At 49.1% G+C, this 135,283-nt stretch overlaps 1 pseudogene; it reads left to right on the top strand.

Moving 5' to 3' along the window:
• Positions 1-17,657: 17,657 nt before the first annotated feature.
• Positions 17,658-111,694, top strand: LOC124974359 (N-lysine methyltransferase SMYD2-like; annotated as a pseudogene).
• The last annotated feature ends 23,589 nt before the right edge of the window (positions 111,695-135,283 follow it).

Raw genomic sequence — 135,283 nt, 5'->3', positions numbered from 1 at the left:
GCTGTCGCCCAGTGATCCTCAGGGCAGGCATTGCAGGTGCGGAGGTCATTTCTCCACAGCTGCTGCCCCCCTGTGGTCGTCCCCAGCTAGGGCCCTGCCCACTGTACTGCCAGGAAGTCAGTGAGCTCCTGACCCACAAGACAGGTGCCAGTGCCAGCACCACAGACGCCCTTCTTCCTTCCTCCTGCTGCTGTGGGAAGGAATCATGAATCATCACCAGGTGAAGGGTGGTGAAGGGCCCGCCCAGGCAATGCCACGTTTCTCTTCTGCACATAGGGAAACTGAGGCCCAGTGACCCAGAGTCACCCAGCTCAGAAGTGGCATAGTTAACTCTCTGCTCCCCAGTCTGCTCCTGAGCATGAGTTTTCTTTTTTCTTTTTTTTTACTGGGGATTGAACCCAGGGACATTTAGTCACTGAGCCACATCCCCAGCCCTTTTTTATATTTTATCAGTGACAGGGTCTCGTTGAGCTGCTTAGGGCCTCCCTGAGTTGCTGAGGCTGGCTTTCAACTTGCGATCCTCCTGCCTCAGCTTCCAGAGCTGCTGGGATTACACGTGTGCCCCCCAGCACCTGACAGCTTATTTTTTTTTCTGATTGTAATTAACTTGTGAACCTTGCATTGTGAAATTTGAAACAAGTCCCAGAGGGCCCAAGTTGACAAGTATCCTTCCACCCTGCCCTGCAGCTCCCAGCACCTTCTACTGAGGCAGCCATTAGCAATGTCTGTGTCTCCTTAGTTAAGAAACCGCCTCTGAACATGTATGTGGAACTAGAGCGCTTCTCTTGGTGACCACACTGACTTCCTGCTGGAGCCGCCCCTTGCTAGCAGTTCCTCCCCTTGTCACACTCCCCCTTTTATCCTCTGACTAGAGAAAATGCAAGGGTGCCTTGACTCCACCCTGGACCAAGGCAGCAGAGGTGTGGGCTCTCCTTTGCAGCCTGAGGTGCAGCCCAGGGGCCAGAGTGTTTTTCTCTTGGGGCTCTGGGCCGCATTTCTCTTTCTGTTTCCTCTGCCCTGGGGAGCACCCTTCTCCTCTGACCCTCGGGCTCTTCATCTGCACATGGGACTGAGTTCCTCTTCAGCTATGTCCCAAGATGGAGTCCCACAGGTTGGCACCTTTGCCTCTGCAGTCCACCATGTCCCGCTGTATCTTGAGTGGGCTCCAGTTGGCGTGTTCTCCAGCACAGCCCCACAGAGGAAAGATCACCAAGAGGCACCAGCAAAATCTGCAGAAAAGAATGTGGTGGAGACAGAATTGGGTAAGAACAGATCTATGTGGGAGGAGAGCAGGGCAGCACAGAATGTTCACAGACCACTGGTTTAACACTTTGCTCATCTTGCACACACCTACGGACTTCAGTCTCTAATTGTATAGATGTGTTAAAACACCTGAAAATAGAGCATCAGATTTGGGCACAGTGGCGCACACCGCTCATCCCAGCAACTCGGAAGGCTGAGGCAGGAGGATTGTGAGTTCAAAACTAGTCTCAGCAACTTAGTGAGGCACTAAGCAACTCAGTGAGACCCTGTTTCTAAAATATAAAATAGGGCTGGGGGTGTGACTCCATGGTTAGGCACCCCTGGTTCAATCCCTGGTACCAAATAGAGCATTCTGAGCACAGTGTAAGGTAGCAGCTGAGGGTGAGGGAAGCAAACCTAGATCTCTTCATACTCAGAACAGTCGGGAAAGAGTCCCTGCTCCGTAGGTGGGGTGAGCTGGAGTCAGGGAGGAGAGCCCTGTTTGCATGTGGCACAGCTCCCCTGGTGTTCAGCGACTGCACAGGCAGGAGAGGGAAGAACAGTGGTGGGCCACCCCGGCCTGGGTGGTCCCAGTCCACTGGCTGACCCACACAGTGGGCATGTGAGCAGGTAAGAGTTACCTGTCAGGACTGTTGTACAGACTGCAGGACGTGGCACGTCCCTGGACCTCACCCCTGTCAGGATGCCTGAGAACTGAGACCTGCCCCATACCCACAGCTGCCCCAGGAGACGGGCAGCTCCCAAGGGACCCAAGACCACACCTTGTAGTCAGACACCTTCAGGAGCCTCCTGCAGAGTGGGTTGTTTGACCCAGTGTTAAGATTCTACCCCTTGGCCCACCACACACACAGGATACCAATTGCTTAGTTTACTAAAATGAGAATTTTCCTCTTAAAAAGAGATAAGTCCCTTGTCTACCATCTCCATTGTCCTCATATATTTACAACAAAACTGTCTATGGCAAAAAAAAAAAAAAAAAAAAAAAAACCAGTTGGTGCAGAGCCTCTGATCACCCCTGTAAGGTTTGAATTTGTGGCCTTGCCTGGTCGGGCCTTACTCCATGCTTGTGGCTCACATCCACGTGCCTGGGGTCTTCAGGACTGGCCATCTGTAAGGGCATTTGGGACCCACTGGCCTGGAAGCTGCACCCGTCCCTTCACTCTCTGCCCATCCCTTCGCTCTGCGGATGGAGTGCACCCCATCTGCTAGGTGGATGGTGAAAGGCATGAACCTTTCCAGTCCCTCCTTGGTCAGGTTTGTGTTGGGTCCTTTCCACCCTGCTTGCGCTCCTGGACCTCTCCCCTCATGGGGTCTTCCTGTGTCTGTAAGTAGCTGTTGCCCTGCAGCTGCCAGCCACCATGGCTTTCAGTTCTGCTGCTGCACATGAACCCAGTTTATGACTTCTGACCCAATTGAACCCTCCTCTCTAGCACACAAACTGGTCAGGAGGCTTGCAGATGGCTCTGGTCTCGCTTCTTCCTCCCTGCTTCAGGCACAGACATGGGACAGGCACATCGGGCACAGCGCCTCCATCTGGCTGGGCTGATTTCATCTGAACTAGATGGTACCCTCTCAAGCAGGCACCTCGTCTGCCTTGCTGACCATGCACCCTGCGGAGTGCCAGGCCCTGGGAGTGCCGAGAAGGTGCTGCCCCAGGGCAGAGCGGGGCCCGCTCCTGCCTGCTGGTGCCAAGCTCTCCATGTTCTTACGCTGAGGTGCTGCTTCTGGGGACTGGGCCATGCATGCCGGTGATGGTGGGCAGGGTCCCTGTCCCATGCCCACTCCGGGGCTGGACCAGTTACCTCCCTTCAGGCTGGTTCTGGCCCTGAACAGTGAGGGTGGCACCCACACACCCCCCTGAGGACAGGGGGAGATGCCATGCTGACCACATCTGTAACTCTGCTGTCCAGGGTGGCCACAACAGACATGGCCTAGACTTCCCAGGAGCTTCTGGGCTGGTCATGGACATGTGTGAAGAAGGCCTTGGGCACAGGCCTGCTCTGGGGTGTGCAGCAGTGTCCTCTTGGCACCAGCGTCTGGACCCTGTTAGAACTCTCTTCTGTCCCCAGGCTCAGGTTAGTGTTGAGGGTCCCGACAGTCCTGCAGCTTGGAGGGGCTGGTGTCTGCTCACTGACTGACAGGAGGCCTCAGAACCAGGATCTGTCCAGCACCGGTGGGTTCGCTGCAGCCTCTGGGAGCCTCTGTGTTGCCTGCACAGCCCCCGGTCCCTGGTCCCCTGAGCTGTGCCCTCTCCCTTTCGGCACCCCACCCACCCTCTGCACATTGTTCCAGATGCTTCCTCAGGATGACAGGAGGTAGGGGGACCCAGGGCCCCAGGCCCTGTGTTTGGGACTGGGCAAGGAGAGCGGGAGGGACTGCGCTTCTCTGCAGTGCTCTGCTCTGCTCTCTGCCAGTCTCCAGGGAGTGGCCAGCATGTTCTATCTCCCCACAACCAAGACCCTCATCTCCAGATAAAGGGCTCAGATGTGGGGGTCCTGGAAAGCTGCTTGCAACTGATAACAGTCTTCTGGCCTCAGTGCAGGAGCCTAGAGGAGTGGCGTGGCCTGATTATAATAAAGCTGTGTGGTGCTGCGTGCCTGGATTTGATTGTGGGGCTGTGGCAGAAGCCCCTCCCTGCCTCCTGCCCAGGAGCTCAGTGGCACCTGCTCCTCCTCCTGCTCCTGCAGCCAGACCCTCCGCTGCTTCCTCCAGCAGGGGCCTGGTGATTCTGTTGGCGAACATCTGCTTGAGTTTCGCAGTCACTTATTTTTTCTTTCCCGTCGTCCTTTGTCTCCCCATTCAGGCTGGCAGCAAAGTACTTCTTAAAACGACCTTTGGCTGGTGGCCTCGGCCCTGGGTCATGTCTGGGCCTGCTTGGACCTGGATGTGGGTTGCTGTGGGGTTTGGCTTGGTGGCTTGGGGGTGCTGGGAGGTGCAGGGGTGACTGGGTCAGACTGGGTCCTGTACTCAGGGCCAGCAGGGACACTGTCCCCTACACACAGAGGTCTGACCTAAAACTTGCAGGAGGAGGGCTGGGCTCCCCTGCAGCTGTCTTCCCTCAGAGGGGATCATGGGCTCCCCTGGGTGCCAACCCGGCCAGCTGGACACGCAGGGTCCAGGGGCAGTGTTCATGGTGCAGTGTTGCTTCTGGGGTGTTGGATAGGCCCAGGGGCTGTCGCACAGCCTCGATGTTCATCTCGCAGTCACCCTGCATGCAGTTCGGACCATGGTCCCTACTCACATATGGAGAAGAGGAAGCCCCGGGTTAGTGACCTCCAGAGGTCACATGCGAGGAGGGCATGGGGATGTGCCCTGCAGCTGTGAGCCCTGAGGCCTGAGCCCTTGCCCGTCCCCACTGCTCCCTTTGAGCTCTCAGCTTTTTGGCCATCTGCAGATGTTTTTGGAGTATCCTCTCTTGACCAGTGCTGGGGGTGCAGGGGTAACTACATCAGGCTGGGTCCGGTCCTCAGTGAACTCCCCTTTATTTGGGGACCCAGATGCAACCAGTAAGGAAGGTGGTTTCAGAACAGGCTAGGGGCTCTGGAAAGAGGACACCAGGGACTTGCTGGCCTTTTTTTTTTAACTAGTGTGACCAGGAAGACCCGCCTGAGGGCAGGATGTTTGGACTGACACTGGGCAAGCAGAAACCAGGCCTGGTAAGACAGGAGAGGAGCCAGTTGGACCAGGAGGTAGCAAGTGTAAAGGTCCTGTGGTCAGCATGTCTCTGCCAGGCTTGAGCATTAGCAAAGAGGCCAGCAAATCAGGGATGATGTCAAAGGAACTGGCAAACTGGGAGCAGGCACTGAGAGGCCACTGGCAGGGCAGCCACTCTATTGTCCAATGGCAGGTGATAGTAACCAGGCTTGTGGATGAGTAGTGGATGCTTGTTTTTCTTAACAGCTCAGCACAGTGCAGAAGTGTGTGTGTGTGTGTGTGTGTGTGTGTGTGTGTGGTTTTACTCCAGGCTGCAGGAGGGATGCAGAGTCAGGGCAGTCTCGTCACTGGCTCAGGCTGCATGGGTGGTACACAGCAGAGCCGGGTGGAACAGGCCCACAGCCTTGTTTTCGTGCATGTGTGTCCCATGGCTCTGCCCCTCCTGACCACTGTCTCCAGGCCCCTGTAGTCAGCAGATCTTTAAAGACTGTCATGCCCTCTTCTCGTTGCATTTCAGGATCCGGGCACTCCAGGGGCAGGGATGTCATTGTGGGCGTGAAGGTTTAGGACGTGGATGTCTCTGGAACTAGCCAGACTGCACTGTTGGGGAAAGGCCCGGCACATGGGAACACAGCTTTCATCTCCAGTCAGCTGTTTTTCCCAGTGCCCCTCCCTGGGCGGGGTGGAGAGCGGCTGACCTGCCCAGGGAGGGAAAGTTCCTGAGCACAGTTCCTGAGGTGCCCACTGACCCAGCCTGCTAAGCTTAGCTCAGCTCTCCCTAAACCCAAACACCACAACCCAAGTGGTGCCTGTGACCACCTGACCAGACTCCTGGGCTGGGGTTGGGTGGAGTCAACTCCACCTTACCGAGGACCCTGGGCTCCCCAGGTTGTCCCTGGGAGACTCCCATTCCTGGAACCCCAGCAGGCCCCTGGGACAGTGCAGGGAAGGTGATCAGTCTTTGCAAGAGGTCTCTGAGCAAGCGGGAGTTGTCTGCTAGCTGGTTGGTTAACCAGCTCCTGCCTGGCACAAAAGTCTCGTGCTGTCGAGTTAGGTTGCCAAGATTGAAAAACTGGGTTTTCCTGTGTAAACTTGTATTTTCCGCTTCTTTTCAAAACTTTGAACTTCTGGCCATACCGAATTGGGGCAGAAGATGGATATTGCTGAGGAGAGGCTACCCCTTGCACTGGCCATTAACCTTCTGGTACACCATCATCCCCAACCCTCTCCCCTCTATAAGTTTCTGTCAGTCTCCTGGGAACCTGTCTTACATTGCTGAAACTGCTTGGCATCTAATTTTGGAATGCCAGAATGTTCCTGAGGCCTCCCGTTTCCACCTGTTTGTGCTTGTGATGTGGTATCTGTGGTTGTGCATGAGACCAGGTAGTCAAGGCACCCAGGTGAGGTCCTGGCATGTGGCAGGAGATCTACTGCCCATTCTTTCCTTGGCCTTCAACCTCTGAGATGCAGGATGACCAGGAGACCCAGAGGGTCTTCCCGCTGATGGCCTTGACTTTCACTTTGAATGAAGTTCTCCCCCAGGACCTGGAGTCTGAGCTGCTGTGTCCTTAGTAGGCTGTTTCCTCCTCTCTCCATTGAAAGTGGGTTTCTGAGTGTCAATGGCCACACCTGGAGTCCCTTGCTGGGTCTGTTGGTTGTTTCTTGGGTGGAGGGGAGCCTGCATGTAGATTTCCTCCTCATGGCCTGGGACCCAGGAAGCTGGAGGACTGGAGATGTCCTTTGGGCCTTGGGAGGGATCCTGCTCTGTCACTAGCTGTTTCTGTGAGGCTTCAAAGGTTTGTTCAGTGGCAAAGCAGTTGACACCTAATCAGGACTGGAAAGCTTCAGACCACAAGCAAGAGGCAGAGAACAGGGCCCTGGAGCTTGGCATGACAGTGCAGGGCAGGTCTGAGGATCCGGAAGCCCCCTAAGGCCCCACACAGGTGGGAGTTGTTGGAGGGAAGCATGCTGGGGAGAAGCCCATGGGCTTCTCTTGGGCCACAGGACCTCGGGAGTTTCTACCAGCCTATGGGGCAGGGCTGGGGTCTGGGGCAGGGCTGCCACCTGCTCAGCACCAAGGTGGGTTGGGGTGAGGAATCCCCTCCCTGGGGCTGTCCCCTGGGGCTGTGGGATAGCTGTTGAGCCATTCCTGGGGAAGCGGCTTATCCCCAGGGCCAATTCTCAGGACTTGGTGAAACTGGGGAAGTTGAGCCAACTGAGCGCATTTCTCTAAAGTAGGATTTCTCCAACGGTCCTGAGGCTGAGGCATCCACCACCCTCGCTGGGGCAGACACCTGCACTGGGCCCTGCCTGACTGCCCAGGGTCCTGCCCCTTCTGCCCAGTGCACCCGTGGGCACCGCCACTAACTGGCAAGGCCACGTTTGCCCTCCCTCTCCCTGAAACCTGTTCTTTCAGGGGGTGTGGTGCGTGGTCGGTGGTGACAGGTACTGGTGCAGCATCCTGGGTCTGCTGCAGTGAAAGTGATCAAGGCACCTGCTCTCTGTTCCCACAGCTGCGTGCGCATGTGCACTTTCCCCACTCGAGCAGACTGAAGGAACCGCACACCACCCTCCTCGTCTTCACCTTCAGCTCCCCAGGTCCATCAGCACCCTTCAGCATTCCTCAGCACATTGTTTCAGTGATGACCTACAATCCCAGCATCCAGTGGCCTTGCTGGTCTGTCTGTGACTCTGTGGTAGGTTTTCCCTGTTTCTACTATTATGAAACACTATGACTTCCTTGTGTGTAGACAAAACCACTTTTACACACATGCATGTTCAAGGGGTATTTGAGATCCATATTCAAGGGGTTTTAGAAAGCTAATTTTTCCCATTCTGTAATTTTTGCAAAACTCTAAGATGCATTTCAGTTTGAAAGTTCACTAAGTGCTGTTTTTAAGGAAAAATAACATTTTTCTTTGGTTCATGATTTCCATAATTTAATTTGAAGTTAAAATGAGTGTGGCCTAGACCTATCTGGGGCTTGTAGGTTTGAATCTCTGTGATATTCTCTTTAAAACAGAGCAGGATCTGGGTGCAGTGGTGCATGTCTGGAATCCTAGCAGCTCAGGAGGCTGAGGCAGGAGGATCTTGAGTTCAAAGCCAGTCTCAGCAAAAGGGAGGTGCTAAGCAACTCAGTGACACCTGGTCTCTAAATAAAATACAAAATAGGGCTGGGGATGTGGCTTAGTGTGTAAGTGCCCCTGGGTTCAATCCTCAGTACAAAAAAAAATGCAAAAGGGGCAGATGGTGGGACTTTGTCTCTCTCCCTGGCTCTCTTGTTGCTGACCTGCGGTCCTTCCTGACTGTGCCATGGAGGCAGAGCCCCTTGGTACAGCGTTCTGTGCTTTAGGCCCTGCCTTTGGTGGGTAGATGTTACTTAATGGAGTGGTTTGTTTTTGATGGGGTTAGTGGCTGATGGTGAGACTCCATAAGGTGAGAAGCCAGCAGGGGAAGGAGCAGAGGCATCTACAGCCAAGGGCAGAAGAAAAGGAGGAGGAGGAAGAGGAAGACAAGAGCCTTCCAGGATGCACTCTGTTTATTAAAAACCTCAACTTCAGTACCACAGAGGAGACGCTGAGGGAAGTGAGTATCCACCAGGAATGGGGGACGCTCCAGGCTGTGATGTGGGCAGTGCGTCTGCTCTGTGTCCGGCACAGCTCAGGTGGTGGACAGCCTGCCCTGCTGCACACCACCCCTGCTGTCCAGGGCGAGGGTCCACATTCCAAGTGTGTGTGAAAACAGTGCCCCGACCTCTTCTGTGGTGAGTGGCCCAGAAGTCAGTGCCACCACTGTGCGTGGCCTGATGGAGCCTGCAGGAGACTCATCAGTGAGGTGTCCCCACCTGGCACGTCTGGATGGGGTGAGTCTGCACCTGTGGGAGGAGAGCAGAAGGGGCAGGGTAGGGAGCTCCAGGCAGGAGTTTGGCAGATGCCCAGTGAGCATGGCAGCCCATGGGCTGCAGGGCCAGGATGGGCGAGGGGCCCCTCCTTCTCAAGAGGATGGGGTCTGCGAGCTCCCTGTCTCCCCAAACAGGACTCCCCAGCAGAGGCGCTGCTTTTGGTGAATCGAGCATGGCACAGAACAGGCGCTCACCAGATTTTCTGCTTAATGGATAAGTGACACAGCTAACTGCTGTGAACTTGTTCTGGAAGGGAGATGGCAGAGGATGGAAATCTCTGATTCCCCTCTCTTTCAGAAGGTCCCCTGAGCTCTAAAATTCTATAGAGATTTCAAGAGAGGAGGCAGTGTCTGCTGACCCCACCTCCATGCCATGACTGTCCCTAGGTAGGAGGACAGCCACAGCAGTGGAGAGGCCCAGACCCAAGCAGGCAGCATGGCCAGGGGCCCCGGAGAACCTGGTGAAGTGCTGATACTGACGTGACTTGGTTTTAGAGGCACATCCTAGCAGTGTCTCAAAGGCAGGTGGCTCTAAGCCTGTCAGGCCAGCTCTGGTCCTGTGTTGTCCTTGTCACTCCTGGCATGGTGTGGGACATCACTATTTGATCAGCATTACCTGGATTTGCACAAACAGAAGCTCAAGGGTGTCCTCAGAATTGAAGGCCCTGGAGCTGGAAGGTTCAGCCAGGATCATCTAGTTCAGCTGGGAGATGGAGCTTCAAAGAAGTTGCCTCACTATCCTGAGCTCACACAGCCCATTAGAGCACTGTGGCGAAGCACACCCAGATCACAGTACCCCTGTCCCAGCACCTGAGTGTGGAGTAATGATCAGGGGTCAGTCCTCCCGGGCCTGGATCCTGGCCTCACTCCTTGCTAATGGGCAAACCCTGCAGCCTTTCTGTGCCTCAGTTTCTCCGGCTGTCATAGTGGCACAAGTGGAACTTTCCCATTGGGTTGTTTTGAAGGTTTGACTAGGATGAGTGAGATCCTCCAGGTAGAGGGTCCCACACCTGAAGCACGAGTTTGCTGCTGGTGTGTGTGGGGGTCTCTGCTCCTCCTGTTGCCTGTCACTCACTTAGTGGACAGTACTGAGCACCTGCCTGTCTTTGGTCCTGAAGACAGGGCCAGAGCTAGAGCCATGTGGAGTGTGCCTTATCTGGGCTCTAAAGGATGACAGGAGAAGGGAGGGGGAGCATAGACTTTCAGTTTTTTAGATTTATTTTGGCTTTAAGCACAGAGGGCAGTGAGGTGGTTGGGCATCCAGGCCCCTGAACTGACACCAGCTTCTGGGGTCTGCAGCAGACCTCTCAGCTGTTCCAAGGCCTAGCTCCTCATTCTGTAAGTGGAGCAAAAAGCAGCCCAGCTGCTGTTTCGAGAGGCCCAGAGGACTGACCAGGTTTCTTGTAACAGGCCATCGCTCACCATCTCTGAATGACCCAGGATCTCTGTGGGCAACATGGGAGGACAGCTTGGCAGGCTGCACAGTGGCTCAGAGCCTGGCTCAGCAGCCCAGACCCAGGTCCAGCATGTTCAGCTTTGTGACCCCAACTGCCAGCCCCTGAGGCCTGGCCTTTGGCTGCCCACCTGAGGGCATCTCTGGGTCACTAGGTGGGTGGATGGTATGGGACCTGGCACAGGCCTGTGCAGTGTGCAGGCTGCTGAGGTCAGCTCTGCATGCCTCCTGCTTCCTGTACCTGTAGGTGGACCCATGGTGACTGGAGAGGCTCCCGCGCAGGTGGTGGATGCTCCCAGAAGTCAGGGGCTACATGATCCCCTCTTCTCCAGGTGTTTTCCAAAGTGGGTGCCATGAGGAGCTGCTCCATCTCCAAGAAGAGCAAAGCAGGTAACCCATGGAAATCTTGGCTGGAAGGAAGTAGTTCCAGAAGAAATCATACCTACAGGCGGGGAGGGCAGCCAGACTTGTCTGAAACAGTCCTTCCTCTCTCCTGGAGACTTCTGCTGTGCAGTCAAAGAGGCCCATGTGTCCTGGGCAGTGCATAGCCTCGCAGGCTGTCACGTGATCCTGGAGCTGTGCACCTAGTGGTCGGGCAGGGTACCGTCAGCACCCTGGGGCTCCCTCCTCCCCACTCCTTCCAGACACAGCAAGAAGGACTGATTGTGGGCTTTCCCACTTCAGTTCCAAGGGAAATGACCCATACGTAGAACTTCTAGATCATTAAACATGTCATTAATCTGCACCTCCCTGCCCATTAGGTAGTGGGCAGGCAGAGATCACTTGGCCTCTCCTTTCAGCCCCAGATCTTGTTCTGATGCTCCTAGCCTCCCCTCATTCATGCCCTGGTTCCCTGCAGAGCATGAACAAGGACACGTCCTTTGTCCTTTATCACAGCCACGTACCCCATGCAGCAGCCCTTTGATTCACGGACATGGTGCAGTACAGCACAAGTCAACAGTGACCACTGCCCATTCACTCCCTAACTGGCCTGGGCCACCAGACAGTGAGCGCCAGAGATGTCCCTGTCCTCAGGCACCCACAGTAGCTGGGGGACATATGAACTGGTGGCTTCAGCACAGGGCCAGGAGGGCTGTGGCAGGGTCTTCAACTCATAGTGGGCCTAGAGGCTGGGAGGCTGAGCAACCTGGTGGCAGAGGCCGAGGCAGGAGGCACCCTGGAAAGGGAGGCAGTTTCCAGCTTAGGAAGTGGCTTTTATGCCCTGAAGGGGTTTGGACTGCAGCCTGGTGGGGAACCACCGAGGATTTTAAGCAGACACTTCTGTGCATGAAGTTAGAGGTCCCTTGCCTCTGTCTGCTCAGGTTGCCATGGCAGCAGATAAACTAGGCCTCAGGGACACTACCACTCTGGGAGCCTGCCCTCACCCCTGCAAGCACTCAGCAGTGACTTGCCACCCGTCATCAGTGTTGGAAGCACATCTTGGGGTGTCCACTGTCCTTTCAGGAGCCTGCCATCCAGTCAGGTGTTGGGGACAGCTAGGTAGTATCTGGTCAGCTAGGAGCAGCAGGACAAGGCTGTGGTCAGCCTGGGGCTGTCATGAAGGATGGCTGGGCGCAGGCAGCTGTGCAGCAGCAGGTCATACTGCTAACCCTTGAGGAGCACAAGGAGAGATGGTGGGCAGAGCTCATGCAGAACTGGCACACAGGAGGCCAGGAGAGTGGGTCCTTGGTACCAGCATGTGCCCCTCTCCCACAGTCCCAGGTCAGCATTTCCTGTGGGCTGAACCCACAGGGTGCAGAGGCCGGGAGCCAGGTGCTGCTCTTGGCAGAGACCAGCCTCCCAGGCAGTATGGCCCTGCCGTGTCGGAGGCTGGGTGAGCTCCTCTTTCTCAGGAGTATGTTGACACTCAGGTGCAGATGCCAGCAGCCCACCACTCATAGCCTTCTGCCCCCAAATGAGAGCTCTCTGCTCAGAGAGTAAACTGACACTCACCGTGGGACAGGACTGCCTGGCCCCTGCAGTTCTGAGTCACGTTTGGGCTGTTCACGAGTTTCCCTAGTGTGCCTGGCCCTGGGTCCCTCGGTCTCTGGATAGAAACACAGGTGCAGGGCTCTGCAGGGGAGGCAGAGATGCAGTTAGAAACCTTGTGCTTTGGGGTGCCCTGTGGGATTCCCCAGCATTACCTCTCTATGCCTGACACACACACACTGAAGCACCTGAAGAGGCTGCTGTTGCTCTTGCCCTCTGACCTCCTGCCACCTCAGAGGGGGAAACACGCGGAGCCAAGACACCTTCACCATCCCCATCAGAACTTTAGACCCGAAATCCAAGAGCCAGATCCAAGGGTCAAAAAGGCCCCTGGAGGCAGACCTGGGTGCTGGTGACACCACATGGAGGCAGGGCTGTCCAGGCAGAGGCTTCTGCTGGAGAACAGTGGTCAGGCCCGAGTCAGTTCCCCTCCCTCACAAAGGTGAGATCGTATTAGGAAGTTAATTATCACATCAGTCATCTGTTAATTATTAGTCAGTGATCTTCAGCAGTGGATTTGCTGGGGCAACTAATCGTAAATGGCAGTCCTGGAGCTGAGGCCATGTGGGGGCTGGAAAGGGAACTGGAAAGGAACCAATGCCAAGCCCTGGCTCACTCCGTGATCCCTCTCACAGTGGGCCCCCTGTTCCAGGAGTGCTGCTTTCCATGGGGTTTGGATTTGTGGAGTACTGGAAGGCAGAGCAAGCCCAGAAAGCCCTCAAGCAGCTGCAGGTAAGTGGGCTGTGAGTCAGGGTCCATGCTGGGGGCCTGTCATCTCTGAAACTGGGGGCAACCCCTGATCTCCTGTCGTGCTGGGCCCGTCCTTTCACCAGGTTTCCAGGGGACAATGCTCAAGCAATGAAGCCCGCTCTCAGTCCTCCACGACCACTATCATTCACTTATTCCACCCACATGCTTGTGTCATGTTCCTAGTTTGTGACAGCACTGTGGTATGCCTGGGGAGACCCTTTCTCTTTCTGGTGGGGAGATGGGCAGTGGAGCCATGAATTAACACAAGACAAGGTCATGCCAAATTCTCAGTCACATGACTTCAGAAGTGGGGCTGCCTTTGGACTGGATGGGCAAAGGGGAGCTCCTGAGAAGCAGATGGCTGTGCCTACACCTGCCCACATGAAGACACCTGCACAGAGACCTGGAGGGAAAGCTGTCCAGGAGCAGAGGATGGCATTTGCAAAGGGCCTGTGTCAAGGACTCCAGGTAGTTGGGGGAATAAGCCCCCCAGGGCAGCTGGCAGAGAGCAGTGTGTGCTGAGCATAAGGGGAGATGGAGGTGTTTAGGACCAGATTTGCAGGTCACTTAAAGGACTGGATGTCAGCCTGAAGGTTGGGAGAGACTGTTGGAGGACTCGGATCACATTGGAAAGGGTCTCATTTGTGCTCCAGGACAGTTTCCAGCCCCTGTGTGGAGATGAGATGGGAGGAGGGTGGGAAGGAAACCCTCAGTGGCCAGAGAACAACGGTAGCGCCAGGGATGGGCAGCAAATGTGCTGGAAGGGGCTGGAGAGTATCTGAATGTAGATTGAATGTTCTGTGCAGATGGAGGAGACAGCCTTCCTGCTGAGCCCTAAGTCGGGGATAAATGTGACCCTTAGCAGGAGGAGGGAGCCATCGCCACAGTGAGCACCTAGCCAGGGGTCTGTATCACCCCTGGGGAGCCGACCTCACTGGCAGTGACCATAGCTCCCTCACTGAAGCCCACATGCCAGGCCCTGACAGTGCAGGGAACTGGGAAGAGCACTTCCTGGTCTTTGGTTAGACATTGGAACTCCCACTGTGTCACCGGCACTGTGCGCTGTCAGCTCAGACGTGGCTCCTCAGACCCTCTGGTCATTTTCCTCTTGCACTCAGGTCAAGGTTCAGTTCAACTCCGTCATGCAGACAGTGCACTGCTCAGCCCCAGTCGTGTGTACTTGCATGCCCGTGGCCACCAAGGATTGCTTATGCAGAGCAACCTGGCTGTATCTTCTGGGAGGTTGTAGGGACTTTTGGGGTATTTCACTCAGACACCAGCTCCACCCCCAAGGACCACAGCCTTAGGCACAGGACGTTGGGCCAGGGATTTGGGGAGTTGCAGATTAGGTACCAAGCTCTCTTTGCAAGCCACACCAGAAAGGCCACTGAACCTTCAGATGCTTTTAAGCAGTGACCGAGCCTGTGCCCTTGAATGATGTAAAGATCAAGGATGCCACATGGTTCAGTGAGCATTTGGAGGCTGGGTGTCTGTGACGACTGACCCCTGCCTGGCTCTCACCCTGCCATCTTGGGGAAAACCCTTCCGTGTCTGCCCTCCCGACCCCTCTGCACAGCATCTGCCAGGTCGACCTTTATAAGAAACCCTCTGTGAGCAAGACTTCAGTGAGCAACAGCCCTGTGAGCTTGGCATCTCTGAGCTTGTCCTCTGTGGGCGCAACCTTTGTGAGCACTGCCTCTGTAAACAAGGCCTCTGTGAGAACGGCCTCTGAGAAAGGCCTCAGTGAGCACAGCCTCTGTGAGCAAGGCCTCTATGAGTTTGGGCTCTGGAGCTCGGCCCCTGTGAGCATGGACGTTCTGAACAAGACCTCTGTGAGCAAGGACTTTCTTAACAAGACCTCTGTGAGCAAGGTCTGTGAGCCTGACCTCTGTGAGCACCACCTATGTGAGCAAGCACTCTGAAAGATAGGAATATGTGAGCATTGCCTATATGAGCTTGGCCACTGTGAACACGGCCTCTGTGAGTACTGCCTCTGTGAGAACAGCCTTTGTGAGCAATAACTCTGTGAGTGCAGACCCTGTGAGCACAACCCCTGTGAGCACAGACTGTGAGCAAGGTCTCTGTGATCAAGCCACTGTGAGAATGTCCTTCATTAGCAAGCCCTCTGTGAGCACGACCTCAGTGAAGAAGCCCTCTGTAAGCAAGACCTCAGTGAGCATGGCCGCTGTTAGCAAGGTCTCTTTGAGCACGGCATCTGTGAGCAAGGCCTCTATAAGCTTGGGCTCTGTGAGCTCGGCCTCTGTGAGCATGGACTATCTGGCAAGACCTCTGTGAGCATGGCGTCTGTGAACTTGGACTCTGTGAGAATGGCCTATGTGAGCAAGGCCTCTGTGTGCCCAGCCTCTGTGAGCAAAGATTCTGTGAGCAAGGTCTCTGTGATCTTGGCCACTCCTTGCAAGGTCTCTGTGACCAGGGCCACTGTGAGCGTGTCCTCTATTAGCAAGACCTCTGGAGCTAGACCTCTGTGTGCATAGCCTCTGTGAGACAACCTCTGTAAGCACGACCTCAGTTAGCATGGCCTCTGTCAACAAGGCCTCTGTGAGCTCGGCCTCTGTGAACACAGCCTCTGTGAGCTTGGCCTCTGTGAGCAAGACCTCTGTGAGTATGGCCTCTGTGAGCATGGCTTATGTGATGAAGGCCTCTGTGAGCAAGACCTCTTTGAGCACAGCCTCAGTGAGAAAGCCCTTTGTGAGAATGGCCTTTGTGAGCAAGGCCTCTATAAGCATGGCCCCTGAAGCTCAGACTCTGTGAGCACAGCCTCTGTGAGAAAGCACACTGTGAGCTCGTTCTCTGTGAGAACAGCCTTTGTGAGCATGGCCTCTATTTGCACGGCCTCTGTGAGCATGGCCTCTTTGAGAAAGCTCTCTGTGAGCTCAACCTCTGTGAGCTCTGTCTCTGTGATCACGTACATTGTGAGCATGGGCTCTATGAGCAAGCTCTCTGTCAGCTTGGCCTCTGTAAGCACAGCCTCTGTGAGCTTGGCCTCTGTGAGAATGGTCTCTGTGAGCATGGATCTATGAGCACAAACTCTCTGAGCTTGGCCTCTGTACGCTGAGCCTCTGTGAGCACAGCCTCTTTGAGCAAGGCCTCTTTGAGATGACCTCTATGATCGTGGCTTATGTGAGCAAGATCTCTGTGAGCTTGACCTCTGTGAGAACAGATTCTGTGAGAAGGCCCTATTTGAGATTGTCCTCTGAGAGCATTGATCTGTGAAAATGGGTTCTGTGAGCATGGCCTCTGTGAGCAAGGTCTATGTTATCACGGCATCTGTGAGAAAGCCCTCTGTGCTCATAGCCTCTATGAGCAAGCCCTCTGTCATTTAGGCATCTGTGAGCACACCCTTTGTGAGAATGGCTTCTGTGAACACAGCTCTTATCACTAAGGACTCTGTGAGCTCATCCTCTGTGAGCTCAGCCCCTGTGAACTTGGCCTCTGTGAGAACAGCTTCTGTGAGCAAGGTCTCTGTGAGCATGACCACTCTGAGCGAAGTCCTTTTGATCAAGGCCACTGTGAGCATGGACTCTCTGAGCAAGGTCTGTGAGCTCAGCCTCTGTGAGCACTGCCTATGTGAGCATGGCCTATGTGATCAAGTCCTCTGTGAGCTAGACCTCTGTGAGAACGGCCTCTGTGAGAAAGCGCTCTGTGAGCTCTGCTCTCTGAGCAAGTTCTCTGTGATCACAGCCACTCTGAGCAAGGTCCTCGTGATCAAGGACACTGTGAGCATGGATTCTTTTCAGCAAGGCCTCTGTGAGCAAGGTCTGTGAGCTCAGCCTCTGTGAGCACTGCCTATTTGAGCAAGCCCTATGTGAACAAGCCCTCTGTGAGCCAGGCCTCTGTGAGAACGTCCTCTTTGAGCAAGGCTTATGTGAGGAAGTCCTCTGTGAGCTAGGCCTCTGTGAGCAAGGTCTCCGTGATCATGGCCACTCTGATCAAGGTCCTTGTGATCAAGGCCAATGTGAGCATGGACTCTCTGAGCAAGGCTTCTGTGAGCAAGGTCTGTGACCTCAGCCTCTGTGAGCACTGCCAATGTAAGCAAGCCCTATGCGAACAAGCCCTTTGAGAGCTAGGCCTTTGTGAGCATGGCCTCTATGAGCTTGGCCTCTGTGAGTAAGCCCTCTGTGACGAAGTGCTCTGTGACATCGGACTCTGTGAGAATGACCTTCGTGAGCACAGACTCTGTGAGCCCAGCCTGTGTGAGAATGGCCTTTGTGAGAACGGCCTCTGTGATCAAGGCCTCTGTGAGAGCATCTTGTGTGAGCTAGCCTCTATGAGCTCGGGCACTGTGAGCTCAGCCTCTGTGAGCATGGACTCTCTGAGCAAGATCAGTGTGAGCTCAGACTCAATGAGCATGGCCTCTGTGAGAATGGCCTTTGTTAGCAAGGCCTCTATGAGCATGGCCCCTGTGAGCACAGACTCTGTGAGGTAGGTCTCTTTGATCATGGCCACTGTGAGCAAGGTCTCTGTGATCAAGGCCACTGTGAACATGTCCTCAGCAAGTCCTCTGGAGCTAGACCTCTGTGAGTAAAGCCTCTGTAATCATGAACTCAGTAGCATGGCCTCTGTGATCAAGCCCACTGTGAATTCGGCCTCTGTGAGCAAGCCCTCTGAGAGCTAGGCCTCTGTGAGCATGGTGTATGTGAACTTGGCCTCTGTGAACATGGCCTCTGTGAGTTCGGCCTCTGTGAGCAAGTTCTCTGTGAGCTCCGCCTCTGTGAGCACTGCCTATGTGAGCAAGCCTTCTGAGAGCTACGCCTTTGAGAGCACGGATCTGTGAGATAGGCCTCTATGAGCATGGCCTCTGTGAGCAAGGGCTCTGTGAGCAAGGTCTTTGTGAGCATGGCCCCTTGTGAGAAAGCTCTCTGTTAACTTGGCCTCTATGAGCAAGCCCTGTGTGAGCTAGGCCTCTGTGAGCACAGCCTCTGTGAGCTTGGCTTCTGTCAGAATGGCCTCTGAGCATGGTCTCTATGCGCTTGGCCTCTGTGAAAATGGCCTCTGTGAGCTCGAACTCTGTGAGAACTGCCCCTGTGAGTATGGTCTCTGTGAACACGGCCTTTGTGTGAATGCCCCTGTGAGCTCGGCCTCTGTGAGCAAGGACTCTGTGAGCAAGATCTGTGAGCAAGGTCTCTGTGAGTTTGGGCACTGTGAGCTCATCCTCTGTGAGCAAGGCCTCTGTGAGAATGGCCTTTGTGAGCAAGGTCTTTTGAGCACGGATTCCGTGAGAAAACCCTCTGTGAGCTCAGCCTTTCTGAGCAAGGTCTCTGTGATCATGCCCACTCTGAGAAAGTTCTCTGTGATCAAGGCAACTGTGAGCATGTCCTTTGTTAGCAAGCCCTCTGTGAGCTAGGCTTCTGTGAGCTTGGCCTCTGTGAGTCCATACCCTGTGACCTCAGTGTCTTTGAGCAAGGCCTCTGTGAGCACCACCTCTGTGAGCATGTTCTCTGTGAGCAAGGCCTGCGTGAGCACAGCATCTGTGAGCATGGCCTCTGTGCAAAAGCCCACTGTGAGCTTAGTCTCCTAGAGAACCACATCAGTGAGCAAGGCCTCTGTGAGCAATGCCTCTTTGAGCTCTGGCTCTGTGAGCTTGGCCTCTATCAGCATGGACTCTCTGATCAAGATCTGTGTGAGCTCAGGCTCTGTGAGCATGGTCTCTGTGAGCTTGGCCTCTATCAGCACGGCCTCTGTGAGCTTGGCCTTTGTCAGCACGGCCTCTATGAGCAAGGCCTCTGTGTGCACAGCCTCTGCGAGAACGGCCTTTGTGAGCAAGGCCTCTATGAGCATGGGCCCTGTGAATGAAGGTTCTGTGAGCAAGATCTCTTTGATCATGGCCACTCTGAGGAAGCTCTCTGTGATCAAGGCCATTGTGAGCATGTGCTCTATTAGCAAGACCTCTGGAGCTAGACCTCTGTGAGCACAGCCATTGTGAGACAGCCTCTGTAAGCACGACCTCAGTTATCACAACCTATACGAACAAGCCCTCTGTGACCTCGTCATCTGTGAGCATGGCCTCTGTGAGCATGGCCTCTGTGAGAAAGCCCACTGTGAGCTTGGTTTCCTAGAGAACTGCATCTGTGAACAAGGCCATTGTGAGCAAGGTCTTTGTGAACACAGCCCCTGTGAGAAAGCTCTCTGTGAGCTTGGCCTCTCTGAGCAAGCCCTCTGTGATCATGGCCTCTATGAACAAGCCCTGTGTTAGCAAGGCCTCTGTGAGCACAGCCTCTTGTTACCAAGGCCTCTGTGAGCTCATCCTCTGTGAGCTCAGCTCCTGTGAGCTCGACCCCTGTGAGCTCAGCCTCTGTGAGAACAGCCTCTCTGAGCAAGGACTCTGTGAGCAAGATCTCTGTGCAAGACCTCTATTAGCAAGCCCTCTTTGAGCTAGGCTTCTGTGAGCATAGCCTCTGTGAGCTTGGCCTCTGTGAGCCCAGCCCCTGTGATCTCAGCCTCTTTGAGCAAGGCCTCTGTGAGCACCACCTCTGTGAGCACAGCCTCTTGTGAGCAAGGCCTCTGTGAGAAAGCCCACTGTGAACTTGGTCTCCTAGAGAACCGCATCTTTGAGCAAGGCCGTTGTGAGCATGGCCTCTGTGAGCAAGGTCTCTTTGAGCACAGCCTCTGTGAGCAATGCCTCTATGAGCTCGGGCTCTGTGAGCTCAGTCTCTGTGAGCATGGACTCTCTGAGCAAGACCTCTTTGAGCTCAGCCTCTGTGAGCATGGTCTCTGTGAACACCACCTCTGTGAGCAAGTTCTCTGTGAGCAAGGCCTGTGTGAGCACAGCCTTTGTGAGCACGGCCTCTGTGAGCACAGCCTCTGTGAACAAGTCTCTGTGAGCTCTTGTTTCTTTCATACTGAAGAGAAGCACAGAGGACACAGCAAATGTTTGTCACGGGTTGGGAAACAAGTCACAGGTTGACCAGGGTTCTCTGCTTGCTGTGGAGAAATGCTCCATGACTCAGCTTCCCCCTCCGTGAGGCAGGAGTAGCGGGTCACCTCCTCCATGGGCACATCCCCTGAGTTCACACACGTGGACAGCACAGGTGACTGCACCCGCTCATGCCAGTAAGCTCTTGGTGCAGGTGCTCTAAATCACGCACCCCAGCTGACCTCACTGACTTACAAGACCACACTCTCTCCTTTCACAAGGTCACCATGCTCAGCCTCCCCTGTCCCCGTCCCTGCATTTTGGATTCCGCTTGGTTTGGCTTGGCTGCTCGCTGGAATGTAATTTCATGTGGTTCGGGAAGGGGTGATGTTCCCTGATACTTCCGCCCGTGGGTCTCCAGAGATCTCTTGGAGATAGGGAGATTTGACCACACTCGGAACCTGCCGGGCATTCTTTGCACATACTTCAAAACCCCAAGTCCCTTGGACTTCTCGCTCATTTACTCTTGGCAAAAGACGGCTTCCTGCTTCTGCAAAGTTAAGCTTTCAAGCTTAGGAGAAAAGGCTTTTTGGACAACAAACAGCCCCTTAAAAACAATATTTTGATGAGTTAAGTGTAAATGAATCAGAAACACATGGATTAAGCTTCTCTTGATGTACAGAAGGGTTTAATAATTACTGGGGGCAGGGAAGAAAGGAAATGAGGCTGGAAAAGCCATGTCTTGAGTTTTATCAAATCTACAATGTTTGAGAAGTAATCCAAGACATTCCACACACCCCCAAATGTAGCCAGATTTTCTGATTCGACTTCCAAAGAGCCACACAGGATCTTTCTAGTAACGTCTGAGTGTTCCAAAGCACCAGATTTTCATGGCTTCTGATTGGCTGGGCATGAAGTTATGATTTATGAGACCATTCAAAGATTCATATATTGCCATTTTAACAAATTCCTTCCAAACTGAACAGTACCCAAATGCAGCTTTATAAATATCTTTCCTGTTAGAAGACTCCTTTCTATTCACAAGACTCCCCTTCTTTTCCTTCTCCCCAGCGTCCCCTGCCCAATTTGGCCACAGATTCCCCCAAGAGGTCTCAGAACAAATGCAGAGAAGGGGAATTAATTTTACCATGACTGAAACGTGTTTCGCTTTGGATTGAGTTTTAAATGACTTGGGTCTCTATAAGCTGCGGGTCATAAGAAGGTTAAAGCTAAACGACTCATAAGTTAGGTGAAGGGTAGAAGGGGGAATTTTATAAATGCTTATTGCTTTCATAAAAAGAAAAGCTAGGTTGTGTTCATGCCTAACCCAGTCAAACACTCCATACATCAAGACCCAGTGTTTCCTGGAGGAAATGTCCCACACTTATTCGGCGGGCTCCTGTCTTCCCCTGCCTCAGTGACGTCATCGGTGTCGAGCGTCTGGCTAGGATAAGTAACTTCTTCCACATGTCACCTTCCCAGGTCCTTTCCCCAAATAAATTTCGAATCACTCAATGCTCTGAGGTACCCTAAATCTCTTGGTTTAACAGGCAGCAGAAAAGTGGGGTGAAAGGTGGTACAGAGAGGGACTTCCTGCTTGAATAACTGGTTATCCCCTGGGTCCTGTTTCCAATGGCATGCTCACAAGCCCTACCCATCATGGAGCACAGAAGTTATCTAGAAAAGAGGTCAGCAGAGTCAGGTCTGCTAGGTTCTCAGGCAGGCACACATTTTCAAATTTAAATAGTAGAGTGCTTCGGCAAACACACAGGGGTGGTGATCCAACAGTACTATAAATGAGAGTCATCGCCCGAGCAACCCAAACCCAATGTATCAGTCAGCAATGCCAAGATAATGCCACATAACATGCCATCCCAAAATCATACGGGCAATCCTTTTTTCTCACATCCTTTTTTCCAGTGACCCACTGGAAGTGGCAGAGATGCAGACCACCTGCATGAGCATATTCCCACCTCTGCCCATGTCACACCTAATGAGACTAGAGTCCCATTTGCCAAACAAGTCACATGGCCAAGTTCAGAGTCAAGGTGAAGGAAAGTAACCCCACTGTTATGGTTTGGGTATGGGGTAGCCCCCGAAAACTTGTGTGTGAGACAATGCAAGAAGGTTCAAAGGTGAATGATCAGATTGGGAGAACCTTAACATAATCAGTGGATTAATCCTCTCAGGATTAATTAATTGGGTGGTGACTGTAAGCAGGTAGGGTGTGGCAGGAGGTAGGTCTCTGGGAGTGTGCTTTGGGGATTTATATTTTGTCCCTGGTGAACAGAGCTCTCTCTCTCTCTGCTTCCCGATTGCCATGTCCTGGCTGCTTTCCTCCTCTGCTCCCTTCCGCCATGTTGTCCTACCTCACCTTGGACCCAGAACAAAAGAGTCAGCCATCTATGAACTGAGACCTCTGAAACCATGAGCCCAATAAGTTTTTCTTCTTCTAATTGTTCTTGTCAAGTCTTTTGGTCACAGTGATGAAAAAGTTGACTCAGACACCCACCCACCATCAGACCACGGCAGGACTGGACATAACTTCCAGGAAATACAGAACTAAGACTAATAATTTAATCACCATACCCACTTATTTCCTGATTCCTTCCTCTTTGTGCAGACCCCATTTCCAACCACCAACTCCTTCCTACTAATGGGTCCAGTCACCATGTCTTAGATTCATCCATCCTCCTGATCCCAACTGCACAGCCCCAGTCCAAGACCCAACCTCTCTCGCCTGGACCACTGCTGTGGTATGCTTCACTGGTGGTCACTGGAAGCCATTTCCCACATTGGGACCTAATGACCTTTCTGAAAAACTTATCTGGTCATGTCTGTGGCTTCTCTTTGCACTCAGAAAAACTTCTAGAAACTTTGATATGATCCAGAACATCACACATGAAGCCAGAATCTCCCTCTTCCTTCTGGCCTCCTGCCTGTCTAGCCTCACTCTGTCTTGGCCGTGCCCCATCTCCTCTGGGACTCCAACACAGGCACTGGTGTCTGTTGTAAAGACCTTCTTTCTTGGTGGTCTAGAGGGTTTCCTCCCCTCTCCTGCCCTGGATAATGCCTTCCACTCATTCAGGTCTCTGCTTAAAATGTGCATCCCCCAGGAAGCCACCCTTAATCCCATGAGCACACTGGGCTCATGATGTTCCAGAAGCTTCCTGCAGTTGCATGGTTTCCTCCTCATTCTGAGGAGAAATGAAGGTGTCCTCTGATCATTCCGATTAGCTCAGCACTGATTGGCAGGCCAGTGGCCGCAGGAAGGATGTGCTCATGGCCTCTCGCAGCTGGGCCTTGGGGCTGTGTTTTGGGACCGTCCCACCCAATCCTGTGGTCGAGAGAAATTGATCCCTCCAGGGACACTTTAGGCTGTGAACGTGGGAAAAGAGCAGATTGAATACTGGCAGGCTGATGGCAGACCTCCACCTCCACTTGGTGAGGAAATTTCTGGAGTGATTCGCCACATATTCTCCCAACGGACCCTTATAAAAACTCCGTAAGGGGCAGACAAGGCTTTCATGGGCTCTGGTGTTATCCACCGTCTTTCCCAGCAGGGTACATGGCTCCATAACTCCACAGCTCCATGTTCAGCAGCTTGAAATTGGCCACAGGGATGGGCGGATGCTGCCAATCAAGGGTTTCTCCCAGAGCCCCGTGGCCAAGCACTGGGTGTCCTGAAGGACTTCCGATGCCCAGTCTCCATGCCCCCGAGGAGGTCAGAGAAGGATCTGATTGTCATTCCTAACTCCTCCTCCATCCTACCTGCACCGTGGCCTTTAGAGGACACAGAGAGGACCAGGCCATTCCATGGAAGCCCCTCCACAGCTGCTGTCACCTCCTGTGGTCTCTCCCAAGTCATTCCCTCAAGAATCCTCTGAGCTCTGGCCTGCGTGAGTCCCTGCCATTCTCCAGAACACCAAGGGTTTCCCACTTCTGTGACCCCAAGCTTGCTAGTCCCTCTGCTGGGGACACCCTCATTTCTACTCTCCAGGTGAGGGTCCCCCACTCCTCCATCAAGACCCAACTCCAAGGCTTGAAGTGCTGCCCCCGCACCAACCTCCAGACAGAGGTGACCAACTCCCACTTCCTCTAGAACTCCGCAGTGTGGACTTAACTCCTTACCCCCCTCCATCACTCCAAAATGATCACCCGTTCTGTTCTCTGTAGTTCCCAAGGTCTAGCCCAGAGCCTGGTCCACAGTCGGTACTGGAAAAATCGCTGTCAAATTAGCAGTGAAAAAGACAAACACGTCTTCAGCACCACGTTCCGGACACAGTGCTCAGCATTGGTCTTGGGGACAGGGGTTAAGACGAGACCCCAGACCTCAGAGAGCTGGGACCATGCAGATAAAGAAGGAAGAGAGTCAACCCTGCATCGCCAAGTGGCCCTCCTACCCGAGAGAAAGAGGGCTTGAAACTCCCGGGCTGATGAGGCCATCCGCTTGGCTGTCACGTGCCATCTACCATCACGGCCACGCACTAGTAGGCAGCTGCGAGATAGAAACCAAAGCAAGCGGCAGAGCCGCAGCCCCGGTGTCTGGGAGCCTGCTTGACACTCATGACCTCAGCGCCGGATAAACAGGAAAGAACACACAGTAGAGAGAGAGGCTGTGCTCCACCAGGAGACGGGCGCCGGTGGCCCGGGCTGGCGACAGCCTCAGAACACAAGGACATCAAGTTCCAGGGACTCACCGTCTGCCTGATTTGAGTGGGAGAAGAGCACGAATCACCACCTCCCCCCTCCCGAGGGAGAAAGGAAAAACCAGGACTTGGGTAAAAGGTGTTTCAGGCAGAGAGGGGATTGAGAATAGGGGTCTTGACATGCATTTGGGGGTGCCATCCATGGGCTAGTCATCATCCCGTGCACTCTAACAGGTCATTAATCCTCACAGTAAGTCTGGTATTAATGTCCACATGACAGATTAAAATCCGAGGCTCAGGAGAGTCAAGTCACTTGCCTAACATTGCACAGCCAGCAAGAGGGGAGAGATCTGTCTGCTCCCTGAACCCAAGATTTAACCCTGTCATCGTTTGACCTCAGAGGAGTCAGAAACATGTGGGAGACAAGTGCGGACCCCCTTGTCCACGAGGGAAAATGTCCGGGCCAGGTTCACATGTGAGTTACAGGGTGAGTTCACCCCGGGCAGGGTGCAGAGCCGCTCCACAACCAGAAAGAACTCCCAGTGTTTTCCTTGCAGTCAAACCTTTGCTCCACAGTCCAGTTTCTATAACTGGTACAAACAGCCCTTTCATTTTCCGATTCTCTCATTTCCCTCAGGCTTGGCGGGAACGGCCTGCGTGGTAGACCGCACACCTCCCCGGGTCCAATCTCAGCATTTCCCTCCCTCTCCTCTGCTCCACACCAGATGCCACCCGATGGCCTGGGGCGGGGACAGGAGGCAGGAGTGTGCAGGGATCTGGGTAGAAGAGGGACGGCTCAGGTGCCTGCCCAGGGGCTCTTCCAGGTGTCCAGGATGGTGAAAGGGGAGGCATGAAGCTAAAGTGTGCCGGTCAGGTCTCCTCCCTCCCGCCTGAAAAGTACAAACCGTTGTTTGATACAAACTCAAGGTCAGGGCACAGATAAAGCCAGAGCCGAGAGTGGCAGGACCTGCTTCCCGAGGAGTTAACGAGTGCCCACGGTCCTGCCGTACTCTGGAGGGAGGACCCTGTTCCTGTGTCGATCAAGGGCGCGGGCTCTGGAGTGCATCCCATCTGGAGACAGCTCACTGCTCCAGCCTGGGCTGTCACAGGGGTGTCCACCAAAAGCCTCAGGACACCAGCATCCAGGAGTCGGGTCTCACCAGGAGGGCATCCTGGGTGAGGGTGGGCTCTGCAGCCAGTGGTGAGCATCCCCGTGAGAGCCAGAAAGGAGACTCGCAGGGACCCGCGGGAGAAGCCCGTGAAGATGGAGTCAGAGCAACAGAAGCCGAGGGGGCCAGAAGGATCCCTCCCAGAACCTTCCAGAGGAACTGCAGCCTGAGTCCCCTTGATGTCAGCTCCCTGGGCTCTGAACTACATTATCAATTCCTGCGGTTTCAAGTCACCAAGTCCAGCAGCCCTAGAAACGAATCCAAGTGGGTGCTGATTGGGTCATTGCGCTTCACCTCCCGTGCCTCCACGTCCTCAGCTTTAAAATGGGTCTGACAATTATCATAATATCTGCCTCCCAGGTGATGGGAAGAGACTGGGAGGCTGCTCTCCAGGCAGAGTTCTGCTTTCTAATGAGTACCAGCCCATCGACCTTGGAGGGAGGGCCAGGGAAGATGGTGCCCCACCTGGAGACAGAGGTCTGAAGGGAAAGAACAGGGGCAGGCACTGTGGTAGCCAGCAGGGCGGGATGAAAATGGAGAGGAACTCAGACATCAGGAACCCAGAGACAGAAAGGAGACATGCAGAGAGGACCAAAGGGATCCGGTTCCTGCAGGTGCTTCTAAGAGGGCCCGAACCTCAACCCTGCCTCCCTCTGAGCCTCCACCATGGGGATGATCATAAACCTCCTTGACGTACTATTCTGATGATAAGATCGATTCTGCGTGAAGAGAGCTTCATTCTCTCTCCGGTAACTTTCTCACTCCTAATCATCCTCGACGGCCCTTCTCTGGGCCGGACACCATGCCCCGCATGTAAGACGCACTCCATGCGTGCTCTCCATCATTTTAATCGTGCTGTGGATCATGAGGTTCCCTGATGTTGGATGAAAGATGAAAAGATGTGGCACTTTGCTTTCTCCTCTTCCTGGAGCCCAACCAGCTCCCGAAGGTCCTCTGCTGCACCTTTCTTAGGGCACCTGACCATCATCCGAAGATTATTCGGGATCACAGGGGGGAACACAGGGCTCTTCTCTGAGGACACAGCCAGGCTTCCCAGAAACACGGCCAGCGGGACACGGGGGCCTCACCAGCACCCGGTGCTGCCGCGGGAGGCCCGTGGAGCAGGCGCACTTCATAATTCCTGCATTGGGTCTCTCTTCCCATAAACCTTTCTTGCGCATCTCTGTGCGTCAAGGAACTGTTCTTGGCTCTGAGAAAACAACGTGGAGAATAAACAGATAATATCCCTTCCATCCTGGGCTGATGGCTCTGTTTACTGTACAGATAAATAGATTCTTTCAAACCCCAGCAAGTGCCCCTGGGGAAGTCCCCGTGCTGGGCGTGTTTGCGGAGGGATCTGTCTGACCGGGAAAGCATCACCTTGCTGGGAGTTCAGCAGGTGGGATGCAGGCGGGGACAGCTGGTGTCAGAGTGGGGAGCCCACGTCCTGCGGGAGCTGGTGGGGAGAGCCCCATGCGGCTCACAGGGTCTCCTGGGCCCTGGAAGAGACAAATCTTGAACAACTGAGCAAACATTGACCAAGCGCATTTGGGTGCTGGGCACTGCTACAAACTTCAGGGGGCCACCTGCTCGGTGCTGGCCAAGGCTCCCAAGGCTGGCAGGTCCTTCTCCACTGCTGCCAGAGCAGGACTCCAGCACTGTTCCCAGGACAAGCGGAGGGACCGGGCTAAGGTCACCCCCTCACCTCCCCTGCTGAAGGGTTCCATTTTTCTGGCGGGGAAGCTGAGGCAGGGAAAGCTGAATGGCTGGTTCCGGAGCGCAGATCTCATAAGACCGCAGTGCTAACGCCAGGGATGAGCGACACTTTCCTGACCCTAAGCCAGGGCTCCTCTGCTCCCTCCAGCTGCCACTCAAGCAGTCTGCCACCATGCCCAACAGGCTCCTCCCGGACACTGTCCCCTGCCAAGACTGTCCCCACACACTGCAGAGCTGAGTGGAAGAGGGTTATTTCAGCAGAGTGTTAATGAGCTTTAATCTGGCCTCTGGTCTCTCTTTCAGGGGCCAAAGGATAAAGGACACACAAGTCGTCACGATTTTCATTTTTGCCACGTCCATCCAGCCCCTGCAATGGCTCTGGTGACAATCATTCCTGTGCTTAGAAGGAATCTTCAGACCTGGTTGGGCAATGACCCCAAAGATTAGAATGAGGAGTGAACTGTCCTCAGGACCTTCACTCACAGAAACAAGAGACAAACATACTCCCGAGATATCATCAGGTCATTTTGGAAAAACCGGTGACAGACAAGCTTTGGAACAAAACAAGGAATAAATTATGTGATGAACTAGTGGTTAGTGGGGTGCCTGCAGGGAGCCCCCAGCCTTGGGTGCTCAACCGGGTTCCGAGCCGGCAGACAGGCAGAGTTCTGCAGGACATTCTGTGTGCCCCCACACCCCTTGGGTAATATCCCAAGGCCAAGTCCCATTAAACGGCTCATTTCCCCTAGTCCTGAAAAGAAAAATTGGGTTCACAGCTACTCTCTGCTGAATGTTGATTTCTTTCCAGATACCACACTAGTGTTTACAAACATTTGCATACATCTGCATATATTAGATCCCACTGAAGGACTTGGTCAATTTCCCATAGTATTGATCCTAGCTAACCCCATTTCGCAGATGAGAACACCGATGTTTGTTAAGCCATGTGTCCAAGTGGCAGAGTCAGGCTTTGAACTGGGGGCTGTTAGCCTCTATATCCTGAGATCACTTTGTTCCACAGCCAGAGTGCTGGATGCGCAGTCCTTCCCCAGCACCCAGAGATGCATGGTGCTTGAGTATAAACCCACCCTCTGCCCTGCATCCCGGAAGTCGTCCCAGAAATCTTATTCTTCCATAGTTTGGTCTTGGCAGCCCCAGGAAGGTCAGGAAACAGCCAGACCTGAGACATTGCATTTCACCCATCATGAATCCTCCATCTCCAACGCACCTCTTATCTGCTTATCTCCAGAAAACATGACCCTGGATAAGCCAGGGGGTTCACAGGCTGCCCGGGGTGTCCAGGGTCTTGTTCCTGACATTCTTGCTGGGTGTTGTCCACCCCCAAACGACCTGACCGGGAGAGATGTCCCAGCAATGTCACCATAGGTCTCCACTCATCTATCCCCAAGACAATCACTCTTGCCAGATCCCCTCTAGCCACTGCCCTGTGGCTGTCCTTCACCCTCTGATTCCTTTCAGAGGTGTGAATATGATATGAAGTCTCTGGTTTCAAAGGCCCCTTGGGCTGAGTCTTGGACCTCTTGGGCCCTGGGTTCTGCGTTAGTGGCCTTTCCCGTGGACAGATGGCTCCATCCCACTTCTCAGCCCTGATGCCATCTTCCCAAAGGCCTTGATCTTCCTGACAGCAGGGGTGCTGGAAGCTCCCACCCCAGAGCAAAAATTGCAATGTAACTGGAGAAAAGATGAAACCCCGGGTAACCCAGGGTGCACCACCAGAACGCCCTGATGACCACACGTCCAGGATGCCTATCCTGGTCAGTCCCTGATCTCCAGGAGCAACATCTGGAGCAGCACTCCTAAAACAGCTGCTCACGAACACCACGTGGGAGAGGTTTGAGCTCCTGCACCAGCCCTGGAGATCTGGGTTTACTGCCCTGCATGGTGCTTGGATACTGGTAGTTGTTACTGTGTTTGGTTTCGGTTTAAGTTCTTTAGATGATCCTATATATTTTCTATTGCTGCATTACCAACTGTCACAAATGTAGGAGCTTAAAACAGCACACACTTTATCTCATGGCTTCTGAGGGTCAAGGACCTAGGAAGGGTTTAGCTGGGGTCTCTGCATCAGGATCTCACGAGATGGTAATCAAGGTGTTGGCCAGGGCTGGGGTCTCCTGGGAAGGCGGGGCTGGGGCTGGATGCACCTCCAAGCCCCACTGGGAAGGATTCAGGTTCTTGCAGGTCGAGGGACTGGAGATCTCAACTCTTTGCTGGCTGTTGGCTGGAGGCTGCCCTTGGTTCTTAGTCACGTGAGTCTCTGTGACTTGCCTCACCAAAGCCAGGAAGGGAGAGAGTCCACCAGCAAGTTGGAAGCTCCAAGCTCACGTAAGTCACAGGAGAGTCGTCCCTCCCCTCTGCTGTGTTCTCCTTGCTAGTACAAGTGACAGATCCTGCCCTGCTCCAGCAGAAGCTGGGCTGCCCATGGCGTATTGCAAAGCCCGGAGGATCGCTGCAGGCACTGTAGGGACTATCCAGCACAGGGATGTAACAGGCAGCCAGCACCAAGAACCCTGCACCCTCCACAGCGCTTCTCAACCCCCTCAAACCAGACTTGCATTCCCATGGTTTCAGAGGTTCTGTCCATGGGCGGTCAACTCTGTAGCCCTGGGCCTAAAGTGAGGCAGACCATCATGGAGGAGGACAGCAGCTCAGGAAATGGCAGCTGGGCAGCAGAGAGGGAACCAGGGACAAAATGTAGACCCCAAAGGCAAGTCCCCAGTGACCCACCTCCTCCAGCCACACCCTACCTGCCCACAGTTAATACCCAGTTCATCTCTATGGGTGGATTAATCCACTGATTAGGTTATGACTCTCTTCATCTAATCATCTCACCTCTGAAAATCCTTGCAATTTCTCACACATGAGCTTTTAAAGGTCACCTCTAAGCTGTGCCGTAACATGATGTTAGTTTCCTGGAAACGTCATCAACAACTTGGTACATGTTACTATTGCCGTCTCTTAACTGACCCCCTTCCTCCACCCTCGTTCTTATAGTTTTTCTTTCCAAATAACCACCAGAGTTGGCCTCAGAAAATAGCAGTCAGATCAGATTCCCCCTCTATGCAAAACCCTCCCATAGCTCCAGTCAGGATGGAATCCTGACATGATCTCTACGACTCCTGTGACCTGATCTTCTGCCTCTCTCTCGGTTACTCTGCCTCAACCAAACAGGCCTCCCAGCTGTTCTCTGAATGTGACAAGCACAGCCCACCCCAGGGCCTTTGCACTGATAGTTCCCAATTTGCAGATAAGGGAATGAGAATCCAAGAGATTAGGTAATTCACCAAATACCAAGCCGGTGAGTACCAAGCTGGTGTTTAGGCCTTGCTCCACCCAGAGTCCAGTGGAAGGTCAGAAGGGAAGGCTCAGTCACAGTTCATGGTCAGCACTGTCTGGGGAAGGAAGAGGGTTGGGGGTCCCTGGAGCCCAGGACTCTTCAGGAGCCTTGACCACACTTGGCCTCTGGAAGTGGGATGGAAAAAAGCATGGAGCTCCAGGGACAGAGACCCAGCGTCAATGTGACCACATTGTTGCTACAGCTTATGGGCCTATTCTGCGACATCGTTGTTAACTAAAGCCCATAGCTTACCACTGGGCTCCCTCTTTGTTTTTGCAGGTCTGTGAGCTTTGACAGACACAGGTGATAGGCACCTGCCATTGCGGTATCTCAGAGGACAGTTTCCCGGCCCTGAAAGGCCCTCTGCTCTGCATAACCACCCTTCTCCCCAGCCCACGCCTCACCCTCTGGCAACCACTGATTTTGAAGCTCTTGCCATGGTTTGGATCTGCAATGTTCCCCCAGAGACTCATGGGTTGCAGGCGTGGTCTCCAGCGCAGCCATGACGGGAGGTGGGGATTTGGGGGTGTTTGGATCAGAGGCCTCTGACCTCATCAATGGATTAATTCCACAGAGGGGTGCATCGCTGAATGGATTCTTGGGAGGTGGTGGAATCTTAGGAGCTGGAACCTGATTAGAGAAAGAGGGTCTTTGAGAATGGCCCTGAGAACTGCGTCTGTCCCTTGCCCCTTCCTCTCTCTCTCTGCTTCCCGGCTGCCATGAACAGAGCATCTTCCGTCTTGTTTCTCCTTGCCTCTGGTCCAAGCAATGGAGCCAGCCGGTCAGAGACTGGCACCCCTGAAACAGTGAGCTAACATAAGTCTTCTCTCTTCCAAGTTGTTTTCCTCAGGTGTCTCGCGCCAGCAACGCAAGGCTAGCAGGGTTACCCCCTTAGGGCTCCCTTTCCAGAAGGCCACAGAGGGGCAGAGTGTGTAGCCTCGTTCCTCCACCTGGCCGTCTGCACTCAGGCTGTCTCCCTGTCTTCTCCGGACTGGAGAGCTCGCTTCTACTTACCAGCACACTCTTCCACTGTGTGGGGGCATCTCCCTTTGCTTATCCAATCACCAGTGGAAGGACATTGTGGTGGCTTTGTCCCATTTCCATGGTCACTGTGTTGCCTGGGTCTGCTTAGGCTGCTCTGTGGACAGGAAGCTCCGACAGTGGACCTTTCCCTCCTCAGCTCACAGACTTGGGGTCCAAAACCAAAGTGCCCACTGATTCAGTCCCCCTCTGCCACCTCTCTTCCTGGCTGCTGCTGATGGCCATCTTCCTGCTGTCCTCACACTGCAGGGAGAGGATGCTCCAGGGTCCCTTCCTTCTTAGAAGGCCACTAAGACTCTCATGGGGGCTTCTGGTCTCATGACCTCACCTAAACCTGGTCGTCCCCACAGGTCCTGCCCCAGAGCACCATCACACTGGAAGTTGGGCCTTCTACCGAGGAATTTGGGGGAGACACACTGAGTCTGTACACTTGTGCTTCCCAAAGTCTCTTGGGGACCCTGGTCAGAACTGGCCCTTTCCTCCCAGGAGGCACTGAACTCTCTCCATCCTTTCCCAGAAGCCCCCTCTGTCACTCATCCTGATGGACTTCCCGAAAGCCCTCCCAACAGTGCCTCAGACCAGTCCAAATCCATCTAGGAACCAGGGCAAGGCCGCTACACCCGGGTTCAGAAGAGCCAGCACTGTCAGCCAGGGAGGAGGGGAGCGGAGGGCCCCAGCCGTCTCCCCCATCATGCCCTGCTCAGGCCACGAGGCGAGCAAGTGCCTCTGGGGACTCAGAAAGGCACAAAGTGCTCCCATGCTGGGGTCCTAGAGCCCTTCCCCCCAACACCTGCTTCAGAGGTGACACCTCCGAAGGTCACGTAGAAGAAATGTCCTGGGTTCACACCATGAGCTGACCACCCGGGGGGACAAGAATTGTCTCCTGGGCAAGAAGGGTCCCCTGGAATTTGTCCAGCTGAATTAATGTTTGCTAAAGAAATGAATAAGTAATGGTGCTTTATCATGACGCTGGCTCTCGGTCCTATCTTAAGAAATGGGAGGGGACACAGGAAGAGGAAGTGGATGGCCAACAGGATGAAGATCAAGCGTGGCCACTCTATCCCTGAAAGCTGCCCACTGTCCTCCTCACAATCTCTGGACTTGTTCTGACCGCTCTGTGTGATAAATGTGCAGTTGGGCCCACGGTAGGTTCTGGTCTCAACTCAGCCCCAAGCTGGCAGGGACCCAGGCTCGGGATGCACAGTGAGAACCCTGAGAATCAGTAGCAAGGTGGGCAGTGTACCTGGGTGTGGGGGTAGGAGGCTCCCTGGAGTGGTGACATCCGAGGCAGAACTTAAGAGGTTTGAAGGGAAGAGCTTTCCAGGGAGAAGGGACAGAGGTGCCAGGCCCCAGAGCCAGGAAGAGGAACCGGCGGCCCTGCGTGTCCGTGGGTTCCACATCCATGTGCTCAACCAACTGCGGGTGGAAAACACTGTGAAGAAACCTGCATCTCCACCAAACGCAGGCAGAATTCGTTCTTCTCATCATAAAGAATATGGTACAACAGCCGGCGCGGTGGCCCACGCCGCTTATCCCAGAGGCTCGGGAGGCTGAGGCAGGAGGATCGCCAGTTCAAGGCCAGCCTCAGCAACTCAGCAAGGTCCTAAGCAACTCAGTGAGACCCTCTCTCTAAATAAAATACAAAATAGGGCTGGGGGTGTGGCTCAGTGGTTAAGCACCCCTGGGTTCAATCCTTGGTACAAAGAAGGAGGAGGAAGAGGAGGAGGAGGAGGAGGAGGAGGAGGAGGAAGAGGAGGAGGAGGAGGAGACAGTGCAACTATTTGCATGGCATTCACATTTATTAGATATTATAAGTAATCTAGAGGTAATTTAAAGCACAGGATTCTATGCAAATCCTGCACCATCATACACAAAGGACTTGAGAGGCTGTGGACTTTAGTACCCCTGTGGGCCCCTGTGGACACTGGACTGGGGACAACTGTAGTTAAGCACACAGGGATCTGAACTGGACAGGAAGCTGACTGCACTTGGGAAAGGCACTTGCCTCCGGGAGCTTGTGTGTGGCATCTGCTTGAAAAACACCCCCTGGCAGGCGCTGGTTTGGGGAGGGACATTCGGCTGGGACTTGAAACTGTCCCTGACACTTCCAAACGCTGGGGGCTCCTTCTGCTTTAATCCAGGGAATTAGCTTCTGTCCCCGCCAGCGCTGTCCCTGGACCACGGGGGCAGAGGTGACGGCATCAGACGGCCCGTTAACACCACACTGTAAATCCCAGGGGTGGCTTCACAGGGGTCACGGCCACTGGCCGTCCCTGGGAGGGTGCCTGTGTGTGTCCCCGGCCGTGTTTACGAGGCTCCGGCGGCGGCCCCCCACACACTGCCCTTTGATGGGGGAAATCCACCACCTGAGATCTGGGCTTTACAGGCCAGCGAGGCTGGACCAAGAGAATTAACCTCAGTGGCTCGCGACCAAGGAAACGGTGCCTGGGCCCCACCACAGAGTGGCCCTGGGGACGGGGAAGGGTGGACGCAGGGGCAGAGCGGCTGCCCAGGTCCTGCAGGGTCTCTCCTCCCTCCAGCCCTGAGGAGTCCTGGGCAGGAAGACGGGGGCGGAGGGTGGGTGTCTCTGTGGGTCTTCATCCTAATTATCCCGTGTGTTCCTTTTTCCTCTTCCCCTTCACATGTGCCACACAGATCTGGCATTTCCTGGTGACGCGGTCTCTTTCTACGGGCAGCCGTTGGTGGGTCACAGCTTTAGTGAATGAATGCAGCCGCTCCATCGTGGGCTGGATTTGTCCCCCCTAAGTGAGCTGTTCCAGTCCTGAACCCCGGGACCTGTGACTGCGGCCTTATTCAGAAACCGGGTCTTTGCAGAAATAACTAAGGGGATGTGGCGTCCCACCGGGTTCGGGCGGGCCCTGCATCCAGCCTCCAACTCCTGCCTTCAGGCTCTGGCCTCCTGCATGGCGGAGAGGCCGTGCCTGCTGTTTTAGGCCATGGGATTGTGGAATTTCAGTCCCTGCAGCCCTAGGAGATGACTCTGGGCCTGAGAGGCTCGCCGTGTGTCACACAGACTCGGCTTCTACCTCCCGGGGCAGACGGGGGTGTTGGGGAAGAGAGCTGGGGGGAAGTGGAGGGCTCAGGGTGCCCAGCATGGAGGCCTGGGGAAGGTGCGGGGGGTGGGGTTTGTGCTGATGATGGTGGAGATGGGGACCGCGATCAAGGCAGAGGGACCGGGCAGTGGTTAAGACAGAAAGGAGAGGAGAGAACCTGGCCACCGGCAGTGCTGCAGGACAGAGCTGGCTCCACATGCTCAGGCTGCAGAGCAAAGTCCCAGGGACTCTCTCCCCCAGTTCCGGAGGCTGGAGGCTGGAGGCCCAGATCAAGGCAGGCCCAGCGTCCGAGGGTCCTGTTTCGAGCCCATGGACCGCACCCTCTGGTGACTTCCCCATGTGGCAGGAGACTCTCTTCCTGAGGCCCCTGGGAGGCGCATCCCCAAGCCCTCCCCCCACTTCTGGAGCCATCCGCCTGGGGTTCAGTCCGTGAACCTGGGAGACAGATGTTCAGCCCATTGCATTGAGGCCGTTGCTTCAGCCTCTGTGCAGGGAGGGAGGTGAGAGCACCTGTGAGCCAGACTGAGGATCCTGGGTCTGTGGCTTCAGCAGCAGAGAGCAGCCGGGAGGTGAGGGGCAGGCCGTGGTCAGAGGCTGCCTGGCCGCGGGGCTCTGTGGGCTCTGGGGCGACGCAGGTGGTGCTGGGGCAGCGTCCGTCCTGTGGAAGGACTGGGCCTACCCAGGGCTGCAGGGTCCCAGGCCCCGCCAGCACCTCGCTTCTGGGTGTGGACGGCATGGGAAAGGCCCTTCCTGCTGGCAGGCCGAGGACATCGCCCGGGAGTCTCCTCAGCGAGGACAGGCAGGACGGAGGCCCGCTCCCCAACCAGGACCTCACTAGCAGAGGGGAGGGTGCAGAGGGCCTCACCCAGGGGGAGGCATGAGATGGAGGCCCAGCCGGGAGTGAGGCCACTGCAAGCCAGGGAGGCCAGGGATCGCAGGAGCCTCTCCGGGCCAGAGGGGACAGGGACGGGTCCCCTCTCTGGTGACTCTGCTGCCAGTCACAGAACCTCTAAAACCCAGAGAGAGCAAGTGTCCGTTGTGATGACTGGTCACCCAGTAAAAGAAGACAGGACCTGCTGGGGTGCCCGGTCACCCCCTGATCCCGTCAAAGTCACCTGGCCCCTGCACTACTGCAGCAGCCTCCCCGCCAGTCTCCTGCTTCCAGCTCTGACACTCCACCTTCTCTGAGCAGCCAGAGGGGTCCTGTGAACCCTGAGAGGCCCATGGGCTCTGGCCGCAACTACTTCCCACTCTTCATATCCAGTCACTTTCCACCCCAGGGATCCTTCTCCATCCACCTGGCCTCTTCTCTGTCCTCACACATGAGCCAACTCACTGCTGCCCCAGGGCCTTTACACCTGCTATTCTGCCTGTCTGGAATCCTCCCAGCTCTCTGCATAGCCAGGTCCCTCTAATCAGGCAGTCTCAGCTCCGCTCCTCTTCCTTACATCGACTCTCTTATTGAAACCCACCCCCATCCCACTATCCTGTTTATCTTTATGGCCTTCATCACAATCTGCCATGATCTCGATTGTGCATTTGTTCTATCTGGCAATATTATCTTATCTCTGGTTTGTTAGTTCCTGGAGAGCAGCATCTGGCTCTTGCTCACCACTAACTCCCCAGCACACGGCACAGTCAACATGTAGTGGACGCCTAACCAGTACCGAACGCCTAACCAGTACCGAAATACTGGTGTTGGAGGAGTCACCTGTGGGTGGTGTGTATTTTTCCCTGTTGCACATCACCCTAACCCATAGAATCATAAAATCCTAAAACTAGAAATGATCTTGCCCAGCCCACCCCCGCCCACACACATACATTTTTTTCTGATACAAAATATCAGAGAAGCTAAGGGCCCAGAGAAGTTATGCAACTTGTCCAAGATCACACAGCTGGTAAGTGGCAGAGTGGGGACTAGACCCTTGCTGTCCTTCCATTTGTCCTCTATTTTACTATGTGACACAGTCCTTGCTAGTTGATCATCTTACATATCGAGGGTGCTCTCTGATTTTGAAGCCTGCCAGTCTCTTAAGGAGTCCTGCGTGATACTTAATTTCAACCTCAGAGGCCCTGTTACTGATACCCTGAGAAAGGCTGGAGAGTTCTGGAATGCTTCTCCCTACGAAGGTCTGCTTGGCTTTCTAGCAAACCAGTGTAGGAACGTACCATTTGTATACAAGAAAAATGATAAAGAATGACTATTGGTTTATAAAAGAAGAGTCTATGCAAAATAGCAGCCCTTGGCTGCCTGCGCTCCCTGGCCCCTGAGATCTGCTCGCCGCCCTCCCCTCTGTTCGGAGATGCGGCTTCTCCTTCTCTTGCCCAAATTCCCACCTGTCCTCAGGGTGCAGTGTGGAGTCCCTAGCTGGGGGCTTCCCTGAGCCCTCCCTGGTCCACCTGCGGTATTCATTCCTCACCACCCTGAGCCCATCAACCGCCCAGCATTCCACCTGCTCCCTGCAGGGTCGCTGGACAGAGGAGAGCGGGGCAGGGAGCACTCCTGCTTGCTGACTGTCCTGTCCCCAGAGCCCAGCACAGAGTCGGGAACCCAGGCGCAGCTCGGCTACAGCAGGACGGACCCAGACCCCTCTGGCTTTCCCTCCTGTGAGGCTCCCACCATCTACCCTGCTGCTGCTCACGCTAGACGCCGGGTCTGCTCTCTGAGCCACCCTCCCGGGGCAGTGCATTCTGCCACCTCTCCCCCGGAGAGCCAGCGTCTTGTTGAAACTCTCAGCACGTCATCCCTGGAGTCCCACCGTGGCCCCCAGGATGGTGGCGTTTATGTCAACTTGTCGAGGCCATCCTCACCAGATAATTGGTCCAACTTTTCAGTAAACGTCTTTTTTTTAGATGAGTAAACATTGCCATCACTAGACTTGGACGAAAGCAGATTGCCCTCCATAACGTGGGTGGGCCTTGTCCAATCAGTTGAAGGGCTTGCAAAGATGATTGAGGTCCCCAGAGGAGGAGGGAATGTTGCCTCCTGCCCTGCAGACTGTGATTTATCAGCCTCCGGAGCTTTATTCTGAGAAACAAGAGTTGATCGGGGAACAGTAGATGATAGACTCAGAGGCTTCTGTTTATCCCTTTTTAATATTTTTTAAACTCTTAACTGACACACAGTGATCGTATGTATTTATGGGGTACGGCATGACAGTTCACTGCATGGACACAACTGCAGTGATGATCAGGGCACCTGGCTTACCCGTCGCCCAGACCCATGTGTGCCTTGGGAACATTCAAAATCCTCTCTCCTAGCGAATTCTGAGTTATTCAATTAATTGTCATCAACCCCAGTCACCTGACTCCGCTCCGGAACACTGGACGCCGTTCCTCCTGCCCAGCTGCACCTGTGACCATGAACCACCCTCTGTCCATCCCCTCCCCGCCTTCTCAGGCTCCCAGATCCATGGCATTACCCTCCGCCTTGGGGACATCCACTTTTTAGCTCCCATACACGAGAACACACTGTTCACTTGCCAGGCTCCATGACCTCATGAGCCAGTTCTTAAAAATAAGTGTCAGTTTCTGGCTCCATGCGCGCTTGCGCGCACACACACACACACACACACACACACACACACACCAGGTGCCCTTCGTTCTGGCTCCTGCAGAGCCCTGATTGGCACAGCCTCAAAGTCACAGCCTGATCTTCCTGCCCGTTCCCCCTTCTGCGCCTTTGCTGGCTGAGCTTCCCTCCCTGGATTGGCCTCCTTCCCAATTCCTGGCCCCGTCCCACACCCTGGTTCTGCCTTTGCCCCAGCCCCACACACATGTGGCCACCCGAGATCAGCCAGGGTTGGAAATTTTCAATATACATAAAAGTAGGGAAAATAGGGCGACGAGTCCTTCCTGCTCACCTCCTGGCTTCAATGGTCCTCAGCTCACAGCTGTCCATCTCTCATCTATAGTCGTCATTCCTTATCCACGGGTTTGCTTCCCGGTCACAGCCTGAAAGTAGTCAATGAAAATTCCAGAAATAAAAGAACCCGTAAGTTTTAAATTGCATGATACTCTGAGTACCATGACTAAGTATCATTCCGTCCTCTAGAGAGTGAGTCGCCCTTGGTCCAGCGAATCCGTGCTGTATACGCTACCTACCTGTTAATCACTCAGCAGTTACTAGGTCACCAGACCGACAGTGTCACAGTGCTTTTATCCAAGCAGCCCTTACGCGTAGCCTTCTGCTCCAGCACCCTGCCTCTGTCATCCTCCCTTCATCTCCTCCCACACACACTGCATCATCTCACACCATCACAAGATGAAGCCGCACAAGCTGAGATCAGAAGGTATTTTGAGAGAGAAGGAACATTCCCATAAGCTCTGAAGTGTATCGTTATAATTGTTCTATGTTATTGTGGTCGATGTCGACGTCAGTCAGCTTTTCCTCACTGGGACCCCAATACCTAATGTAAGCCACTTAACGGAGGAGAGACTTACCTTGGCTCATGATTCCAGAGGTCTCAGTCCAGGGCGGGTGGACTCCATTGCTTTGAGCCTGAGATGAGGCCGGACTCTGTGGAAGAAGAGCTTGGCAGAGGGACTGCCAAGCTCACAGCGGCCAGGAAGCAGAGAGAGAAGGCGAGAGAGGAAGGGGGTGGGGACCAGGTCCCTGAGGACCCACGACCTTGGCTTGGGTCCCAGCTCCACACTGCCACCTCCTCCATCAGCCCATTCAGCTGTCAAAGGATCCATCCACTGACCAGGCTGAACCCTCACGATCCGTCGCTGCCCCAAGCCCCACCTCTGAGCACCGCTGCACAAGCCGTCAGCACCTGGGACTTTGGGGGACGTGCCAGAGTCAAACCCTAATCTCTTACTGTGCCTGATTCATGGATTAAACTTCATCAGCCTTACGTATATCATTTTAGTCCGTGTTTTCACCGCTGTGACCAAAAGACCTGACAAGAGTGACTTCAGAGGAGGAAGTTTATCTGGGGGGCCCCCAGTTTCAGAGGCCTCGGTCCATCCACGGCCGACTCCGCTCCTCGGGGCCTGGGATGAGGCAGAGGCCGCGACAGAAGGGAAAGCAGCAGGGACCGTGGCCCCAGGAAGCAGAGAGAGAGAGACTCCACTCGCCAGGGATCCAAGAGACCCCGGAAGCCCACCTCCAACCACCTGGCCCCTCCAGCCACACCCTGCCCACCTTCCATTACCACCCAGTTAGTCCCCGTGGGGGAGGAACTCACTGACCGGGTTAGGGCTCTCCTAACCCCATCACTTCACCTTCAACCCTTCCTGCATTGTCTCACACATGAGCTTTTGGGGGACACCTCACATCTAAACCATGGCATATGCATAGGAGAGGAGTGTGTGTGTGTGTGTGTGTGTGTGCGCGCGTGTGCAAAGCTCAGTACTGTCTGTGGTTCAGAAAGGACCCCTCACAGGTGACGGAGGGAACCACGGAGTACACATGCAACTTTTTCTTTATTTTCAAGGACATCTCAAACGGCCCTCATCAGCTGACTTAGGAGCATCCCGGAACAAGGCCCTAGAGGGTGAAATCTCCTTGTTGTCACCACAGCATCCTCCCGCAGCCGGCAACCTGACCATCGTCTCTTGACGTCACCAAGCATGCTTTCCGGGGTTCAGGTTCTCCTTATCGGGGTCATTAATGTCCCCCACCCCAGGAGGGGTTTGTTCTACATCAGGATGAAGTTAAGGTCCCCAGGTTGTGACAGGCTGATCGACGTGCCTGTGGGGTCCTTTTAAAACTACAGAGTTCCTCGGTCTCGGTTTGAGTTCTTCCGAAGAAGATGTAGAGAGAAGGATCTGAGTCCCAACAGATGACCCCATGACCCTGCTGGGGAAGCCACGTGACCCAGAGCCAGCGGAGTGCAGGCTACGGAACAGCAGCCATCCGTGAGATCGGGGCCCTCCCACCAGGACCTCTGAGATGTGGTGCAGCCCACCACTCAGGAGCTCCGCACCGAGGGACGTGAATGGGAGTCCCGGTCTCCAGCTCCCATCCAGCCTTGACCCAAGGCTGCCCCTGGGGTGTGAAGTCTGAGCACCTCCCGTTCACCAGCTGACTGAGCCACCAGCCCCCGCAGATACAGGGACCCTCAGGCAGACGGACCCAGGACACCAGGGGCGTGCACAGCACCCATTGGTCATCTTCTAGCTCTGGACAGCAGAAGTCGGACACAGGGCTGGATGGGCTTGAATCAAGGTGAGGCTGTGCTCCTTTCTGGAAGCTCTAGGGAAGTTCCTAGAGGTCACTTGGCTCCTGCCCCGCTCTGTCTTCAAAGCCAGCAACGGGCAGCACGTCTTCTTCGCCCCGCCTCGTTCTGTATCCACTGTCCTGTGTCCCTCATTGGCCTTGTGGTGATGTGGGAGCATCCAGATGATCCCGGAGAAACCTCCCATCTTGGGGTCAGCTGACTGGCAGCCTTGATTCCCTGGCCACTTGAATGCCGTGAGAGCCAGCGCTTGCAGATTCCAGGACCAGGACGTGGACATTCTGGAGAGCATCCCTCTGCTCGCCACCGGCCGCCAGACCTATATGGTGACGTTTCACAGGTTCCTCTGTCCCCTGGGCTTCCCGCAAATTCCAGTTGGATGAAAAGACTTGGCAGGATCAGGGTGGATTTATTTTTGGCAAGACCCTAACACAGGTAGCACCGCGAGTGTCCAAGGCAAAGAATTATATAGGAACCAGATCAAAAACGTGTAGCTGCTTATAACAACCCTCCTGGGGTCTTTCTCCAGATGTCAACACTGGAAGACGTGATCAAAGAAATACAACATCAGGAAATGAAAGACGCACACTTCTTCATGCACAAAAATGGCCTTTCTGTTCCAATTCTTAGACCAGAAAAAAAAAATAGAATAAATCAATGAAGAGTTTTTCCAAAAAAAAAAACACAAATATTCCTATGGTCTAGAGTAGACAAAGAACTTTGAAAACGGGGAGAGAAATTTGCATACCTAGCATGTCCTGATCAGGGGTTCTAAAAACACATTTTATTTATAAATCAATTTTTCTCAGCACCAAGGAACACCTGGCTCTTGATAAGATACCCCAAACTCCTGGTCCACAGCAGGAAAAGTTCCCAGAGGGCATTCAAAACAAAAATGAATACAATTGTACTGAATTTTCTCAGCATTTCAGTTGTTGGAAAAGCCCTAGTCCCTAAGTTGAGTCAGAAGGAAAACAGTTTTCCAAGGGACTTATGAAGAAAAAAAAAAAACATTCGCCAAGATGAGGCAGGAGAGAAGGAGCCCTTGGCCCAAAACACAGACTTATTTTCATTTTCTTCTGTTGTTGCTACTCATGCTTTTAGTTTTGTAAAGTTGCTCCATCTCTGGGTTTTCAAATGTCAGAGGCAGACGATCTCTCCCCAGGCAAAATTTCCCAGAACCCTCACATTGTCGCAGAGATGGGCCAGCCAGGCTGCAAGCATTTATCTATGTCACAGATGAACACCGGATTTCATAGCAACCAGTCTTAAAAAACAGTAGTAATAGCAAGAGCAACTTTAGACCACAGGACCCGGACTTGGCCAGGCAAGTGGAAAGAAGCAGCAAGTTCAAAGGAGAAAAGATGCTTTTCAAAGAGCTTTTAAGATGGAGAAGAAGAGTCATCAGTGGTAAAATGTGGATTCTGTAAGAAGGAAGCAACTTGATTCAAAAGACACAGAGGGTTCATTCAGTGGTGGACTGAGCAAGAACAGCGGAGGGCATTGGGCAGAGGGCAGCACCATTATCGCACAAGTAAATAATAAAAATAATGATAATAACAACAATAATAACAACCACCACCATAGCAACAAGGTAACCACACAAGTAAATAATAATAACAATATCAAAAATAACCATAGCAACAAGGTAACCCCACAAGCAAATGATAATAACAACAACAATAACAACAATAACCACCATAGCAACAAGGTCATCACACAAGTAAAAAGTATAATAACGGCAATAGCCGGGCACCATGGTGTACACCTGTAATCACAGTAGCTCAGGAGGCTGAGGCAGGAGGATCATGAGTTCAAAGTCAGCCTCAGCAAAAGCAAGGTTCTAAGCAACTCAGTGAGACCTTGTCTCTAAACAAAATACAAAATAGGGCTAGGGATGTGACTCAGTGGTAGAGCACCCCTGGGTTCAATCTCTGGTACCCCAAAACAAAACAAAACAAAACAAAAAATAATAACAACAGAAACCATAGCAACAAAGTAACCACACAAGTAAAAAAATAACAATAACCCAAACAAGCAACACAGTAACTATACGGGTAAGAACTCCCTGTCATTATATATATTTAAGTAATATGTTATTTCTAATATCTTCATAGATAGGCACAACAAAGAAATTTTTCATAATTCTATTACATAGAAAAAGCACTGTTAACAATCCCAAGTAAGTTATTTTCAAATCTTTTTCTAAGCAGAGAAGTATGTAATCATCTATATTCATGAATAGATAAAATGTGGTTGCTCACGTATAATTATTTATTATATAATTATATACATAGATAACATATATGTAATTATACAGGGCATACATAATAGATTATATCTTATTTTATATAAAAATTTTTCTTTAAAATACAATCAAATAAAACATGTCCTTCAACCTGCTTCTTTAATAGTGAATCATGAACACCTTTGCTTATTAACATGTCTATCAAATTTGATTGAGTGGCGGTATACCAGCCAGGAAGAGTGACGGTCAGTCACATATCTTATTCCCTATTTATGGGCATTTGCATTATGACCTTTAGGGAAGAGGAAGGAAGAGTGTATTAAATTCCTCCTCAAGTCAATGCAACGTAAAACGCATCCCTTAAAATCCTCTTTCTCCAGCGTATGTCTCGGAACTCAGAAAATGTAAGTAGTGTCCCCTGCTAACTTGGATTCTCCGGACTCAGTCTGCATTGATTATTTGCATAGAACTGGATACAATTTTTTTAAAGTTGGAAACATTATTATAATTCTCCAACAGGAAATGCCCCTTTACTAATTAGCCTAGAGAAGCGCAAGGAATTCACAGTATCAAGTAGAAAGCGAGAACAAGAAGCGGAAACAGTAGAGCTGAGGGTTCGGCTCACCCTTACCACAGAGCTGGAAAAGCAGGCTCCAGGGAGGGCATTTGACACAACCTTCTCTTTCAACCGTGCTTCTATTTCATAATCCTATTAGTCATTTTTAAAATAACATCATGAGCTATGGGAGCTCCACACCACCACAGCAAAACCCCAGGCCCTGAAATGCCTCACCTCAACCCGCGGCCCCCTCAGCCCGTTTCCTCTCCTCCAGCCTCGAGTAACCACTATCCCGGATCTCAAGGTCATCGACCTTGCTTGTATGTTCCCCACGGTATTTCCACACCTAAGATGGATTCCTAAAAAATGCTATTCCTAAAATTCCTAGAATTGCTATTTACTTTAGTTTCCTAATTTAATAAATGGGGATGTCAGGTTGCATGCAACATCTTGGGATTTTTTTTTTTTTGTAACCTCATATGACATTGCCAAGCCATTTTATGTGGGTTGCTCCAACCACTGACTTGGGACAAGGATTCTCCTGCAAGTAGATTTTAGAGGAGGTGAAGAAATGAGACGAGGAAGTAGAGCCAACCAATAAAAGCCCAGGATGTGGGAAGCGACAGCTTCATGGATATGGGATGTCTTTGGAATCGGGAAAATGTTCTGGAAATAGAGATAGTGGATGCACAGCCCCGTGAATACACTCTATGCCTAAAGGAGTTCACCTTCGTGAATTTCGTTACTTTTTTTTTTATAGAAATGCCTTATCAAGCCAGTCATCACCGTGGACAACCAGAGCTCGACCTGCTGAGGGGGACACACTCCAGAGTCATCTCCCCAGGCAGTGAGGGAGCCGGATGTCAGTCAAAGGGGCAGAACTGCTTGGCAGGGGTGTTAACCCCCTGGTACTTCCAGCCTACAAAGGAGATGGCACCCTGGGCTGCAGCTGGTGGGCACCAAAGACGTACCCAATAGGGCTACTGGCAGGGTGCATGTCAGTAGCCAGTTTCATGGAAGGCCATAGTATGTTCTTTCCCACCTCTGCTTTTTGACCAACACCTTATGTCCCATTATTTACAAATAATACACTTTTTAATTCACTTTCTCACCAACAAGGCATGTAGTTCATTTCTAGCTGCTATTATAGAAATTATTAGCAGGACTATTCTTCTCTCTCTTAGGTATATATACGACATACCACATTGGCAAGCTTGGAGACAAATAAGCACTCTCACGCACTTGGAAGATAAAAACGAGTACGATCTCTTTGATGTGTAATTTGTCAATGCCAATCAAAAATTTAAATGTACGTATAACCTGACCCAGCAAGTCCTCTTTAGAGTATTTACCCAAACACGATCCTCACGGATGTGCCTGGAGACATGCATACAATAAAATACACTGCAGCTCTGGTTAATAACAAAAAATAAATAAGATCTTGAAAGAGTCACACAATAGAATGCTATGTAGCTATTTAATAAGGACAAAGTGGTCCCACCCGTGTTATGATGAAATCACCTTCAAGTCACATGGTGAAGTGAAAAGAGCAAGAGAGTATCAGATGACGGCCATTGCATTACAAATATCGGATACTAGCTAAGTTATTTGCATGCATTATTTGCATGCAGTATCTGGAAGAACGGGTAAGAACCAGGTAACTGATCACTCCCTAGGAGGGGACCCAGGTGACTGCAGGGCATTCTCACTACCTCTGTAGGAAGTAGATATTATGTCTGTTAGAGAGGAGAAATCTGAAATTTTGGAAGACTTAGTGAGAAAAATTTAAAAATCCAATGAGATCCTTTGTATGAATTCATTCCAAATTTTGGACCATTGCCTCTGAGCCAGGTTCATTGAGGTAACAGTAGCACACAAGTCACAGGCATTGAACAAAATGCAAAGCAGGGATTTCCTCCCCATGGGTGCTCAATAAATAGGAGCTACATTTTTTCTAATTGCATGAGTATACACACACTTTGCAATTAATCTCACTGGGTTTTTCCAAGAGTGCTGTCCCTGGAATAAGGCAAGCTTGGGGCTCTCCGACCCATTTTGCAAAACTCAGGCCCAGGAAAGTGAAGTTGGCAGGTAGGGGCTCTTCACCCAGCTCTGGAAAGCCCAGGGGAGGTTTCCTGGAAGCCAGGCGCCTGAGTGGGAGCAACTGGGATGGGATCCCAGCTCAGCCCCTTGCTCACCGTGGGACACTGAGCAAATTACCTAAGCTCTCTGTGCTTCCGTTTTGGCATCTATGAAATCCAACCAAGACAGAACCGCCTCTCAGCACAGTGAGCATGACAGGAAGGAGTGACAGCCATCTCTGCAGCAAGTGTCCCTTCAAAGCTTAAACCAGACCCTGTCACTGTGTCTCAAACCTGCCCGCCAGCTCACCCCTGGCCCATCTGCAGCCCCCACCCCAGGATTCACCAAGCTCAGCCCTGCCTCCAGGCTGCCCAATGTTTTGCACCCTTCCTGAGTGGAGATGTCCCAGGAGCAGGAAGGGAGGGACATTCCAGGCAGTGGGCACAGAGAGAGCAATCGCAGCAGCGAGGAGCTCCGAGGTGTCAGAGCCTAACCACTCCTGGGCCCCCGGACCTGGCCCCCACCTCGGTGAGGGCCGCGGCCTCTGCTCAGCACCAAGACAGCTGAGGTGTGCGGGTCAGTCCGAAAGCCCAGCTCTGGGCCGACTTCCTCCACCACTGTCAACGCCTCGTCCTGGGCCTCTGCTGCCTGGTGTCCAGCCCCAAGGACCTGAGCATGCACCACTGGAACTGGGGACCCCCTCAGTCCCAGCAAGCTCTGCTTTGGAGAGCCTCTATCTCACACAGTAAGAGGAGGGTAAGAAAGCTCCCCAGGGGAAAGCTGTCTCAGGGGGTCCCCAGCTCACAGAGTAAGCAGCACAGAGTTGCAGAGGCCCCTTTAAGAAAGAAGCCTCAGATTCTGGCTTGAGGTCGCAACAGGAAACCCAACACACAAGGAAGGGGCTGAGGGCCAAATAAATAATCATTTACTAAGGTGCCTGTCTCCACAGGAAGTCAGCATGGGAGGTGGGAAAGGGGCTTCCTGAAGACGTGGCCATCTTGAAACAGTGTCTGAAACAAACACTGGTCTCCAGGCGGGACCTGTAGAAACCCAGACCCTCGGCCCTGGTCCAAACCTCCCAGGAAAAGGAATAGCAATGAACAACTTCCCAGAACCTTCCAGAGCCCAAAGAAAGAGGAGGATTAGGAGGTGCTCTCTGCACCGCGACACTGGCTTCCCCAAACTTGTGCCCCACAGGACTTCTCTCTGAATTTCTGGCTGGGGAGGTGATAGCCCAGCAGCCCATTCTGCTTTTGCAAAGGAAGGTCGTCTCTGAAATGGAGCCAGGGGAAGGGCTCCAGGCAGAGCGTCCAGGCTGGGCTTCCCCAGCGCCACACTGGCTTAGGACAGCTTCTTAAAAGCTTCATGCTCTCCTGTTCCAAGGGGCCTGGATGGAGTTTTCTCCCTTGGTCTAGAATGTTCTCTCCCCACCAGAGTCTCCAGCACCACCAGCCCTCGGCCTGGGCAACTCCTTCTGTCTATCAAGCCCTGGCTCACCTGCCCCTGTGTCCCACCAGCTATGCTCCTCGCGTGGGCTCCTGTGGGCCCAGCCCTCCCAAATCGTGCCTGGTTCAGTGCTGACTATGCCTGAGTTCTACCCAGGCGCCCTTCTCTATTGACCGTCTTCTCCATCTCTTCTGCGGTCTTTAACATCACAGCCAGAGTGCAGGACACATAGTAGGCCCTCAACTCGTAGGCACCAAATGTATGAATACAGGGACCCTCAGGGAAAGGAGGCGAAGGCAGCTCAGACTCTTAAGCAAGTGTCCACATACCTCAATGCATGCCTGAGGATGGATGGATAAATGAATGAGTGAGCGAGTGAGTGAGTGAGTGAGCGAGTGAATGAATGGATGAGTGAATAAATGGATGAGTGAGTGAGTGAATGGATGAGTGAGTGAGTGAATGAGTGAGTGAGTGAATGAATGAATGGATGAGTGAGTGAGTGAATGAGTGAGTGAGTGAATGAATGAATGAGTGAGTGAGTGAGTGAATGAGTGAGTGAGTGAGTGAATGAATGGATGGATGAGTGAGTGAGTGAGTGAATGAATGATGAGTGAGTGAGTGAATGGATGAATGGATGAGTGAGTGAGTGAATGAATGGATGAGTGAGTGAGTGAATGATGAATGAGTGAGTGAGTGATTGAAGGATGAATGATGAGTGAGTGAGTGAGTGAATGAGTGAGTGAATGAATGAATGGATGAGTGAGTGAGTGAGTGAATGAATGAATGGATGAGTGAGTGAGTGATGAGTGAGTGAGTGAATGAGTGAGAGAGTGAGTGAGTGAGTGAGTGAGTGAGTGAGTGAGTGAATGAATGATGAGTGAGTGAGTGAGTGAGTGAGTGAATGAATGGATGAGTGAGTGAGTGAATGGATGAGTGAGTGAGTGAATGGATGAGTGAGTGAGTGAATGAATGGATGAGTGAATGGATGAGTGAGTGAGTGAACCAGTGAGTGAGCGGGTCTGCCGCGCCCTGGAGTTGGCCTGATGTGAATTCCTTTTGCTGCCTCCTTTTCTCTGCCTGCAGTCAGAAAGAGGCGGGAGAGATGGCATGAACGTGACTCTGCCCCACGCACGCGCACACGCACACATACACACACACACACACACACACACACACACACACACACGGCAAGAGCAAGAGGAGGGCATTTCTCGCAAGGGCCACCTGGTGGGGAGGACTTCCAGGCAGAAGCTGACCCCACGGGGCAGCTCTGTCCCTGACCCCTTTCACCTTCCCTTGTTCTGATCTTTATGGGGCCGTCTGCCTTTTAGCATCAAAGGGGACAGCAGGGCCGTGATTTGTCCCACAACAGCTCTATAAAAATGTAATTACCCAATAACCCGCTGTCTGCAAAACAAACCATCTTCCTGTTTCTTCTCCCATAAAGAGCACTTGACAGCCCTGTTCTATCGGCTTATAAAACCTGGAGAGAGTTGGCCTGTCCCTCCACCCCACAGGGAAACCTCAAGGGGAGAGCCCCTGTGGGGGGACGGCATATCGCAGACCCTCCAGGCAGCTGACTTCAAAGTCACTGGAGGTTTTCAGATGGTGAGGAGAGGAACTCGCCCTGGAGGACGCCAGGCTGGACACGGCACGTGGCGCTGCCAGGCTGAGAGCCCAGCCCGGCAGCACCTTCCCAGGCCACAGAGGCTGGGCCTCTGCTTACTCGCTGCCCGGACAGGCATCAGGCCCCTCCTCCATGCTGAGCTGGCCCAGTCGAACCCAATAGGTGTGGGTCCTTCAGGAAACTGACGTCTCTACTGTGCATTTATTTTAAATGATGATGGACACTTTGATCTGAATTTATGGACATGCAAAAGGTGCACGTGATCCTTCATTATGAGCCTGAGGAAGGTTATACAGTGGTAAGGAGATGGAGGCTCCGTTGTGATTTTTTTTTTTTTGCATTGAAAGAAAAGAGTCGTGGAATTAGGGTGTTCATGGTAAGAACTGTTCTGTATGTTGATTATGAAGCTATGCAGTAGGTTGAAGTGTGTCCCCCAAATTGATGTGTCCCAGTCCTCACCTCTGGTACCCACGAGTGTGACTTGTTTGGAAATAGAACCTCTGCAGACGAAAGAAAGCAAGGACCCAGGGGCGGGTGCGGCTGAGGGTGTGGCCCCACAGTAGCGCAGCTACCTAGCAAGCACGAGTTCCTGGGTTCCACCCAGCACCACCCAACACACAGACAGAGATGCGATCGCAGTGGGTCAGGGTCGGTCCTAAACCCAGCGAGAGCGTCCTTCCAGAAGCAATGTGATTAATGCACGCGGGGAGAGGGCCGGGTGCAGATGGAGCGTGTCACCATGGCGGGAGCGGCCACGGAAACTCTCCAGGTGGTCTACCGGCCCGTCCACCTTTGTCATCACATGGTTTGCTAAAAAGGCTACATTTGCTATTTAAATTATACTTTGATTTTTTAAATCATGTTTTAAATCGGGGTGCAGAGGGCTCGGCCAGACATCTCTGTGTTTCTACGGAGACCTCCTATTACAGGAGCGAAGCTCAGGAGGGGACCAGCAGCTCTGGCCATTAGGAACCGCCCAGAGGCTGTCAGGATGGCCGTATTCAAAAGTCCCGTAATGACAGGTGTCACTGAGGGTATGGACCCTCTGCATCCCTGGTGAGAACGTCTGATGGTGCAGCCACCGCGGGTAGCCAGGGTGGTTCCTCAAAAAGCTAAGCCTGAGACGACCATGCCCATCAACAATGCCACTCCTGGGAATTTACCCAAAGGGACCGAAAGCAGGACCTCCCAGTATGATTCCCAGCAGCCAAAGGGTGAGACGACCCCCGTGCCCGCAGCTGAGGAGCAGATGGATGGAGCAGGGTCTCCACACGGTGGGCTGCATCCCTCAGCCGCAGACGGGAAGAGAATTCCAACTGGGCACAAGGACACGGGCCAAGCTGGAAAACGTCACGGTGAGCGAAAGATGGCAGACACACGGGACAGATGTTTTAGGGTCCCACTTTAATGAACTCTGGGCAAGTTCAGAGTCAGAAAACAGAACAGTGGTTCCTGAGGCCTGGGGTCCTGTTGAAAGGATACAGGTTTCTTTTCTTTCTTTTTTCCTTATTTGTATTGGTGCAGCTCAGTGGTAGGTGGTGGTGGGCCCGCCTCCTCCAGGTCTGTACGTGCACGCACGGGACAATGGAAGGCGATGGTACTGCTCCCTCCCGCCCCTGGTCCCTTCCCTCCACCAAGCTCCCTTTGATTTTCGGGAGATCTGCTGCCACCTTCTCTTCCCTTTTCCCTCTCTTGCTTCTACGGATGAGAGAAAACATACAACCCGTGACTTTCTGAGCAGGTCTCCTTTCACTTAGCAGGATGCTCTCAAGCTCCATCTGTCCTCCTGCCGATGACCTAATTCCATCCTCCCCGACGTAATGCACGCAGATTTCTGTTTGGTGTGATAAAGAAGCTCCAGGGGGGGTCGTGCCAGATCATCTGGGCCCTGAACGCCACTGAATCGCACGCTTACGACCTAAGGCCCACGTTGTCTGAGTTGTATCGATCTAGAATACATCTGCATCTAGAAATACAAAACAGAGACACCTAGCTATCTCCAGGAATGCAGGGTGGTTTTATTTTATTTTTTTCTTTTTTGTAGTTTTTGGTGTTTCTAATACTTGTGTTACTAAAAATGTGTGCTGTCTAATGAGCTGCGGGGTTGGTGGGGGAGACAGAGAAGGAAGCCGGCTGTTGTAGTTTGGGGTGATGAAGGAACGGAGCTGGGAGCATCTAATTCAGACGATGGAGGGGCTGAGGAAGGGTCTGCAGAGAGGGCAGTGAGCAGCAGTGGCCAAGCAAGCAGGGCACATGGAGGGCAGAGGGCGTTCCTGCTGAAAAGTGTCTGCGTTTTATTAAATCAGGGACCCGATCAGGGAGGCAGCTCAGCCTCAAGTCCCTCATCTGTGAAACAGTGGCAATAATCATTAGCATCCCACAGGTTATGGAGGTGATTAAGGAAGGTGCTTGCAAGTGCTGGCTATTGTTACCAAATGATTCTCATCAGCTGCAGACTGCTCACCTTGCCACTGGCTTGCTGAATGCCCTTAGGTAAGTTGGTTAACCTCTCTGTGCTCAGTTTTCTGTTCTGTAAAATGGGGCTAAAGAATAGTAGTTACCCCTTATGGTATTGTGGAACCTAAGCGAGTTCCTACATGTGCCTAGCAGATGGTAAAGGCTACAGAAGTATTACCTATTTTTTTTAATTGACTCTAGGGGACAGGGAACTTCTAGAAATAGTACAAAAGAGAAGAGCAATGACAGAAAGCGTCCAGGGAAAGAACCATTGCAGAGTCATCTTTGCTGAACTAGGACACAAATAAAGTCTTTAGGGGGAAAAAAAAAGGAAATCACAAATCTGAAAATAAAATGTCTTCTGATGTTGGGATTGTGTTTGGACCAAGATATTTTTAGCCAACAAAACGGAGTTAGAAGGGGTCTGACTCAGTGAAAAGATGCTGCAGACGCGTAAAAGGTCGTCCTCGCAGGCGGATCAGAAGGCAGCCTCTTCATTAGAGAAGGCGCGGCTGTACCCCACGTTTGGAAATGACGACGTGGTGGTTTCCCTGGGGAGGAAAGTGCCTTGACATCTCCTGCTATGCCTTCCTTCCCAGCCTCCCCTCCAGGGCGTTTCGATGGGTCCCATGTCCCTGGCCGAGCACGGTGGTGTGCACACCACAGGTCTCAGGACGCATGTGGGGCTCGGAGGCCGCCACCTCGGTGCCGGCACAGGTAGCTCCCCTGCGGACACGCCCCTGCACGCAGTCGGACGTCTCTGTGCGATGAATTCCAGAATCTCAAAGCTGTGGCAGGAATCTCCAAGCCAGAAGAACAGCATGCAAGTCTTAAGTGCTGGTTTCGGGCCTCCAGACTCGCTGGAACCACTGTCTGAGGTTCTGGCAGCATGGAGTTGGGCCTTTCATCCTCCTACGGGATGTGAACGGTGTGCTCTGCCAACCAGGGACAGCATGTGGTCCCGGGATGGAAGGCACGGTGTGTGCCTCAGGGCCCTGGGGTCCGCTTTGAAAATTTGCACGGTGGATCTTGGCTCTTCATCCCCCTGCATTATCATCTGTTAAATGGGCACAGCAATATTGCACCTGGCACAGAATAAAAGGTCCTCAAGTCTTTGAGGGAAAGAGATCTGGGTCAGTAAAATGCCAATAAACATCAGGACTATAGTTTGCATTTGAGAGAGAGGTTTGGAAATGTCCTTTTATCCATTAGTAATACATCCAGCTTCAAGTATAGGAAGTCTCACTGCAGTGCCTTAATTTGATAGGAATTCTTTTATCTTCCACAACACAAATTCTGCAGATGATCAGCTGAAGGTTCTGATTCAGCACCTCAACTACATCTTTTTATTTTTTAATATTTTTTTTAGTTGTAGGTGGACACAATACCTTTATTTTATTTATTTACTTTTAGGTGGTGCTGAGGATCAAACCCAGGGCCTCACATGTACTAGGCAAGCGCCCTACCACTGAGCCACAACCCCAGCCCCTCAACTACGTCTTGAAGGAGGTTTTGACAAAACAGCTGCTGTAGCTCCAGCCATCATATCTAAATTCAAGATAGGAAAAAGAAGAAGGGGAAAGTGTTGCAGTTATGTTCAAGAGAATAAATGTTCCCCCAGAATGTCTTGTAACAAACCTTTTAGACAGGACTAGGTCACATACTATCCCAGCCATAAGGAAAACTGGAAAACTGGAAGAGTTGTTAGGATCTGCAACCTGGGTCTGGCTGGACTTAGTGCTGCTGTGAACAAAACATGAACCTTCTTCTCAAGAAGAGATGGGGAAAGGATAGAAAATGGGGAACTAACAGTCTGCCCCGTGTCTCATCCAGACGTGAGCACAACTTTGATCAAAAGAAGTAACCAAGGAAACAGAAGAAAAAAGCCAAATGAAGCAAGAATAGTAACAATGTGAGACCCTCGATTCCTGAAGCGAACAGACAAATCTTCTATTCTGACCTGATACCTGGATATAGTTTTAAGACCTTATGAAAATCAACTTGGTGAAGGCAACGTCCATTGAGATGTTCCAGAAGGACTCAGATGGGTGAGCAGAAGATGCCAAGCTTGTCTAATTGCTATTGATGAGTCTCATTGGATTACTCTGCTGGGAAAGGCCACTTTTCCCAATTCATAGAACCCACAATGATTCATGAGGAGAAAACCTGGCACAGCTTCTCGGCCCATGGATATTTCCTGAACAAAAGAGAGATGTGCTTCCTCCTCTCAGAAAGCCCACAGGGTAGTAAGGCAGCTAAATTTTCACATCAGAAACGACAGTGCTCTATCCCAGCACTACCTAATGCTGGGGCACAGAAGTACAGCCTGCTGGCTTTGCATCCCTGGGAGGAAACTTAAGCCACCAACTTCATGCAGGACAGGTCTAGGGACTCAGGGTTTCAGAGACTCCCATCCGGATCACTGGCTTCCATTTCTGGGTTCGTGATGAGTCAGGACATTATGGCAGAAGGACGTGGTGGAACAGAGCAGCTCAGCACATGGGATCCAGAAGCAAAGGGGGGGCAGAAAGAGAGGGGGGGCAGGGTCCCAGAACCCCCTTCAGATGCATCTCCAGTGACCTACCTCCTCCAACAGTTTCTGCCACCTCCTGATGGCCACCCAGACAGGGACCCACCTTCCAACACCTGCACGTCCAGGGCTCATTGAAGACCCGGCTTCAACACACAGGGTGCCAAGGGGCAGCAGGAAAGCTTCATTTCAGCTGGGCAGTGGTCAGGAGGGTGTTTCAGGCCACGAGCTTTGGAATGTCCAAGCTGGTGAACTTGGACACCAGTTAAAAGCAAGTCTTTGCTGAGTGGATTCTGGGCCAGACCCACACCCAGCACATTCATCCCCAGGATCAGGGGTAGAAACTCACCCACCCGAGGCCCCAGGGGCGTGGGGGAAGCTGGCGGAACATCCTTGCTGACACCTGCACCTTCCTGGGTCCAGTCTTCTCACTTGTGCAGATGGACAGCTGGGACCATGTGACCGACCTCAGAGCTGGCAGAGAGCGCCCAGGGAACAGGTCCCTAGGGAACAGCCCACACCAACAATGCTCATCAGGCACCAACGAGCTTTCAGTGGCTGCTCACTGTCACTCAGATCCCCAGTTCCCGGTCTTCTTTTGGTCTCTGGAGTCCTCTTGGCCCCAGGCAGACTTTGAACCTGGCAGGGCCAACACATCGGTCCTCAGAGGAGCTTGGAGATCTGAGATCAAGAGAGACCCCAGCACACGTGCTCTTTCCTTCCTGTGCAAATCAGCACATACCCAGATTAGAAGAAATCGATCCAGGGGTGCTGAGTTCAAAATAAAGACGAAATAACTCCCAGCTCCTGTGAAGGACTATCCATCTCCAGCCGTGAAAGACCTCGGATCATTCAAGGCTCAGCGGCCTCCTTAAGCCAAATCGGTCACAGTGGCCATTTGCTGGGAGAATTCTGAGTTTGCAAATGGCTGGTGCATTCTCCAGCTGCCCACTCCCGTTCTTTAACCCCACCTGGGCATCTCTGAGGAACGGGCAAGCCTCGGGGCTTGGAATGAGCAAGTGTTCCCATTTTACAGATAAGGAGGTTGAGACCTGGAGGAAGGGTCCTCAGAGGAGACGCTGAAGCTAGGTGGGGTTACCCGCTGGGTGTCAGCGCAGGAGATGGGGAGGACGAACCGGACACTCGGTCCCCTGTGTGTCGGCTTTCCCTCATTTAGCTGAGACGGCCACTCCCAAACTCTCCTCTCAGTCCGTGGAGTCAGCACGGTCCGGGAGTCAGAGCTCCGTTACATTCCGAGAGCGATTACGGACGGCGGCAGCCACAGCAGAAGCAGCTATTCCTTGCTGACCTCTGATCTCCAAAAACCTTGGGGAATATACCTAAGCCCCTGTTTTACAGATGAGCAAACCGAGGCTCAGGATTCCTCTGAGAAGCAGCCGCGTGATCGGGACTGGCGCCTCAGCCTCCTCAACCCCTGCAAGTGGCTGGGGGGATTGGAAGTAGTCTGGAAACTCAAAAGGCTTTGACTTTCAGGCCCAGCCCTTTAGTAACTTCAGAAAGAAACGGAGCAGCCTGCCGAAGGGGCTGTGGGTAAAGAGTCGAGCCCCGAGCCGTCAGCTTGGCCAGAGAGCCTCCTGTCTGCCAGCCAATGCGCCAAGCCCACCTGCTCTTATCTGATGCTCCTAACAACCCCGAGAGCAGGGAGGGGGCCGCAGTCAGCTCACAGGTGAGGAAGGTGAAGACCAGAGTGGTGGAGCGGGCCAGCAAGGCATCCCCAGCATTCAGGTCATGTGACCAAGCTTCCTCTAGGTCCCTCTCACCTGAAGAAATCTGGAGGGAACGGACTTGTTGGGAAAAATGGCAACTAGGAACTCGGAAGGATCCACATAACCCCCCGAGTCCCGGCCCCTGTTTTGTGGCTTCCGCCCCAGCTGCTGTGAATCTTCCAAAATTTCTGAACACCCGTGGGACACCGTGCTGGTGCGTGTGTGTTCCTCCAGGTCCTGGGTGATGCGGGGCCAGGCGGGAAATGCCAGTGTGAGAAGAAAATGGGAAGGAGCGGGAAAGGCTGGCAGAGACCAGGACAGGGGCTCTCGACCCTGACCCGATGGGACGGGTGGGCGGAGGCAGACGCAGCCTCCACTGCTGGGCAGTCCAAGGAAGGAGCTGCAAGACCCTCACAGACCCCAGAGGAGCCCTGCGGTGCCCGGGAACGGGCTGCCTCCTGTCCCTCCTCCCCAGTCACTGCGGGACCAGCCTGCAGAGTCCAACAAGCAGCGGCTGTCCCAGCAGCAGCTGGAGCCCTTGGAGAGTGACCTCCTTGTCCCTGGAGGTCTGCAAGGCTCACTCTTGTGGCCACCACAGACATCTTGAAGGTTTATAGGAACTCCAAGAAGGCAAGAGTCCCTGGGGCTGCCAAGCGAGTCTCCCTGCTGGAGACACTGTAATCTGGCCGCCTTGGCAACTGGCAGAGGCCCTCCTGGTGCCACCCAGCTGCCTGGGTGACGAGACCCTCCATCTGGGGGTGGCCTGCAATGGCGGTTAGTGCTGGAGGTGGCTGGACAGTCATTGGCCTGAGGGTGGGAAGATGGATGGACAGGAGGAACAGAAGTCTTGCTGGGCCCTATGTCCAAGGCAACCTGTTTGCACTAATCTGGTCAAGAGATTAACCCATGGTGGACTAGCTGGGTGTAACTGCAGACTGGCGGGTGTGGCTGGAGGAGGAGGGTCACTGGGGGCCTCCAGGTGACCAGAGCTTGCTCTCTGCTTCCTGGCCGTCATGAACGGAGCTCTTCTCCTCCACCAGGCCCTTCCGCCACCAACGTTCTGCCTCACTCAGGCCCAGAGCTCTGGTGTCCGCCGACCACGGACTGAACCTCGGAAACTGTGAGCCCGAATAAACTTTTCCTCCTCCACATTGTTCTTCTCAGGGTCTTTTGGTCACCGTGACAAAAACATGACTAAAACATGCGTGTTCTGGGTCAGCGTCCCAGCAGGAAGTGGGTGACAGACTGGAACGGGACCAAAGGGACCAGAGGTGAGTGGTGCAAAGCGTGGGTAAAGAGGTGGCGAGCCAGTGCCCTGGGGAGCGGGCAGGTCCCGGAGGAGAGAGAGCGCCCTCTGCAGGGAGGAGCCCTGCCCTGCTCCTGCCTCTGAGCGCCCATCTTGTCCCCACTGGCTGACCCCGGCAGGAAGCCAAGTGGCCAGAGGGCTTGTCCATGCAATGACAGAGGTCGAGGCCCCCTGGCAGGCAGCGGGCAGGACGGAGAATGGTGGACAGCAGATCACCGGCAGGGACACAGGGAAGACTCGGGCTCACTACCTGGACCAGGTGAGTCCAAAACCAGAGACTCCGGCCCCACCTCTCAGCAAACACTGGAGGCGTGGAAGGGGAAGGGCTTGTGTCAGAAGAGGTGAGAGCTGCCCTGAGCTCCCGGCTATGCCAGGCCCCACAGCAGAGCCTCTCAGGGTCCTGCTTCCCACCCAGACCCTGAGGGCGGGGGGCCTGGACAAGCGGACAGGCCGTGGCCGAGTTGCAATGGCAGAGAACGCCCAGGACAGCCGCGGGGCTCACGGGAGGACGGGGCTCACGGGAGGACAGTGCTCCCAGGTGGAGCATCCGGCTGAGAAAGGGAAGGAGGAGCGGGGAGGAGGCCAAGAGCAGAGGGAGGAGACTGGGCCAAGGGACAGGGCTGACGAGAGCTCGCCTGGCTGGAGCAGCCTTCGAGGGGAGACGGGTGACCGTGGAAATGAACCTGGGTAAAGCCCATGGGCGCCAGCAAACATGGAGGGGTTTGGAGCCTCCAGACCCCAAGTGCTCTACACCACAGGATGCAGGAGTGGGTCTCCAGGAGGGAGGCCAGGTGGGAGGACGGGAGGGAGGCCAGGTGGGAGACCAGGTGGGAGGCCAGGTGAGAGGCCGGGAGGGGGTCCAGGAGGGAAGGGAGAGCAAGGACACACATGTGTTGGGATGGATGGAGTGAGCGGGTGTGGAGCTGTGCCTGGAAGCCCGAGGTAGGGGTGACGGGCCTCGTGTCAGATTTCGGCTGGTCTGAGTGCCCGCGAGAGGCCCATGCGTGACCCGGCCTGGGAGGAGGTCAGTCTGACCCACGAACAGCTGAGCATTCCTGATCCTCCGATTTCCAACCCTGGCGCTCAGCAACTTCTCTCCACCCACAGCCCCAACATCCCCGGTCCCCCGTCTCCCTCCCCTTGCCCAGCCGAGGCCTCCCCCTGCCACCACACATGGTGGACAAGCAGAGAGGAGGGAGGACACTTCAGGTCTTGAAGGCGACAGCGGCAGTCTGCTAGGAGGCAGGAGGCTCCTGGGGCGGCGGCCAGCTGGGGTATAATTAGACTGAGCCCAGCAGCGGGCTCCTTGCCTGGCCCTGTCAGCACCCCTCCTCTGGCCTGCACCCCGGGCGCCCAAGCAGCAAGCTTGTCTCCAGCTACTGACCTGGGAAAGCAGGCGGCCAAGGCCAAGGCCACGGCCATCACCCTCGGAAAACTAAGAGTAACGGCAAGTTATTCAGGATGATAATAGAGATATTAATGCCGTGATTAACGAAGAAACTCCTCTGTGAACACAGACTAGGCGCAGGCACTTGGCAAGGAGCGAGGTGGTTAGCGTGCGTCACCTCCTTGAATCCACCCGCCGCGCAGGGTCCTGGGTCACACTCTGCTCCCTTTCCACACGGGGTTCAGCAAGTTTCAAAGGGGGTGAAGTGATAAAAGCAGCAACGGAGCTCAGGTGTTCTGGACTTCCTGGAGCAGACGCTCACCTGCTGTGTCCCTCGGTCCCCTTGGCCCCCCTGACGCCAGCCGCTTGATCCCACTTTGGAAATTTGCCTTTGCTGAGATCTTGACCCCAAATTCCTGCATCCCTACCATCAGGTGGGACGCAGCCTGGCTTCTCCGGCCATCATCCATGGAGAAAAGTAAAGCAGAATATTAGCCCCCGACCTGGGAGCATCCAAGGTGTTTGGAGAAGACAGTTGAGACGCCCTGATTTTCTGAATGCCTTCTCCAAGCCAGCTCTCCTAACAAGCCCCATGGTCACTCCTCAGGTCCACCAAGCATTTATTGGGCCCCTGCTGGACACAGTGCTGCAGGGGGTACTCTACAGACACACACCCAAAGCTCCTCCAGAGCTGGGGCAGGAGGCAGTGTCCCCTGAGACGCAGAGACACCAGTTGCTTTGGTGGGTGGGTAACCTGGAGCACCACGGGACCCTTCTCCCACCAGGGAGGGCCCACAACCTTCCCACATCCAACAGAAACATTCTCCACCCTCTTTTCCAGCAACATCTATCATCAAGATGGGAACTCACTGTCCCCTGGCGACTTGGGGACTCCACATCCCTCGGGGCAGAGGCAGACACAGACCACGAGGACTCTGGGGACAGGAGTCAGCCGTCCCCCTCTATCAGAACGCCGTGTTTACTCCGAGCAGCAGACACTTTGGCTCCAGGGCACTTAAAAGGTCAAGAACCAACGATCCAAGAAGGCAGAAGCTGGGACTCTGATCGTGGGACATGTGGGGACCCGAGTGGCTTTCGAGACGCACCTGCGATGCGCTTCATCCTAGAGAAGAATGTGACACCATTGTCACAGGCCAGCCTCACCAGAAAATGCTCTTTCTCGCCAGCCCCAGATGGCCAATGACCTTTGGGTTCAGTTGGAACCTTGCCTGAATCGCTTTGACCTTGAGGGAAATTTTCTTGGAAAAACTGCTTTGGGAAACAGAGGCAATGAAGGACAGGGAATTCCACCACAGTCCTGGAACCCACGGGCTCCTCCAGGGTCATTCCTATTCCCACTGAGTAGGACAGGACTCAAACAAAAATAGTAGAGACTTTTTAACTCACTTTAACGTGCCAGACTGTGCCGATGACATTCTCCAGGTGTTGTCTCATGTGACACAATGACACCAAGACATGCCTCCCTGGATCCCTGCGTAACAACGGGCAGCACAGCGAGGTCCAACCACTTACGTGATCCAGATGGTGAAGTGGTGCAGCTGGGATTTGAACCCAGGTCTCTCTGGGAGGAAGTGACCCTCCTGGGACATGTGGGAATGATAAAGGCATCAAGACAGGGAGCTCCATAAAGCCCACGGGAGGCCAAGGGCGCTGTGTGTTCTGTTTACTTTTCCCAGCACACTTCAGGAGACAGGGTGCCCAACAGGCTGAACTGGTCAGACTGGGAGTAATTCTGTGGCAGACTTAGGGATGAGTCATGGCTTTTAGAGCTGGTGGAAAATAAAAAGAGAGAAACTGGTTCACTAGTGTCTTAGGAGAAACCATCCTTGGTTTATAGACATGGAAACTGAAACACAGGTTGGAAACATCCCGCTTAAATATGAGCTGTGAATTCCAGGTTGGCCGTCTTTCTAGAACACTGCTTCTCCAGATCAAGCAAAAGCAACAAGAAGAAGAATAGCAAGCACCTGTTTAGTGAGAGCTTACTCTGCATCAAGTGCTGTCCTGGGTGTTTCCAGCTTCTCCAAAAGCTTCCTGGGTAAGGAGTAAGGCTCAGAGAGCCTGGCTTAATTCCTAAATCACACAGCTAGTCACTGGCAGAGGTAAGATTTTAGAACACAGCCTGGCTCTGGAATCTGAACTCAAAGCTGCCGGGTTCTGCTTCCTGTACAGAAGAGCGTTTAGTCAACAAACGTGAATGAAGTCCACACGGGGTTCTGGATGAGCTCAACCCTGCATGTTTGAGTCAGCTTTCTTGTGACTGTGACAAAAAGACCTGATGAGAACAATTAGAGGAAGAAAGAAGTGTCTGGGCTCATGGTTTCAGAAGTTTCAGTCCATTGATGAGGCCCGAGGTGAGGCAGGACCTGGTGGCAGCAGGCTGTGGCAGGAAGCAGCTCAGGATGTGGCCACTGGAAGCAGAGAGAGCTCTGCCCACCGAAGACAAAATATAAACCCAAAGGCAGGTCCCCACTGACCCACCTGCTCCAGCCACACCCAACCTGCCTCCAGCCACCACCCCGTTAATCCACATCAGGGGACACATGCACTGAGGAGCTTGAGGTCCTCGTAACCCAGTCATTCCAACTCTGCACATTCTTGCCTCGTCTCCCATGAGCTTTTGGGGCACACCTTGCATCTAAACCACAATGCTGCCTGCCCCCGACGAGCTAAGCAGTTGACCCAAAAGACAGACGCATGCATAGATCACTTAATGAAGTGCAATGCATTAGTGGAAGACCAAGCAAATAACCTGGAGAGCGAACTGACAAGACTCTCCAGAGACGTGCTGCGAGCTGTGTTTTGAGGGATAAGTCCCCAGCTTCCCAAATGAAGCTGGAGGCCACCCCACACAGGGCCAAGCAAACGTGGAGCGGGAAGGAAACTTGACCAGTCGTTGGAGAAGAAGAAATTCTAATTGGCTCGATTCCGGGAAGGAAGGGTTAGGGGAACGCAAAGACCAGCAACTGGTATAAATGGGCTTTAAAATGTTGTACTTTTTAAAAAGTACTATGGAAGATTACTCCACAACCAAAAGAAACAGCTAACACAACCAGGGATCCTGCTGTAGCTGAAAAGCATTATGTCGAGTCAAGGAAGCCAGACAAGAGAATGCATACTGTACAATTCCATTTAAATGAAATTCTAGTTTATTCGTTACTTAAGGAGTCACTGTGAACTTAGTGCCTTAAAACTGCGCAAAATTTTTTGATCTCACCACTTCTGCGTCAGGAACCCACTCAGGCATTCTGACCCGAGAGCCATCTTTAGGGTCTCATGTGAGCCTAGAGGTTATTGACCAGGGTGGGTCTCATCTGAAAGCTCAACAGGAGAAGGTTTTGCTTTTGGTCTCGTTGACAGGATGCAGTATCTTTGGGCTATTGGGCGGTGAACCTCAGTTCCCAGCTGGCTGGTCTCCAGAAGCCACCTCCAGTTCCTGGTCACGTGGGCTTTCCCAACGTGGCGACTTACTTTGTGGACACCAGAGTCTGCTGACAAGACGGCAAATGAAATCTTACATGACGTAAGATGTGGAAGTGGCAGCAATCATTTTTTCCATCTCCCATGGGTCAGAAGAGAGTGACGGGTCCTACCCACATGCCAAGAAAGGGGGCTACCTAAGAGCAGGGACCCCTGGGGACCATCTTGAAGAGGGTCGACCAGCCACTGGCTGACAATCCAACCCCTGGAGTGGAGTTCTTCCCTCAGCACATCACACAAGGTACAGCAGCTGTTCACACCCCCTCCAACATAGTGGACCCCTCGGACCTCGAACCAGAACCATCAGCAAAGCGGGGCCCACCTGGAACCTCACTGGACAGAGGCACACATTGGCTTTCTGAGATACAAAGAAGCATGTGTGTCATGACCTCATGTGGAGCGTCGTCTCTCCGGACAATAGACTGAACTTTGTTTACCAAGAGTTTTCATAAAATGAAGGTGTCGCGTTCAAGGTTAGGCAGAACCCCACAGAACTCAGAACAACCGAGAGCAGGACTTACACTTACTCCCTGACAAGGATTTATTGAACCTCTACTTAGTGCCAAGCACAATTCCAGGGATTGGACACACTGTTGTCAATAAGACAGGAGACCTCTGGCTGCACACAGCCCCAGAGGAGGGCTGGGGGTGGAATAAGATAAACATATAAAATTTTCTGCAGTATGAGTAATACACGTGGCTACGTTATACATTTAAACATGAAATGTTTAAGCCATGATTTTTTCCCCCAATAGAATTACTTTTAAAGATTTATTGACAATTCCAGTAACTATTGCCTCAGCAGAACCAAGTATTTCCGAGTAGAAATGAATGCCTTAAAGACTCTCACGATCTTCCTTGGGGAGGTCATAACACAGGCATATAAATTTGTCACAACCCACTGTGACATTTGGATCATAGACACTTTATCGTATGTAGGTTATAGACATAATGAGACAAATAAAAATGGGAAAACAAATGAATTTCAGGGAAAAAAAACTACCTAAAAATATCGTGCTTTAAGAGAAGTTTCCTAATGTAGCATTATTATCAGTAAATCACAATTTTCTGAAAATGACTATGATTAATCATTGTGCTGAAATGAAAGCAAGAAAACAGTCTTAATTTTGAATATACAGCTGTGAATTATATATATCTTTATTTTACTGTTCACCCTAACATTGCCAGTCTGTTAACTGAATGTCAAGTATCATGCAATAATGGTTAAACACAGTCATCTTTGATATTTTGCTAAACCAGTTATAATAAACTCCAGTTATAATTATATATTAAAAATTCATAATAATGATATATTTATACATGATAAATGTATTGTAAATATATGTGCATATATAATAAATATGTTACAAATATGTATTTACATATCATATATAAACATAATATATAATATATACTTTATTATATATTATATATTTATATGTTTTTGTATCATTTTGTATATATTAAATGTACATGACAAAATATACATATATTATATATATAACATAGAGATATATTTATTATAGGATATATATTATTTTATGTATTATATATTATATATATTTTATTTTATATTATAAAATCTAATGTTCTATATTATAATATCATGTAATAATGTGACACACATAAAATATCTGCATTGTTGCTGCGAGATGTATGTTGAGGATGGCGCCCAGGACTTCCTGTATCGACTGCACGCTGTTTTTCCTTGTGACATTTAAACCTGAGACATCGGCTGTGGGCCTCCTGGACTCTTGCCCCGGGTCTTGCTGCGGCCCAGGATGGCCTGCCAAGCTAGCACAGTGCAGTGCCAGAAAGGGAAGCCACCAGAAGTGCTGAGTCCAGCGCAGCTCTGCCGACCGCCGTGTGGCCTGGGGCAAGGCAGCAACGGCTCCCAGCCTATTTCCTGCACTGCAAAATGAGGCTGAGGATAAACCTGCTTTGCCAGGACCCGGGATCCTGGAGACGTCTGTCTGTGAGATAACTCGCTGTGACCCAGTTAGCACAGGGCCTGGCAGGGAGCGGACGCAGGACCACAGCCAGAGCTCCGGGGCAGCTTTGAGACCGAGCTCCGCAGGAGCCGAGGACCAAACCTGGCCTATTTCCTAAACAGATGGGTTCGCTCTGATTTTAATCTTGGTCTCGCCTTGGTTTCGTCTTTCTTTCGTCTCCAGAACTTGCCATCCTCCTGCCAGGGTGGTGCCGCAGAGCAGGCTTTCTCCTTTTTATTCACATGCACACTAAGGCCTCCCTGGACGTGGGTGCTCCAACCCGCACAGATTAACTCTCCTTAGAGGAAATCCAATCGCCTTTGCAGAAAACGGTCCCCGGGTCCCTTCTCAGGCCCGGGAGTCTGAACAGTGTAAAGTCATCAAAGCCACCAGGATTGATTGGGGCTCCAAGTAACCTTTTGGTAGCTTACCTACGTCTGCCACTTAGAGAAAGAATAATTTATGACTCAAGTCAAAGTGCAGGGAACCAAGGAGACAGAATTCCCAGCAGGCTTCCAGGGCCAACTGTCAGGGGCAGCCTCTGGAGCCCCTGGGCCAAACAGGCAGGGCCACCAAGGCCAAGGCTCACCGGACGCGGCCACCGGGCCCTCAGTGTGTGTCTGCCCTTCTGCTTCATGGAGTCTGTCTCTGGGGGCTGCCCGGCCGACCATCTAACTGAGCCCACCCATCTGAGGACGGCCAGGCACAGAGCCCGGGCCGACTCTCTCCGGGTGTGACTCTAGGCCGCCTGCGTGCCGAGTGCTAAGATCTCACCGCACTGGATGATTGGACTCAGACCCCCAGGTACTCTGTATTTGTCAATTCCAAATGAAGTGTCATTAAAATTACAAATAAATTAGCGATTGAAATGACAAATTAAATCTGTAGAATGCAAGCTCCGGGAGACAATGGGTTGTTTCTGGTTTTGTTTTTTCTATTTTGTTCCCTACTGGGACCCCAGGAACCACAGGGGCAGCAGCACCGCACCACCCGCAAGGTGTTCATGGGATGAGAGGTCAAAGCAGTTGCCCCCAAACTCAAGGGGCACATGGGCCCACATGGAGCTGTACAGGCTCTGTACCCTAAAGAGTGACCATCTGGGGGACTGAGTCACAAAAATGAAGAATCAAGACGCACATGAATTTTTTTGCACTAAGGAAGGCCGTGCATTGAGTTCCCAGCTCCTCCATCAACAGTCCTGGAGGTGTGGACGGCCCCTGGCCTTCTGGTGGCTAGGAAACCAGATCAAATGAGACCTCCTCTAATGCGTTCCCCCGAGTGGCCTGCTTTGCTTCTGCTGTTTCTGCCACCTGGGAACACTCCACCCTCATCTGGAACTTCACGTCCCTCCCACCTTAAACCGAGCCATGCCAGGAAGCCTCTTCTGCTTTCTCCTGCACAGAATCAATCTCTTGCTCTTTCAATGAACTCCCATGCAGACTTCAGGACTTTGTTTAGATGCTGCTTTGACAGGAGGATCTTTTTTGACTCTCCGGATAAAGCTAGACTTTCCTACTCCCTATATTTTTACTGTCATTGACGGATTACACTTTATTTATTATCTATCTCCTCCCTTTGGTCAATAATCTTCATGAGGACCAAGAACTTCATCTGTTTCACCCGTGTAGCTTCAGAGCCTCACACAGTGTCTTGCCCTGAAGGGACATGGAAAAATGGAAGGATGGAGTGGGGTGGGTGGACGGATGGATGGATGGATGGATGGGTGGATGGATAGATGGGTGGATGGATGGATGGATGGATGGATGGTTGGATGGATGAATGGATGGATGGATGGATGGTTGGATGGATGGGTGGATGGATAGATGGATGGATGAAGGATTGGTCAATCATCAGTGAAGGGTTGAATGAATCAATTTATAAATCAATCAGTGAACAATGAATAAATGAATAAAAATTAATGAATAATGAATGTTTATCTCATATCTACCATGCTGCTAAATTTACTTCTCCAAAAAAGGACAATGCAGTGGTTCCAGGTGTGGTCTCTAGAGCCAGGACATCTGAGATCACATCTTGGGTCTATTTGCCAGGTATGTGATCTTTGGCAAGCTGGCATTAACATTCCTGAGGCTCAGTTTCCCCATTTGCAAATGAGAAAAATCAGCCTCACGTGGTTGTTGTAGCTGGAGCACGTGAAGTGCTTGGTAAAGTCCTTGGCCCTTCAAGGACTCAAGGACCGGCGGCATACATTGTTCTGATGCTCTTGTACTTACAAGAAGAATGGTCAAACTCACCCTTTATAAATCAGCACCTAGTACAGCATAAACAGTAGGTTCTCAAAAACACTGAGTCAGTAAATGGATATGCTAAACCTCTCTACCAGGACACTTCAAAACTATGCAAACGTCAGATATGCTGGGGTCATAAGGGAAGCTGAAAAGGACCTGACGGTCAAATACCATACCTGATGTGGGACTGGCCCTGGGGGAATTCTGAGAAGGATGCTGCATGATCCACTGACGAAGCTGGATTATAGGTGAAGGACAAGGGGACAGGGGTACACCCGCGTTGGACCCTCTGAAGCTGGCGATGGTGATGCAGTTACCTGGGGACTGTCCATAGTCTTTGGAGACACACACTGAAACATTTAAAGGCAAAGGGCCATGATGTGTATGGACCACTAGCCCTCAAATGGCTCCACCCAAGTTATGAAGGATGTATGAAGGAGAAAAGGGAAACTTGACCCCAGTAGATCATTAACAGTAAGGCAGGCCTGAGTAAAACCTGGGAGATGTTCTTTGTCCTATTCTTGTTCTTGAAACTTCCTTGCTTGAAGTTATTCCCAAATACAAAGATTTTCAAGAACCCTGAGACCCAACGGGATCCACAATTTGTGATGGTTTTTCAGAGAGTAGTTCCATCTGAAAAGCGACCTGGAGACCTACCCTCCGGTAGGGAGTCAGCTGGTTCACCTGCGAGGAGAACATGCACGCATCGCCGTCACGGCCTCATGAGGAACAGTCCTAACCAAGATGGCGTCCCTCCACCACCACCCAGGCTCAGCCGCAGAATCCTACTAACACAACCACTCCTATCAGAGTTGGCCCTCTAGGTGAAAGAGCTGGGGTGAGAAGCCATGGTCCCCACCGAGTCTATCCCGACCAAAATTTAGATCCGATTTGGTCTTAGTCACAGGAAGTCCTCCGCGCTCAAAGCCATTCAGTAGTGAGATAGCTCTGTGCTGATGCGTTTCCCCCTGAACAAGTTGGTCTGCCTCCCCGTTCCTCAGTTTCCCCATCTGTAAGAAAGGACTCACCACCCCCAGGCTCTTGTGGGAACCAGCTAAGGTAATGACCGTGAGCATCTTGTACCCTCTACAGATAAATTATGTGGTGATTGTGATCATGATTATCCACATCATCTTCTCTTCCCTTCTCCTTCTTTGCAATTACTCCAGCTAATGGAGGCCTGTTCCTCTTTAGAGGGTAGAAAGCCAACCCTGCCCCGAGCTTTTCCAGCTTGGGTATTTCAACGACCCACAAGGCTCCCCTGCCTTGAACCTGAATCACGCTGGAGTTTCAAGAGAGCGGTTACATGTCCATTTCCTCTGCTTATCAGTGAAAGGTTAAGTACCCAGGGCCCTTGGCCCCAGGTGCCACTGGGCCAGGCCCGTCTCGGGTTTCCATTATGAGCTGAGGTAGCGGAGCTGGGCCCGTGGGTTCATTCTCCGGCCCTGGCCCTCCAACTAATAGAACCTTAGCCACTCTCTTGAGTGTAAAGCACTCTCTCTGGGCACAGCCGACCAATTTAAATGGCACTCATGGCTCATGTCCGCAGGTCATGGGCTCCTGCATACTGAAAGAAGCAGGAGCAATAAAATCTATTAGGTCTCCTTTGTCCCATCTTGTTGTGAACTTCTAAGAAAAAGGCACTAAGGGGATCAGTACCCAGAAAACCTTGATAATTGTGGCTTCCACACAGCGAATGAGTTCAATTACCAAGGCAACCAACCAATCATTCTGGTTAAGGGCAGAGGGAGCTTAGACCAAAAGAGGCTGTTTGGAACCTCTATTGCACTATAATCAGAGAGGAACCAACATTTTAAAAGGCCCTTGTGTAAAAACAGGAGGGAGGGCTGGAGAGGGAAAGAGAAGAGGGGGGAAAAATTAATTTCCTCTCATTTCCTGCCTGCTGCATTGTTTGTGGTCCAAAGGCAAGATGAGGCACTGGACCCTTTTGCACCTGGGGCCACAGGGCTGCCAGCTGAGCCGAGGCTGCGCCTGCATTTATTTATTTATTTCCTCCTCTGGGCCCGGCATCTGCAGCCCAGATCTCCTGAGAGAGTCACAAAGGTAGCGGTAAAATAATCTGTAAGGACCCCGTAGAGTCTCTCAAGCTATCTCCTTGGTCCCATGAGACCCTCAGCACGTCTTTCTCACCTTCATGACTGGTTCTGCTGGGTCATTTTATCACCCAAGACATCTGAGTCGCCTATGCATCTGTGCTGGGCGTGGGGGTAATGTTGACACAGAAGGCTGGTTGGTCAGGGGACCACCCCAAACTCCTGACGCCTTTCCATCCTGGGGGACCGAGAGGCTGCTCACAAGAGCAGTGGAGACCAGCCTCTGCCTCCAGGATCCCGGGAGGGATGGCTATTTTGGCGAGCATGTGTCTGTGGCTCACAGTCTCCATGGTCTCACTCCTATGTCCTGAGATGCCTGCCTTGGGGACCACTCTGCTGTGAGCAGCAGGGCAGTGAATAACCTGGCCCAGGTGTGCCGACTTTCCTCGGGGATTCCCAAAGCCGCCCAGTGAAATGAGAGCTGGTTGGTGAGCTGCCTGAGCCGGGCAGTGTGGAGAGAGGGGTGTGCGTGGTGGAAGACACCCATTCATCCTCTCAACAAACAGGCCAGGCACTTTCTCCTCGCCCTGGACTGGAGCAGATTTCGGTGGTTCTTCCCAATGCTAAGAGTCTATGATTCTAATTCTATCAAGAAAAGAAAAATGAAAATAGCATTCATAATAATGATGGCGATAGCCACAGGTGTACTGAGCACTCGCCAGACGCCAGACTCTGCGTATGACCTCCCTAGCCTCCAGGGTCATCTTATCAGCCCAGGTTCCAGCAGGAGGCAGCTGACACACTCCAAGGAACTTGAAACTTGAATGTGGACAGGGTTAAAGGAAGCAGCCCAGGACACGGGAATTGCTGAGACCAGCAATAACGGGAGCCATTACCACCCCGGGCCAAATGGAGGAGAACGGCGTTCCTGGAGCCAGAGGGGGCCAGATGGACCGTGGACAGGAATCGCCAGAAGATGTGGCCAGGGAGGAACCCGGCATGTCCCCGAGCCACTTCTGGCAGGAGGGAGCCCAGTCCTCTCCCCGCCCTCTGACCTCCCTCCAGGGGGCCCATTGGCCCTGCCCAACAGGAACCCAGAGATGCAGTGCGTCCAACGCGTGGGGCAGAGTGAGGAGGGTAGAGGGGGCGTGGGAGTCGGGAGGGGCACCCAGGGCCCAACCCTCACCACTGTGCCGGTTACTGAGCCCCCGAAAGAGGGGCGACCAGCCAAGGTGGCCCCGTTGGCGAGGGAGAGTCCGAGGTTTGGGCACATTCCCTCCCATCATATCTATCTGGGGACACAGGACTCCAGAAGCAGGAACCGTGGTTCTCAGCTTTGACTTGGACAAGGGTCAAGGGAGCTGGTTATAAACAGGAAAATCTCAGACCCCCGTCCAGGGATGCGGATCCGGTGGCTCAGAGAGTGTGTGTGGAGGGGGCATCATGCTCCTAACAAGCCCCCTGGAGGGTCTGAACAGGGTCTCCCTGAAGCTCACTCTGAACGACACTTTGTCCAGGAAGACACAGGCGAGGGAACGTAGGCCGACAGGAGTCACTCACAACAGACACCACACCGCTAGTGGTCACAACGGAGGCAACCCCACAAGACCAAGAGAAGAGGACAGTGTCCATCTCCCACCTCCCAAGGGCCCACAACCCTGCATGACAAAACTTTCTAGTTCTCCCTTCTAATTGTCCGGATCAAGTCAACTAAGAAATCGCTGTGAAGATTTCTCCATATTCGTGGTGTATTCCTGTGTGTCTCAAAGATCCCCAGGACCACCCACAGGCTTATTTTTAATAGGACTCCTCAAAAGAGACAGCAGATGAAGAAGTGAGAGAACCTAGGTTTTCTTTCTTGTCCACCAATGAAAATACCCAGCAGGATGGATTGCGCCTCCTGCCAGTGCGTCAGCATCATTTGGCTGGATGGTCTGGGGACAGGACTTGCCATTTGGGTGTCCCTGTGAACCAAAGGCTGCAAATTCGGGGCCTGAAGGTCACCTCCAGGAAAGGGCGGTGCATCTACAGTCCCGGAAAACCCCTGTCCTATCTAAAGGGACACCCTCTCAGCTCCTCCTCCCAGCCGTCACCATACAGGTTTGACGAATCCTCTCTTTCCAGATGAAGGCAACTGTCCCCTGGCACCACCAAGTCAAAACCACCTCTTCAAGGGCCAACTGGAACCATCTGAGGCCACCCAGTTGGCAGGAAAAGCCATCTGGAAGTCCCTGGCTCTGGAACAAGGGTCCTGGCCAAGAAGTCAGACGAAAGCCACAAACAAATAAACCAACAAATAAAAGGCATGAGCTTGGGTCCTGACTCTGCAGCTGAGTTCCCACATGTCCCTGGACCAACCTCATCCCCTCTGGAGACCCCCATCTCCTCGTCTGTTTGTCTGAGGGATTTGAAAGGTGACAGTCTCAAAGTCTCTTCTCCAGAGTTTCCATGACTGGACACGTTCTTTTCCTCAAAAGGGAGGCTATTCAGTGGCATGGTTTCTTCTGAGACATGTCCATCATCTCTTTTAAAAGTTGCTTCTCTTGGCTCCCTCCAATAATCTCCCTTTTTTGTTTCTGGTTATTTGTGTGTGTGTGTGTGTGTGTGTGTGTGTGTGTGTGTGTGTGTATGTGTGTGCTGGAGAACAGAGAAGATGAACCCAAGGTTATGAAATGGCTGTCACTACAAAATTTTAAGGACAATGTGGAGTCTCTGAAAGAATCTTCTAGACCCAAGAGACTGCAAATAAGGGCACCACCTGCTTAATCTAGCACTCACCTGCTCACATGCTGGTTTACCGAGGACGTTTTGTGGTCTGAATCATTTTTCTTGACCAGTGTGACTTGTGAACTTACAGGCAGGATGTTGGAAATCAGGGAAATGGAGGTAATTAAGAAGGTCCTGCTCATAATCTACCCTTTGACCAACACTGAGTTAAAAACTTCAGTGAGACGTGACCATGTGCTAGGTTCAAGAGAGCTGTTGTACCACACGGAGACGGGAGTTGGCAGCCATGGATTGGATACTTGAAAATCAAAGATAATAGATTTGGAGTGTTCTCTACCATGAAAAAAGGAAAAATATAAAGCATATGAGGTAATGCAGGCACTAATTAGCTCAATTTAGCCATCCCACAGAGTATACATATTTCAGAACATCATGGTGTACACCATAAATATACACAATTTTTTCCAACCTAAATACAATAACTTCTTAACATAATGATGATGTAATGCTATCAGAGAACATTACCACTAGAGGATTCAGGAATACTGGAATCCTGGCCCAGATCACACGAGGTCCCTGTGGGCATGATATGCGTGGGATGGACATGTGGAAGGTGGCCGTAACACCCCACACAGGTCACCAGGGCAGGGCCACCTGGAAAGAACCTTTGGTTACAATTGCCAGAAGCAGATTTGAGCTCTTTCTATTTATTTCACCCCTCTGCCCCCCACCCGCTCCCCACCTCCATCAACATCACCCTGATCCTAGTTCATATCATTTCCCAGCTGGATAATCCCAACAGTCTTCCTCCCGGATCCCCTGCTTCTTTTTCTCCTGTATTTTCTCTAACGTTATTCTCTAATGCTTTGTTTGTGTTTTTAGACTTTTAAAGCATGACATCCTTGAAACAAAAATAGGAATGTGAATCCAGGAAAATTCTTACAGAGCATCCTATACCTGACCTGGGATTCCATCTCTTGGGTTTCGGAACACTGCTGGAACACAAGTTGGTTCTTGACAATTATTTGTTGAGTAAAAAAGTAAAGACAGGCACAGAGAAATCCCTTTATTCTCAAGGCAGAGAGGACTGGGTAGAGACAGAGGGGGAGGAATAATTCTGAGAGCTATCTCTAAGCTGTGTTACCTGGAAACGTGTTCTGGACACACCCACAGAGGGGAGCCTGGCCACCAGATCGCCAGGGAGCTGGTCGGGCCTGCTGGAGGAGGAGAGGTACCTGGAGAACTGAGGCCCCCAGCCAAGAGCCCAAAGCCAGAACCAGCAGCTCGTGAGCCAAGTACCCTGGCAAGCTCCCAGCTGGGGGCAACCCCAGCCAATGACACACAGAGCAGAAAGGGGGATCCCTGCAGATCCCTCTACACCCCACAATTGGGTGAGAAAAAATGGTGGTCGTTGAAGCCACTACCTCATTGTAAGAGACAACAGAAATCGTTCCCTGAAAATATCCATCTGATTTATGCAAATCTGATTTATGCAAATCATATTTATGCAAATCAGTGATTCTTAGTCCTGGGGTGTAGTAAGGGAGTGGGGGTTTGGGAGGGAACATCTTCCCCTACCTGAGAGAGAGGACCACACCTCTTAACTTTGAGAAGAGCTGTTGTACAGACCCATAAGAGCAGCTCACATGAGCTCTGTTTTATTTTTTTCTTGTGATATAATGCACATAACATGAAACTTACCATCCTAAACCTTTTAAAGTGGGCATTCCAGGGACACGAGGTCTATTCATAATGGGGTGCAATCAGCACCAGTATCTGGTTCCAGAATTTTTTCTACCACTCAAGAAGAGCCCCTGGCAGCCATTAGCAGTCGCCCCCAGCACCCCCGCCCCCACCAGCTCCGCCGGTGTTACCTCTCTGCATCTGTCTCTGTGGATCTACCTGTTCTAGACCTTTCACATCAACGGAACCCTAGGGTCTGCGGCCTTGCTCACCTGGCTTTGTCACTTGGCGTGAGGTTTTCAGGGTTGAGACGTGCTACATTTCTTTTCAGGGCTGGATAATTTCCTGGTAGGGACAGACCACGTTTTGTGCCTCTGTTCTTCAGTTGACGGGCATGTGGGTTGTTCCTACTCTTGGGCCATCACCAATAATGCTGCTACGAACGGTCTCACTCGGGTTTTTTACCTAATCTAGTGGTTCTAGCCACCCAGGTGCTTGTACCTCCCAAGGGAGCTTTGTTCAATTTTCATACATGAGGAGAGGCTCTTGGCTGGGGCCTCAGTCCTCTGCGTGGCTCTTCTGCCAGTGGACTGAGTACCAGAGACCAGAGATGCTGTGCCACACACGGGAGAGCCTCACAGGAACCCTCCAGCCCCAAAGTCCATGGCGCGGAGTTCCAGAAGCCCTAAACTGGCCCAGCTTCCTTGACAGCTCGTGGGATCCCACCAGGGTCAGCCTTCAGTGAGCCGTCTCCAGAGCCCCCCCGCGACAGAAATCATCTCCCTCCCACCTCAGAACTCGTGACCCGGTGGCCAGTTTAGAAAGGCGTGATCCCTTTTGAACATCCACCATTACCAAGAGGAAGATCCAAACAAAACCCTCCAAATCAATTGCGGGGGAGAAAAATAAAAGGATATTTCTGATGTTTTTCTAAGCTTTTCATCCTTTTTAAAACAGGGGCGGGGGATGGGGGTCAAGTGGCAGCCCAGGAATAAACACAAGTGTTCAAAAGCTCAGTGACCCAAAGTCCACGGAAAATCTAAACAAGCCCGGCTCTCAGTGTGTGTAATTACGGCCACAATCAAGTAATGAAAGGTTTAGTAGCTTAATGTGATTCCATCAAGTACCAAAAAGCAGGAAGGAGTGGGAAAAAGAAAGAAAATGGATAGGAACAAGGAGGGGGAAGGTGGACATGAAAGAGGGGCAGGAAGAGCAGACGGGGAGACATTAAGAGGCCTCTTTAATTAAACCGTCCTTCCAGGTGTCGGCCCGAGTCACCCCAGGGGTGCAGAAGAGCAGACCCCAGCACCTCCTGCCAAACGTGGGCCTTATGCACGGATAATATTTCATGCCACCAGGTTGGCCTTGGGGGGGCCACGGGGGTCAGCCATGAACAAAACAGACAAACCCCTCCCCTCCCCCGCCGCAGCCTTTTATGTTTAAGTGGGGTGAACAGATACTAAATGGAATATTAAAGCAAATGCATGTGGAGAAAAACAGAGAGGGCAGGGGAACAGGCAGTTACAGGGGTTGGGAAATGTCAGAAGTCTAAAGTAGGTGACCAAGAACGAGGTGATATCTAAATCAAGACCAGAAGAGGGGGGAAAGAGGGAGCCAAGGGCAGATCCAGAGGGAGAGCACTCTGGGCCAAGGACGTGCAAATGCCCTGCCATAGGATGTGCCTGTGAAGGAACAGTGAGGAGGCTGAAACAAAGCCAGGGACACCAGCAGGAGATGAGGCCAGGACAGAGGAGGCCCTTGGTCTTTCACCCTGAGGGAGAGAGAAACCATGGGAGGTCGGGGACACAGGATCGCTCCAACTGCCAGCTAGAGAAGAGAGAGGAGTGAGGCTGGGAGCAATGTGCCAGGGACGGGTAGGGGCCACCACTGGAGAAGGTGCCCCTCAAAGAGGGCACAGGGTCGCCTCACCTCTGCCAGGCCAGGCCCTGCTACAGGGGGTCACTGATGCCTGGATGTCAAGAACCGTGGTGGACACGATGACGTCGTCGAGGAAGGCCTGCGGGCAGATGGCCCTGGCTGGCGGCTCCTCTGGGGGTGGCTCCAGGTGCAGGGAGCCGCGCGTCCCTGGGCCTGAGCCACAGGGACCCACCTCGGTGTGTGTCCACACGGTGGCGTTTCACCCAGCCCTGGAGAAGAGCGACCGGATGTCACTTCCAGGGGAACGTGGAGGGCTCAGGGCCACGATCTCAGGCAGAATCCGTCATCCCTAGAAGGACAGGGACCGTCTGTCTCCTCTCCTCTGGGGAAGCGAGAGGCGAAGCCGGGGTAAGGAGACCAGGGGAGGAAGCGGCCAGGGAGGGCTGGGGTCCTGGGAGGAAATCCATCCAAGTACGATTTTCTGTCTCCACAAATATATCACAACAAAACGTCCCATTGTGTAAAATCACTGTGCACCGATTTTTTAAAAAATTTTTCATTTGAATGTGGGTTTTATTACTCAGTTACCGGCGAGGTCAACCGGTGGGGTGGGAGACCACTGCTGTGAGCCACCGAGTGAGAGGGTTTCAGCCACGGGTGGCGTGGAGGAGCCGCTCAGGACAGCAGGAGGCAGAGTGGATGGGCATCCCATGGCCAGCTCTGGGCGCTGGGGCTGCCCCCAGGTGTCTGATACCCGGCCCCGGCGTGGCCGAGGCAGGTGGACAGCCGTCCAAGGGCGAGTCCCGAGAGCAGGTGGCTGGGGCATGGGCTGCGGGATGCACCTGAGTCGCCTCCCATCGTCAACTCATTTATCATCCCTAGGAGTTGGCGAGGCCCCGGAAGGGGGAGGCCGGGGGTCAGAAAAGGTCCCAGATGTCAAAGCATGAGAGTAAAAAGGGATACTCGGTACAATGTGGCCCATCCCCAAAGGCCAGTCCACGGAGGTATGTATAGACCTGACCCCTTCCCGAAGCATCTCCGAAGGGCTGTGCTTGGCCCATTTTCTCGTCACTCTGGCCAGAATACCTGACACGAGCAACTTAAAGGAGGAGCCGTTGATCGGGGCTCCCGGTTTCCGAGGTCTCAGTCCATAGATGGCTGACGCCGTCACTCCGGGCCTGAGGAGGCGGCACCCCATAGCGGAGGGCCCAGAGGACACAGCTGCACACCATCAACACCCCGCAGGTAAGCTCCGCCTCAGAGCCTGCCTGCTTCCTGGAGAACCAGCCCAGGGCAGCCTGGGAGACAGGAGGGTGAGCTGTACCCCAAAACCCAGTATCAGAGGGTGAGCTGGCCAGAGGACAAAGTGTGGGTCCCCAGCCCCACCCAGCCTGGGCCCGTCCCCAGGGTCTCCCTCCCTGGCTCCCGTGCTCTCCCTCGGGCTCTCTCTCCCCCAGCCCCTCTCTCCTTTTTTTAAATTGGGAAGAATAACACACATACAGAAAAATGCACGGCTCACAAGCACACGGACCAATGAAATATTATAAAGCACTCACCCTGGTAGAGAAAGAGAGCTTCGGCTGCAGCCTCCCAAGCACCCCCATTCCATCTCCCCACCACTGTTCCCCACTTCTCCCCAAAGGGAAACTTTTATCTAACCTGAGTTCCAACACTCTTATTTAGTTTGGCCAGTTTCTGGCTTATATGTATATTTGCCATAGAGTGTGTGTGTGTGTGTGTGTGTGTGTGTGTGCACACACAGATGTGGTGTTTGTATGTGTGTGTGCATGTGTCTGAGATTTGTCCACACTGCTTTGAGTAACAGCATTTGGTTCATTTTTTGTGGCTGTATAGTATTCCACAGCACACCCTTGACCGTCCCTTTTCCATTCTATTTCAACAGACATGGGGCGTGTCATAAAAGAATGTCCCTACATGACCCATAAGTACATGAAAAGACATCCATCATCGTTAATGACCAGGAAATGTCACTTGAAACCAATATGGACTCCACTTTATCCACACCAGAGTTACTACAAAGCAAAACAGGTGTTGTTTCTCTGTCACCGAGTCACCCAGAGGGGTAATCCGCTTGCTAGGTGCAGAGTCAACTGTGGTCACCAAAACCACAGGAAGCCGAGAGCGGCAGCGACTGCCCGGAGACCTCATGCCAGCTCGCGGGTCTTCCCAGCCCTGCCCTGGCTCCCTCGCGCCTCCCCGTCATGGTTTTCTGCATGGAGGTGACAGGGTGGGGCAGGGCCTTCTGTTCTGCTCCCACTGAGGCGCAGAGAGCAGGTCTGCCCCGCAGATGCAGCTGCCTTCTGGGTCACGAGACCCTGCCGGTATGCCAGCTGTCGCAGCCCCCTGGGGCATGGCTGACTCAGCCTGCCTCCCATCCTGTCCAGGTCTGGTTGTGGACCGACATCCCAACGCCTTTCCAAGAATAAAGGGAAGAGGTCGCGGTGCTGGGCACCGACGTCCGAGTCCTGAGAGCCTCTGACTAGGGCTCCAGGGGTCTTGGAGGGCTTCTTCTTCTTCTTTAATCTAAATCACGCTCCCAGACGGCCCCAGATGGTCACTTCTCCTCCACACTCATCTTTATATACTCTCATGTTTGTCGGAGATGATTGAACATGATGCATTCATGGCTCTCCACCGCCGCTGTCTCTTCCAGTCGCCAACATCTGGTTTCTCGCAGTCACAGGCTCCTTGTTGCTATGGCATAACCCGGCAGAGGTCTGGGGGAGAGCAGGTCTGCCCGGAGGGCTCGGCTCACGCAGAGCCGACCCGGACCCTCTGCTCTGTTTCTGGACGGGGATGTCAGCTGAATGACACCCGCCAACCCCCCGGTGTAGACTGGTAGTTTTCCACTGTTTTTATTGCTTTCATTAAAATCCCTTCCTTTCAAACAAAATTTAAAGACAGCCCTGGAAAGGGTTCCTCTTGTGGAAGGGGAGACGCTCTCCCCTTGATTCTCAAAGGCACCCCGGGAAATCCTTGCCCGAAACCCCTGCACTCCAGAAACGCGTGCCAAGCCCCCGGGGAGACCTGCTTTGTGGGTGGCATCGTCCGGATGAGCAGGTTCTCTCTGGGCCATGTCGATTGTCCCCTGCCTTTTTGAGGACTGGAAATTCTCTCTGATAAATACGTCTAATCGGGTTCTTTCGAATCCGTGGAGGTTTGAAGGAAGGGGGGCATTTCCCAACGCCCCTTAAACACACCCCGCGTGGCATCAGGCCGGTTTCTGGATCTCACGTGAGAAGCATCTGGAAGCACCTCAAGTGAGCTGGGCGCGGCGTTCGGCCTCGAAGGCTCCGGGGGAACGGGACGGAGAGCAGCCGACCTCGAGGTTGGAAGACAGGAGCGGGAAGGGCTGCTCACTGCCAATCACCAGGGCTCAAGGTGGGGACTCTGGGCTCCCCATCTCTGCAGCCTGGAGCCCTGAGGGTCCAGGGCTAGGACCCTCGTGGATTCTGCTCCTGCCCGGAACACAGGCTAATCCCACTCAACACAAACCCACGGCTGGACCCTGGTCACTCTGGGAAACTTGTGCCAGTTGACCAAAAAGGGAGACAAAAGGTAGTCACCAGGCCGGAGAAGGTGAGCCACCTGCTCATGGTGAAGCTACCAGGCTGCAGCCGCATCACAGAGACCCTCAGTGCTTGGCGATTCCTGCCGCAACTCTGGGTACCACTGGGCCTGGGAGCCACTGTAAATGGCACCCCAAGCCTGGCGGGGACAGGGGGACTGGGCTGAGATCCCTCTGGGATGAAAGTCCGGATCACTCCACAAGGCCACCCTAAGGCGAGCAGAGCAGGAGGGGCACCTAGAAAGGGGGTCAGGGGAGAGAGACTGTGAGCTCGGGGTGGCCTCAAGTTCAGCTGCAAGGGTGGGGGGCTCTGCTGCACCCCACTAACCTTCCTCTGGCACGTTGCCTTCAGAAACCGAGACCAACCAGAATCCTAGAAATAGTGTGCACACAGAAAAGAATGGACTTGTGAGAGAAGTAAATGGATCCAGACTCCAAAGAGGTGGGCTGCGGCAGACATGGCGGCCTCTCCTCTCTGGAAGGCACACCCACCCCTGAGTGGCACCATGGGCTGATTGCAAGTCATAGATGACCCACCCCTGCTCCGGGAAATTGTTCCCACCACGTTGGAGATACTGCTTCCAGAAGGTACAACTTCCCTCTGGTCTCCAGTTCTCTGGTCCTTCTTTCTGGTTTGTATTCATTAAATCTACAGAAAATCTACAGTAAAATATGCAGCTATCCAATGTGCAATTCTAGGAGTTTTGATGAATTCTTTCCAATGTCACCAACACCCCAGCTGATCGCCACCTGCTACCCCCTTCCAGTCCAGCCCAACCCTCTGCGTAGCCACTGCCCTGATATTTTGTCTCTTCCTGAATGTCACCTCTACGGAATCATGCAATATGAATTATTTTGTAGATATTTTCCCTCACTCGACAGTGTCCTGCCTGAGATTAATCTGTAACCCATCTCCCAAGGCTGAAGAGCCTTCAATTGTATGAACACACAACAATCTATTTATCCTTTCTTCTGTTGATGGAAATCTGAACCATTTCCAATTTATAGCTCATATGCTTAAAGCTGCGATGTAAATTCTTGCACAAGAATTTTTAGTAAATCCGTGTTTTTCTTTTTCTTGGGAAGATGGGTAGGAATAAAATGACCCAGTGATAAGGTGGGCGTGTAACTTCATGTTATGAGAGACTGCCAATGAATTTTCCAAAGTGGATGCACCACTTAAACCATGATGTGAGCATTCTAGTTCCTCCGCATCCTTGCCAACATTTAGTGTTGTCAGATTTCACATTTGGCCCATTTGGGTGGGTGTGAAATGATGTCCCATTGTGGTGTTTATTTGCATTTCCCTGAGGGCGAATGGTGTTGAGCACCTTTTCTCCTGCTTACGGGTCACATAGGACTCTTCATCTAAAGGATTCTATTCCCTGTCTCTGCCTGCTCATCAAGTTATCTTCTTGATTTGTGGGTGTTGTTTGATACTTTCCAGGTGCAATTCCCATGACAAATATGTGTTGAGGGTATTTTCTTCTGATCTAATTGTCTTTTCATTTTCTTAAGGGGATCTTTTAGTGAGCAGGAGTTTTTTAATTTTGACAAAGTGTTATTTGTCTCCTTTTTGTCTTTTGTGCTTAGTGTACTTTTCTAAGATATCTTTTGCTTAGCCTCAAGATTGCTAAAATTATTCTCCAATATTTTCTTCTAGAGATTTTTGTAGTTAAACTCACATGTAGGGTTATGACCTTTTCAGATTTTTATGTGAATGGCAAGGTAGAGATTGAATATCTTCCAACTTGTATCTAGTTGATCCAGGGCTAAGGGTGGAGAAGAATCTCCCTTCCTAATGGGGCCAGTGCCTTTGCTGAAAAATCACGTTTTTGAATCTCTTTCTGGATTCTGTTCCATCGACCTGATTGTCTAATATTGAGATCATATTCTTGCTCAGCTTTTCTCTCTATCCTACCAGGTTTCCCTCACCTTGCTGGGCTTGAAAGAATTTCCTTAACGGATCACCTGAGTAACATTTCCAACTCAGACCCTGCTGTCAGGTAAGTAAAGCAACAAGAAATAGACATGCAAGTCAAGAGATTATATCATCCATGTGCCAACTGGCCAGACTGTGGGAAGCAATCTGCTTGGTGATCTTAGCTGGTGAATTCAGACAAAGCCTCTCCCAGGAGGGATATTTAAGTCCTGAATGATGACAATATAGATAGAGAGATGAGAGAGAGAGAGAGAGAGAGAGAGAGAGAGGGGGGGGGGAGGGGCAGCAAGAAAACATAGTAAAATCCAGAAATTCCAGGAACTGACTGGTCAGGGTACTGGACGCAACACCAATGTCCTTATTGAAGCTACTGAGATGATGATAAGAGATGGAAAAAGAGCCAGCAATTCAGTGGCTGAAGGAGTTTATAGAAAAGTCCTTCAAATTAACTGGGATTTGTGAAGAAGAAAGGAGTAAGGATAATTTCAAAGTGTCCATGGGGAGCTAGGAAGATACTTCTCCATCTCCAGGGGTGCAGTTCCCTGGGAAGAAACCACGTCCTCGAGAGAGGGGACGGTAGGGAGAGGTTACCCTCGGGGAGCAGAACCTGAGGGAATATTCCGGAAGAGGTATTCGTGGTGTAAAGAACTACGTGGACCATGGGTCCCAAGCTCCACACGCTCAGAGAGATGTGGAGGCTCCAGTCTGATTAGGAGATGGAGAGGGAGGGCAGAAGGAGAATCCCGTGAAGGTGGCATGCTGGGGACATAGACTCCTGGGGTGTCGGTGGTGACTGGATTTGGTCCTGAAAATAAAGCAGTGTCTTATGATATTAATCATCTGCTGGAGACTTTGGCAGCCAGCAGCACCCAGTCAGGAACCACTGACACCCTCCCCAGCAGTGTCCAGAGTCCACGCACAACATTAAGGACGTTGAAACTGCACGTCACCATTCAACTCTTTACATAGCAATTTACTTCATCTAAAACTTGAAATTTGTTTAGAAAAGAGAAAAAAAAACTTAATTTGGTTATATTTTTAAAGGCCCATTAAAAAAATAATTGATTGAAATAACAATTCAGTCTTCCAAAATGATCTTGAGTGTCTGATCACATGTGGGGAAACACCACTTGGTAGTATTTCAGAGTCACGTCATATTCTGTGTGTCTCTTCTGCTACGTGCTAGTCATTGGACTGCAGGCACCAGGATGAGTCAGCAAGGAATCTAAAAGTGGAGTGAGGGGCAGACCACCGTATGTTGTGATCGGTGTTATGATGCGGGTGGTGCAGGGGAGGAGAGGAACCAAAATAGCAAAAGGAAACCCCAGATTTTGGAAACAACGTGTGAAGCGTGCATCCACGCAAACCTTCTCTGAGGTCTCACACAGTTGGATCTGAACAGTAGTTCTCAAGCTTGGGTACGTAGTAGAATCAGTTGGGAAATCTTATTAGAACACAGGCTTTCAAATTTTCTTGAGGGTGTGCCTCAGTGTGAGTTTTCCTTCATTCCTTGTGCTGAGAACTGGGTAGGCCTTTCACATCAACAGTAATGTGTTTCCTTTCCTTTATTTTCTTATATTATTTCTTTGCTAACTGCCAACTCTCCATTTTCTCCCCCTCTTCTTTCTTGCTAGAAACTTTATGAGTCAGATGTGGAATTGTCTGGATTAACTATCTAATGTTCTTTTACTCCTATTTTTTCTCTCCATATTGCAGTTCTACTTTCTAGAACTCTTTCTTATTTTCTCTTCCAATTCTTTTATCAAGATAGTTTCTCCTTGGATATGAGGTACATGTGTATATTTCCAAGAGCTCTTCGTTGTTCTGAGTGTTCCTTTTACAGCTTCCAGTTCTTCTTTCATGATTTTAAAGATTTCATGATTTTAATTATGATGTTTATAGAAATTTTCTTCTTTCTCCTGGGCTTTCTGAATCCTTCAAACTCCGTTTTTCTTCTGATTTGCTCATTTTGAGCTCTACACATCATTTTAAGAATGATGCACTGCAAAACAAATTGCAAGTTTAGGAGGAGCTTTTAACAAGTGGGTTTCACTAAGGACAGTGAGTAGCAAGCCACCTCTTTTGTTGAGGGACACCCCAAAGGCACTCTGGGGACCTTTTCTCTGGGATGCTCATGCTTCTCAGAGAGAACTTCTGGCTACTGGTATGAGACCAAAGAGGGGTGAGGTGTTTTCCTGGTCACCGTTCAGATTTCTCCTTGAATCTCTCTGCTTTCAATTGTAGGTTAATCTAAGATAATCCCCTGTCCCAAGAACCAATTTTTGCCCACTTGGGGATGACATAGCCCTCTTTCCATGAGAATGCATGGGCCAGACAAGGTCAAAAGCAACTTTCAAGAAAATAGCAATCACTATCTGCCTCCTTCCCAGAGCAGTGATGAGCCCTGAGCAGGGAGCTCACTCCTAACTGTGTGCCCTCTTCAAACCCTCCGGTCCCTCTCCAGGCCAAGCATGGCCTATTCAAAGCTTAATCTCAAAGATGTCAAACCATCATCACTATCACAAGAGAAAAGGAAATTTGTTGCTCATCCAAGGAAAAATAGAATAGAAAATACATCAGAATCAAAGGCAATCTTTCTCCCTAAAGAGGTGGTAACATTACAGTGTAAGAAACAAAATGTACAATCACATTTTCAAATGCAAAGCAACATCTACTTTTCAGTATCATGTTGCATGCAATTGTCTCCTTAATAGAAAGTTGTTGTTTGGAGGAATTCCTATGTGGTGTAGCTTGAACTCAGACTCACCCAACCTGTTCTGGTCAAGTTTGTTCATCAGATCATTGTCCAAAAACTGACTTTCCCCATAAATGTGGGAAACATTGGAATCAACACCCGCATTGATCTTTCACAGAGTCTTGACTGTTCTGGGCAAAGCTAGAAGAACTCAGGAACCAAGCCTATAATCTCTGACTACTTTCACTGCCTTCTCCCTGCAGAAAAACACAGTGGTTACAGGTTCCAGCCAGCAAGTGTTACAATGCATACATATTTCTTGAATTAAATTATTAAAAACTAAAATGAAAGCCACATACCACTGGGTACTTTAAAAGCTTGTTAAAGTCCCAAAACAGCTATGTGAAGTAGACCCTATGTCCACCACTCAACAAAGGAGAAAACTGAAGTCCAGAGGAGTTAAGCAACTTGTCTAAGAACACTCAGCACTTAAGGAACAAAAACCAAACGTCAAGTCCAGTTCAGTCAGGTGGCCAGTCCAGGAACTTGGCATGCATTTGGTGACTGCTCTCTTGGTGTTGCTCCCAGTGAGTCCTTTCAGGAGTGTGTCAGTGGAGCGAAAGGGAAGAGAGACTGTAATTCAGCTCTAAATTGGTTCCCACATTTAGGAATTGGGACGGCCACTGGCCAGCTGCTTACAGCAGACAACCCCTGTTAGTCAGATTTCTCCATAAATGCAAACTCTAGCCAGAGAGTCCTGAAACCCACCCTAAAGAAAGAACTCAGTACCGAGGGTCCATGGGCTTGAGAGCAGCTAGGGACTTTCACAGATCAGTTCAAAACCTAAGTAGGCCAGGCTGTGTCTACCACTCCTCTCCACCTGGCCCTGAGCCTGGACGCCAGTTCTGAAATATTAAAACGTAGCTGCTAAGCAGGGAGATTAAGGAGAAGCAGCCTTCTTATCTCAGGCAAGAGATCTGGAGGCTGGCCTGTAACAAGACCCTCCAAAGAGGAGGCAATCACAGTGAAAGCTCTCGACGTTGAGAGGGAGGGGAGAGCAGAGAGACCGTTCCAAGCAGCTGGCCTAACTCACCACAAGGACATGCATCAGGGACCCGGTCCACCTGCTGGACCCATGGCGTTCAGCCCTCTGAGGCTACAAAGCCCAGGAAGACTGATAAGTGGAGGGGTGGCTGGACCCATTTCACAGATGGGCTCTGTTGAGTCTCGGAGGGGCAGCATGTGACATGATGGAGTTGTCCTTTGGTATCCATGGGGGATTTGCTTTAGGACCCCCACAGACACCAAAACCTGCAGGTGCCCAAGTCCCTTGTGTGAGATGGCATATGATTTGCATAGAACTAGACACACCCTCCCAGAGACTCTACCTCATCTCCAAAGGACTTAGGATAGCCACTCTCAATGTCGATGCTATGTAAACAGCTGTTGCTGTGTCTTGTTCAGGGGACAATGAGAACAAAAAGATGGTGGATTTGAGTAAGTCACAGAAAGTCACACCAAATTTAAAGACAACACAAGACACCCTCAGCAAAATGGAAGTGTCAGGAACATCTGAGAGAGGTAGGGCTCAGCCATTCAAGTGAGGTAATGGTTAATCGCAACCAAAATACTTCTCTGAGCAATGAAAATGTTCATGCTCTCATGTGTAATAAACTTAAAAATAAAGGTAGAATTGCCCAGTGGTCATAGTAACAAAGCAGCATGAGAGAACAGAAAGGGACAAAGGAGGTGATGTTATTTAATGGAGTGCTTTCAGGAAACAGCCTGAGCAGATGACATTTCAATAGATAACAAGAGAGCAGGAAGCCATGTAGAAACCTGGAACAAGACATTTTTAGGAGAAAAAAACCCCTCGAAATCCCGGAAATAAAGCTTTCTTATTGAACTTGAAGAAAGTAAGGAGACCAAGGTGTCTGGAGTGGACCAAGCAGAGAGGAGAGTGGAGGGAGATGAGACCCCACAGGTAGCTGAGGCCAGGTTCTGCCAAAGCACATGGGCATGGCATTGAATGTCCTGGTGCTCAAGGCGTCCGGTGGCTCCCCACCTGATGTACAGGGCAATGCCGGGGCTTCCTCTTATACAGATGGCTCTGGCTACGTGCCCTGCAAATGAAGCAGCATATGAGCAGGTAACCAGGGGTGCTGGGGGCCATCTTCCTCAGGTGGATATTCATGGAGAGAAACTACAGGAATTGAAGTTGAAGAAAGTAGACTGGGTGTGGTCTTGGTGGCCACACTGGCTAATATGGACTTTGACCCCATGACACTCAAAGGGTTGGAGACAAGGACATCACATCATCTTCCAACCCTCCTATTTCCCATGTGGAATGTCTCCCTTTCCTGCAAATAATGTAGCCCTGGTGATTTTCAGAATTTTGTGAAGGCATATTTGATGAGGTGAGCTAGAGAAACCAGTGACTGTCAAGGGTGGCACCAGGACTGCCAGGTAGGTGAGATGCTCCAGGCACATTTCCTAAGTGGCAGTCGTGTCTTCTGAGCACGTTCTGTGTGTTAAGACTCCCTGGTACAGGTTTCCTTTGGATTGGCTCATTTCATCTTCCTTTGGTTATTCATTTAATTTTTATAAGAACTCAAACAATCAGATGCATCTTGACTTCACAGATTTGAAATCTAAGACCAGGAGAAGATGGGCAACTTAGCCATGGGTATAGTTAAGAAATGGCAAGAACTGGGAGCATTTTCAGGAATATTCCACAGTCCATTTTTATTATCATATCCCAATATGATTATTTACAGTTAAGTTGCTTGACTCAGAGTTAATGAATAACTCCTAGTGACCCCTAGGAAATCTTCTGTATTTGTTGTACTAACAACTCCATATCACCTAGACTAGACACCTCTGTTTAGGGGTTAAGAGAGAAAGAAGATAAACAGCAGGTCAGTTCAGAAACAGAAAGAGAACAAGAAGTCCAGTCTTCATGACATTGGATCAAAGATTCATAAAAATAGGTCATAAAATCAAATTCAGAGTTCTTTTTTAAAAATTTTTATTATTTACAGACTGCATTTTGATTCATTGTACACAAATGGGGTACATCATTTCATTTGTATGGTTGTGCATGATGTAGATTCATACCATTCGTGTAATCATACATGTACACGGGGTAATGTGTGTCTCATTCCACCATTTTTCATACCTCCCTCCCTCTCACTTCCCTCAACATAATCTAAAGTTCCTCCATTTCTCTTCCACTCCCACCCCCCAACCCCATTATATGTCATTTTCCAATTACCAGGGAAAACATTTGGCCTTTGGTTTTTTGGGCTTGACTTATTTCACTAGGCATGACATTTCCAACGCCATCCATTTATCTGCACATGCCATAATCTTATTCTTCTTTGTGGTTGAATAATATTCCATGTGGATATATACCAGTTTCTTTATCCTTTCATCTGTTGAAGGGCATCTAGGTTGGTTCCACAAACTAGCTATTGTGAATTGAGTTGCTATAAACATTAATGTGGCTTCATTACTGTAGTATGCTAATTTTAATGCCTTTGGGTATAAACCAAGGAGTGGGATAAATTCAGAGTTCTTAAGACAAAATTTTAAATACATAGTTGTATACTCAGAAAAATGAGATACATTCTATTTATGTATGATCTATCAAAATGTATAAATGCATTCTACTGTCATGTACAACTAATTAGAACAAATAAAAGATTAAAATAAGTTTTTAAAAAGATCCTTATAAACACCCACAGTTAGAAAGAAGTGAATTTGATGAGGATTTAGTTCTCATTCTCCATGTTCCGGCTGCTAAGAATTATTTGCCCCATCTCGTGCCTGCTGAATAAGCCATGCTGACCCCAGCTGCCATCGCCAACCCTGGAAAGCATGGCCCACCCCTGAAACCCAGACCTGGTACCCGTGCTGCTACCACAGAGGAAGGGATGGAGTCTCCGTCTGAGTTCTCCATGTGAAACTCACATTTCACTCCTGAAGATGGCAGGGCTTCCTCTGACTTGGGGAACTGTGTCCAGCTCTGTGGGCTACAGGTGCTGTCTGCTGGATGAAGTTTACTCATATTTCTCCATAGACATCAGACATAGAGGTGATGCTCTGTTGACAGCAATCACACAGCATGTAAGCCACGGAACAGTGCACCAGGGAGCTTTCTCTTGGCACTGCCTTGATCCAACACTGTGATTTCAGTTAGTGGGAACGACATCAGGGCAGGAGCAGCCTCTCCCTGAGTCCCACTGTGACTGGAAGTGACCCCACTGACTTGATTTACCTTGGCTCTTTGCTTCTCCAGTGGGTTGACTCCCAAGGCATGCCTTATCAGAGACAACTGACCAGAATGGTCTGTTTTCTCAAACTACTTCAAAAGGAAACTAGATCAGTTATAGGTAACTCTGCAAAATTGAGTGCTTATTAAATACAAAAGTAAAAAAAAATTGGTTTTCCACCTTTTCAGGCAGACTACAAAGGGAAAACAATCAATTTAATACAAGACGGGCACCCTTAGAATTTTCCAAGAATTGAATGCAAAGCTTATGAAGAATGAAGAAGTTGCAAGATGAGACATCAATGCTGGTCTCATCTCATTCACCCTCAGTCTGTCTCTAGTATCTACTTATGCATCTGTCTCCCTGTCCACCTTCTACCCATCTTTCTGTCCCCAACCATGCATCACTTACCATCTGCACTTATCTATGATCTATGCACATAGCTGTCTATGAGGTCAGCACACAGGCAGACACTGGCATGCTACCTGAAATTCATGTCCTATTCTCATATCTAAATTTTCTTTATTTTGTAGTTAGAGTTTTGACAGCTACTGCATCAGCCTAACCTGTGTTGGTAGGGGTATGATAGTCACTGATGTAAAGACCTGCCCTCCGTTAGCTTAGAGTACACATGGAGGACTGAAAATTGATGGTGATGGCCACCCATAGAAATAAACTCTGTGGATGAGGTCAGCACACAGACTGAGGGGCAGGGAGGACCAATGCCTGGAGAAGCCTCGGTGAATGGACAGGCATCACATACCCAAGGGAGGCGGTAGATAGAGCAGGTTGCACCAAGATGCAGAGATGTAACAGTGAAGCTCATGGATCTAGAAGAGTGTGTACAGGACCCAGCTAGCTCTTTCCTTGGTACTACCTCAAGGCTGATTTTCAACAAGTCCTGAACGTCAACTGGATCTCTAAACAGAGCTCCTGCCGTGCAAGCGTAAACAGTGCTCTGTGGTTTCATTCACATTCAGAGAAGTTATTGACATCATGCAAAGTGTTCAGAGCATCCACAAAAGCCAGTTCATGTCATCAACATGTGCTGAGATGTTGTACAACACCATCCAGAAATCAAGTTACTGTTAAGAGGATAACTGGTGGAAAAATGAAAAACAGCAAAAAAAATAGAGGTGAAAAGGGCAGTGGAGCCCAAGATGCACCTGCTCCTACTGGCCACTTGGAACGCTGGCTTTCTGTTTAATATGTGGTCATCCTAGGTGAAAACAACTGTGCATTTCAGTTACCCGCCAAGTAGGATTAAGGATCTGGCTTCATTGCTAACGTGCCAATCAAGCATATTTTCCACTTGGGATTCAGTCCTCTAAACACAGCCTATTAATAGTTGCTTTAATTGGCATTTTGTTAGAAGGTTAATAAAGGTGTTCCAAAAATACCTTTTGAAGGAAACAGATACGAACATAAAAGGAAAATACATTCTAATTGCACAAATTTTTCCCTTTCACACGGGCTTCTTTTCAAAAGCGGTTTTAAAATAGTGGCTGCATAACTCAGCTTTCAGTGGTCTTGTCTCCTGTATTCTCTAGTCCTGGAGGGGCTTTCTCACTTTCACGCCTCTGCTCAGATGGTGTTTAGAAGGCTTCTCGCCCACCCCACCCTTACTGCTGACAGCTCATGCATTTCTCCTTCCTACACAGGGTCCCACTTTGGTTGATCTTTTTCTGATTCTCCCTTTACCAAAAAATCTACATTTTCTTGTTCCTCCATTGAGAAATGTTTGAAAATCCTGTGTCTGAGAGGTTTCACTGTAGCCAACTTTTACTCTATTCACAAAACTTTGTTGCCCATCTAGTGCAGGAAACAAGGGGAAAGGACACCTAATCCTCACCTCCCAGAAAATGACAAAAAAAAATTTGGAATATGCAACTTTAAAGACCATTGCCAATCCCAAAAAACCAAAGGCCAAATGTTTTCCCTGATAAATGGATGATGATATATAATGGGGATGGAGAGGTGGGCGTGGTGAGAGAAAAATGGAGGAACTTTAGATTACATAGAGGGAAATGGGGGGGTAATGAAAGATGGTGGAGTGAGACAGACATCATTACCCTATGTGCATGTATGATTACACGAATGGTATGAATCTATGTCATGTACAACCATAGAAATGAAATGATGTGCTCCGTTTGTGTACAATGAAACCAAATGCAGTCTGTAAAAATAAAAAAAAATGTTTAATTTTCCAAAAACAAAAGACCTGTGCAGAGACAAAGAGGAAAAGAAAGGAACAAGCCCAGAGAAGGGTTAAAGAAAGGTGGCAATCCACTACCCGCAGAACATGCCTTCAGACACAAAAAAGGAATTGATGCCGTTGGTCAGCTCAGGGCCTGTAAAGTTCTGTAGTCCCTAGAACTCTTCATGGGTATCCCTTCTTTGCATTAGGATCATATAATTACCCTATTCCTAAAATATAAAGAGGTTGTGGAAAATCAAAACATATAATGGACTTAATTTGGCTTTGGCCTCTTTTCTCCAGGAAGATTTTCCACTGTCCCTCTGCTTCGGTTGGCCTGTGCCTTGCTCCCGTGCTAACCCACACACCTGCTCTTCTCTCTCTGGAGCAAGTGGGCTAGTGTGGAGGTGAGCTGGCTCTGACTCACAGGGAACAGGAGGTGAGCAGACATCAGAATCACCATCACCATTACCACAGCAACCATGGCATTTGTTGTTGAACAGTGAGCAAAGATGTCTGGTGTAGGGTGTGTCTGTTTCACCAACACTTTTAAGGGAGTCATATCAACTCTGGGAAGTGGGATGGTTCTCTTTGTTTGGATATGAAGAATCAGGTCCTCATCGAGTTCCGACTGTGAACGGAGGTCATTCCTCTGGGTAACACTGGAAGTGTTTCAGGGGGACATCAGAGACATAGGTTGGGGACCTCGGTAAGGCACAGAGTAGTTCAGCTCACAGGTTGACCTCAGACTGAGTTCAGGACTGCGGTTCTGAACAGATCCATCCCTCCTAACTGACTCTGTTCCAAAAGTCCTGGCTACAAGAGAAGGAAGAGCAGAGGGCAGAGCCAGGCTGGCCTAGCACATCCAGCCCAGTCCACCCACTGCAGCCAGGAGGACCACTCTGCCCTCTGCTTGACATGGTGGCATTGGATATGTTGGGCTCACCTGGGAGGGCCAGCTGTGCTCAGGACTTGGATATCTCCAAGGAGCCCAGCGTGAACTTACCCTCAGGCCTCTGAATAGGTGGCCTGTGCACCTCCACTCTGTCAAGACTGCAGGGAGCACATTGGCTCAAAGTTCCACATGTCACAGCAGCTGTGCTCTGGTCACACTGGACCTTCTGCCCTATTCTGAAAGAGGTCTCCTCACAAGACAACAAGGCCCAGTCTAAAGCCCAGTACTGGTTCAAAGACCTGTATCTTTCCCTCCCCTTAGGGTTCAAGGTGGACAAGAGGCTTTCTGCCCCAACTCAGACCTGAGGCTCTTTGAATTGCCTGTTACCCACATTAACTTTCAAAGACTGTCACAGACCTTTCTGAGCTCACCTGTCTTCACACAGGAGGCCTGAGCCCAGATCATCAGGGAAAGAGCAGAGGCTACCATGCTGCTCACTCCTGAGGCTCTACTGACCTTGTGTCCTCATTACCCATCTTGCCCACCTCTCCTGCTCTGTTATTATCTAACATACCTTGACCCTGGTGCAGACTAATGGTTGGGACCAGGATCCAATGCCCCACAACCTGAAGAAAAAAGCCTCCAATTCTGAAAGCTGGGAGGGTGTGTCCCTGATGCCAGGAACTCGGCAGACTCCTCCCTCACCACCACAGCTACCCCTGAACAACACAGGCCCACCACACAGCTTGCACTTCCATGAGTACACCATATGCCCACCACCCATTTCATTTCCTGAGATGCTCTTAAATAGCCTTAAACCTCCAACTGGTGTACAGTAATCTGCACAGATGTGACACATACAACTTGATGATTGGAACCAAGGGTGCACAACTTTGAAACCATCCCCAAAATGAAAAGGGAGTAAGCACACCCGTCACATCCCAAAGTTTCTTTGTGTCCTTTATTTTTTGTTGTTGTTATTTGCTTGGTAATAACACTTAACATGAAAGCTACCCCCAACAAACTTTTGAGTTCATAATGCAGGACTGTTAACTGTAGGCCTCATGTCAAGCAACAGATCTCTGGAAGTTATTCTTCTGGTATAACTGAATCTTTTCTCACTGTTTATTTTCTGCTTGGTAAACTCTTCATTCTTTTAGTGAAAAACTTACCTGATCTCCCCCAAGAAGGAGAAATCTGTCCATCTACTTGTGGAATAATATGTTTGTCTCTACTTTCTACCAATGGGCTGTGTTATCCAGGTATACAGAAAATTCTTTAAGGAATTTCTATCATTTAATGTACTTGTCTTCAGAGTTCCAATAAATGGGCACATCTGCAGGAATGTGAACTGAGATCATTGCCTAGCCAGCCAGCGTTTTCCAGTGCTGTAGATCAATGGTCCTGTGGGTCCCATGTTTGACAGGCATTGCTAATATATTATGGTGTTCTTTTCCACTGAACCGGCTCACAGTCTCAGAACCTTTGTAAAGTGATGCTCCAGGCAACGGCCACCAATCAGTATGAAATGGGATATGAACTGCTGTTCATCAAAAAGATTCCATGAGAACAGTGAGAAGGCAAACCCATTCTGGGAGAAAATATTTGCAAAGTACACACAAAAGATCAGCATCCATATTGTACACAGAATACCTATGAGTACAGAAAAGAAATAGCACATTTTACCTTTGCTTTAGGAAGATTCTATAAGGGGAAAACAAACCTTGAGTTTCCCAAGCTCAGGGCTTAGTCTTCACAGACATAAAGAACAGGTGTCATGGGAACATGGGACTGTTGTATATCAACAGCAGGTGTGAGCTGGGCTTGTGGCTGCACCTGGGCTCTGCCACCTGCTTTGTCCCCAAGTGAGCAGAGTTTGAGTTCTGACACCATCTTGTCCTCATCGGTGGCAGGCAGGGGCTTCTGCCTACTTTGGCTTCTCATTGACCACTGTGCTTATTGAATAGTCCTGATCCTGAGAGTCTGATTCTCACAAAGGAGCCACAGAGGATGAGTTTTCTGAACAAACACTGACATAAAGCACTGGTAATTTTGACAGAGAAAAAATCTGATGGTTCTGTTGGTTTCAGCAGCTGGGATTTGGGCCCTGAGGTGGAAGATGCTTGGGGAATGCACTGGCAATTGGTCCAACCCTCTTCCTTACTAAGTTGCAGCAGCTTCAGTGGTGTGTCCATTAAATGTTCCTTTTGTTGTGCTCCTAGCAATGATGAAAATGACAACACTGTCAACAGACTGGCCCCCAATAAAAGAAAACAATTCTCTCATAAAGAGACAGTGTGATGTCAAGAGCCTCTTGCTTCACAGAACAATGCCACTGACTTTTCCATGGCCTTCCAAGTGGTGGTTGGAGTTGGCTCACTGACAACTCTGACAATGTGGTAGATTTTTAGAATTGCTGGCCATCCTGTGTTCAGGTTTGACGTCAGTCAACCCAGTTCAGCCTTCACAAATCCTGGAATTGGGAGAAAGTTTCTTAATCTCTCTGGCCTTTATCTAACTTTATTACAGAAGCAGGCAAAGCATGCCTCTTCCTGTGACTGTTTAAGGAGAGAAATGTGAATATGACTACTATTTCCACCCAAGTACAGGCAAGTAGGTTGTACTTATTGAATAGTACTCGTTCCTTCCTGTGTCACCTCCTAAATAACTAGATAAGAGGGAAGAAAAGGCACAATGTCTAGTGGGTTGGTAAGCCAGAGATTAACCTTTAAAATGAACTTTAAGGAGAATGCATCCAGGTCAGGCTCTGGAGGAGAAAGACCCTGATGCCTGGCAGAGGGGCAGGAACACAGGCCCTTGGGGGGCAGGCATGTCTAGATGTGGACTCTGCAGATCTCTAACATGCAGCCTGGCAGCTGAAAAGTGGAGAAAGCATCCTTGGAAAAAATGTACCTGGCACAAGGAAATGGTTCCCATTGACTCTGGCCAGCAAGAGCAAGTCCACAGCATGGCACCCGGCATGTGCCCAGGGCCCAGAAAGAATCAGTAAATTGTCCAACCTTTGACAAGTGCATAGACACATGGCAGGGCAGGGAGCAGATAAAAATAATTGTAGAAAATAGCATGTGATCATTTCCTCATCATTCCAGGTACTTTGAAATATTCCTCAACCCCTAACCTAGAAAAAAATAAGAATTCAAATCCCTATTTTATACATCACAAAACTAAGGCCCAGAAAGCATCAAGTAGTTAATACATAGTGAGGTAGGAATTTGTCTCCAGAGACATGTTTTCTAAAGCCAATCCCAACCAGGACTAATGGGGACAGTCTGAACTAACAGTGAAGGGAGGGTGGGCCACTGTCAGGCACATCCAGGGCAGGTGACCAGAGGTGGGCTGTGGCACAGGGTTTGGGGACAGACACAGGGCTACACCTCAGGGGTCCTGTCAGAGGGGTGACGAGGACAGATAGGGGCAGAGGTCCCACAGAGACAGCAGTCCTAGAGTGGGGATCCTGTGGCTCAAACCTGGGGGGGGGGAGGAGACATGGAAGCCCGTGCCACTGGTAGATTTCCCTTCTATTTGATGGTATTTGTTAGTCTTCCTGCTCTTCCGTTGTGTTCCCTGAACTCGCTTGCACAAGGAGTTTCTTAAAATGAGAAGCTGCAGTGTCTACTGTACAACCAGCAAAAAAAGTCCCCATCCTTCCCAGGATCACATGGTAAAAAACACATTAGCAGATACAATCATCTGACACTTTGAAGAAGTGATATTTCAAAGATAAGAACCCTCAGAGAGGGAGGGGGGATAAAACATCTGATTCACTTTGCTTCCTGTGGCTAATTATTTTAAAGATAAAGTTGTTTTAGTCCTCAAGTGGCTGGTGTACTTATATATCGACTTACAATGTGCACGGCACTATTTCTCTGTTCTTCATTCATCAGTTCTTAATTCTTTTGTCTGTTCTCTAAAACTTCAATCTCACCTTGATTGTCATAGAACATCAGAGTTGGAAGGAACATGAAGGGCATCTGGTCCCAATTCAGAGCTTAACCCTTTGCCCTAGAGTTTACCCAATGGGAATAAAACCACTCAGTGGCTACAGGAGACACCTTCCTCCTGCAGCAGGGCCTTTCCAATCATGATCATTTTCCCTATACTTATAAACTGTGCCAAGCCCCCCTCACCACAGGGCCTTTGCATAGGCTGCTTCCTCCGTACCCTCACACCTTGTTAAATCCACTCAGCCTTCAGTGGTGTGCACGATATAGCCTGAATGGGCTCACAGGGACTGACTTTAAATTTTTAGGAACTGAACAGGTTGTTAAACAAAGATATTATTAATATTCACTTACATAAACTCATGAATAAATTGTATTAAAACCAAGATAAGAAATGCTCAAAACTTGTTTCTTCCTGATTACTTTCACTTTGTTGTCCCACTGTCTGTGACCTTTGGAGCCTTTGTGTCTGATGGAATGGCAGCCTCATTATGGCCACCATGCTTGTCTTCCACAGTCCATGAGCACTCAACATCAGTGGCTTGACACCAGTCACAGTGGGGAGGGCTGCACCATGGAAATTCACAAGTGCTAGGCATCAGGAGAGCTGCTCCTGAAGAGACTGCCCCTGCCCTTGAGAAGCATCCGCTGCCTGGGACTCGCCATCCATGCTTCTGGTGACTATCTTCTCAGACCCCCAGTCCAGCTTAGACTCACATTTGGCATGGTTTCTCATACCAAATCCCTTCCTATACGGTTTCTTCTTTTGTAGCTACACACTAACAGTATCTGGCAGTATTGCACATATAGATTCTAAACCCCAGAATTCTTGCTGGGTTTTGCACCCCATTACGATGTCCCTGGTGAAAAAATAATGCCCAACTCCCAAAGTTCTCAATAAAAAGCTGAAGAATAAATATCAAACTCAGATTATCAGGAACATTTAACTTGCCCCAGAACCTTCAGCCCCCTTCAAAGGACAATAATGGTATATTACCTTAGGTGAAGGAGAGTTCCTTAGGAGGAAGTTGTCTTTTGTTGGAGTAGCACTGATGAACTACTTGAGGTTAATGGGAAGCCTGAAGAGTGGGTGTAGCAGCTGCTAAGGCACAAAGGATGTGGCCAGCTCAGCTGCATGTGAGGAGAGGGTCAGCAGCCCATGGCAGGAGGTTGGGGTCTGGCTACCAGATCTGTGTGGGCACGCAGACAGAGTGTTTAAGAAAAAGATTGTCTGGTATCTCATTTGAGGTTGTTTTTGACAGGAGATAAATAGCTCTTAACTCTAGTCTTTCTTCCTAACTTACCCTCAGTAAATGCACACATGTATAGCTACTCTGTGTATGCATGTAAATTAAAGAAAGGTTGCATTTCATGCTTATATTGATGACAGGTGAAATAGGTACAGAATGCATGTGAGAGTAAAAGTGTATATACTTAAATGGCTAAATGTATGCAGGAGTGTGAGTTGAAGGACATCATGTTAGATGTGCATGGAAATCCTGGTTGTTCTGGACTTCCAGTTCATGAAGCATGTAAGATTTTGGTTGGTTAATTTCTTCCTCTAAATCTTAAGGCCCTGGTTTCTTGACTAAGAAACATCTATTTTAGTGATGGTCCTATTTCTAATTCTAGCAAACATAACTTGCTTCATTTGTGACTGGGAGTCCCCTTTGAGGCAGGGGAAATGGCAAATTTGGAACCAGCCAGACCTGTATTCAAATACATGATAAAGATGCATTACAAGATTGATACCTGCCACACTATCAGGCAGAAGAAGTAAGTTCCAGTGTTGGACAGCACTGAGGGGAGACAATAGATCATAGTAACCTATTATATATTTTTTGAGTAACTAAAAGGAGCTTGAAGACTCCAAATACAAAGTAATGATAAGGAAATGAAAATATTAATTACCTGATTTGATCAGTACATATTGCAGGCATGTACTGAAATATCACACCAAACCTCCCAAATACAAATGATTTTTACAGGCCAAACAAAATTCTTTAAAAATATTTAAGGAGATGAAAATGTGAACCACCTTGGTTTAGTCATCATACATTGTATACATAGATTGAATTTCCACAGCACTATAACTCATCATATGTAACTTAAATAATAATGAAAGTGTATAACTTTAAAAATAAGACAAAATAAAAATAATGCATTCCCCACATCAAGGTCATCATACTCAACCAGCAAGAACTAATGGAGTTCTAAAGTGAGTAAGAATCAAGGAGAGAGGCTTGGGTAGATTTTAAAATACATTTCAGACACAGCTGCTTGTCTTGTTAGTGTATTGATTTTGAGAGTGGGAAAACAAGGCTCGCCCAATGACTCTCTGATTTCTGAGTACAGTACCTTAAAGGGTGTCATCTCTCAGTGAAGTGGGGACAAAGCAGGACTGCCACCCTGCAGAAAGACAGTCTGCACAATGTGAGGGTCCACAGTGCAGTGACGAGCTTCCATTGGAGCAACGACAGCCATAGATGGTGGGCATGGGGACTCCTCAATTAGCAGGTGGGAACCCAGAGATACACAGAGTGAAGTGGCATGACTGGGTTCCCACAGTTTTTGCTGTCCAACTTCCTGTTGGTTTACTTAAATAAAGTTAAGGCTTTGTCTTATTCATATGCCTCTGTATTCTATATCCTTTTCTTTTGAAGAACAAATGACAGTAAAAAATCACTTAGTCTTGAAACTGCACATGGTGACTGTTCTGTGGGAAATTCCCAGCATGCATTTTCCATTCCTGGTTGATCTAATCTTTGCTCTGTGTAGGAACTCTACATTAAACATTAAAGGAAATGTGTCCAAGTGAAAGTTGTTGGGGGAAAGGGCAGAGTGGATGGATAATTGCAAATAAATTATCTTTTCTCAAACAAGGTTTGCTTTGTTCTTACAATTCAAAGGTTTGGAGAACATCAAGAGCAAACCATGGCACCAACTATGTACAACTGGATGGGACTCTGAAGAGCCTCCAGTGCAAAGAAGCTAGTGCCAAATGGGACACAGAGACACATTCAGAAGAGCGGGCCTTCTCAGCAATGAGCCAAATGTTTGAATATGAGATACCAACAGAGTATGGACTGCAAGGAAGCTGACAGAAATTATGAAATATAACATGTGTATGGGTTAAGGCTCCTGGAAAATGTTTCCTTGGATAATTAACTGCCGTGTAATGTAGTCAATCTTGAAAATAGAGTACAGTAAGTAGAAAATGACAGTACATATATACATGCATTGAAATCATGGCACAGACCAGGGACTACCACGTAGATGGCAAACCTACACTAATCAGTTGATGAAGATGCCTGTTGACCAAGGTGAAGCGCGGACATCTTACCTTCAGCATTAGGTCAGGCTCCATCTCCACACTATGGTCAATCAGATAGACAATTTTTGTTATTCACACACTTGAGAATAAAATATTGTTCCATTGATGTTTCTTCTCCCCCAAAGAATAAAAGAACACTGAGCTAACACTCAAGGCATGCATGCATGCTTCTAAGCACTATTCAGTTTGGGGAGACGAGAGGTTTGGCAAGGCAAATGCTTCAGGGTTCCTCAATGTCATCAAAATTGACCCTCATGGCTGAATAATTCTTTGCCGTACATTGTCAGATGTTCAACAGTGTCTCTGACTTCTGTCACTAGATGCCAGCGTCCCTTCCCTAATCAAGAAAAATGTGTCCCAGGCATTGTCAAATATCCACTGGGAGACAAAAATCTTTCAATTTACGCCTATTTTAATATCTACCCATGCATACCTCTAGTTCAGTAACCTTTGGCCTTGAGTGTTCATCAGAATCTTCTAGAGAACTGATTAAAAACAGACTGCCAAGACCAATACCAGAGTTTCTGATTCACTAGAATTGTGCAGAGCCCTGAAATGGTGTATGTTATCAGGCAACACGGTGGTCTCTGGTTCTGGTACCCTGCTTTGAGAACCACTGCTCTATCTCATTTCTTCCAGTGGCTGCCTGGAGTCCCACTATTTGCATCATCTGTATTACATTCACTCATTTCTCTAGTGAGAGCAGTATCCTGCCTGTCCCATCAGACATAAGTGTGTGGCTTTCCCTAGGTCTACAAACAGCAATGGCATTGCTACCTCTAGGGCCTTGCACACTATTTAAATGAGTCCTGCCTGACCACACTCCAGAATGGCTGAGCCCAGCTGGGCTCCCACCAACTGGGCATGAATGGGCTTAACCCCACTTAATGGAGGAAGAAACCGTGAACCTGGAAGTTAATTAAATTGACCCCATCTGCCCCACCATTAACACAGAAAAAAAGTGGAATCTGGGTATGAAACCCAGTCTGAGCCCTTGCTGATTAATTATGAGGTAACCCTTCGGTGGCTTTGAGTTCACTACATAATTTTCCACAACTCTCAAACTGGTCTTTAGCATTCACCCCACCACAAAAGTGTGCCTGTTCAGCCTCCCTGGACTTTACATCCTTCAGATGGAGGAAGAGCAATCACTGTGCTGAGAATCTTGCCAGTGGAAAGAGGAGGGGCACCAGCTCTCTTGAGGTCCTCCCAGAGGTGGGCCGGACCTCCTAGGTTAAATTCCTATGTTTCTATGGTCCAAGAATGACCTGTTGGCTTGCATCTCAACCTGCTTGAGGAAGCAGAGGAGGTAACTGGGTGCTATGGCTTGGATCTGGAACATCCCCCAAAGGCATATGTGTGGGAGGCTTGGTCCCCAATGCAGCAGTGTTCATAGGTGGAGCTCCTCAATCCCTGGCAACCATTTTTACTTATTCTCTGCAACCTTCTCATTTCTAGACTGTTGCCTTAATGGAAGTGCAAAGTGAGTAATCTTTCTAATCTGGCTTTTTTTACTGTCCTATTCCCTGAAGATTCATCCAAGTCATGCCTGCATCGGCCATTCATTCCTTTGTATTGTTGAGTAGTAGGTGATGACACAGTATACCACTGTTTGTTTACTCATCCACAATCTGAAGGACATTTGTGCTGTTTCCATTGGGGGGGCGCCCTTATGCACAGTGTGAGGGTTTTTGGGTGAAGACAAGTTTCCACACCCAGGACTGCAATTTTTAGTTGGTAGTGCTTTAAGAAATAGACCACCTGTTTTCCAGAGCACTGGTAATGGCTTCCATTCCCATGAGCAATGCATACATGATCCAACCTCTCCATACCTGTGTCAGCCCTCTCCATACCTGTGTCAGCCCTTGGTGTCACCTGTGACAGCACTATGTGATTTATGTTTTTATTTTTCTTGTGTCTCTACCTTTGTCTCTCTGGTGATTTTTCTCACCTAATGATATTTTCCTGGTGCAGAAGAAGGCACACATCCTAGTTTCTTCCTTCAACCTTTCTACTAGGTCTGTGGTGAGCTAGTCCATGGTTTTACTTCACAGGTCCTAATGGCTAAGGATGTGGACCCCTTCTCCTGTGCCCCTCTGCTGTCCACGGCTCCTCTCCTGCAATGTCTGTTGATGTCGCATGACCATTTCCTTCTTGAAAGTTTTTCAGCTGGGTTCTGAGAAGTTGCTAGGCCAACTAGATGCTTGTTCTTTGTCAGCTGTGTGGTTTGCACATTTCTTCCCAGGCCAGAACTTACCCCCAGTCCTCTTGATTGTGACTTTCACAGAGCAAGACTTTCTGATTTTGAAGAAGTTTTGATTGGGATAATTATGTTTTTATTTCTAGCACCTCCTCTTGGTTCTTGCTCATATCTTCTCTGTTATCAAGATGTCACCCTTCTCTGCTAAGACTTATCTTGTCATCTGCTTCATGTCTGCTGCTAATTGCTCACTGAAGCACTTTCTTTGATGGCGTTCAAAGATAAATCTCACCCTTCTGTCATCTCCCTGTCGATTGATTTTCTTCTCATCAGGCAGTATATTCTGGATTTTGGTGTGATGAGTGGATTTTGACTGAAACCTGTATGCTCTGTGAATTATGCTGACCTCCTGGATCTTATTTAAATTTACACCTTTGCTGGTTCTCTCCACCTCCATTTGCATCCCAGGGTGAGGTTGGGTGTAGGAGTCCAGATTCCCCATGTGACCTCGCTGGATCCCTACCTGCCAGGGAGGCATGGGGTACCTTGTACTTCTCCCCCCAGGCTTCTCTGATCCCACCCCAGTGGGAAGGAGAGACATCTGATGCTGCTCAGTGAGGTACACTTCTCTGCCACTGTCATGGGGTGGGGTTCATTACAGCCTGCAAGAGGACAGTTCCAGCTTCATTCCCACTCAGCTGCCCCCAGCAGCATCTCAGGATTGCGGGTCTACTGCTGTAGGCAGACCACAGCTCCATCTGTGGTGTTGGGCTATGGTTGTCTTCTGAAGCTTTCCTGTTTTGCTAGCATGTCCTTCCTCTTCCTTTGGGCAGAGAAGGCATCCTCATCTTGAGGTCTCTTTCCCCAGGGTCAGTTGACTTCCCTGTTCGCTGCCTTCCTCAGCATCTCACTTGAGACATAAAAAACAGAAAGACAGCTTGGGGAACTTGTCAGGTGATTGATTTGGGGATCTAGAGATCCCTGGTCCATCTTCCACCTTCTCCCCACATTTCAATTTTCTTCATTTTTAGAAAACAAATTTTCCAAAGTTTGAGTTGCACTGAGTGGAGGCAATTAGTAAAAATATGTCTCCTCATACTCCAGAAGCAGACTTCTCAACACATTCCTCCTCCTTTAGAAACATTAAACTGTTCGGGGACATCTACGTTCTTCTCATTAACCTGCTTACCTGACCTTACCAGAACCCTAGCCCTCAAAATCAACAGAAAGTGAATATCAGCTATCGCGCTCCCCGCCCGCAGAGAGACACGACACCGGATCGGAGTAAGTTCTTTATTTTCTGCTTCTGGCTGGCCGCGGCTGGCCGCTCTTGCAAGCACCTTACATTACATACAACAACCAATCAGCTTATAGATCATGAGGGGAAAGCATGGACAGTAATGGAGCACAATAGTGTGGATATAGCAATCATGCAGTGTCCACGAGGACCCATGACCAATCACATTAACTTCCTCAAATAACGCCACTTGTTGGCAGAGAGTATTAGTCTGCTGGAGGTACCTGGTTTTGTTCTCAGCACTTCCTTGGCACCTTGCCAGGCGCCATCTTGGCCACGCCGAAGGGCTGGGGGTCTGCAATACCCCGACAATCAGCCAGCAAAATCTCCCCAGCCCAGGCCATGAGAGAGTTCATGTTGACTCTTCTGAAGAAGATATTTCCCCAGCATTAATTCAGGTAGAAGCTGCCTCATGTTGATTTACTATTGCTAAAGCCTCATTTTTTTGCAGCATTAAATCAGAAATCCCAATTTTAAACATAATCAGGCACATTCAACACTTGCTTCCATGTCAGTAAAAGTTTCCCTACCATCCCAAATGGTAGAAGCTCAGAAAATGAACCCACCTCTTTTCCATGACTCAGATCCTGACTCTAAGCTGCTGGCCCATGGTGCATCCTCTGCCAAGCAACAAAACCCTCATTAGGTTCCCTACAGATGCTGGGCCATGGCCTGAGTCCTACTTGCTGTGTGCTGGGAGTGGAGACCAGAGCACCATGCCTCACAAAGCTGTGGGTAAATTAAGAGTCATATTTGGGGACCAAGAACACAGACGTCAGTAATAAGCACAGAATCTGACTCATGGTTTTGATAGTTTGATTGTTATTACAGTGATGCAAACAATTCAGAATTCTTCGGTAGCTGAAGTTGCCAAAAAAAAAAAAAACTGAGTTTTAAAGAAAAGGAAAAAGAGAAGGAAAGAAAATAAGGTAAGAGAAACCATGTTGGAAGTAAGCCCATTATGAACAGCCAACAGTACTTCTCAAAGTCCCATGCACAGAGGGCTCCTAGTACAGAAGGCCTGGGGAAGGGCTGGGGCCCATGCTTCTAATGAGGTCCCACAGTCATCTGACAGTGCAGGTCCACAGACTAACTGTGAAATAGCAAAGACCTGAATGATTCACTTTGATAATATGTAAAGGACACTAATAGAAATCTGTTCTTTAATGGAAGATATTTCAGACAGTTCATTGTTTTCCCTTTTAACAAATGAAACATGATCATAAAAATTATATGACTGCTTCATTACTGACACTGAAACTGAAAAAGAATGCTGATTTAAGCCAGGAAAAAAATGTAGGTGCATAAGTGAATTAAAAGCAAAAGGGCAGGCTGGAGTTGTACTTCAGAGGTACAGCTCCTGCCAAGCACACACAAGGCCTCCATTCAACACCAACCCCACAGAAGTAAATAAATAAATAATAAAAGCAAAAAGTCTGAATACAAAAATGAAAACTAGACCCTTGTCTCATACCAACAGTTTTCAATATTCTCTAACTACACTGAGCATAATTCCTAAATCAAAACTCAGAGTACATATTTCAACTGTTTTTCAGAAGACTAAAAGTTGAAATCAGATTTTGGTTAGTGTTACTTTTACAGTGAAATCTGAATAAGCTATTTAGCAACAGAAGAAAGATGAAAAATAAACCACACATACACATAAATCTATGAATGTGTAATCTAAATACGTTAGCCTAAATGAGATGTAAGGACTGAAAGATGTTTACATATTACCTTTTGACCTGATTTGGGGATCTAGGATTGGTTTAAATCAAAGCAACCATCCTCTCTATATTAATCTAAAAGAAAATATTTAGCCATTTGAACAAGGTACATCTAAGTGTGTTCCAAATCATTGTATTTTTCATGGCATATTAATTGGTCTTGTGTGGAAAACATAAGAAGAAGTTTGGAAAACCCAAGTCAAAGTTGACACGTTTCTTTGTTGATGGACTGCTCCTACTCAGAGCCTGACCTGTTGGATGCCAACACAGGATACAGGATAACTTCATTTCCTTCCCTACTATTTAAGTTCATCCTGGAAGCTAGCTCTTCTGTGCCCATAGACTCCCTTGTGTTAAAAAAAAAGATACCTACTTGTTTAAGTCACAATCACAATGTTACTTTAATATTTTAAAAGTTCATTACAATTTAAGAAGAAATATTCTAGCTTTGATTTGGAGTCAGCCCCTCCCCTCCCAGGCGGGGCTGAAGCCTACAGTCTAGGAGGCTGCAGCTGGTCTTGCTCTTTCTCCTCCTTTGGCTTTCTCCTGCCACCTCTCCCCCACAGCACCTACCTCTCCAGGTCTGCAACATGTGGGACAGGAAGGAAAGGAGGGAGTGGCAGGAAAGCTGTCCTTTGGTCAGCATGTTGTGAGCAGGTGACAGGGTCTGTTAGCTGTAGGAGGATCCATGAAGTAGTTACGAGAATCTCAACTTCAGCGGCTCTCAACTCCCATGTTCATTGTTAGAGGCCTCTCCCTGAAGCTCTCAGATGTGGGTGATGCGTGCATCTTCCTCAGACCCTTCATTTCTCTCCTCTCCCTCCTCTTTTCTGAGGTCTTTCTTCCCCAGCTCTCTTCCCTCCCTCCCTCCAGGGCCATCTTGAGCTGATTCCACACCAACTCTCTTCTGGTCATGAGGGTCACTTTGTCCATGGAAAAATGCTCACACAGCCTTTCCCCAAAGAAATTCTTGAAGAATAGGTACTCAACACTCCTTACCCCAGGTTCCACCCCAGTTCATTCAGGTTCAACTGGTCAGTGAATCATCTCTTACTCTTTAGATTCGTCACAGAAAACTCAGATTCCAGAACATGTGACTACCACCTCACCCCTGGCCCATTTTCCACTTCAGAGAACTTTCACAAAATTCTCTGAGTGGTCCTGCTGTAGGCCCCACCATCACCAAACTGGATGTAGGAGGTACCTCCTTTCTTCTCTCTCTGTCATTGTAACCTTCTCATAACTCAGCATTATATTTCACAAAATTACATATTCAAATAAAATCTCTCTCTCCACTCTGCTGGCCCTTTGATACCCTGGATGTGGATGCAACATGTAACTAGCTTTTGATCTTCTACTTTGAACTTCCTGCATATGGTTTAGCACCTCCTTTGAAACAGATATCCATTGTCTCCTCGAGCCTTGGCCAATATCTCTGGCTTCATATTCTGTTGAATATGCTAATGGACCTCCAGAATCCCCAAAAGTATTTGTGAAACTTCTCCAAACTTCAAAACTTCTTTTTATGGTACAGATCATAGTATTAGTTTGCACTACTTCTAAATACTTCAGTAGAATGTTGGTATTGAGAAGACTTAAGGAACAATCCATTTCTACTTCCTTGATTAGTAGGGAAAGAGGATCTGGAGCCCAGAAAGTGTATTTATAAAGTTAAGTTCCCCTGCCCAGACACAGTGTAAGTCACTACTCAGGGTTTGGGAAAGAGAAGGAACTTTAAAAGTTTAAAAAACTTTAAAGTTTTAAAAAATTGGGGAAGAATAAAAATATCCTTCCTTTTTTTAAGTGGAACAAACCAGTCTTTAAAAACAAAAAGACTTAATGAAGAAAAGCTACACAGTATGCATTTCTAAGACTCTGTGCCAGAGTTCTCTGAGACATTTTGTTTTATATATTCATACATTTTTTTTAAAATTCAAAATTATTTGGCAGCTCTTATTTGGGAGAGAATGTTCTACAAGTTGGCAACATTAGGCCAGAAGCTCTTCTGTGAGATTAAGGACCCACATTAGGGAGCATATGTTTTTCCTAAGAGAAATTAATCATTTTTATGCTCATATCGCACACCAGTTCCCATGATGCACAAAGGAAGAACCTGGGTACCCTTCCTGTTCCTAATAGCTACCACATCAGGAGAAAAAGTAGAAAATAGCAAAGATGCTTTAATGTCCCAGTCAGATGTCCAGCCACCAGCTCCCACCACGAGAGAGAGCAGAGTTGCTGCCCATAGTTCTGCATCTGCCCTGTTGATCTTGGGATCTTCCCCTCCCTGAGAGATGGGCACCTTCGCCCGTTGACCATGGAACCAAGTCAGCCTCCCTGGTTCCACCTATCACTTATTTTAAGCCAGAGTCACAGACCTCAAGCACAGAAGGAAACATCATTACAGCCTCAGGCATCAAATCCAGGGCGCATTGGTTCCATCCTATCAGTCCCATAAGGTCCTCTCATCACATGTTCACTGTGAAGGTCGCCTGTGAAGAGGACTCTGCCAGAAGCCAGTAAGAGGGAACCTGAGTTTCAAGGGGGGAACACTGTAAACAAGATGCAGACATGACTGGAATACCCTAATCTATTGGTAATTAGCCTAAGTGTCTGGAAGGCACCCAGGCAGCTCGGGAGAGAGACAGACCTGTGTCTTAGGAGCTGAAATTATTGAGCTCCATTTCCAATGATGCACTCCTCCATGGAGATCTAGCCTCCAAAGCAACAGTCCCCTGAGATGTAAATGGGGATGAAGACAGGGCCTCCTCAAGGAGTTGATGTGTGGGTAGAGTGAGTTAGCACTTTCAAATCAGCCAGAGCTGCATCTTGCACATCAGCAGGGCTCAATGCACACACCAGGTCTTACTAGAGGAGACATTGATGGGCCCATGCAGAAACCATGCAGGGCCCTCTCATTGTTTAACCAGTTTCCTTCACCTGCCTTTATTCCCTCTACATGTAGTCAGCCTGGTGTTTTCCTTCTTTCTCAGAGGCTCTGTACAAGGCTCCTGGGGTGTCACTTGGCTCTATCTGGTCTCTGTCCTGGCCATTCTTTCCCTCTGAATAATAAGCCAATACCTGCCCATGACTCGCTCCTCTGCTGAGAAATTCAGGGGGTATGTTCCTGCTCTAAGGTCAGGTTTGTGAAGGTTTGAGTTATAATTCCCATGGAGAGCTTCCCAGGCAGCCTGTTGCCTTGGAGGACTCGTTAATAGAGTCCTCTTTCTGTCTCAGAAGCATTTCTATCTGGATAATCAATCAAATGGTTATCACATCAGCTGTCAATAATCCTGCCTAACAAGCAACTCCAAAACCAGTGACTTCAGACAAAAATATTTCATAGAGCTTGTGACTTTGAGGGCTTGTGGCAGTTGCTGCAGTCTGCTCCAGGCTCAACTGGTTTGACAACGCCCTGCACCTCTGAGGTCTCAGGCTGTTGACTGATGACATGCTCATCTTGGATGGCCTCCCAAGTCTGCACATGTCAGCTGGGATGAGGGGCTACTGGTCCTGTGTATCTCATGTCCAGCAGCCCAGCCCCATGGTGTTTATTAGTGAGCTGTTTGGCAGGGCCTACAAGATCCCTTGAGGCCTGGACTTGAAACTGGCACAGTATCACATCAACATCTTTCCAGCCAGAGCAAGCCACAGGAAGCCCAGATTCAAAGGGCATGGACATAGACTTTGATGCCTGATGTGGAAATCTGAGCACTCACACTGCCAGGACCTGGCTGCAAAGAGGGATGGATGGAGAATCATGGCCATTTCTGCTGTCAGTCTTCCAATGTAGTCCCACCTGAAGACCCACACTGAGGGCTGCAGAGTCAGATAGACACAAATTTGAAATACACAGTGAGACTTTGAGAAAGGAACTCTGAGACTCCATTTCCTTCATTCATGAAATGGGATCATAATCACACCAACCTCACTTGGTAAAACAAGAGAACTTCCCCAAGTACAGGGACTGGACATGTTCAGTATCTGGCCATGTGGAAGGTATGGCTATTGGGTATCATAGTAGGTGCTCAACAAATATGAGATTTATAGATAGTCCATGTACAGTGTCCTCTGTGGAGGAAGTGTTTTGTCTTGCAAGTACTTTATTTTGCCAGTGAGAATAGAGTCAGTATAAGGATATATCTGAAACTCAAGCCTCCTGATTCTGTTTGATACCACATCTCTTTGCAACCAAAGGAATATTACTAATATGAAACTTTACTTACTGAAAATATTAAGTGAGTCTCCTGGCCTAGAGTATTTTAATTCTGTTTTGTATATTCATCCAAACTGATTTGTTAAGCCAGTCTTTTCAACAGATCTGTCTAGAAAAATTGAGAAAGACAAGTTTACAACATAGAAGTGGTCTCTATGCATTTTGGCAGCCCTGGATTGAATGTTGGTCTCTCTTTCTTTACAATTTGTGCTACTTCCTTGACACTCTAAGGCTAGGAATGCAGGCTCATAAATTTCTTTCCCTATACACAGAAGGTTCTCCAAAATCTTGCAGACAATATTCTCTTCTATGCATTCCAGATCTTCCTGTTCCCTGTCACCAGAGTGATCATCCTAAAATGAAAATCTGGCTATGTCATGGCCAACCATCTCTAAGTGGTGGTCCATGAGGCAAATACCAAGCAGAGCCCTTCCCTCTGGCCTCTGGCCACCTCTGTCCTACTATATGCAGGTTTCTGCTGGCACACCACCTGCACCAGCATACACTGGTTAAGAGCAATGCTGTCACAGAATGCTAGCTCTGCCACTGATCACCTGTGACCTTGGGCAGTTTCCTCATTTCCTGCATTAGGGTTCTTCATCTGTGCATCTGGGATGATAGTGTTTACCACACAGACTTGAGAAGATTAGACAAGTGGATGCATATAAAGCACTTAAATAGCACCTGGAAGAAATAAATACCATGTTAGCTAGGCTTTCCAATGCAATCATCATGAAAGTGAGGAAAAGCATTTCTGCTGCCAGATATAAAAACCAGGGTCAGGGAGAAGCAGGAAGTGACACAGCCAGGTTGGAGCTACTCTCCCGGACCCTGCATCCAAGGCTGTCCCCTCTACATGATCCTCCTGAATCTATGCCATCCAAGGGACCCACTCACTGTCCTCTAGAAGTGCCCAGGCATTTCTTGCCTCTATCCCATTGGGTGGAACCCACTTTCTCCTGTCTTGGTCCAGTGAAGGTTGACCTTGCCTCCCACATCAGGACAAGCATGGTTTCCTCCCTGGGAGACCACTGAGCCTGTCCACGCTGCATTGGCACAGCTGGCTTCTTTGGGTCCAACATGGCCTGCATCCACTTGGCCTCCAGGTCTCTGCCGTGTGAGGCACAGACTGTCATCAGGCCCTGTCTCCTCCTGTCCTCTGAATGAATGCAAGATGACACACCTTAGTGTGTTCTTGTGAAGCCTATGGCTCCTGGAAGAGAAGGGGAGCTCAGGGACCACATGCCAGGGGAGGATGGGGACTCCTTGGCCTGCTCACAGCCAGGTGGGAATTTCAGGTTTCACCTTCCCTGTACAAAGGAAATCATAAAGCCTTTTCAGGATTTTGAGGATAGATGAAGAGAACTGAGTAGATACGACATCCTGGGAGATGTATAGTCATGGCAGGCATTTACCTACTTTCTCCTCCTGATGTCCCCACACCTGAAAACAACAGACCTGGTATTTCCAGAGACTGTATCAGGAGGGCATGAAATGCAGCTTGTCTCCTGCCTAGTGAAACCCTAGTGTTTATTTTGACATGTCTGATGGTGCACCAGGGACCCAGGCCAGTGGCCCATGGCAGGGAACTCTGTGTGGAGTCAGTTCAAGATGGAAACAAATCCCAGTTCTGTGTCAGAGTTTCTCCCATGGATCCCTGTAGCCCTGAACCTACAGTAATAGCAGCTCAGCCCTTGGGAGATCCCTGAGTTGTAGGAGGTTAATTCTGCTTGTGATCCTTCCAATACAGGGTCACAAGGAGAAGAAAGGGTGACTTGCCCAAAGACACACCTGGGCTTAGGCTCTAAGTTCTGAGGCAGGTGGGCTTCCCACTACACCTGCTCCCACTTTCTTTCCTTGGGAGGGTGCCAACTGAGTCTCTGTAAACCTGCAAGTCTGTCACTTCAGCTGCAGAGCAGAACAAGACCTTATCACAGAGCCCCTACTCCTGCTCCTTCTGCTCCCCAGGATTGTTTTGTCTCCAGACAAGGCTATCGATCCACAGGTGAAGAAGCAGTGGACCATCAGGGTCACCTAGCTCATGAACATGATGCCAACAGCAAGTCTGGCCTACAGGACTGTTCTCAGGATCTCTATGTTCATGCACCCCACCCCTGGTTTAAATAAACACTTCATTTTATGCAATGGAGACATGGAAGCCAGATTAACAGCCCCTAAAATGTTCAGTTCTAATTTCTGGAGCCCTCAAATGTTTTCTATTGGAATTAAGGTACAAGAGTGGAATTAAGAGTGTTAAGTAGCTTCATTTCAAATAGAAACAAAGCATCTGTATTATCTGGTGAGGGGGGCAATGCTGTCACAGGGCCCTTCAACATGGAGGAGGGAGGCAAAAGAAGAGTCAGGCTGAAGTAGAACAAGAGACTCACCAGTGCTGCTGGGCTTGAGGGAGCTGGGGAAGTTAAGCAAGGAGGGCAGCGTCCAGAGGCTGCAAGCCAGGGAAGTGGACTGTCCCCTACGAGCTCCAAAAGGAGCACAGCCTGCCAAAGTGTTAGCATAACAGGACCTGTTTTAGAATCCTGACTCCAGAACGTTCAGATTAAAAAAATAATAAGAACCAGGTGCTTCTTAAGTCACTAAATTTTTGGCAGTTTGTTATAGCAGCAAATAGATAAAAGGACACCATCCTGGGTGGGACTAGGGTTCACCATGGTCACACTCTCTGGTTGTAGTAGGTCAATGTGTCTTTTGCTCTCCTTTCTCCACTTCTGTGGAAGGAACTTCCATCCAGTCTTCACTCCTTCCACCAGATCTTACTGGTATTCCCCAGGGAGTGTTTTAAAGAAGCTTATGCGTTAATGCTTAGAATAGGGTCCCAAAAAAATGCTTCTACCCTTTTCCCAGGCCGACTCCAAAGACCACCCTTCTTTGCTCCATGAAGGCATTTCCTCTCTGGGCATCCCCTGCAGTTGAGCTTTTCTGCCCACAGAAACCCAGTGATGGCAGTGGCCCCACGCAGTCCCAGGAGACCCTGTTACACCAAAGGGGAGAGTTGTTCACTGGCATCTTCTGGTAATGAGAGTCCAGATCCTCCTCCCTGAGCTTCTCTTTCAAACCACAAGGACCCAAGTTCAAGAGCAAAACCAAGAAGCAGTCAGCATCTTTAGTGGGAATAGTCCTGCGTTCTGATCCCAGAACTCATCCGCAGGGCATGCCTGAGCTCCACGTCCTCCAGAGGTATTCTTCAAAGTTCCCTGCATGCTTCAGGGATTCAGGGACACATTTATAATTGCATCTAAGAGAGGAAGAGTCAAAGCCAGCAGGGTCAGGTTGCTTCCATTTCTATGTCCTGCAAGTAAGTGGATGTGACAGGTTGGCCTCGTCAGGAACTGCACACAGCTGTGTTGTTTCTTTTTCTCAGTTTGGAGCTCAACTTCAGAAGGCAGGTGAGTGTCCCCCAATCCCACAGTCTGGAAGCAGCTTGCCTGGAACTTTGAGCACAGGGAGGCTGGACCCTGCAGCACAAAGGTTGTGTCAGCACCAGCTGCCCTTCGCAGGGAGTCACAGCCTGGGCACAGCGGTACCAGTGCCTCTCCGCATGTGCCCACCAGCAGCCACCACGATGGCCAAGGGCCACGGTGGCCTGGAGTGCTTCTGCAGCCCTTCCAGATAGGGAACTTGCTCTTCTCCTGCCCAGCCTACACCTACATGCTCATGGTCAAGGAGCAGGGCAACCACTGCAAGCACTGCTTTGCCAGGAAAGAAGGATTGTCAAAATGTGGAAGATGCAAGCAGGCATTTTACTGCAATGTGGAGTGTCAGAAAGAAGATTGGCCCATGCACAAGCGGAGTGCTCTCCCATGGTTTCTTGGGGGGAAAACTGGAATCCTTCAGAGACTGTGAGGCTAACAGTAAAGATTCAGGCCAAACAGAAAATCCACCCAAAGAGAACACCTTCAGAGAAATTGTTAGCTGTGAAGGAGTTTGAATCACATCTGGATAATTTGGCCAGTGAGAAGAAGGATTTGATTCAGAGTGACAATTCTGCTCTCCATAAGTTCTACTTCAAGCACCTTGAATTCCCTGACCACAATAGACTCATGGTTTGCAGAGGTTAACTGTAATGGTTTCACAATTGAAGATGAAGAGCTTTCTCATTTTGGATCTGCGATATTTCCTGATATTGCATTGATGAATCATAGTTGTTGCCCCAATGTCATTGTGACCTACAAAGGGACCCTGGCAGAAGTAAGAGCCACACAGGAAATCAGTCCTGGATAAGAGGTATTTACCAGCTATACTGACCTCCTGTACCCAACAAAAGACAGGAATGACCGGTTAAGAGATTCTTCCTTTTTTACCTGTGAATGCCAGGAGTGCACTACGAAAGACAAGGATACAGCAAAGGTGGAAATCCTCAAACTCAGCAACCCCCCAAAGGAAGAAGCCATCTGTGAAGTAATCGGATATGCGCGTAATGTCATTGAGGGATTCTGGAGGGCTATGCACTACAAATCCCCTACGGAGCTGCTGGAAATCTGCAAGCTCAGTTAGGAGAAGATGAGTTCCGTGTTTGAGGACTATAATGTATGTATGTTGCACATGATATAACAGGCCACAGGGGTCTGCTTGTACATGCAGGACTGGGAAGGAACCCTGATATATGGTCAGAAGATCATTAAGGCCTACAGTAAGCACTATGCTTTGTACTCCCTCAACGTGGCCTCCATGAGGTTGAAGCTTGGAAGACTGTACATGGGCCTGGAAAACAAAGCTGCAGGAGAAAAAGCCCTGAAGAAGGTCATTGCAATCATGGAAGTAGCTCATGGCAAAGATCATTCATATATTTCTGAGATAAAATGGGAAATTGAAAGCCACTGAAATTGTGCATCATTTCGGTTTCCATTCAGAAACCTTAAAGGATTTGAATATTTCAAAACTTAGGCACCACTCCAGCACTTCTCTAAACTAACTGGAATGAAAACACTTCTTGCATTTAAACCTTACATGCCATCTTTGATGGTGTTCTTGTTCTTTCACCAAAATATTAATTTGGAATGCTTTCTTTTTTCTAAGAGTAATGGCAAGGTTTCATATACTATACTTTGAACACATTGAGTTTTTAAAATTGCATTTATTTTTCCCCTCATGCCTATTGTAATCTTATGAACAAACTTGACTGATGTAAGAGAATAAAGAGAGTATTCAAGGTTAAAAAAAAAGAAAAGTGGTTCCAGTTATTTTATTCTGAATTTATTTTTAAAGCCAATGACAACAAAAGAGCTCTTTTACATGAGTTATTTTACAAAGCAGAACACACTATGTCCTGAAATGGCATTCTAGAGAAATTAAAGAAACATTTGACATGAAAGAGATGGAAGGCAACCAACCCTGTTCACTTGGGAGAGGTCTTTCCCTCCCCCTTCCCTTCCCCCTCCTCTCTCCCTCTCTTCTCTTACCCCATCCTTCCCCAGCTTCTGGAATTTTCTCCTCCCTCTCTTCTCTAGTTACTCCTGCTCTTCCTAAAAATCTCTCATAAACTGTTCCTTTCCCAGAAAGGACAGCACCCTGTTCCCACAGAGCTTAGAGACTCACTGGAGAACTGATGGTTTCTGAGATGTTTTTTGCACCTGCCTCAATCAGCTCCATGGAAAAGGGACAAGAGCACTGAGTGGGAGTGTGGCAGACAGGGTTGAGACATTAGGGGAACACTGAGAATAGGTCTCCCACAACCCTATACCCTCTGCTATCTGTCCCCCACCAGGGACTCAGCATGGTAAATGACCATGGAGTCATTTTATGGAGTGGAAAGGAGCCTACCTCTGGCATGTGGCTTTAAAGTGTGGCTAATATCCCCAGCTCCAGGTTCAAAGCGGAACCCACGGAGTCTACAGGTCTAACATTTTGGCTCTTGCCACCGACCATGCTGCCGAGCACAGGTATGCTCCTCCTCAGATGGAAACCCAATATAACTCATCATTTTCCCACCTGTAGCTTAATTGCCCTGGGAATTCGGCCCTGTGGAGTTTCCCCTTGAGGAAAGCTCCTCCAACTGAGCTCCTGCTGAGCTCCTGCCTCAGGATGGGCTGTCCCCTCCAGCCTTCCAGGCTGTTTCTGAGATGCCCCACTCCTTGGGCAGTCCCTCGGCTCCCCTGCCCAGGACTAGTGTGTGTCAAGTGAGAGGCAGCAGCCCAGCTGCCGTCCAATGGAACTCATTTGTTCACTTATTTACCAAGCACTTATAGGTTCCAGGCACTATTCCAGATGGCTATCAATAATAATTCAATTAAGGCAGCTAGCTTCCATAGCTTAGGAGTGAAGCCTGGCTGGAGGCAAAGTTCCTGACTCCCTCCCCAGAAACAATAGGGCAAATGAGTGGTGCCCAAGATCTGCTCCAGCACCCACTCCTCAAGGACCAGTCAACTCTCTACATCATCACGCTATAAGCACAGCTGCAGGAAGCCCAGTTGTCATTGTAGCCAGGGCTCACAGCACCCATTATCCAGTCCAGTCTGCCATGTACTCACCCCAGGCAGATCTCCCAAGTACCACCAAGCTCTAACAGCAAAGGCAGACTGTCCTTCTCCTCCTTGCTCTGCCTGAGGTTCTCCTGTGGACACCCTGAACCTGCCCACAGCACTGAGCATCTTCTCTTCATCACTTGCATAACCACAGTCCCTAATCCACTTCTCCATCTCTCTCTGGTCATCACAGGCTCTCTGCTCTTCCTGCCGATGCCATCTTTCTGTCCCCTGGCATCTGGACAATCTTGAGGACCTCCTGGCTTTCTCCTTCCTAGCTGCAGGTCTTCACAAACTGAGTGAACTTCAATGACTTTTTGTCCTCAGAGTACCCAGGGAAGCATTTATTTGGAAGAATGTAAGCAGGCTGACCTGCCTAGCCTCATCCTTGGCCTCATGTCCCCACCTGTGCACCAGGTCTCCATCCCTGCCTTTCCAGTCTCTTGCAGCTGCATAAACAGCACCGTCTGCATGGAATGTGCCACCCACACCCTCTAACTGTTCACCACCCCTGCCATGTCACCACTACTGAGATGGTGCAGGACAGTCACACAAGTATCAACTCAGGAGCCAGGAAAACCACATCAGCGTTTAGCTTGTATACTTGCTGGGTGGTCTCGTGTCACCTCACCTTTGTGTTTTTCAGTGTCCCCCATCTTTAAAGTGGAATGATACTAAGTTGTGTTACAGAGGAATTGGAAGGAACAAATGAGCTAAGTTGTGGGAAATCCTTGTTTATTCCCACATTATTTTATGGGTGTATTATAATTGCACATATTGATGGGAATCCTTGTTACATATTTGAACATGCACACAATAAAATTATATAATTTGGCCATTATACTGTACCCTGCTCCCCACCTCCCACCCTTTGGTCCCTTTCCTCTACTGATCTCCCTTTGATTTTTAGGAGAAGTGCTCATTATCATGGCCCTGGCAAACCCTCTCATGTGTTGTCTCCCTCGTGCAAACAACCATCCTTGTTCCCAGACCCCTATACGTTCCTCTATTTCTTCATTTGCTGAGTAACATTTCTATGTATTTCCAGCCTCTCACCTCATGGGGAGCTCCTGGAGAACAGGGACGTGTTTGACTATCCAATATCTGGCACTGGGCGTGACAAGGACAAGGACCTCAGCAAAGGTTCTAGGTAGCAGCAAATGAGTTTGGTTGTCTTCAGCTGGGTTCTCACACACACGTCCTGGCTTGGAGAGGTCAGGGAGTTGAAGTAGGACATTCGACCACACAGAGGAGGAGAGGGGTGAGAGAGGGGATGTTTGAAAGAAAGTATCTTGGCTTATGTCAACTAGCAATACACACAACCATGTCTGAAATAGATGATGTCTGCTTGCAAAATCTGCAGCAGGATGGCTAAGCATTCCCTAGTCAAAAGATGGACAAAGAAATGAAAGAAACATATTACACTTTTGGCCAAGAAAGTTGTGTGGCAATAACCCCATGGAGACATTTACAGAAGAAATGGAGGACTCAAGTAGGGGCTTAGGAAAAATGCTGCCTGGGCATATGGATTGGAGAGTGGGCAGGACCTTCTGTGGGTACAGAGAGCTACTGCTAATCCCAGCAAGTTGAAATCATCACCATTTGCTAAAATGCTTCAACATGGTACAGATGGAACAGATTCAGAACAGGAAATCTGTTGATTTACATGCGTATCATCACGTGTGCTTTCACCATGGCACTCGCGTTTCAGTTTGCCATTTTTATGCAGAATGGTGTTTCCTTTACTCTGTGAAAGACTGGAGGTTCATCCTAGGTAATTTTCCCACCCATATTTATTGCCCTACCAGCAGACTTGAGAATCTAAACTCTTTATTTTAAGAGTCAGCTCTACTGAAAAAATGTAAAGTATGTGATTCAAAGTCATGCGCTTTCAGCTCCAGCATGAACCCTGGGTTCAAGTTGCATATTAACCACTTATTTCATTCCCCCAAGTCCTGAACTTCCTTATCTGTTCATCTGTAAAATGTAAATAGTACCAACATCACAAATCAAGCTCTGGGATTTGAATGAATTGACAATGTTAAGTTGGGAAAATGTGAAGAACTGTCCATTTATAACAGGAGCCCACCTAAGCCTTTCCTGGAAAATAATAGGGGTCTGTGGAAAATTTCCCAGGACATTAGATAAAGAATCATCTCATGTGAGGACAGAGAAAAACCCCAAGAGTTGCAGTCAGTAGGCTGGAGGTCCAAAGGAACCAATGGTGTGATTCTAATGTGAGTCCTGAGAATCAGGGGAGCCAGTGGTGTTAGAAATTGGCCTCAAGACTCCACAAGAGCTGGTGTTTCAGTCTCAGTCTGAATGTCAGAAAGACTGAGGTCCCAGTCCAAGCAAACAAATGAAAAGAGTCCCCTCCTGACCAGCCTTTGTGTTCTATCCTAATGGCCAACTAATTGAATAAGCCCACCTTCCATATTAGGAAGGGCAACGGATGTCATCTCCTTCAGAAAGGCCCTCACACACAGCCAGAATTATGTTTGGCCAAGTGGCTGGACACCTCCTGGCCAGTCAAGAAGTCACAAAGTTAACATTTGCAGTGAGAGTCCCATAAAGTTCCTTCACAGGGAATGTAAAGGGTGCTCACTCACCTTTACTTGAAGATTTTGGCTGGAAGCCAGGCATGGTGGCTCTAGAGGCTGAGGCAAGAGGATCACAGGTTCAAAGTCAGCCTCAGTCACTTAGCAAGGCCCTAATTAACTAAGTGAGACCCTAAGCAACTTAGCAAAGCTCTAAGCAACTTAGAGAGACTGTCTCAAAAATTAAAAACAAAAAGGTCTGGAGATGTAGCTCAGTGGTTACACACCTCTGAGTTCAATTCCCAGTATGAAAAAAAAAAAAAAAGAATTTGGTTGGAGGATGCAAATATCTGATAAATACAAGGATTTTGGAAGGATCACTATCTATCAATAGAAGACACAGGTGGACCTGAGCATGCAAGAAGAATAGCAAAAGCAGCAGGAGTGAAATTAGCTTCACAGATTTTTATGAAATATGACCAAGATTGTCTTACGTGTATCGTCACATTTCATCCTCCACTAGTTGCATTCATTTATTTATATTTTCACTTGTGAACATTCACTGAGAGCACAGTAATGGTCCAGATGTTACTCCAGGTACAAAGACCAAAGAATCACCTACAATACAGACCTTTCCCACAAATGCCCCTAGAAATTTAACCATGTTTATAAATCCCTCCAGTGTGATATATTCATGACATCTGAGGATTGATGGTTTGAAAGATGCTTTAATTGTTTTCTGGTACAAACCTTTACTACCCATGATGCCAGCCTCACCCCAAGGGACCACCCTATATAGTCACAGCTACATAGACAGGAGCATATCAGTCATCTCCACCAGAGTCAGTGATCCATCCCTCCCCGCTTTCCTAGGGTCTTCAGTCCAAACCAATCTGCCTTTTGCAGCTTTTACCCCCACCATCATATTTATGTCACAGAAATTCACACAAAATAATCAACACTTCCATGGACATAGATCCTACTACTATCTGTTAGTTCCCCTCTGATGATCACAAGGATGAAGATGATGATGATGATGCTCAACCACAATTTTTAAATTCATAACTCTTTTATAATTAGCTTCATTTTATTCTCATGACTCAAAACATTTAAAATGAGGTGCCCAATGACCAATTGTGTAGGCCCAACTCAAGAAAGGTTCAGTAGTTTTCTCACTGTGTCTCAGGAAGTGGGAGGCCAAGGTGGGTTTGAAACCATTTCTGAGTGACTCGCTAGTTTATTGTCCATCTGGCACATTTGGAAAGCTGGTCTAAATGGAGGCAGAGAGTGATGAAAAGCAAATTGATCTTCTGCACCCTCAATGGCCCTCCCAACTACAGAAAGGATGAGCTCAGGATAGAAGCCATCCTCCTTGGACGCCTGACCTTAGGAAGTGAATTGCTTTCAGGAATACCCGTGCTGTCATCCAGAAATGCAGTTTTTGTTTTCACTGCACTTATACTTGAAAATTCTGCTGTGGGTTCTTTTGTTTACCAAGAGAGAGGACAGTTTCCTGGACACCTTGACACAACTCCTAAGTCACTGGTTCTGACTCTTAAAATATCAATAGTTCTCAAGGTGCCACAGTTCTCAAGCATTTATTCCCGTGGATCCCAGAAATTAAGTGTGCTGTGCCAGGGCTCAGAAATTCCTCATGGGCAACTTGAGGTGGAAGCTGGCAGGGAGCTGGCAGTATTGGTGAGATTCCCTCCTGGACCCTCTGTGCTAGCTCTGCATACCCAGGTGCTCAAGACTTTTCTTGAAGGAGATTGACTCTAAGATTTCCTTTGCATTCATGTATGTGTGGAATCATTCACAATGGCAGGGAATGTAGAACAGGTTGAGGGTGTGGAGAGCAGGCTGGGAAGCAGACATGGAGGGGCAGTACAGGAAGCAGATGCAGCTCAGGTACACTGCATCTACCCCAAGAGTTGGATCTGTGTCAAAGGCCATGGTCCAAAGAGCAGCAGCACCAAAAGGACCTGGGTCCCACCTGACTCAGACTCCAGGGTGAGCCTCCCCTTCTTCTGGCCCCAAGTACGGCCTAAAGTTATATCTGGTTAGCTGAAGGCCACACTTGGTCCCAACTTGGTGGGAGAGAAGCTCAGTAGAATCTTGGGGTGTCCTTGGCTCTTCTTATGTTGTTGGGGCTAATGCTGCTGAGAAGTCTGATGTGGCAATTGTACAGAGATGTGTCAATGGAAGGGTCCTAGGGATTACTCCCCCAACTCTGCCACAGATGACAGCAAAGGCTGAGGAGGAGTGTGCACCACTCTGGGAAAGGCCTAGCATATCCCACTCTATCATCTCAAGCACTATTTAAACAAAGGAGAGCTGCTATTTGGAGCATCTCTGACCTCCAGAGCGGCAAGATTATTTCAACCATGATCTTCCAATTCTGTAACACATGGTTATGGCCAATTCTTTTTGTATCCCTAGGAAACCTCAGGAAATTAACTTGAAGTCACATTTTTAAAAAACAATTGAGAACTTTTTCATGTATTTGTTGTTCACCTGTGTATCTTCTTCTGTGAAATGTCTGCTCAGTTCCTTAGTCCATTCATTGATTGGGTTCTTTGTATTTTTGATGTAAAGTTTTTTAAGTTCTTTATAAACTTTGGAGATTAGTTCTCTGTCTGAGGTGTATGTGGAAAAGATTTTCTCCCACGCTGCAGGCTCTCTTTTCACATTATTGATTGTATCCTTTACTGAGAAAAAAATTTTTAATTTCAATCTATCCCATTTATTGATTTGTGCTTTTATTTCTTGCACTATGGGGGTCTTGTTAAGGAAGTCTGGTCCTAAGTTGTACAAAACTAAGTTGATGGTCCTAAGTTGATGGAGATTCAGGTCTACTTTTTCTTATATTTGGTGAAGGGTCTCAGGCCTAATTCCTTGATCTTTGATCCATTTTGAGTTGAGTTTTGTACAGGGTGAGAGATAGGGTTTTTATTTCATTTTACTGCATATGGATTTCCAGTTTTGCCAGCACCATTTGTTGAAGAGGCTATCTTTTCTCCACTGTAAGTTTTTGGCACATTTGTCTAGTATGAGGTAATTGTACTTACATGGGTATGTCTCTGTGCCTTCTATCCTGTACCATTGTTCTACCTGTCTATTTTGGTGACAATGCCATGCCATTTTTGTTACTATTGCTCTATAGTAGAGTTTAAGTTCTGATATTGTGATACCTCCTGCATCACTCTTCCTGCCCAGGATTGCTTTGGGTTTCCTGGGTCTTTTGTTCTTCCAGATGAATTTCATGATTGCTTTCTCTATTTCTATGAGAAATGTCAGGTGATCAACAAATATATGTAAAAGTGTTCATCATCCCTAGTAATTAGAGAAGTGCAAATTTAAATCACCCTAAGATTTCATCTAACTCCAATTAGAATGGCTATTATCAGGAACATAAGCAATAATAAGTGTTGGCATAGATATGGGGGAAAAGGCACACTCACACATTGCTGGTGGAGTTGCAAATTGGTGCAGTCACTCTGGAAAGCAGTGTGGAGATTCCTCAGAAAACTTGGAATGAACCCACCATTTGACCTAGCTATCCCACTCCTCAGTTTGTACCCAAAGGACTTAAAATCAGCATACAACAGTGATGCAGCTACATCAATGTTCACTGCAGCTCAATTTACATTAGCTAGATTGTGGAACCAACTGAGATGTCCTTCAGCTGAAAAATGGATAAAGAAACTGTGGTACATATACACAATGGAATATTACTGGGCCATAAGAAGAATAAAATTATGGCATTTGCTGGTAAATGGATGAAGTTGGAAAATATCATTCTAAGTGAAATAGGCCAAGCCCCAAAAACCAAAGGCCAAATTTATTCTCTGATAAGTGGATGATGATATGTAAGAGGCAAGGTGGTAGGGATGGGGGATGTGGAAGAGAAGAATGAAGGAACTTTGGATGGTGTAGAGGAAAATGAGGTTGGAGGGGGTGGGGGATGGAAAGATAGTAGAATGAAACAGACAGTATTACCCTATATACATGTATGATTACATGAATGGTGTGAATCTACATTGTGTACAACCATAGAAATGAAAAGCTTGTGTATAATGAATTAAAATGCAGTCTGTAAAAATTGAAAAAAAATTTAATATAAAAATTGTTTTAATGAGAATAAGAAGAGGTATGAATTATATATGATGTATCAAAGTACATTCCGCTGGCATGTATAACTAATTCAAACAAATAAAATAAAAATTTTTTAAAAAGAAGTATGAAACTAGAGACTGACAGTATTTCCATATGAAAGGAGTTTTTCTATAGTGATTATGAAACTAATGGTATTTCAGAGTGACAGAAACGTGGCCCTGTGTCTGTCTCCTGGGACTCCTATAACAAGGACTGCAATCTGGGTCACTTTCAACAATAAATTTTATTTTCTTAGAATTCTATGGTTTGATTCTGAAATCAAGGTGCTGGCAGGTCCATGCCCCCTAGGAAGCCTCCAAGGGAGGTCCTTCCTTCCCCTTCTGGCTTCTGGTTGCCGGGCACTCCTTGACTGTTGGCAGCATCTTCCTGGGGCCATGTCCTCCCGTGTGTGTCTCAGTCTTCACATGCCGCTCTCTTTCTCTATCTCCCATCTTGTGGGGCCCGCCCTGGTCACCTCATCTTAACTTTATCAACTTTCTAGATTGGGTCAACTTCTCATCTGCTGGGAGCTAGGACTACAGCATATCTCTACTATGGGGGACACAGTTCAACTCATAACAGGCTCCAGCACCAGTCACTGAGCAAATCCAGTCTTGATCACAACCAACTCTTGCAGCAGTCTTTCCCCATCAACACCATCAGGCTCTTTATCACATCACTTTCACACATCACTGTCCCTTTGGTACCCATCGTTAGGATGTGCCAGACCCAAGGACAGCCAGATAAAGCAGCAGTCTTGCAAATCCAGCTGCTTCCACAGGGCCCAGGAATGGGTGCTGCTTCCTAGCTGAAATGTTGTTACCTGAACACCAGCAGTTCTACAGTGACAGCCCTGCCCCTGGTTAACTGATTAGAATAGAAACTCAATCCATATTAGGCACTCTTTCAGTACAGAAGCCAAGCCTTCATCTGAGACCTAGTATCAACACACAGAGGCTTCCTATTCAAATTATTTGGCACCAATTGGGAAGTCTGCTCAGCCCTTTCTTTTTCTCTTTCTCTTTTTGTCTGCTGATTTACAAGGGTGAGCAGAATTCTCCTGAGAATTCTGGGAACAGGTTGTACGATTAGAGAGACACACCTGACCTCATGTAGCTTCTATCAGTCTTTATTAATATTCAGCATCAGGTTTGTTCCTTGGGGTGTTCCACATGACAGATTTGAGGAGAAACAAACCCCTACACATTTTAAGAACATTTTCCATTCTCTTCTTAAAGTGCCTTAGAATTCTCTCCTCTGCATTTTCCATTTGTGTGAGTTTTTCTCAGGACCCTACTCCTCTTGCTCTATGTTGTAAAATACCTTTAGGATTTTTGATGTGTGGATCTGACCCACATATCATTATGAGCTATACTTCTACTGCCTCTTTCAAGACACTGGAGTTGCAGAATGTCCTTAAAAGGAGACTGGAAAAGAACCCCAGCCCTACTGTCTCTGGCACTGTATCAGCAGCTGCTGACGGGGGACATGGTCCTGACTTTTACCTTTGCTGAGCCTCTGCTCCCTCCCCTTCAGGATGGAAAAAAATGCCAGCAAAGACTTCCATCTGAAGGTGAGAGATCAGAACTGCCCTTGCTGGCTGGGCAGGACCCAGCAAGGGTTTTAAGCTAATGTCTTTGAGTCTCAAAACTCATGTTGAAAGTTATGTGCATGATAGGCTAAAATGCAAATGAAGGAAAACATAGGACAGAGAAGCCTTTGAAAACCATCTATCGCTCCACATATAGGAGCTATTATTGCTCCTGTTTGTCTTAAAGACAGAAAAATACTCCAGGTTTCCTTCTCTCTCCCTCCAAAAAAGAAAAAAGTGAAAAGTGAGGGACACAGAATGAGGCAGGGCAGCTCAAGTCCTGTCCCTGCATGAAGCCAAAGGTCCCGCTGCATTGTGGGTGCTTGCCTTGGTGTTCTCCTGGCTTCCAAGTCCTTCTATGTCCCACCCACAGCTTGCTGGGCACATGTGCTAACCCAGAGTCTATCAGGAGCTTCTCTGCCAGCCTCTGTGTGGCTTCTGATCAATATGAGTCTTGCTTCAAGACCTGCACCCAGCCTGTGTGAGGAAAGATGGTATGGGCCCTTTGCCCTGCCAATTTAGCAACCCTGGCAATGATTTCAGTCCCTGCTTAGAGAGGGAGTGATTTTGCCTACATGGTTTAAAAATACTACCATGTTTTTAACCTCAGGGAAAAGTGTTAAGCAAACAACCCACAGCAGAATTTTGTTTTGTTTTGTTTTCTTTTTTTTGGTGGATGATGTCACATACCCCGTCAGATTTATCTACACAAGAACAAGGCTCTGCACAAGAAAAATGGCTAGCTATAGCTATCATTTTAAAAAATTACATGTAAAATTAGGAGACAGAGCTATGCTGAACTGGAAAGAGATTTCTTCCTCAGAGTCACTGTGTACTCAGCCACACCACCTTGTTAGGACTCTAGTTTCTCATTTAAAAACAAGAGGTTTAAACCACGGTCATTCAGCCAACTATTGCTGGGTGATGCCAGTTAAGGTCTTAGCCTTATGAAGGATTCCAGGTTAGAAATAATTACAGACACCTTCAAGAAGCTTTGAGTTTAAACACATACACCTGCAAAGCCTGCTTTCCTCAGGAATCCCTCATGATGCTCCTCTTACTGGGTGTTATGCTTCGGATCTGGAATGTCCCCCAAAGGCTGTGTTGAAGGTTTGGTCCCCAATGCAGCCTGTTCAGAGATGGGTCTTTGGGCAGTGATCAGATCAGTGGGGCACTGACCTCATGGGTGGATTAGTCCAGTGACAGATTCATAACTGAATAGACTAGTGGGAGGTGGTGGATACTAGGAGGTAAAACCTCATTGGAGGAAATGGGTTCTTAGGAGCACAACCTTGTGGACAATATCTTACCCCCAGCTTCTCTCTCTCATTCCCCCACCCCTCTCTCCACTTCCTGACTGCCATGAGGTGGATATTTTTGACCGCATCCTCCCTATCAAAATGTTCCTTCCACTTTACCACATGGTACCAACCAACTGTGGACTGACAGTCTGAAACTGAAATAAATCTTTCCTCCTTCAAGTTGATCTTCTCAGGTGTTAAGTCCCAGCAGGGAAAATTGATTAGCATACCTGGAAGTCTCTTTCCTCCAGGGCAACCCCTGGCTGGGTCCTTTTCATGGCTCAGACCTCAGCTCAAATGTCAACTCACCCAGATTCCACCCCAGACCACCTTATACAAAGAACCCAGCCGCATATCTCTGTGTCATCACTTGATGGTACTGCACTCTTCTCTGGGTCACTGGCATTCAGGTACAACAACCATTGACACCCATGACACTGTGGCCTGTCCCCATGGCAGGTACTTCAGCCTTCTTGGTGCCAAAGTTGAGAGGTGATGGAGAGGGTGAACTGATCTCTCACCAGTGTTGTAAGAACTCAGTGACTTTGATCCTGCTCTTTCAGATGTGTGACAGCAAGATAATAACAGCACAGAGGCATTGTTGTGCATGTCTGTGAAGTGCCTGCAACAATTACAGAGTATGCTGGGTCTTAATTAAGGTGATCCTCAGCAAGCCCTCTGGAGAATGGTGCCTGAAGTCAGCAGTGGGTTTGGAATTCATGGAGATTTATTCATTGATGACCTGCTTATCATGTCTGTGAGTGAAGAATTGGGAACATCAAAGGAATTCAAGGCAAAGAATTTAGGGAAGAGCTCTTTCTACATTATCACTACTGCATGATATCTAAAGAACTTAGACATGAATGACACACAACCAGGCTCAGAAATATATACAAACTCAGAAACCCATTGTGCTCAGAATGATTCCCCCCACCCCCATCCCGTGATGAGCTTGTTCACAGAACTCTGGACTCACCTTGAATTCTTTCTTCCTGTGGGAGGCCTCAGTTGGGGTGCTTGGAGCAGGAATTGGGGGACACTGAGGATCCCTGCCAGAGATAATGGACTCTCATGGAACACCCCACCACAGTGCCCCAGACAGCTAGATGCATTTGACTTGTTTATATTTGAGGCTTTTTCAGGAAAATACTTCTTAGCAGACATAAAAATTGCCTGACTGGTGTCACAGAGTCACTGAGTTCGCCTGTCTGAAATCCAGGAAAGACACCACTTGGAAAAGTGTTCCTGGGAAGTGAAAAGAGAACTCAACTGACAGCAGGGAGGGTCCCTGCTGAAGGGGAAGGGAGGCAGATGAGGTGGGAAGGACAATAGTGTGAGCTGAGTCCCTCTCAGGGTCCCAGGGGCCAATGCCTGAGTCACCAGTGTCAAACTTCTGGTGCTCACTAACCCAGGTTTCCACACAGGCCCTCTCAAGTCCTTGGTTAACAATGTGTGGATTTGGATCCATCTTAGGAGATAGAGCTCTCAAGTAGGAATTTATGAAGCAGCCAACACAGCCTCCTCCAAAGGTGTTGAAAACCCTCCCTTTGTGTCCAGGGTGTGCCGTGGGATACAGACCTGCCCTTGACATCAGCCTGAGACCAGCTGCCTGAAAAGAGGAAACCAAACACCACAAGGTACCAGGTTGTTTACCCAGCACCAGCCAGAATTTCTCTTCACACCTGAATTTATCTGGTGCAAAAATTTGGAAAATAAATAACAAGAGCAGGAGCAGCAGGGAACAGCGGGAAAATGGTGAGGTTTGACCGGACTGGCCATTCACATCCACTCCAGCACAAGGCCAGGGTTCAGAGAGAAAGTGCATGAAGAGTGGAATCTGCTTCTGCACAGAGTGTATTCATGAGAAAAATTCCCCAGGGTGGCGGGCAGGAGGTGCTACATGGGCACTCTACTCCCCCCTGCATTTTGTGTGAGTCTAGAATCATTTCAAAATTAAAAGGTTAAAAAAAATAATTTTTAAATATAGATTAAAAAGTCAGTTTCTCTTCATGTGCATAAAAGTCACAGAAGTTGAAAAAAAAATGCAAAGATCTCCTGTTTGAATGAGCTCCAGGTTGTTACTGTGTGTGTCTACCTGTGCATGCGAGACGATTTCAGAATTTCATCCCTTTAATGATGCTGGGAGGCAGGTAGTGTCACTTCCTTTATGAAGATGAGAGATGAGAAAATTGGTTAGTTTTGATAACTTACCTAAATGCATTCAGTGAGTGGAGCTTGGCAGGGTTTGACCTAAACCAGTGTAATCCCAGAGCTGATGCACCTTACACTGCAGCCTCCCAAAAGGACATGAAGGGTCAACACCTTCCTTTCCCAGCCATCTCCAAACAGTGACCCAACCTGAATATGATTTTCCTAAATGTCTTGTTTGGTGGTCTCCTCCTACTACTACTACTTCTCTTCCTTCTGCTTGTCTCTTCTTCTCCCTGTAATTCTTCTATCTGATCTACTCAAGAGTAGCCAGAAAGTAAAAGCAACAAGCTCATCAGGTCAAACACAGACTCACCCCACCCTGCACACACCACATCCTTCATGCACAGAAGAAGTCTATCGATCATCCACCTGTGGGTATTGGTGGCCCCAAATCTCCAGGGGAAATGCAAGGGAGGCCCAGGGAAACAAAGGAACTGATGTGACCCTCATGCCTGGCACAGAGCTGGATGTTGCGGGAGGGAAGTATCAGAGCCCTCAGTCACTCCTCCAACAGAAGCTGTGGTTCCTGTGCTACACACTACCGACAGAACTGCCCAGTGCCTGATACCAGCCAGGTGGCCTCTCAGCAACACACCTGGACAATGGTAACCTGGTTGTCAGAACCAGACACCTCTGGATTGTTCCAGAATGTGGTCCTATTATCAAGGTCCCTGGGCTGTGCAGGTGGGAGGTGGAGTGAGCAGGGTGAATCAACACAAAATGAACCTCCACCCAATAGCAGATGAACCAGGGGCCTGTCTCATCATGGAATGTGGGACAGTCAGCAGGAAAGAGGACAAAGTCAGGTGGACCAGTGGGTGGCTGGCCGTGGACTTGGGAAGCGTGAGGCCTGTGTCTCCCACTCTCCCTATCTTCTCTGCATCCAGTCATCTTCTGTAGCAGGGAGGCTCCTGCAGTGAGCTCACTCTCCTGCCAGGCCATCCCACAGGCTCCCTGGGTCCTGAGTGTTGTCCCCATGATGTCCTACTCGGTCCCTCCCTGAGTCCCCCTCTGCTCTGTCCTGCTGCCTTCCCTCTCCCTTTACACTCCTTCCTTCTTTCACCCCTCCGTTCTTTCCTTCTCTTCTTTCCTTCTTTCTCCCTCTTTCACTCTAGCAAATCCCCACTCATCTTACAGACCTCAGCTTTCCCGTTGCCTTCCCAAGTGAAGGTCTTCCTGAACGCAGGGTGGGGGGAGGTACCAGCCTCTCATGCGTGTGGGGGCCCTTTTGGTTCCAATCCCAGAGCATGCACATCTTCACCATCATTTCCTGTCAAATCCCTCTCACCCCACTAGATTCTAATCTCCACGAGGGCAGAGATGTAATTTTTCTTTTCCACTCGATATCCCCACACCTAGCCTAGAGCCTAGCAAGTAGTAGGTAGAGGGGTGAATGAACGTCCGAGCAGACCCAACTCATTGCATTTATCACAGCTGGTAGATCTAGATGTTTGTGAAGTTTGTTCATTTATTTTTAACTACTGCAGACTCCAAGAAAAAGGATTAAGTATGTCTTTCACCCAGTGGTATTTTTAGTACCTACTGAGTGCTGGATATATAACAAATATTTAATAGATAATAAATGATGTGTGCATGATGGTCCAGAAGAGAAGTTATTAATATTACCTATACTACTAACCATTTAATTATTTTTTTTCTTTTTTTTATTGTAAACAAATGGGATACATGCTGTTTCTCTGTTTGTACATGGCATAAAGGCATACCATTTGTGTAATCATAAATTTACATAGGGTAATGTTGTTTGATTCATTCTGTTATTTTTTCCCTTCCCCCCACCCCTCCCACCCCTCCCACCCCTCTTTTCCCTCTATACAGTCCTTCCTTCCTCCATTCTTGCCCCCCTCCCTAACCCTAACTCTAACCCTAACACTAACCCCTCCCACCCCCCATTATGTGTCATCATCCACTTATTAGCGATATCATTCGTCCTTTGGTTTTGCGAGATTGGCTTATCTCACTTAGCATGATATTCTCCAATTTCATCCATTTGCCTGCAAATGCCATAATTTTATCATTCTTTATGGCTGAGTAATATTCCATTGTGTGTGTGTATGTATGTATGTATATATATATATATACCACAGTTTCTTTATCCATTCATCAATTGAAGGACATCTAGGCTGGTTCCACAATCTGGCTATTGTCAACTGAGCAGCTATGAACATTGATGTGGCTGTATCTCAAGGAAACTGAAGAAAGACTGCTGCCTACCAGTTTAGAAGACACATGTGACAGACCTTCCATCAGCTCTCTCCAGGGACCATGCCTGCTGACCCCTTGATCTCAGACTCCAGTCCCCAGAACCATGTGACCACAAAGTTCTGTTATGCAGTCACCAGGATATAGGACTGTATTATGGGAACACCAGCAAATTGATAAGGGTCCAGACCAAAATAACTGACCAAGCGACCCACACATTGATGAACTGATGACATGGCTATTGCATTAAACCCCAAGTGCAGCAAAACTAATTGGTAGAAGTGAATAAATACCTGACTCTATCTAGGCTTCTATTTTCACAATTACAAAGTGTGACTAAAGCTGGGCGCAGTGGCACATGCAGTGGCACTGAGACTTGGGAGGCTGAGACAGGAGGACGGTGAGTTCAAAACCAGCCTCAGCAAGAGTAAAGTAATAAGCAACTCAGTGAGGCCTATCTCTAAATAAAATACAAAATAGTACTGGGGATGTGGCTCAGAGGTCGAGTGCCCTTAGTTCAAACTCGAGTACACCCCCAAAAAATGTGATTAAAAATGCTTTATCATGGAGGGCTGGGGCTATAGTTCAGTTGGTAGAGTGCTTACCTTGCAAATACGAGGCCCTGGGTTCAATCCCCAACACCACACACACAAAAAAATGCTTCATCACACATGGTTACTAGTAAGATTACTTGCTCAGCCAGCTTATGAGGAAAATGCTCAAATGTTGCTTAGCACACGAATACCTGACACAATTCATGTTCAGGGACAGCTTAGTTTAGTGCCAACTTTCAAAACCAAACCACAGTTATTTACCCAACAAATGAAGCTTCTTTTGATTTATTATAAATACTCTGGGAGTTTATTATGTAATTCAACATCCATAACATCAATTTTTTTAAAACTAGAGTGTGGAGTGAGAAGTACCCAGAAGAGGACCACAGGCCCAGGCGAGGACCCCTTTAAATACTGAGTTAGGCAGAAAGAACTTAAAGTGCCTTAAGCACCTAGTCTGTGCTGAACATTTAGCTGCATGATTTATTGACATCACTGTGTTCATTTCTGCAATAATTCTGAATATATGAATATTGTTATCCCTCTATCATAGACAAGGGTATTAGTTGAGAAATAAGTGACAATTTGCCCAATTTGTTCATGACTAATAATGAACACAGCAAGAATAAGAGCCAGGTCTCTGTGTCCTCTCTGAAGGGTCTGGGGCATGCATCTTGGACAGCTCAGGATGCCACTGAGTCGCAGGGTGATCAAGTGCAGTTTGCACATGGAGGAAAAAACAGAGCCCCCCTGTTAGCTGTGAATGCTGCCCAGCAGTCTGCTTTAAGGTACTCTGGTGACTATGAAGAGTTACCTAAGGCCACTGTGTGACTGACAGGACAGCTCTGGGCTGGGAGAGCACAGCCTCTCACACCTTCACATATGGCACTTCATCTCTATCTCATGGAGAGAAAGTCCTGCCTGCCCACAGGTCATGCCTCCCCAGGCCTGTGGCATCATTTCACAGGAAACCAAAAACTAAGATGGACAAGTTAGAAGGCTTCTGCAGAAGGACCCTGCATAGCCCTGAGGACAATTGGACCCCCACCCTGAGGACCCCCAGCTCCCTGGGCTCTCCACTGTGCTGTACAAGGGTCCCATCATGGGACAAGGACATTGCAATCCTGGGCTCTGGCACTCTGCAGGCCAGCTGCTTCTGAGTGGGGGACTCTGGTGATCTCCCCACTGTAAATGGTCCTCAGGAAAGAGAGCCACATCCTAAGGAAAGGTTTCCCTAACTTGAGATTCTGGGCCTTCTCTACAGCATCAAAAGCATTAGAGGAAGCTGACTTCCTTGGCCAGGATCCTAAAGCCCCCTTCATCTTGCAGGGAAAGGGTTCAAGATACCCACTCATAAAAACTTAAAAGACTAAAAGTTTTCAATCTACTCCTCTTCCCAGAAATTGGACCCCACAACCGTGTGCTGCTAAATCTAAAGACCAGGCAGGTCGCAGGTTTTCTGGATGACCTTCATTAGCACAGCCCCCTGGGAAGGCAGTCCCAAGTCAAAGGAGGTCTCTTAAAGTGGAGTCTGACTCCTGGAGCCCCAGGGAAAGGCATTTCCTATCTTCTGAGTTAACATGTTTCTCTTTGGGCTTTGCAATGGAAGATGTAGGTTGTGGAATCAGGCAAACATCTGTCCCCTCTCTGTGTCAGGGACCTGAGGGTGAGATTGGAGGGGGGATGGACATGCTTGCTCTCAAGTGGTGCCAGGAAACTTCTCTTCAGGGTTTTTCTCAGAGAGAACCAAGTGTAGCGAGTGAGAGAGGAAAGAAAGTGATCTGATTTAGGATGTGTGGCAGGATGGCTCTTCCTTCTCAGCCACTTCATTGCTCTTCACAAGTGTCTCTTTCCTGATTCTCCTGTGAGGGTGTCCAGTATCATTTCAGGATCAGGAAGGCGATGGCAGGTCTGGCTAATTGGAGATCTACCAGGGTATTGGCAAAGCTGCAGAAGTTCTCTGAGAAGTGTAAGATAAATATGCCCTGGAGATGCAGGAAGGGCAACTGGTGCCTGCCAGCCAGGCTGAGTGTCTGAGCCCACTTAAACTTGCCCCTGACCTCAAGAGCTCACCATTATTTTCCCCGGGTCATAGATGAAGAATTTGAGTTGTCTAAGCAACATGTTCAAGTTTTCCTAGACAGTAATGTATTCAGCACCAGAATTCAAATATAAACGGGCTCTCCCTGGAGACAGATTAACAGGTTTAGTGGGCTGTTTGCTAGCAGCTTCATGGAACTCATTGTGGAATCCTCAGTCCCGGAGTGTTTGGTCTTTGGCATCTGACATCTCTGCTTCCTCTCTCCAAGGAGTCTTTGTGGAAGACTACATGAACACGCCATGCTGAAACCAAAAGCTGTGACTTCTTTACCATCTTGCCAACCCAGGCCATAATATCAGGAGACCCCTTTTCTGGCTCATGTTGCCATCAGTCAACTTCTGTCTTGGAAGACTGGGATTTGATGCCTGTCAGAGTCTTTCAGGATCATAACTGTTACTAGGTCCAGGCATCGTTCTTTATCTCTGCTCCTGGAATCCTGCATCTTTGTAATGGAACAAGATCACATAAGTCTTGTATGGAGAATTATTTAGACATGAAAATATATTTAAATGAAATATTATATAGAATATAGTATTACTTGGCAGTACATACATAATAAATATTGGCTTATTTCTCTGTTACTTCTCATTCCTCACCTGAGATCAACTCTGACCTTATTCATTAAAACATGCCCACAGTTACTGTGGAGTTTATTAATGCACACAACTGTATGAATATTTTAATAATCTCATTAGAGAACAATTATGTACCACAGCTGCATAGCTTTGTAAAGTCCCCAGAGCCTATGAGGACATGTTTTCTCATTTAATGATCTTAACAACCTGATGAAGTAGAAGAGCTTGTTAGATCAGTCAAAAGATGTTGAAACTGAGGCTGAGAGAAATTGATTACAGTGCACAGCATGGTAAAATGTGAAGAGAAAGGGCTTTGAGATCAACCAAAACTGGATATGAATCTAGCATGTGGCCTATGTGGCATTGGGTAAATGGTTTCATCTTTCTGATCTGCCTTTTGCTGTTTCTGGAGATTTTGAATTTGAAACTGGGTAGACTAGTACACTTTGTGGGGTGCTATGAGTTTGAGAGGAAACACAACCATGTGTGACACAGAAGAGAGGCCCAGAAGATGGGTGAACTACAGTGGGGTGGCACTGTGCCCAAGGTCACAGAGTGAGTAACAGTGAGATGTACCAGCATCCTGCTCTGCATCCTCCTGCCTAAACCAGTTACATCCCCCACCTCAAGCCACTGCCACATTCTGCCACAGTCAAAGTTCTTCAGAGTCACTCCAGGTGATGCCTAGCCCTCCAAGCATGGGAAAGAGAGAATGTGCAAAGGGATTAAATTATTAAACAGAGAGATATTTATTGAATCTACTCACATCTAAGATTTCAACAGACTGAAACAAAATTCCAGTGATTTGGCAAAGCAAGTCATCACTAAAACTGAGAAGCATCAAGTTAAGTATCACAGTTAAAAAAATAACCATGAATAAAAAGAACAGTGGACAATAGCTATCCCAGGGGGTTTGTTGTGATCTTTGTTGTTGTTGTTGTTACTTTCATGACAGAGTACATTGAGAATCATCCTAAATATTGTGCTTAATTTGAAGCATATCCTCCATATAATATTGATTTGCAGATGGCCATTTGAGGGCCTGATGTGTGTCAGACATTGAATATTTATTGTTTCTCAGCTTTTTAGTAGATGTCCTTATTTTTACTTTATAGAAGAGGATAGTGAATTAGAGACTAAGACAAATGACGCCCAGGTCCACCTCAATCCCAAGTTCCTTCTATTTATATGGTGCTGATGCCCAGCTGGGTGTGTCCAGAATCATGGTCATACCATAATTTTCTTTTTTTAAATTTTCAATTATTGTTTGAAACAAAATAATTTTATATGTGATATTTGTATACATATACACACACTTATGGGGTAAAAAGAAATGCTATGATTTATAAATGCATCATGAAATGATTAAATCAAGATAATTATCTCTCACCTTAAGTAACTTATTTTTGTGGTAAGAACATTTGAAATGAACTCTTTTCATAATTTTGAAATATGCAATATATTATTTACTATATTCACTGTGCTGTTCAATGTGTCTCAAGGAAAAAACCCTTTCATCCTATCTCTTGATGCTTTTTTTGCCATCACATTCTTTCCAACTACCAACAGCATTTTGGGACTCACAGATGTGCCACAAAGATTAGCAAAATGTGTGGTTTCTGAGAAATTTATTGCTGATGTTATTCAAAATACTGCTTCCTTCATACATATGCATGAGAAATGAACCTCCACGTTTCAATGGCACTGTGGAAGGACTGTTTCCAATGGAAATAAAATGAGTCACAAGGTCTGGACATGCATGAAAATTCAACACCATCTGTTTGGGTCACAACCTTTGATCATGGTAGTTTCTCTGTTGAATTTAGTTTGAGGTAAAGTAGAGGCAGCTGGCTGGCAGCCCAGCCCCACCTCTGAGAGAATTAAGCCTTGTGGCCTCCTTAAGGACCTGCAGATTCATTGCAGGCAGGACACTCTGAGTTGACAGGGCTCAGGGAGTTGCTCTTACCTAGCATCCCGGTCTTTACATACATGTGTTGCTACTTCATTCAAGCGGACTGGAGTCATGAATTCTGATGACTGGCATGTTTGCTTTCAGGATATTAAATTACTACTTGGAGATACTTGGTAAAGAGTCACAATTGTCATTGCAAGAGCTGGGTGTCCCTAGCTACTGATGGTCAAAGCCTTGGAAGGCACCCAGGACTGACTATGCACAGGTGCTTATAGCCCACAGATGTTTGCAGGACTCCTCACACATGGCAGGGCTGGGGATCTCCTGGTCAGCTCTACCTATTTGGGCATTTCATATAAAACATCTCCACACTTCCCCCACCCATTCCCCTTCCTCTGTTTCCAAGTTCTTTCCACCATGCCACCCATCCAGTCAGAGAAATAGCCTGGGTTCAAATTCAGACACTTTCCTCTCAAGAGGAGGAATTCAGGCAAGTCATTTAACATCTCAGAACTTCGTTTATTTGCTTTACAATGAAATTTCAGTGCCTACATTTCATCTCTGTGGTTAAAGAAGAGATTTTGCATGAAAAAAATCACGTTGTAGATGTCTTAAAATTTCTCAAATGAACCTTTGAAAAGTTTAAGATTGCATGGAAAATCATAGAAATTGTTTTATAACACTTTCCTTGCCAATTTCAGATCCTCAGCATCTTCATAGAAATCACCCAATAATTACTTGTTCAATTATATTTGCATAATGATTAAAGTTTACAAGGGACTTTAACTTACATGATCTCAATTGGTCTTCAAAATTCAATTCCCCTGAACAAGGAAGGGCAAGCACTTATATCCCCATTTTTCAGACCAGAAAAACTGAGACTCAAGTTGGACGATTCAGTGTACAATTCAGCACAGTTAGGCTTAAAAACCTGTCTCACATCTTGCGAGGTGAGTGATCCTGAGTAGAAGGGACTAGGAAAGAGTTAATTACCCTGAAGGCAGTTCAATTCAGAAGTTAAGTTGAAAGTGTTCTGGAAGTCACAGAGAAAGGGATGATCTCATCGGGATCAGTGCTGTGTGTTTTCTTCACGTGACAGATTTGGCTCAGAAGGACTCTCTGAAACAAATGACAGAAGTGCTCAGTATTGAAAAATCTAGGTCATTGGGATTGTTGCTCCATGATGGAGCAACAATCTAAATTGAACAAAAATGCCTTACCTTGGGTTCTGGTGTGCAGTAAATGACATTATTATTATTACCATTATTACTATCATAAATTAGGCTACTCTTGGTCCGGTCTTAATTAGAGCACCTGGACTGTCCTGATTCCCCTTTGGATTTGAAGTTTCTTACAAACCTCTTCCGGGCTCTTATCAGAAAATAACCAGCTTACAGCAGGTGCTTAATTAATGGTATTGAAAGAATGCATTGCTGCATTGCCTTTGCCATCAGCTTTGAGCTGTCCATAGGGCAAGTGGAGCTGATGAGACCCTAGGCCAGTCTGAAAGCTGTGGTGTGTGTCTAGCAACTCCCAAATCTTAATTGATCTTTTTGTTCCTTTCTTTCCCTACAATTTTAGTAACACCCTGATACATTAATCACTTTATATACAGTAAGTCACAGTGAGGATGTTCTGATTGATCAAGGTCTAGCAGTCACACCCCTGTCAGTGGGATTCAGCCATATTTATGAAAGCCTAATGAAAACAGGGGCGATAGGGAGGTAGGTCCTAAAGCCAAAGTAGCAACCTCTTCATTAAGATCTTGGTGAACTCTAACAAGTACCCCAGGCTATAATCTACTTGGCAAACTACAATTGGATGATAAATTGGTGGTTGACAGGTAGTGTATATATTTGCTATTGCCTTGTTTTCCCAGAACAGTAAAGTAACTTCAGTAATAAAAGCAGAGAGAGGGAAGGTCAGATGAAAAGAAGAAAGAGAAAGAAGAAAGAAGAAGATAGGACTGAAGAAAGAAATGAGTCTGGGACAAAATAGATGAATGAGAAAGGAGAGAATAAAGAGAGGGTCTTGTACTACAACACCAAATAAAAGGGGAGAGAAAATCTCCCAGGGAAGAAGGGGGAACCTTTCTGCAGAATCAGGTAGCAAAGGGAAGAAGGAAATGACTTTTGAAAACAAAGTGCTCCAAGAGTAATAAGCCCCAAAACTACCAATGGCATCAATACATTAGGGGTGTTTTCAAAGTAATGTCAAGTAACAAATGGACGGACATGCATGTTGCCTTAAGACACTTAGGGAAGTTACTTGTTACCAAGAAGTTGAAAAATCTTTTTTATAATACTCCTATATTTGATAACAGAAAAACTGAGAAAGCAGCCTTCTCTATTCCCTGAAAAAAAATCTATAATGATAATCCATTTGATTTCAAATGCCTCCACTCATTGGAAATCCAATCAATTAAATCTTATATTTAATTAAATTTAGATGATTGCTCTGACCAGGGTTAAAATTAGAAATGCAATCAGCATGCATTTTTTTCTCTAGCTATGAACTTCTCTAAAATGTGACTTTCTAATTTTGATATAAAAATAGAAGAAAATTATGTATCAGTTTGAATTACAGCCAAATTAATAAATATCTGCCTCTCAGAAGTTTTAACATGCTTACTGAAAGCTCCTGCATGTGTGTGCACAAATTCACACACACACACACACACACACACACACACTCCAACCCACTTCCCCAAATGTACAGATATTACTCTCTCCCTCAACTCTACCATTTTGGGTATGTAGTGTATGTGTTGAGAGAATCAGATGTGTGTTGGA

This window comes from Sciurus carolinensis, unplaced genomic scaffold (assembly GCF_902686445.1).
Source record: "Sciurus carolinensis unplaced genomic scaffold, mSciCar1.2, whole genome shotgun sequence".
Lineage (NCBI taxonomy): Eukaryota > Metazoa > Chordata > Mammalia > Rodentia > Sciuridae > Sciurus > Sciurus carolinensis.
The sequence above is the reverse complement of the archived record's forward strand: the minus strand, read 5'-3'. Positions and strand labels throughout refer to the sequence as shown.